Source organism: Nerophis ophidion, linkage group LG27, assembly GCF_033978795.1.
Source record: "Nerophis ophidion isolate RoL-2023_Sa linkage group LG27, RoL_Noph_v1.0, whole genome shotgun sequence".
Lineage (NCBI taxonomy): Eukaryota > Metazoa > Chordata > Actinopteri > Syngnathiformes > Syngnathidae > Nerophis > Nerophis ophidion.
Window position 1 is genome coordinate 2147816 of NC_084637.1, and position 144179 is coordinate 2291994.

Here is a 144179-nt window from a genome sequence, read left to right on the forward strand (position 1 = left end):
TCTTGACATCATGATATGCACTCGGCATTACATTTCTTGAACCCAGCAAACTTATACTAAAAACTGATTTATTGTTCTAAATGGAAAGGCAACAAGGCAAGCGCTTGTTACTCTCGGGGTCTCCTAGCCGCTCAGGCAAATCATATGCTCTAAAAATGCATTTTTCCATCCATAACATGACATCATCGCCCCAAGTGTGTGCTCTTTCAGTCAATTAGTGTGCAAGGAATATATATTTTTATATATATTCCTTTTGAGGAATTTATCTGAATGTGCATGACCTATTTCTGTTCAAAATTGTTTAAAATGTCACATGTTAAATGTTTAATTATTAACTGTCAGTTTACTGTACTGTGCCAACTGTACTACTACATGAGTACCTGTTTTCTATTGTTTCATTGAAAATAAAACAGCAAAGTTCATTTGGCTGTCATCTGTTTTAATTATGAGACACACCTTTGTCCAAAAAAAATGTTTTTCATGCTTGAAATAAGAAATGATTACTTCAAAAAAGTAGTTTTACACTCGTGAGTGTTGATGACACAGCTTTGCAACACTTGATATTTCAAGCATGTTTTACTCAATATAGGTCATCACATCTTAGCAACAAGCTGTTATATATCTACGGTGGCAGAGGGGTTAGTGCGTCTGCCTCACAATACAAAGGTCCTGAGTAGTCAGGGTTGAATCCCGGGCTCGGGATCGTTCTGTGTGGAGTTTGCATATTTTTACCAGTGTGTTACATGGCCTTTCCTTTGAACAACACTCAGTGCAGGTTTGGGAACTGAGGAGACACATTTTTGAAGTGGAATTCTTTCCGTGAATGCGTGGGTTCCCTCCAGGTACTCCGGCTTCCTCCCACTTCCAAAGACATGCACCTGGGGATAGGTTGAATGACAACACTAAATTGACCTTAGTGTGTGAATGTGAGTGTGGATGTTGTCTGTCTATCTGTGTTGGCCCTGTGATGAGGTGGCGACTTGTCCAGGGTATACTCCGCCTTCCACCCAATTGTAGCTGAGCTAGGCACCATCGCCCCCCGCGACCCCAAAGGGAATAAGCGGTAGAAATGGAGATCATTTAGGACCAAAACCCTTAAAACAAATAAAAGACTAACATAAAATCTGCTTAGTGAGAAGAATGATCTTATTAGACAGAAAATAAGCAAATATCACCAATGACATATTTCATCTTACTTGGATTTCAGTTTTTGCAGTGCAAATTTTGAAAAATGCCACAGCAAATATTGCTGCTGCTATTTCATTCCCAAGTGCATAACGACACGGTGTCATCACCTTGAAGGTGACACAGGCGACCGGCAGCTCCGCCCTCGACATGTTGCCGATCATCACCGGCAACCGTGACGGCTTCAACGTCCGCATCCCTTTGCCGGGAAGCATGTTTGATGCGTTGCCGCGGGAGATCCAGAGCGGAATGCTGCTCAGAGTCCAGCCGGTGCATTTTAACGTGGGCATCAACGAGCAGCAGACGCTGGCTGAGAAGTGAGTGTGGGCGAGGCCCGTTTGGCAACCAACCGTTTGTACTTGCCAGTTGGCTTTGGACTGGAGAAGTTTTGTATGTTTCAGGTTTGGAGACACATCACTTCAGGAGACAATCAACATGGAGAGTTTGACGAGGCTCAACTCTTACTATGAACAATTTAAAGAAGTTCTGCCTGAGGACTGTAAGTGTTGAGAAATAAAGAAGCTTAGATCTCTCCGTACAGTGACACCAGTAAGTGGACTCAGTCTTTACGCTTGCAACCATCAGGCCTCCCGAGGTCCCGTTCTCAGACTTGTCTTCCGGAGTTGCTCAGGTTTCTGGGCAAGAACGTGGAGTCGAGGAAAAATAAGAACGTGGACATCTTATGGCAATCAGCTGAGGTGAACTCCCTTTTCATGTAGATCATTCCATCTCGTTGTCAGACTCAAATATTTTCTATTCCCATCTCAGATCTGTCGCCGGATCAACGGCGTTCGTTTCACCAGCTGCAAAAGCGCCAAGGACCGGACGGCCATGTCGATCACCCTGGAGCAGTGTCTGATCCTGCAGCACGAGCACGGCATGGCGCCGCAGGTCTTCACTCAGGCCCTGGATTGTATGCGCAGGTAGGACTCTTTGGCTTTTTGGACTTGGAAACATTCTACCCAGCACTGTGCTTTCCTCATCCCTGCTTGTCATGCTCACCGCAGACTGAGGAATTGAGTTTCACTAGGGATTTTAAATAGATAGATAGATAGATAGATAGATAGTACTTTATTTATTCCGTCAGGAGAGTTCCTTCAGGAAAATTACAATTTTCAGCACAATCCCATTCAAGATCAGACAAACATTACAGGGAGACAGAACAGGATCGCTGACGGGTCTGCCGGCTTCCAGCGCCCCTTACAAAAAAGATGACATACAGGTAAACAAGGGGGGGGGGGGAGAAAAAAATAGAAGATTAAAATAAAATTAAAAAATCGGTCTTAGCCTAGGCCCTGGAGTGGGGGTGCAGACTGAGGCCAAGGGGAAAAAAAAATAAAAAACAACAACTCATAGCCATAGTACACATCCCTCTTCCATGTGTGTAAGAGGGAAACATCAAACATCAAAGAACACAGAGGACATAAAGACATTAAAGCAGCAGATACAACCAGACACTCAATTTGCGAACTTACTCAATTCTTCAACAGTTTCATTCAATGGAGCAATAAATACATGACAGAGTTGGTAGAAGGTGGGGAGTTCCCAATTCAAAACAATGTAATGGGTTTCACATTTGACAAAAGTTCCTATTTTAATGAATGGTTGCACACTTTGAACACAACTTAAAGTGATATAGCCTGCTGTATGTCAAACAAACATAACAATGGATGAACTTTCTATTTTGTAACAAGCCAAAACAACAAACTGAACTGTCCTGTATGCGCTGCCGACACGCACACAAGCCACTATGATGCCCTCACAAACATTCAAAATAACAAAACTCCTTAACTTTAACAGTCGTGTTGCTAAAATAATAAACATTTAAGAAATTAAAATCTACCCACCAGGAGCAGACAAAAAACAAGCAGACACGGAGCGCAAAAGGCACTCCTGTGCTTTAACACGACAGGTACAGTTCTGTACAGTACTGCACCTGTCGTGTCTTTTCCTCCCCGTGAAGTACTGTGTCTTTCGGACAATAAGGTGGCCTTAAAATCCTTTCATCTTCTCAAAACTCGACAGTAATAATTCTGGTTGTGCTTACCGACCTCAAAGCAGTTTTATTTGGAACATGGTGAAATGATAAGCGTGACCAGTAGATGGCAGTCACACAAAAGAGATAGGTGTAAACGGCAATATGATGGCAGTCGCACATAAGAGATATGCAGTATGACAAAAATGTTATATGTGCCATTGAAAATATAGAACATTACACACAGTGCTCAAAAATCTATCAAATTGTTTTAGTAGGACTTTGGTAAGTTATGAAGTAGGGCTGGGCGATATATCGATATATTCGATATATCGCGGGTTTGTCTCTGTGCGATATAGAAAATGACTATATCCTAATATTCGAGTATACGTTCTCAAGCAGTTGCTTTTAGCTGCGGGCATTACACTTCAGGCTCTTCTCACTCTTTCCTGTCTTTCCTTCTCACAGACAAGCAGGCGCACATCCTTACATACGTCACATACTGTCACCTCACACGTCACATACTGTCACCTCACACGTCACATACTGTCACCTCACACGTCACATACTGTCACCTCACACGTCACATACTGTCACCTCACACGTCACATACTGTCACCTCACACGTCACATACTGTCACCTCACACGTCACATACTGTCACCTCACACGTCACATACTGTCACCTCACACGTCACATACTGTCACCTCACACGTCACATACTGTCACCTCATACGTCACATACTGTCACCTCATACGTCACATACTGTCACCTCACACGTCACATACTGTCACCTCACACGTCACATACTGTCACCTCACACGTCACATACTGTCACCTCACACGTCACATACTGTCACCTCACACGTCACATACTGTCACCTCACACGTCACATACTGTCACCTCACACGTCACATACTGTCACCTCACACGTCACATACTGTCACCTCATACGTCACATACTGTCACCTCATACGTCACATACTGTCACCTCACACGTCACATACTGTCACCTCACACGTCACATACTGTCACCTCATACGTCACATACTGTCACCTCACACGTCACATACTGTCACCTCACACGTCACATACTGTCACCTCATACGTCACATACTGTCACCTCACACGTCACATACTGTCACCTCACACGTCACATACTGTCACCTCACACGTCACATACTGTCACCTCATACGTCACATACTGTCACCTCACACGTCAAATACTGTCACCTCATACGTCACATACTGTCACCTCATACATCACATACTGTCACCTCACACGTCACATACTGTCACCTCACACGTCAAATACTGTCACCTCATACGTCACATACTGTCACCTCACACGTCACATACTGTCACCTCACACGTCACATACTGTCACCTCACACGTCACATACTGTCACCTCACACGTCACATACTGTCACCTCACACGTCACATACTGTCACCTCACACGTCACATACTGTCACCTCACACGTCACATACTGTCACCTCATATGTCACATACTGTCACCTCATATGTCACATACTGTCACCTCATATGTCACATACTGTCACCTCACACGTCACATACTGTCACCTCACACGTCACATACTGTCACCTCACACGTCAAATACTGTCACCTCATACGTCACATACTGTCACCTCATACATCACATACTGTCACCTCACACGTCACATACTGTCACCTCACACGTCACATACTGTCACCTCACACGTCACATACTGTCACCTCACACGTCACATACTGTCACCTCACACGTCAAATACTGTCACCTCATACGTCACATACTGTCACCTCATACGTCACATACTGTCACCTCACACGTCACATACTGTCACCTCACACGTCACATACTGTCACCTCACACGTCACATACTGTCACCTCACACGTCACATACTGTCACCTCACACGTCACATACTGTCACCTCACACGTCACATACTGTCACCTCACACGTCACATACTGTCACCTCACACCTCACATACTGTCACCTCATACGTCACATACTGTCACCTCACACGTCACATACTGTCACCTCACACCTCACATACTGTCACCTCACACGTCACATACTGTCACCTCACACGTCACATACTGTCACCTCACACGTCACATACTGTCACCTCACACGTCACATACTGTCACCTCACACGTCACATACTGTCACCTCACACGTCACACACTGTCACCTCACACGTCACACACTTTCACCTCACACGTCACATACTGTCACCTCATACGTCACATACTGTCACCTCACACGTCACATACTGTCACCTCACACGTCACATACTGTCACCTCACACGTCACCTACTGTCACCTCACACGTCACATACTGTCACCTCACACGTCACATACTGTCACCTCACACGTCACATACCGTCACCTCACACGTCACATACCGTCACCTCATACATCACATACTGTCACCTCACACGTCACATACTGTCACCTCACACGTCACATACTGTCACCTCACACGTCACATACTGTCACCTCACACGTCACATACTGTCACCTCACACGTCACATACTGTCACCTCACACGTCACATACTGTCACCTCACACGTCACATACTGTCACCTCACACGTCACATACTGTCACCTCACACGTCACATACTGTCACCTCACACGTCACATACTGTCACCTCACACGTCACATACTGTCACCTCACACGTCACATACTGTCACCTCACACGTCACATACTGTCACCTCACACCGTCACATACTGTCACCTCACACGTCACATACTGTCACCTCACACGTCACATACTGTCACCTCATACGTCACATACTGTCACCTCACACGTCACATACTGTCACCTCACACGTCACATACTGTCACCTCACACGTCACATACGTACACGCCCTCGCAGAGCAGAGAGGTAGCATAGTGGGCTACGTTAGCAGTTAACTTATCCGTACGAGAGAGAGAAGGTGCATATCTGGTAACAAATGAAGGAAGACTTAATTCCCAATAAAAACAGCAGGATTTCCATCGTCTGGCGGTGGTTTGGCTTCAAGTGGGACTATGTCCAACAGACAACCGTAATTTGTCAAGTGTGGTGCAAAAGCGTTGCTGTAAAAAGTAGCATTGCTGCTAATATGTAGCATCATTTGAAAAATCACTCGCTAGAGAATAAAGGGAATTTCATAACCTTAGTAACATACCACATAGTGAAGGACCAATACTATTTGAGTTCCTGTTATGCAGCTCATTTTTATTTGACACTTGAAATGTCTCTGACAAGCTTGCCTCTGCTTTATAACTTTAATAAATACACTTTTGGTCAATTGACTTATATGTGATTTTCCTCTCTGCATGAAAGTTTAAAAGTAGCATATACTAATGCTGTATGAAGAATGTTTGAATGTAGACACATAGAATCATCATACTGCTGTGATTATATGCATCAAGTGTTCATTCAAGGCCAAGGCAAAACATCGTAATATACTTTATATCGTACATCACGATATGGCTTAAAAATATTGCGATATTAAAAAAAGGCAATATCTCCCAGCCCTACTATGAAGCCACACCACTTGATTGATTCTACTGTGCTTCAACATAGGAATATTATTATGGTGTGTGTATAAGGTAAGGCATATTATCTGGCGTTTTCTTTCGTAATATTATGCAAAAGCAACTTTTCTCACCTTCTGGTACCTGCTGATGTGTATTTGGGATCTGCATAAGTCCTGAAAATGTTCGCGTGTCTGCCTTTGTAGTCCGTGTCAACACCGTAGTGGAAAAGTTTTTTCTTTTTCTCCATTTTCTTGTTATGTGACATTCATCCTCCACTGTTGCCATTTCTGATATAAAGTAGTGTAAAGTTCTTACTTATATCTGTCAGTAAACTCGCCATGAAAGCACTAAAACATACCGGTGTAGTGAGTTTACATTATTCACCCAAGGAACGTTAGTTATTAGAGTGTTCCAGTCGGACATTTTTTCTCGGGACACATTTCTAGTGTTGTTGTTGCACTAGTGAGCCACGGATGAGGAGATGCTGCTCCGTTATTGGTTGAAGTAAAGTCTGAATGTTATCAAAACAGTTAGCGCCTTCCACTCCCGTACTTGCATGCTACACTGCTACAACAAAGATGACGCTGTCCAAGTGGAGGCACGTAAATAAGAGCGCCTGCAAAACGGCGCATCCTGAAGATACTGTCAGAATGTGAGTTGAAGATGATGTGTAAAACATCATCTATGCAACATTTTGAGTAAAGAACCACCATTACATGTTATGTAGACCACAAGGAAGTATTTTACATTTAGAAAATAATCCTAATGTGACCCCTTTTGAATGAAAAAAGACGTGACTAGACCCGCTCATCGGCAATGCGCCCTGTGGTTCGGAAAATACGGTATGTCTGCTCTGGCATTTTTTTTCCCAAAAATCTGTTCTCTTCACACTTCAAACTTTCTGTAGTACAAAGCTTTTTGGGACTTGGCAAAATGGACAAAAAACGTGTCAAAAGGGGAAACATCTCACACTGCTGCGGCGTTCTGTGGGGAGGTTCTGCCTGTGAGCGCCTGCAGGTGAGACCAGCCTCACTGGGGCGCACAGGTGAGCACAATCAAGCTCTTTGGCACAGGTGAACACAATCAAGCTCATTGGCAGCTCACGCCAGCACCCCAGAACAGTTTGTTGCTCAGAACTTCTTTCAGTGGTCTTGCAGAGCAGCTAGTGGCCGCATGACTAAATGAGTGGACTAAAAATGCAAGGGGAATGGGAAAAGATCAAAGGGGCCACTTGTAAGCTCACGTCTTTCTGCTGGGCCGAAACTAAATGTGTTTCCTGTTGAGAGGCTGAAAGTTAAAAGGTTGCGTTGCCCTTTTACAGTTGTTAAAGTGTCCTTATTTTGTTGAAGATATTTTAAGTCAAGGATTTTTCTTGGAATAAAAATGCATTCATTCATACAGTTTATTTATGAACCAAAGTGAATTGACTAATGTAAATGGGTTATAATTGTGGAGCGCTTTTTTACTTTCAAGCGACTCATAGCGCTTTAACACTATTTCCATATCCACACACACATTCACACACTGATGGCGGTAGCTGCCATGCAAGGAAGGCCCTAACCACCACCCATCAGGAGCAAGGGTGAAGTATCTTGCTCAAGGAAACAACGGCGCCACGCTGCAAATTCTGCTTTATTGGAATAGAATGCGACGTTTAATTGGTACTTAAAACTTTGAGCAGCAGGGTCATATCAACCAATCAATCAATCAATGTTTACTTACAGTATATAGCCCTAAATCACGAGTGTCTCAATGGGCTGCACAAGCCACGACATCCTCTGCTCAGATCCCACATCAGGGCTGGAAAAAACTCAACCCATTGCTCCATCGGGCTGTTGAATAAGTTGAATTATGTAAATAGTTTAATCAATGGTGTGATTTAAATGATCATAATGTAGACTAAAATATGTCAATTGATATTGGTTAAGATATAAGGTAAAAAGGAGGTTCATTTAAAGATAAATGGTGTTAAAAATAGAACTGGGCTTCTGTTTATTAATGCTTATGTGTTACAGGATTTACCTTTGCCCACCTGCCTTGTTTGACTCAATGACCAATGGTTCATATCGGCCATCTTTAATATGTTATTTTTTTGCCTAGTGTATGGGCTTTGTTGAGTTTGTGTAAATACTGATTTAATAATAATAATAATAATGGATTAGATTTATTTCGCGCTTTTTTATTGTTAGATACTCAAAGCGCTCACAGAGAAGTGGGAAGCCATCATTCATTCACACAACGGTGGTGGTAAGCTACATCTGTAGCCACAGCTGCCCTGGGGTGGACTGACGGAAGCGTGGCTGCCAGTTTGAGCCTACGGCCCCTCCAACCACCACCAATCATTCATTCATCATTCATTCACCAGTGTGAGCGGCACCGGGGGCAAAGGGTGAAGTGTCCTGCCCAAGGACACAACGGCAGCGATTTGGATGTTAATAGGTGGGAAGCGAACCTGCAACCCTTAGGTTTCTGGCAAGGCCGCTCTACCCACTACGCCATGCCGCCCCCAATTTGAATTTAATACTTTGTTTTTGGTATTTTTAAAAGTTTTGCACCTTCCGTATTCTGGTCAATAAATCTGCAAACCGAATGAAATCTTGAGTCAGGTCAAATCTTCCCTCGTCAACTGTGGGAAACCCATGTAGTAGAAGTTACACTTGCCACATACAAAGGCAGCCATACTGAATGAAACACTAAAATGTGACTATTATGTGCAGAAACCCATGTAGTAGAAGTTACACTTGCCACATACAAAGGCAGCCATACTGAATGAAACACTAAAATGTGACTATTATGTGCAGAAACCCATGTAGTAGAAGTTACACTTGCCACATACAAAGGCAGGCATACTGAAGGAAACACTAAAATGGGACTATTATGTGCAGAAACCCATGTAGTAGAAGTCACACTTGCCACATACGTAAGGCAGCCATACTGAATGAAACACTAAAATGGGACTATTATGTGCAGAAAGTGAGTGGACGCTACAATGAAGAGCCTGTGTTTTGTCTGGCAGGCATGACTCAATCAAGCGTTTGCACACAGAGACTTGGCTCGAACAAAAAGGGGGGTTTAGGTGTGGTTGATATCAGCACTTCAGTCGTCAACAATTGCATCAACAGAGAAATGGACATTGAAACAGTGTAGGTCTGACTTGGTAGGAGATGTACAGCCAGCAGAGAACATGGTGAGCTCAGAAAACATTTGATTATTAACAATCCGGGTAGGTGGGATGTGGTGGGGCAGGGTGTTAGTCTAGGGTTGTAGTTGACTAGCGGTGTTCTTTTAGTGCGCTTTTGAAGGAGGATAGAGATGCACTTACTTTTCCACCTGTTGGGAGTGCATTCCACATTGATGTGGCATAGAAGGAGAATGAGTTAAGCCCTTTGTTGGATCGGAATCTGGGTTTGACGTGCTTAGTGGCTCTCCTACTGGTGTTGTGGTTATGGCGGTCATTTACGTTAAGGAAGTAGTTTCACATGTACTTCGGTATCAGAGAGGTGTAGCGGATTTTATAGACTAGGCTCAGTGCAAGTTGTTTGACTCTGTCCTCCACCCTGAGCCAGCCCACTTTGGAGAAGTGGGTAGGAGTGAGGTGTGATCTGGGGTGGAGGTCTAGAAGTAACCTGACTAGCTTGTTCAGGGATGTATGGAGTCTAGATTTGAGGGTTTTGGAGATGCTGGGGTACCAGGAGGTGCAAGCATAATGTAAATAGGGTTGAATGAGAGTTCCCGCTAGAATCTTCATGGTGATTTTGTTGACCAGAGAGGAGATTCTGGAGAGAAATCTTGTTCGTTGGTTGACCTTTTTGATTACCTTGGTTGCCATTTTATCACAGGAAAGAGTAGCCTCTCGAATGGAACCTAGGCAGGTGACCTCATCTTTCCTGGTGATAACAATGTCACCCACTTTAATAGTGAAGTCGCTGACTTCCTTAAGGTTGATGTGGGACCCAAATAGGATGGATTCCGTTTTCCCTAAGTGTATGGATAGCTTGTTGTCAGCGAGCCAGGTGCAAATACTACAGAGTTCAGCACTGAGGATTTTTTTCACCTGTGACTTGTCCTTGCCAGATACCAGCAGGGCCGAGTCATCCGCAAACAGGAACAATTCACAGTGGCATGTTGATGACATGTGGTTTACGTATATTAGGAACAGTAAAGACCCTAATACACTGCCCTGGGGGACTCCACAGCTTACTGAGAGGGGGTGGGGGGGGGGGGGGGGAGAGGGGGGCACTGTGCTGTTCACCCCTACCACCTGTTTCCTCCCCTCCAAGTAAGATGGCATCCAGTTGAGTAGGGGGGGGGGGGGGTTGTATATTGTAGCGTCCCGGAAGAGTTTGGGCTGCAAGGGGTTCTGGGTATTTCTTCTGTTGTGTCTATGTTGTGTTACGGTGCGGATGTTCTCCCGAAATGTGTTTGTCATTCTTGTTTGGTGTGGGTTGACAGTGTGGCCATGCCCGGGAATATTTTTGGGTTATTTAACCCCCAATTCCAAGTCTTGATGCTGAGTGCCAAGCAGGGAGGTAATGGCTCCCATTTGTATAGTCTTTGGTATGACTCGGCGGGGGTTTGAACTCACAAACTACCCATCTCAGGGCGGACACTCCAACCACTAGGACAGCTGAACGAATCATTACACCCCTAAAGACCCCTAAGACACATTTTTCCATACCAATGCAGGCCAGGTGTGGTCTACCCGGCCGTTGGAAGGATGCCAAAGTGGTGGTCCAACAACAAATCCTAATTTAAAACAAACTGGTTTCTGGCAGACATAACCTGAACATGCTTTATACTTTGTCTCCACACTGCTCTCCTCCACCACCACCACCACCATCACCATCATCCATTCACTCAGCTTTGTCTCCACACAGCTCTCCTCCACCACCACCACCACCATCATCCATTCACTCAGCTTTGTCTCCACACAGCTCTCCTCCACCACCACCACCACCATCATCCATTCACTCAGCTTTGTCTCCACACTGCTCTCCTCCACCACCACCACCATCATCCATTCACTCAGCTTTGTCTCCACACAGGTCTCCACCACCACCACCACCATCATCCATTCACTCAGCTTTGTCTCCACACAGCTCTGCTCCACCACCACCACCATCATCCATTCACTCAGCTTTGTCTCCACACAGCTCTCCTCCACCACCACCATCATCATCATCCATTCACTCAGCTTTGTCTCCACACAGCTCTCCTCCACCACCACCACCATCATCCATTCACTCAGCTTTGTCTCCACACAGCTCTCCTCCACCACCACCACCATCATCATCCATTCACTCAGCTTTGTCTCCACATAGCTCTCCTCCACCACCACCACCATCATCCATTCACTCAGCTTTGTCTCCACACAGCTCTTCTCCACCACCACCACCATCATCCATTCACTCAGCTTTGTCTCCACACAGCTCTCCTCCACCACCACCACCATCATCCATACACTCAGCTTTGTCTCCACACAGCTCTCCTCCACCACCACCACCATCATCCATTCACTCAGCTTGTGGCATTCACAGCTCAGTTGGAGAACTCTCAACACATAACCGGCAGGTGGCTACAGTATAAATGCAGCATGTATTGTGGTGCTATGTAGATGTGGATCAGGTGTGCTAAGTCCCCACTTCAGGCCCAGGTACCAAAAGGCCCTCCACTGGTATTTCCTCAGCCAGCAAGCATGTTAGCATCATCACATGGGCCTGAGGCTTCACCCTTTGGAAACGGTTATCCTCTTTCTTTCATATTCAGTTGCTGTTTTTATTTTGTTAACAAAGCTTTTTTGCTCCTTTGTCTCTCTCGCTGGATCGGTTCGCAGCCGAGTGTGAAGTGACCGGAATGAGAATCAGCACCTCCAAGTCCGAGTCCATGGTTCTCGCCCGGAAATGGGTGGATTGCCATCTCCGGGTTGGGGAGGAGCCCCTGCCCCAAGTGGAGGAGTTCAAGTACCTAGGAGTCTTGTTCACGAGTGAGGGAAGAGTGGATCGTGAGATCGACAGGCGGATCGGTGCGGCGTCTTCAGTAATGCGGACGCTGTATTGATCCGTTGTGGTGAAGAAGGAGCTGAGCCAGAAGGCAAAGCTCTCAATTTACCGGTCGATCTACGTCCCCATCCTCACCTATGGTCATGAGCTTTGGGTCATGACCGAAAGGATAAGATCACGGGTACAAGTGGCCGAAATGAGTTTGGGTCTCTCCCTTAGAGATAGGGTGAGAAGCTCTGCCATCTGGGAGGAACTCAAAGTAAAGCCGCTGCTCCTCCACATGGAGAGGAGCCAGATGAGGTGGTTTGGGCATCTGGTCAGGATGCCACCCGAACGCCTCCCTAGGGAGGTGTTTAGGGCACGTACAAGTAGTAGGAGGCCACGGGGAAGACCCAGGACACGTTGGGAAGACTATGTCTCCCGGTTGGCCTGGGAACGCCTCGGGATCCCCCGGGAAGAGCTAGACAAAGTGGCTGGGGAGAGGGAAGTCTGGGTTTCCCTGCTTAGGCTGTTGCCCCAGCGACCCGACCTCGGAGAAGCGGAAGATGATGGATGGATGGATGGATGTCTCTCCTTACGACCGCAGAGAACATTAGAGTTATACTTGCTTATGTTTGCTAAAAGATGTCTCTCTTAATTGTTCCTTCTTTTCTCTCTTTATGTCTCTTCCTCTCCTTGTCCTGCTTTTTGTTTCCCACACATTTGACCGTCATTACCCTCGTTTTGCTGGATATTTTGTTGACGTTGTTGTTGTCACCTGTGTGTATGTTTGTGCTATCGCTTTATTTTGCCCATCCTCTCCTTTCACGGCTTTTTCCTCCTCCTGGATCTTCCTTATTCCTCGCACCCATTTCCATGATTCATGGTTGCTCCCCTGCCCACCCCTACACTTCAGCATTGGGACAAGGGAGGGGGTGATCCAGAAGAACCTGAGTGGTTTACTGCCGGTGCGGGACTTCCGCGTGGACCCCAGCCTCCTGTACTCCCTGCCCCTGCTGGCCCTCAGCCCCAACCTCCTGGTGGTGTGGATCTTCCTCAGCGTGACTTTTATCCTGACCAGACTCCGCTGCAGCTGAGCGCCGACCAGTTTAGCAAGACCCAGATGTATTTGTCTCACTTTCCAGGAGGAGAGAGGACCTACACTCGCTCTGCTGCATGGTCAACTGATGCCTTGTGCTCAGGAACGTTTTCGGTTTCTTGCCAAATCTACAGACCCTCTTATTAGTGTCAATAAGTATTCGTAGTATAATGTTGGTTATTAAAGAGTCCCCTGGAGACATTATTTCCAGGGACCGGCTTTCCACGTGTGCCAGATAAATACAGCAAAAATAAGTGCATGAAAAATCCAAGTCACCAGAGAGCTGAATTAGTGGGAGCATTGGGCTTGTTTCTTTGCAATGAGATCCTCAGCAGGTTACCATCAACCTGCGGGGCACTGCAGATGGAAATCAGCCTTAGGCTACAATCTGTCACATTTATATTTGATATATTCATTAATGTGCAATGTATCACCTCACAAAAGTTATAGCAAATGGCAACTTCCTATAAGGAGTTTTATTGTACATTTATAAACAACGGGCGGCACAGCTCGGTTGGTAGAGTGGCCGTGCCAGCAACTTGAGGGTTCCAGGTTCCATGCACGCTTCCGCCATCCTAGTCCCTGCCGTTGTGTCCTTGGGCAGGACACTTTACCCACCTGCTCCCAGTGCCACCCACACTGCTTTAAATGGAACTTAGATACTGGGTTTCACTATGTAAAAGCGCTTTGAAGTGAATTGTGTAATTCACCTCACTTCACTTATTAGTGACAGGGCAAGTTAAGTTGGAGAAAATGCAGTCGTTAATAAATGATCTAATGTTTATCTGCAGCCCGGTAGCAAATGTGTCACGGACTGGTACCGTTTCCCGGACCGCTGATTGAGGACCACTGCTCTAGACCACAACTTTTGAGCATTATTTGTTCTACATAATCTGGAGGGGCTAAATTGAGACTTTGGTGAGTTTTAAGTCACTCCTTGTATCATATTTATTCCACTCTTGAATCTCGGGAATAGTCAGTTACTTCTCAAGATTTCCCAGAGAGCTTGGAAATGTCATCCATGGCAACTCGATGGGTGCCCACTGCTCGGTTTGTTGTCTTTGAAACGCCGGCCAGAATGTTTTTGTTTTTTTTTTTGGTACAAGGATTGTGTCTGAATGTTAATACCGGAGTAAGTAAGCAAGGCAGTACTGGGAAGATTGTTTGGTTTTCTGGGGAGCGAAAGACTACCGTATTTTTCGAACTATAAGTCGCAGTTTTTTTCATAGTTTAGGGTGCGACTTATGTGTGAAATTATTAACACATTACCATAAAATATCAAATATTATTATATAGCTCATTCACGTAAGAGACTAGAAGTATAAGATTTCATGGGATTTATGGATTAGGAGTGAGAGATAGTTTGGTAAAGGTATAGCATGTTCTATATGTTATAGTTATTTAAATGACTCTTACCATAATATGTTAGCTTGACATAGCAGTTGCTTATTTATGCCTCATATAACCTACACTTATTCAGCCTGTTCACTATTCTTTATTTATTTTAAATTTCCTTTCAAATGTCTATTTTTGGTGTTGGGTTTTATCAAAAAAATGTCCCCAAAAAATGCGACTTATATATATGTTTTTTCCTTCTTTATCATGCATTTTCGGCAGGTGCGACTTATACTCCGGAAAATACGGTAAATGAGCACTGATGTTACATATAATGGACACCACACGACTAATATAGCACTATATTACAGAACAGAAGCATCACATTGTGCAACCAAGTCGGCTTTTAAGGCTCCTGCTTTTTGTCATGTCGCTCTGTGGCTCAGCTATCCACTTTCATGTAGTTTCAACTACAATACCTTCTAGTTGTTCTCTGTGTGTACTTTAAGATCCTAAAGCTTGCACAACAATATTTTTGGTAATGTCCAAAAGAAATTCAGTGTTTCTGATCTTGTTTCCTTCTGCTGCTTCTGTGCTCTCAACTACCTCTGCAAGACTCAAGTCCCTTGACTGTGTTCACTTGAAAGCCGTTCAAATAAGAAAGGTGTAACACCGACAAGCAGCGGAGGGATGTAGAAAGAATAGCAAGTCCTATATTTACAGCACTTAACCCTGAATTCTCCATCTGTTTTGTGCAATGACACTAATAGTCCAACTGATACAAATAACAAAAAAAAGCCAATCTAATTTCATTGTAGTTTATATTTACTGACAAGGAATTAAATCTGGGGAAATGACGTCTGCTGTTGTACATAAGTAATGTTTACATGATTTTATTTAAACAGGAAGACAGAATATCTTATTATTATGATGCTTGTGCAATAAAGCTGTGCTATAGAATGTGCTTTGTGTGTTTTTGGTTGCCAGAGCCAAATGTTGGTCTTTTTGTTGTGTAAGTAGTGTGAGATAGCAGCAAATTTAAATGCTGAATTACATCATCTAAAATCTCCGATATAAAACAAGCAGTCCTGCGGAATGATTACTTCTGCAAAGTTGAACTGCCAGTTAGCATCTAAATGTTGGACAGCCAGTTAATATCTAAATGTTGGACAGCCAGTTAACATCTAAATGTTGGACAGCCAGTTAACATCTAAATGTTGGACAGCCAGTTAACATCTAAATGTTGGACAGCCAGTTAGCATCTAAATGTTGGACAGCCAGTTAACATCTAAATGTTGGACAGCCAGTTAACATCTAAATGTTGGACAGCCAGTTAACATCTAAATGTTGGACAGCCAGTTAACATCTAAATGTTGGACAGCCAGTTAACATCTAAATGTTGGACAGCCAGTTAACATCTGAATGTTGGACAGCCAGTTAACATCTAAATGTTGGACAGCCAGTTAACATCGAAATGTCTTCCAATAAGCAAACAATGTTTGTCATTTCTTGTATTTTACAAAAGGTAGGCTGTAAACTACTAGGAGTTAGCAGCTACACAACAGGTAAGCACACAACCTGCTCAGTGGCTTAGTGGTTATAGAGTGTCCGTCCTGAGATCGGTAGGTTGTGAGTTCAAACCCCGGCTGAGTCATACCAAAGACCCATTACCTTGGCACTTGGCATCGAGGGTTAATTGATCCACAAGGGAAATTGTTCCACGCATTAGCTCGGTTACAAAGAATAGAAAGGGTAAGGATGGAAAGGACAATGCACACAAGGACACAGAAAACAGGGTGAAAACAAAGGCTATAAAGCCACATTTGTCAATATAAACAAGTATCTAAGAACAATAGTTGCATATCACTGACACATACAAAGTCTCCAAGACAGAATAAAACATTTTCAGTAACAAGCGTCTGCATCATTCAACTTACTGCACTTCATTTGAGAAATTACTGTGGCCACCAGTTGTTGCCAAAAGACTAATACCACTCCACTTCATTTTGAAGACATACATATTAAGTCCATTCCAGGCACTTAAGAATAAATAGGTTATTGTTTTTCATACCTGGAATTGTTCACTGTTTCACTCCTTTAGACTTAGTTCCTGAAAACAGTACAAATAAATAAAAGTATGTATGAATCGTGCTGATAATGATATCACATCAATGTTGGTATTAGCCAATACTTAGGGTTCATAGTTCATACAAAATATTTAACTTCAATTGTATCATTTAAGACAAAGGTGCCCAAAGTGCTGCCTGAAGGTGTCATGTGTCCATATTGTATACAACATTTACTTTTTATTAATTTATATAGTACTTGTTTGCTTTGTCACCTGTAACACAAACATGTTTGTTGATATATTGACCTTTAACTGAACACAATGTCCCGACAGAAAATAGACAAGTCAGCACTTCTGAGCCCGCTCGGCTGTTTTGCTCCAACAACTTTTTATGCCCGAATCCTGTTGGCATCTTTAGACTTTTTTTTTTTCCCTGTTGTTGTTGTTAAATACCGAAAAGACTTGTGAAAATAAGTGGAGATGTCCGATAGTGGCTTTTTTGTGGATATCCGATATTCCGATATTGTCCAACTCTTAATTACCGATACCGATATATACAGTGATGGAATGAACACATTATCATGCCTCATTTTGTTGTGATGCCCGCTGGATGCATTAAACAATGTAACAAGGTTTTACAAAATAAATCAAGTCAAGTCATGGGAAAAAATGCCAACAAGGCACCGCCATATTTTTTATTGAAGTCACAAAGTGCATTATTTGTTTTAACTTGCCTCAAAACGGGCTTCACGGTGGCAGAGGGGTTAGTGCGTCTGCCTCACAATACGAAGTTCCTGCAGTCCTGGGTTCAAATCCAGGCTCGGGATCTTTCTGTGTGGAGTTTGCAAGTTCTCCCCGTGAATGCGTGGGTTCCCTCCGGGTACTCCGGCTTCCTCCCACTTCCAAAGACATGCACCTGGGGATAGGTTGATTGACAACACTAAATTGGCCCTAGTGTGTGAATGTGAGTGTGAATGTTGTCTGTCTATCTGTGTTGGCCCTGCGATGAGGTGGCGACTTGTCCAGGGTGTACCCTGCCTTCCGCCCGATTGTAGCTGAGATAGGCGCCAGCGCCCCCCGCGACCCCGAAAGGGAATAAGCGGTAGGAAATGGATGGATGGATGGATGCCTCAAAACAGCAGCTTGGAATTTGGGACATGTTCTCCCTGAGAGGACATGAGGAGGTTGAGGTGGGCAGGGTTGGGGGGCGGTGGTGTCAATCAATCAATCAATCAATCCATGTTTATTTATATAGCCCTAAATCACAAGTGTCTCAAAGGGCTGCACAAACCACAACGACATCCTCGGTACAGAGCCCACATAAGGGCAAGGAAAAACTCACACCCAGTGGGACGTCGATGACAGGGGACCAAAAGCAATGGATGTCAAGCGGGTCTAGCATGATATTGTGAAAGTCCAATCCATAGTGGATCTAGATAGATAGATAGATAGATAAATGATAAATGGGTTGTACTTGTATAGCGCTTTTCTACCTTCAAGGTACTCAAAGCGCTTTGACACTACTTCCACATTCACACACACATTCACACACTGATGGAGGGAGCTGCCATGCAAGGCGCCAACCAGCACCCATCAGGAGCAAGGGTGAAGTGTCTTGCTCAAGGACACAACGGACGTGACGAGGTTGGTACTAGGTGGGATTTGAACCAGTGACCCTCGGGTTGGGCACGACCACTCTACCACTGCGCCACGATAGATAGATAGTACTTTATTGATTCCTTCAGGAGAGTTCCTTCAGGAAAATTAAAATTCCAGCAGCAGTGTACAGAGTTGAGATCAATTTTTTTTTTAAATAAATAAATAAATAATGGGGGTTTAAATGGAAACAAAAAAGAGAAATATTACAATAAGAATAAAAACTAAAAAGCAACAATGGGAATAACAATATAACAGTAAAATAAGAATATAAGAAGACAAAGTAGGCAGTAGTGACCATGTTATGAAAAGGTATTGCACTGTTATTGTTTTGCATCCCCTGTCATCCTAGTACCCCCCGCCCCCCGTCCCAGAGAGGAGTTGTACAGTCTAATGGCGTGTGGGACAAAGGAGTTCTTGAGTCTATTAGTCCTGCACTTGGGATGAAGCAGTCTAGAACTGAACAGGCTCCTCTGGCTACTGATAACACTATGCAGAGGGTGACTGGCATCATCCAGGATGCTCACTAGTTTGTCAACAGTCCTCTTCTCTGCCACCCTCACCAGTGAGTCCACTTTCATTCCCATTGTAGAACCGGCCCGCCTGATCAGTTTCTCAAGTCTGGAGCTGTCCTTCTTAGATGTACTGCCCCCCCAGCACACTACCATGTAGAACAGAACACTGGCAACCACAGACTGACATAACGGTGAGAGTCCAGTCCAAAGTGGATCCAATATAGTAGCGAGAGTCCCGTCCATAGTGGAGCTAGCAGGAAACCATCCCAAGCGGAGGCGGATCAGTAGCGCAGAGATGTCCCCAACTGATACACAGGTCCATCCTGGGTCCCGAATCTGGATAGTCAGTACTTCTGGTTTATATTGTAGTTTCTCGGAATAATTAGTGCTGCAAGGAGTTCTGGGTATTTGTTGTGTTGTGTTTATGTTGTGTTACGGTGCATGTGTTCTCCCCAAATGTGTTCGTCATTCTTGTTTGTTGTGGCTTCACAGTGTGGCACATATTTGTAACAGTGTTAAAGTTGTTTATACGGCCACCCTCAGTGGGACCTGTATGGCTGTTGACCAAGTATGCATTGCATTCACTTGTGTGTGTGAAAAGCCGTAGATATTATGTGAACCTCAGTGGCCTTGTGGTTAGAGTGTCCGCCCTGAGATCAGTAGGTCGTGAGTTCAAATCCCGGCCGAGTCATACCAAAGACTGAGTCATACCAAAGACTATAAAAATGGGAGCCATTACCTCCCTGCTTGGCACTCAGCATTAAGGGTTGGGATTGGGGGTTAAATCACCATAAAATGATTCCCGGGCGTGGCACCGCTGCTGCTCACTGCTCCCCTGACCTCCCAGGGGGTGATCAAGGGTGATGGGTCAAATGCAGAGAATAATTTTGCCACATCTCGTTTGTGTGTGACAATCATTGCTACATTAACTTGAACTTTATTGGGCCTTTAAGGTTTATTGGCGCTGTGGACTTCTCCCTACGTCCGTGTACCACGCAGTACAGCGGCCTTTTAAAAAGTCATACATTTTACTTCTTCAAACCGATACTGATCATTTCCGATATCACATTTTAAAGCATTTATCAGCCGATAATACCGGCAGTCCGATATCACGGACATCTCTAAAAATAAGTGATCCTTTCCTTTTGCTGCAATAATTCCCGCTGTCCTTGGTGCAGTGACGTACTTGTGACTTGTGATGGCCGTGTTGTGTCCCCAGCGAGGGCTGCAGACGTGAGAACACGGTGAAGAACGTCGGCAGCAGAAAGTACGCCTTCAACTGTCTGCAACTCAAAGCCTTCCCGAGATTCTACCGGCCGCCCGACGGCACCTACGGCAAGGTGGAAACCTGAGAGGACTTAAGGGTAAACCCGTGCTCACAAACTGATTGTCATGTTTCCAACAATGCACAAGTCTTTGGTCACCAAATCCTTCATGTACCTCTTAGTCCTTGTTCTTCTTACAGTATGCAAGCCAATGCATATTGTTGCAGGAATGTTTAGCACTTGTTTTTATCGGGAAATAACTGCCTGACACTGTCAACAATTTGCTGTCAGATGTTTTCATTCGCATCTCAATAATGTCCAGTTAATTAAAGAATGGTGAAAATATTTATTTTTATGCGACGTCTTTTCACTCGGCCCATGTTGGCTCAGTTTTATTGTATTTATTCAAAATAAACAACCGCAAACATACATTTGGAATCAGCTTAAATCAGAGGTGTCCAAGGTGCGATTGAAAATGTGTCTTAAAGGGGAACATTATCACAATTTCAAAAGGGTTAAAAACAATAAAAATCAGTTCCCAGTGGCTTGTTGTATTTTTTGAATTTTTTTTCAAAATGTTACCGGTCTCGGAATATCCCTAAATAAAGCTTTAAAGTGCCTTATTTTCGCTCTCTGTGAAGACACTGGCCATTTCCCTGTGACGTCACACAGTGCTGCCAATGTAAACAAACAATGGGAATACCACAGCAAGATATAGCAACATTAGCTCGGATCCAAACTCGGATTTCAGCGACTTAAGCGATTCAACAGATTACGCATGTATTGAAACAGATGGTTGGAGTATGAAAGTATTGAAGAAGAAACTGAAGCTATTGAGCGAATAGCTATTGACGCTATTCATAGCCATAGCATGGCCGAATAGCTGCGTTAGCATCGCCGGTAAAATGTGCGGACCAAACGATCAGGACTTTCGCATCTTTTGACACTGGAGCAACTTAAATCCGTCGATTGGTAAGTGTTTGTTTCGCATTAAATGTGGGTGGAAGGAAACGTAATATAGTTGCAAATGCATCTACAGGTTATCCATACATCTTTGTTCCATGTCTGCTTTAGCACCGCCGGTAAATAGCATGTTAGCATCGATTAGCTGGCAAAATCAACAAAACTCACCTTTGTGATTTCGTTGACTATCGTTGCAAATGCATCTGCAGGTTATCCATACATCTCTGTGCCATGTCTGTCTTAGCACCGCCGGTCAAATGTGGAGACACTCTGGCACATTCAATGGGGGTCTGGCGGCAGATTTCTTGCCAGTGGTGCAACTTGAATCCCTCCCTGTTAGTGTTGTTACACCCTCCGACAACACACCGTCGAGGCATGATATCTACAAGGTTCCAAAAAATAGTCAAAAAAACGGAAAATAACAGAGCTGAGACCCGGTGTTTGTAATGTGTTGAAAATGAAAATGGTGGGTGTGTTACCTCGGCGACGTCACATTCTGACGTCATCGCCTCCAGCGCGATAAACAGAAAGGCGTTTAATTCGCCAAAATTCACCCATTTAGAGTTCGGAAATCGGTTAAAAAAAATAGATGGTCTTTTTTCTGCACCATCAAGGTATATATTGACGCTTACATAGGTCTGCTGATAATGTTCCCCTTTAAAGAGGGAGGGGGGGATATTCTGATGTGTTTCTCTATTTAAAAGACTTCCTTGTGGTCTGCATACCATCTAATGGTAGTTCTTTGCTCAAAATGTTGCATAGATGATGTTTTACAACTGTTTCCAAGCTGCTTTCGGACTTCAGGACGTGCCATTTTGTGGGCGGTCTCACTTACGTGCCTCCACTTTGACTTTGTCTTCTCCTTGTCATGCATGTTATAGTTTTTGCCCTTTCATAGCGAGTCTACTGACGGATAGAAGTTCGAACTCCATGTTACTTTTTATTCGAAAATGGCAACTGCGGAGGATGCACGTGCATGTACGAGCCAGTCTGCCCCACAACAGGAGTATCAAGAAAAAGGTGCTTATTGGCTACAACATCAAACTACACTGGTGGACCAGCACAAAGTACTTTGGGTACCGTATTTCTCGGAATACAAAGCGCACTTAAAATCCTTTCGTTTCCTCAAAACTCGACAGTACACCTTATAACTCGGTGCGCCAGATGTAGGGAATCATTTGGGTTGTTATCACTGACCTGGAAGCTGTTTTATTTGGTACATGCTGTAATGATAAGTGTCCACAATCCCATTCAAGATCAGACAAACATTACAGGGAGACAGAACAGGATCACCCCTTACAAAAAAGGTGAGATATAGTTAAACAATGTCTGTTTTGTGTCTAATTGGTGTGATCATCAATAGATTTCATCAGACTGATACGCAATTAACCAGGACTCGAGCAGAAAGAGAAGGTCTACATTATACATTAATTATACATTGTCAGTGTTGTTCTTGTGCAACATGACAATAATCCACAATGCAGATTGAAAACACAATCATATTCACTTTTCCTTTTTTTGTTTTGTCTTTTAACTGAAGTCGCAATACTTAAAAGCAGACTTGAGTGGTGGAAGATGTTATAAAATGTTTCTGTCGTCCTCATTTATTTGTGTGATTAGTTGCAATCAATAACTTATTTGTGTTATGGCAATGAAATGTTCCCTTGCCCTCCTTTGAGCAACACGGTGGTGTTTCCGCCATCACCCACGAGCCCATGTTAGGCAGAAAACGCTACAGACAGGAAATGACGTCCCAGACTAGATCGCCAAAATAAGAGCACAGGAAAGTTAACATATTAACACTGCGTCAGAATAATATCAAACCAAAACACTTTCTGGCAGAGTTGTTTGAACCAGTTTTTGTTCCAACCCACAATTGGTTTTCTGGAGCATCACTTTTCTGGGAATGGTCTTTTCAGAGCAGCCTGCTTGTAAGTCCATGGATCACCGTCAACAATGAGGCACTTTTCACAAAAGCACTTAGGCTTTTTCTGAGGAAAAGTGGTCTTGATTATTTGGAAACATGATGTGTTCTTCTGACACAATGAACAATCAACCACATGTTTTGAAGCTGCCTCAAAGCTTTTCTTTGTTTTGCTGAGTGAAAGTGAAATACTGATGCATAAAACAAACATTCTCCTTAAACTACAGTCTACTTATGGTCCCATCTAGCAAATAGTTGCCAGGATATAAAATGTATGAAAGCACCATAAAATAACTGTTAAATAGTTTTTTTAACATTGATCTATATTTATGTTTAATTACCGTAATTTAAAATGTTTAATTTAAATTACATTTAACACTGGAAGAATACCATTTGTTTCCCCTTTTTCTAAAAGTAGACTTTACCCACAAATGTGTTACTACTGATCCCTACTCTACTTTAACTTTATTTTCGTCATTAGGTTACAATTCCCACTCCCTCTCAGTCCCGTTACCCTGACTCAGGGGTCGGCTACCTAAAATGTTGAAAAAAACATATTGGACCAAAAAAACAACAACAGCTGCAAACAATTAAAAGCCTTATATAAGTCTTATAATGAAGACAACACAACGACGTAAGTGTCTGTATTAGCTTTATTAGCCTACTATGAAAATTACTATGAAAGTCTTATGTATAATGAAGGCAACACATATTACTTTATTAGCTATATTAGCCTACTATCGAAATGACCTTAAAAGCTTTATATAAATGTTATAATAAAGGCAACACATGATGTAAGTGTCTATATTAGCCTACTATCAAAATGACTTTAAAAGTCTTATATAAGTGTTATAATGAAGGCAACACATGATGTAAGTGTCTATATTAGCTTTATTAGCCTACTATGGAAAATACTTTAAAAGTCTTATGTATAATGAAGGCAACACATATTACTTTATTAGCTACATTAGCCTACTATCGAATTGACCTTAAAAGCCTTACATAAGTGTTATAATGAAGGCAACACATGATGTAAGTGTCTATATTAACTATATTAGCCTACTATCAAAATGACTTTAACAGTCTTATATAAGTGTTATAATGAAGGCAACACATGATGTAAGTGTCTATATTAACTATATTAGCCTACTATCAAAATGACTTTAAAAGTCTTATATAAGTGTTATAATGAAGGCAACACATGATGTAAGTGTCTATATTAGCTTTATTAGCCTACTATGGAAAATACTTTAAAAGTCTTATGTATAATGAAGGCAACACATATTACTTTATTAGCTACATTAGCCTACTATCGAATTGACCTTAAAAGCCTTACATAAGTGTTATAATGAAGGCAACACATGATGTAAGTGTCTATATTAACTATATTAGCCTACTATCAAAATGACTTTAACAGTCTTATATAAGTGTTATAATGAAGGCAACACATGATGTAAGTGTCTATATTAACTATATTAGCCTACTATCAAAATTACTTTAAAAGTCTTATATAAGTGTTATAATGAAGGCAACACATGATGTAAGTGTCTATATTATTTATAATAGCCTACTATCAAAATGACCTTAAAAGCCTTATATAAATGTTATAATAAAGGCAACACATGATGTAAGTGTCTATATTAGTTATAGTAGTCTACTATCAAAGTGACTTTAACAGTCTTATATAAGTGTTATAATGAAGGCAACACATGATGTAAGTGTCTATATTAACTATATTAGCCTACTATCAAAATTACTTTAAAAGTCGTATATAAGTGTTGTAATGAAGGCCACACATGACTTAAGTGTCTATATTTGCTAAACTAGCCTACTATAGAAAATACTTTAAAAGTCTTGTATAAGTGTTATAATGAAGGCAACACATGATGTAAGTGTCTATATTATTTATAATAGCCTACTATCAAAATGACCTTAAAAGCCTTATATAAATGTTATAATAAAGGCAACACATGATGTAAGTGTCTATATTAGCCTACTATCAAAATAACTTTTAAAAGTCATATATAAGTGTTATAATGAAGACAACACATGATGTAAGTGTCTATATTATTTATATTAGCCTACTATAAAAATTACCTTAAACATCTCATATAAGTGTTATAATGAAGGCAACACATGATGTAAGTGTCTATATTAGCTATATTAGCCTACTATCGAAATTACCTTAAAAGCCTTATATAAATGTTATAATAAAGGCTACACATGATGTAAGTGTCTATATTAACTATATTAGCCTACTATCAAAATGACTTTAAAAGTCTTATATAAGTGTTATAATGAAGACAACACATGATGTAAGTGTCTATATTAGCCTACTATCAAAATGACTTTAAAAGTCTTATAGAAGTGATATAATAGAGACACAAGATGTGTTTGCTTCATGCCTTGTCCACGTAAAATGTGTTGTCCATAATCGATGCTAAGTGTTAGCTCCAAGTTCAATCAGCACGTTGTGCCTTCGCCTCGTGTTCCGTTTTTTGGTACTACTTTGAGTTTGAGCATGAAATCATGTTTTTACCTGCACGCCTCGTCCGGGGAGAAGGACCCCGCAGTGAGCTGCACAAACCACGTGCTGACAATATGGTTTCCTGAAACGGGCCAACACACCTTCTGAGTCAGGGGTCGGGAACCTTTTTGGCTGAGAGAGCCAAAAAGCCAAATATTTTAAAATATATTTCTGTAAGAGCCATATAATATTTTTTTTAACACTTAACACAACTAAACACGTGCATTTTTAAGTAAGACCAACTTTTCTAGAGTATAACAGGTCTATTATTCTTTGTAATTACATTGTTATTCTGAAGCTAACTGTGGAGGGGTCGTGGCCAGCGGGCCTGCAGCGACAGGTGCGTAGACGGCCCACCTGGGCCTTTTTATCTAATCACCTGTCGCTCTGTTATAAGCAGCAGCCAGGAGGAGAGACAGGGTTGGGGCTGGAAATACTATTTCTGGAAATGTATTGAAAAATAAAACAATATTGTAACCCTGAAACAGGCTCTCATGTCGGTGCTTGGGGGTCTGAAGAACCCCCAGGAGGGCAAGCCCCACACTAACCAATAATAAATAAATAACTTCTTACCATTAACGCAACTTCTTGAACAGGTGCGGTAGAAAACGGATGGATGGATTAAAAATGCATGAGAATGTTTTTGTGATTTAATCATTCATTATTTATCGTGTTAAGCAACGTCAGCTCAGATTTATCTGAGCCAGATGCAGTCATCAAAAGAGCCACATCTGGCTCTAGAGCCATAGCTTCCCTACCCCTGATCTGAGTGGTTGAAAGTGTGTCCTACATTCAGAGTTGGGGGGGGGGCGTATATTTTCAGAGAATGACCAGAAGTTCACGGCACTGATTCGGTGGAAGCTTCAAAGCTCCAAAGTTAATCAAACAACAATTTTCTCAAGTTTGTTTTCATCCATCCATTTACTACCGCTTATTCATGGGTCGCGGGGGGCGCTGGTGCCTCTCAGCTACAATCGGGCGGAAGGCGGTGTACACCCTGGACAAGTCGCCACCTCAATCATGCTCAAATAAAGAATCCCTCAATGAGATTAGTACTCTCTGTTACCTCAGTGCTAGATGCTGGAAATACATTTTCATTGATAGATGATTTCCTTACGGTGTTTTCCACTAAATCATTCACAAAAATATTTCTTTGAGTTTTGTAAATCAATTGGTTATCGTACGGCAAACATTGTTGTGCAACAAAGTAGTCTGCTTGCGGGCGTCTCTTTTCCCAAAATACCCAAAGAAAGAATCCTCAGTGTTGCTGACGCAATCTCTCTCAGTCCTCCGTGAGGTCTGAGAAGCACTTTGCAGACGAAGGTGATGCGCATTGAATTCAAGGAATAACTTTGAGCAAAGTACGAAGGTGGCGTCCGTCCGGCTTGCCCCTCCCCCATCACTGCCAAGTGATGAGAAATGTTCATTTTTCCATTTCATTTGTCTTTTTTATGCACAAAAGCCCAAAAGCAGTGAAGTTGTCACGTTGTGTAAAAGTAAATAAAAAGAGAATACAACAAATCCTTTTCAACTTATATTCAATTAAACAGACTGCAAAGACGAGATATTTCATCTTCACTCTGAATTGATGAACGTGGACCTCGACTTAAACAAGTTGAAAAACTTATTGGTCAATTGTAGGGAATATGTACTGTACTGTGCAATGTACTAATAAAAGTATCAATCAATCAATCAACCAATTCACACTGAGAAACTTCATTTTAATTCAATCATTAACTGAGAATGTAATGGCAGCAACACATTGCAAAAAAGTCATTTTTACCAGTGTGTTACATGGCCTTTCCTTTGAACAACACTCAGTGCAGGTTTGGGAACTGAGGAGACACATTTTTGAAGTGGAATTATTTCCCATTCTTGCTTGATGTACAGCTTAAGTTGTTCAACAGTCTCCTGCCTCATATTTTCAATGGGAGACAGGTCTGGACTACAGGCAGGCCAGTCTAGTACCCGCACTCTTTTACTATGAAGCCACGCTGTTGTAACACCTGGCTTGGCATTGTCTTGCAGAAATAAGCAGGGGCGTCCATTGATGGCAACATATGTTGCTCCAAAACCAGTATGTACCTTTCAGCATTAATGGTGCCTTCACAGATGTGCAAGTTAGCCAAGCCTTGGCCACTAATACACCCCCATACCATCACACATGCTGACTACAACACTTTCACCCTACAACAATCACTAATACACCCCCATACCATCACACATGCTGACTACCACACTTTCACCCTACAACAATCACTAATACACCCCCATACCATCACACATGCTGACTAGAACACTTTCACCCTACAACAATCACTAATACACCCCCATACCATCACACATGCTGACTACAACACTTTCACCCTACAACAATCACTAATACACCCCCATACCATCACACATGCTGACTACCACACTTTCACCCTACAACAATCACTAATACACCCCCATACCATCACACATGCTGACTACAACACTTTCACCCTACAACAATCACTAATACACCCCCATACCATCACACATGCTGACTACAACACTTTCACCCTACAACAATCACTAATACACCCCCATACCATCACACATGCTGACTACCACACTTTCACCCTACAACAATCACTAATACACCCCCATACCATCACACATGCTGACTACCACACTTTCACCCTACAACAATCACTAATACACCCCCATACCATCACACATGCTGACTACCACACTTTCACCCTACAACAATCACTAATACACCCCCATACCATCACACATGCTGACTACCACACTTTCACCCTACAACAATCACTAATACACCCCCATACCATCACACATGCTGACTACCACACTTTCACCCTACAACAATCACTAATACACCCCCATACCATCACACATGCTGACTACCACACTTTCACCCTACAACAATCACTAATACACCCCCATACCATCACACATGCTGACTACCACACTTTCACCCTACAACAATCACTAATACACCCCCATACCATCACACATGCTGACTACCACACTTTCACCCTACAACAATCACTAATACACCCCCATACCATCACACATGCTGACTACCACACTTTCACCCTACAACAATCACTAATACACCCCCATACCATCACACATGCTGACTACCACACTTTCACCCTACAACAATCACTAATACACCCCCATACCATCACACATGCTGACTACCACACTTTCACCCTACAACAATCACTAATACACCCCCATACCATCACACATGCTGACTACCACACTTTCACCCTACAACAATCACTAATACACCCCCATACCATCACACATGCTGACTACAACACTTTCACCCTACAACAATCACTAATACACCCCCATACCATCACACATGCTGACTACCACACTTTCACCCTACAACAATCACTAATACACCCCCATACCATCACACATGCTGACTACCACACTTTCACCCTACAACAATCACTAATACACCCCCATACCATCACACATGCTGACTACCACACTTTCACCCTACAACAATCACTAATACACCCCCATACCATCACACATGCTGACTACCACACTTTCACCCTACAACAATCACTAATACACCCCCATACCATCACACATGCTGACTACCACACTTTCACCCTACAACAATCACTAATACACCCCCATACCATCACACATGCTGACTACCACACTTTCACCCTACAACAATCACTAATACACCCCCATACCATCACACATGCTGACTACCACACTTTCACCCTACAACAATCACTAATACACCCCCATACCATCACACATGCTGACTACAACACTTTCACCCTACAACAATCACTAATACACCCACATACCATCACACATGCTGCCTAGAACACTTTCACCCTACAACAATCACTAATACACCCCCATACCATCACACATGCTGACTACAACACTTTCACCCTACAACAATCACTAATACACCCCCATACCATCACACATGCTGACTACAACACTTTCACCCTACAACAATCACTAATACACCCCCATACCATCACACATGCTGACTACCACACTTTCACCCTACAACAATCACTAATACACCCCCATACCATCACACATGCTGACTACAACACTTTCACCCTACAACAATCACTAATACACCCCCATACCATCACACATGCTGACTACAACACTTTCACCCTACAACAATCACTAATACACCCCCATACCATCACACATGCTGACTACCACACTTTCACCCTACAACAATCACTAATACACCCCCATACCATCACACATGCTGACTACAACACTTTCACCCTACAACAATCACTAATACACCCACATACCATCACACATGCTGCCTAGAACACTTTCACCCTACAACAATCACTAATACACCCCCATACCATCACACATGCTGACTACAACACTTTCACCCTACAACAATCACTAATACACCCCCATACCATCACACATGCTGACTACAACACTTTCACCCTACAACAATCACTAATACACCCCCATACCATCACACATGCTGACTACCACACTTTCACCCTACAACAATCACTAATACACCCCCATACCATCACACATGCTGACTACAACACTTTCACCCTACAACAATCACTAATACACCCCCATACCATCACACATGCTGACTACAACACTTTCACCCTACAACAATCACTAATACACCCCCATACCATCACACATGCTGCCTAGAACACTTTCACCCTACAACAATCACTAATACACCCCCATACCATCACACATGCTGACTACAACACTTTCACCCTACAACAATCACTAATACACCCCCATACCATCACACATGCTGACTACAACACTTTCACCCTACAACAATCACTAATACACCCCCATACCATCACACATGCTGACTACAACACTTTCACCCTACAACAATCACTAATACACCCCCATACCATCACACATGCTGACTACCACACTTTCACCCTACAACAATCACTAATACACCCCCATACCATCACACATGCTGACTACAACACTTTCACCCTACAACAATCACTAATACACCCCCATACCATCACACATGCTGACTACCACACTTTCACCCTACAACAATCACTAATACACCCCCATACCATCACACATGCTGGCTTTTACACTTTGCGCTTAGAACAATCCAGATGGTTCTTTTCCTCTTTTGTCCGGAGGACACGACATCCACAGTTTCCAAAAACAATTTGAAATTTGAACTCGTCAGACCACAGAACACTTTTCCACTTTGCATCAGTCCATCTTAGATGAGCTCCAGCCCAGCGATGCCGGAGGCGTTTCTGGATGTTGTTGATAAATGGCTTTGGCTTTGCATAGTAGAGTTTTAACTTGCACTTACAGATGTAGCCATTAACTTTAGTTACTGACAGTGATATTCTGAAGTGTTCCTGAGCCATTGTGGTGATATCCTTTACACTTTGATGCAGTATCGCCTGAGGGATCGAAGGTCACTAGCATTCAATGTTGGTTTTGAGTCTTGCCGCTTACGTGCAGTGATTTCTCCAGATTCTCTGAACCTTTTGATGATATTACGGAGCGTAGATGATGAAATCCCTAAATTCCTTGCAATAGCTGCTTGAAAAATGTTGTTCTTAAACAATTTTCTCATGCATTTGTTGACAAAGTGGTGACCCTCGCCCCGTCCTTGTTTGTGAATGAGTGAACATTTCATGGCAGCTGCTTTTATAGCCAATCTGTTAGACTTGTGTGGCATATTGTTGCCGGATTCAGTCCTCCGTGGATGCGTCAGCAAGAAGCAAAAAGGTAAGAACTAAGGGATTTATTCAACAAAAGGAGCTATGAACAAAAACACTGGTAAAAATAGAAAAGGCAAATAAAAGCGCTAGCATGGAAAGCTAGGTCGAACTAACCGAAACGCAAACATTTGGCACAAAGGCACACAAAAGGAAACACAAAACAACGAGCGTGAAAGCTAAGAATTAAATAAAGCTTAGCGTGAGAGCTCGCGAAATCGAGAGTGAGAGACAAAGTCATAAGCAGTTGTATGAGAACAAACTGAGTGAACAGGAACTAAGCCTGTCAGACCGCAGAGTGATAGAAAAATGGAACAAAAATAACAATATGGTGATGATCCGACCAGCGGATCACAACACAATCACTTTAAAAGGTTTCAAAAACTGTCAACAATACTTCATTGACGTTCCATGACCTGTAAAACGACCAAACTAACCACATTTTTTTGTAGCCCAATGCGGCCCCTAAGTCAAAAATTTGGACACCCCTGAATTGTCGGCCATTTTACAATCACAAGGAGCTGATTTACGCAAAAAAAAAAAATTTAAAATTGGACTAAATATGCCGTAGAGCAGGGGTCACCAACCTTTCTGAAACCAAGAGCTACTTCTTGGGTAAATATATAAATGATAAATGGGTTGTACTTGTATAGCGCTTTTCTACCTTCAAGGTACTCAAAGCGCTTTGACACTACTTCCACATTTACCCATTCACACACTGATGGAGGGAGCTGCCATGCAAGGCACTAACCAGCACCCATCAGGAGCAAGGATGAAGTGTCTTGCTCAGGACACAACGGGCGTGACGAGGTTGGTACTAGGTGGGGATTGAACCAGGGACGCTCGGGTTGCGCACGGCCACTTGCCCACTGCGCCACGCCGTTAATGCGATTAATGCAAAGGGCTACCAGTTTGATACACACTTGGGGCGGCATAGCTCGGTTGGTAGAGCGGCCGTGCCAGCAACTTTAGGGTTGCAGGTTTGATTCCCGCTTCCGCCATCCTAGTCACTGGCGTTGTGTCCTTGGGCAAGACACTTTACCCACCTGCTCCCAGTGCCACCCACACTGCTTTAAATGGAACTTAGATATTGGGTTTCACTATGTAAAGGCGCTTTGAGTCACTAGAGAAAAGCGCTATATAAATATCATTCACTTAAATAAATTGCCAGAAATAGTTAATTTGCTCAATTTATCTTTAACTCTATGTTATTAATAATTAATAATATTTATCTTTGTGGAAACACTGATCATCTTAATGATTTCTCACAATAAATATATATATAGAAACAGATCAATATTTTTATGATATATTTCGACTCTTTGAAATTCAAAATTTAACCGAAAAAAAAGAAAAGTGGCTATTTTGAATCTTTTTGAAAAAAATTGAAAAATAATTTATGAAACATCATTAGTAATTTTTCCTGATTAAGATTAATTTTAGAATTTGGATGAAATGTTTTAAATAGGTTAAAATTAGATCTGCACTTTGTCAAAATATATAACAAATTGGACCAAGCTGTATTTCTAACAAAGACAAAAACATTTTTTTAATTTTAATCACAAGTTTGAAGAAATATTTCACAAATATCCTTCGTCGAAAAAACAGAAGCTAAAATGAAGAATTAAATTAAAATGTATTTATTATTCTTTACAATTAAAAAAAATACATTTACTTGAACATTGATTTAAATTGTCAGGAAAGAAGAGGAAGGAATTTAAAAGGTAAAAAGTATATGTGTTTAAAAATCCTAAAATCATTTTTAAGATTGTATTTTTTTCTCTAAAATTGTCTTTCTGAAAGTTATAAGAAGCAAAGTAAAAAAAAAAAAAAAATGAATTTATTTAAACAAGTGAAGACCAAGTCTTTCAAATATTTTCTTGGATTTTCACATTCTATTTGAGTTTTGTCTCTCTTAGAATTAAAAATGTCCAGCAAAGCGAGACCAGCTTGCTGGTAAATAAATAAAATGTAAAAAATAGAGGCAGCTCACTGGTAAGTGCTGCTATTTGAGCTATTTTTAGAACAGGCAAGCGGGCAACTCATCTGGTCCTTACGGGCGACCTGCTACCCGCGGGCACCACGTTGGTGACCCCCGCTGTAGACTATTATTTCAACAGTGGGACGATATTAAAAATATTTGAATGGCCCCTGTCTCCTTTCATTTATTTTCAGCGTACAGCCCTCAGTGATAAAGGTTTGGACTCACTTGGTGTAAAGTAAGAGTGGAGTGCTTGACTTCTCCAGCACTACACAATTCAACTGCTTCTTGGTATCAAGATAGTGTTTTTGTTTCAATATTTGTACATTCAATCAGTGAGTGTGCAAAATGTGCACAGGTGGAAATATTTATTATTCATTTTAGATTTTCATTGTTTTTGTTACGTTTTACTTTTGTTAGCGATTGTGAAATGTGAGAATGTCCACATTGTGAAGTCTCTCGCAGCCTGAAAGTACTGCAGTACTGTGAAGTGAATTATATTTATATAGCGCTTTTTCTCTAGTGACTCAAAGCACTTTACAGAGTGAAACCCAATATCTGGGGCGGCATAGCTCGGTTGGTAGAGCGGCCGTGCCAGCAACTTGAGGGTTGCAGGTTCGATTCCCGCTTCCGTCATCCTAGTCACTGCCGTTGTGTCCTTGGGCAAGACACTTTACCCACCTGCTCCCAGTGCCACCCACACTGCTTTAAATGTCACTTAGATATTGGGTTTCACTATGTAAAAGCGCTATATAAATATTTTTCACTTCACTTAAATAAATTGCCAGAAATAGTTAATTTGCTCAATTTATCTTTAACTCTATGTTATTATTAATAATTAATGATATTTATCTTTGTGGAAACACTGATCATCTTAATGATTTCTCACAATAAATATATATATAGAAACAGATCAATATTTTTATGATATATTTCGACTCTTTGAAATTCAAAATTTAACCGAAAAAAAAGAAGAGAAAAGTGGCTAATTTGAATCTTTTGGGTTTCACTATGTGAAGCGCTTTGAGTCACTAGAGAAAAGCGCTATATAAATATAATTCACTTCACTTCACACTTCATCTAAGTTACATGCAAAGCAGTGTGGGTGGCACTGGGAGCAGGTGGGTCAAGTGTCTTGCCCAAGGACACAACGGCAGTGACTAGGTTGGCAGAAGCGAGAATTGAACCTGCAACCCTCAAGTTGCTGGCACGGCCACTGTACCAACCGAGCTAAACCGCCAAAAGGAGAAGCAGGTGCTGCGTATGCTCGTGAGAGGAAGTCTTACCAAATGAAGTTGCTCCCATTTGCCGGCAAGCATCTTGCTGAAGTCACATGCAAACCTCAACAAATTGAGCGGCGTATAAAGAGCAATGTGTGGGGTCAGCAGGCAGACAGCAGCCATCATGAACACCTCCTTGTCCGCCTACCAGCTCTTTTGCATCCCTCCCGTCTTTGCCGTGGTGCTCTTGCTCTTTCCCAAGTTTTTCTCCAAGCGCCCCTGCAGTTCCCCGCTGGACGGCCGCGGCCACGCCGTCTTGATAACGGGCTGCGACAGCGGCTTCGGATACCAGCTGGCTCGCTGCCTGGACCAAAGAGGTTTCGTGGTCTTTGCCGGCTGTTTGTTTCCGCAGGGAATGGGCGCCCAGAATCTGGCCAGAGAGAGCTCCGGTCATCTACAACTCCTCAAACTGGACGTCACCAGTGATGCGGATGTGCGGCAGGCAAAGACCATGGTCCAGGACAACCTGCCAGAAAAAGGTGAGAAGTTGCTGTTTTGAGAATAACATGAAAGCCTTTGCTGATGTTTCTGCTTGCCTGCAGGTCTGTGGGCCGTGGTCAACAATGCTGGTATTTCAGATTGGGCCGAGATAGAATGGAGCACCATTGAAGACTTCCGCCACATGGTGGACATCAACCTGTTTGGCTGCATCAGGACCACCGTGGCCTTCCTGCCTTTGCTGCGTGCTGCTAAAGGTAACAACTGTCCTTCCGTGTGTTCCCTCACGCTCCTCTCGCCGCCTTCTTGCTCACCGACTCTTCACCCTCTGACCTCCGCAGGCCGGATGGTTTTTGTGTCCAGCATCTTTGCCTTCTTCAACTGCCTGAACATGGCCTGCTACAGCGTGTCCAAGAGAGGACTGGAGGCCTTTGCCGACTGCCTGCGGGTGGAAATGGCCAGCTTCGGTGTGAAGGTACGATGGCACAAACAAACCAAAAACTGTCCCCTCCATGTTTGGGAGGACTACTAAGAAGCTGACACATTGAAGAGTTGTCTTTGTTGCTCTGTGACTTGCATAGATGAATGTTTATTTTCTTATTTCACTTGGCAAAGCACTAAATCTATATATGTACATGTATGTATATATATACATATATTAGGCGTGTGGGGAAAAAATCGATTAGAATACGAATCTCATTTTTTTTTAAATCGATTTATTTTTTATTTATTTATTTTTAATCAATCCAACAAACCACTACACAGCAACACCATAACAGTGCAATCCATTTCCAAAACCGAACCTGACCCAGCAACACTCAGAACTGCAATAAACAGAGCAATTGAGAGGAGACACAAACACCACACAGAACAAAGCAAAAGTAGTGAAACAAAAATGAATATTATCAACAACAGTATCAATATTAGTTATAATTTCAGCATAGCAGTGATTAAAAATCCCTCATTGACATTATCATTAGACATTTATAAAAATAATCAAAAAGAACAATAGTGTCACAGTGGCTTACACTCATAAGCTGGACAACACACTGTGTCCAATGTTTTCACAAAGATAAAATAAGTCTGATTTTTGCTTTAATAGTTAGAACAAATTTACATTCTTGCAATCAGTTGATAAAACGTTGTCCTTTACAATTATAAAAGCTTTTTTTTATAAATCTACTACTCTGCTAGCATGTCAGCAAACTGGAGTAGATCCTGCTGAAATCTATGTATTGAATGAATACACAATCCTTTTCAATCCGGAGAAGTATCGTTTTGAATCGAGAATCGAATTGAATCGAAAAAATCGATATATTATCAAATTGTGACCCCAAGAATTGATATTGAATCGAATCGTGGGACACCCAAGATTCACAGCCCTAATATATATATATATATATATATATATATATATATATATATATATATATATATACATACATATATATATATACACACATATACATATATATATATATATATATATATATGTATATATATATATATATGTGTATGTGTATATATATATATATATATATATGTATATATATATATATATATGTATATGTGTGTATATATGTATATGTATGTATATAATAATGTGTATATATATATATGTATATATATATATACATACATACATACATTTATATAATATATGTATATATAAATATATGTATATGTGTGTGTGTGGATGTATTTGTATATATATATATATATATATATATATATATATATATATATATATATATATTACTGTGTTGATATGTATACTGTAAAAACACACATATTTTTGAAAATAAACATAGAAGAGGACTGCAAAATCTTGCTATTAGTACATCAGTATCAATTCAAAACTGGTGCTACTTTTGGTATCGGTACTATCAATATTGGGATCGATGCAACTAACCCCTGCACACAAATCCTAATATTATTGGTGATATTAGTGTGAAGATTTAAACTTTTGCTCTCTGTCTTTTTCCCCATTTTTCAGTGATTGTTGTTTGGTACGCTGCTGATTTGGGGTAAATAAATGGATTGTTCTCCACTTTCAGGTGAGCATCATTCAGCCAGGTAACTTCGGCCAAGCCACCAACATCGTGAAGATGAAGACACAGTCGGATATTTGGGCTAAGTTTGATGAGGAGCGCAAGCAAACCTTCAACCAAGACTACATAAAGATGGCCATCGAGTACTTTGTCTCAACATGCAGGACAGGATTCACCAATGCGGACAAGGTCATCGCCGCCATGTTGCACGCAGTTACGGCGCCCTCCCCGAAGAACAGATATATGATCGTTTCAGCCACGGATCGGCTTTTCTTCCAGCTCTACCCTTACCTGCCCACGGCGCTCACAGATGCCATCTTTTCTCTCAGCTCCATGTACGCCAAAAGAAAAGAAATGCTTTATTCGAAGTAGATTATACAAGTACTTTATTTTTGTCAACATTTAACTGTTGTTCCTCCTATTATTTGTGTGTGTGACGCCAACACTTGCAACACATCCACAATGTGCATGTACACAAGATTTCATGCCGGCTTATGTATATTATGTACCGTGAACACAAACAACTGGGAACCATTTCTGAATTAAATGTTTCTGCTCTTTTCCAAATATGTTTTACAATTGTTCTTTACTTCCCTGATGCACACGTGTCCAATGGGATGGAAGTGGTGGGAATATTTAGGTTGTGTTAGATTGTGATGCCATCTGTCTGCTCCACATCAGTGCTTCTCTAACTTGTCTCCCCAAGTACCACCATAATGTCCATCCATCCATTTTCTACCGCTTGTCCCTTTTAGGGTCGCGGGGGGGGGTGCTGGAGCCTATCTCAGCTGCACAATGACCAAAATTAAAATGGCGTAGCGTAGCAGGCCTAAGTAATCATTAAAAACAAGGCATATGTTCATTCAACAAGTACACTCATACTTGCCAACACTCCTGATTTTCCCAGGAGACTCCTGAAATTCATTGCCCCTCCCAAAAATCTCCCGGGGAAAACATTCTTTCTAATTTCTCTCGATTTCCACCTAGACGACAATATTGGAGGCGTGCCTTTAACGTCCTCTCTCACCTGAAAAGGAGACTGTTATATATGTCTCCATCATCCATAGCTTTATCTGTAAGCCATAAAGTAGGCAGGCCCGGAGCTATTTCTCAGCGTGTGTTTATTCCACACACTGACACACAACATCCGCATTCCCATCATGCATTGCTTCAAAACTACAGCAAGTAGTAATGTCCAAGAACATAACGGAGACGAAGCAGAAGAACGAAGAAGAGACATGGCGACGGCGAGTAAGAAGAAGAAGTACGCTTGCAAGTTCCAAAATGATTGGAAAAAATAATTTCAGTTCATCCAGGACAGCTGGAAGGGGAAGTTGGATGTTGCCTGCAAATGTTGTAGATCAGACTTCTCCATTGAACTCGGTGGAAGAACGGATATGCTCATTCATCAAGAGATTATTTACACACACACACACACACACATATATAAGAAATACATGAAAATATATAAACTCCCTCGTTAACCCCCAAAACAACCCCCCCAGACCCAATCTCCCAAACTCGAGGTCTCAAAGTTGGCAAGTATGAGTAAACTTAATATTTTGGCCAAATTCCACACAGTTTGACCAGTAACACTGTGTTTGAATATAGGAAAACACAACTTAAAGAATGAAATCACTGGCATACCACCTCTTACGACGAGTGGTACACGTTCAACTGTTTGTGTCACTGCTCTACTTCATCGTATGTTTGCCTCGGATTTCGATGTTTTCATGCTGCCATGACAACGACTTATTAAACCCACTTGAAAAGTGTTTCTGTCAAGTTAAAAGTTAAAGTAAAGTACCAATGATTGTCACAGACAATTAAACGTGTGGTAAGATTATCCTCTGCATTTGACCCATCACCCTCACCCCCTGGGAGGGGAGAGGGGAGCAGTGAGCAGCAGCGGTGGCCACGCTCGGGAATCATTTATGGTGATTTAACCTCCAATTCCAACTCTTGATGCTGAGTGCCAAGCAGGGAGGTACTGGCTCCCATTTTTTATAGTCTTTGGTATAACTTGGCCGGGCTTTGAACTCACAACACTAACCACTAGGCCACTGAGAACTGAGCCTGTCATTCCACCCCTCAAGCGACCAAAAAGGGAAACATCCATTCCGATTGCGCTAAATATATTAAATTTTAAAAAGTTTCCAACACCTTCCCTTTGTCTGTCCATCATGTGCTGTTATCTTGCCCAAATTATTTTCCGTAGTAGCAGCATATGTTATCATTGTTAATATTGTTATCATTATTATTTTGTAGTAGTGGTGGTAATAATATTTATTAATGTCCATCCATTCATCCATTTACTACCGTTTATTCACTTTGGGGTCGCTGGTGCCTATCTCAGCTACAATCGAGTACACCCTGGACAAGTCGCCACCTCATCGCAGTGATTTATTAATGTCGTTATTGAGATATTAGCAGCAGCTGTAGTAATATTAGTTTTAATTGTTATTTCTGCTGTGACTACTAGTGATAGCTATTGTTTTTACTGTCCTAATCTATTGTTGTTGTGATTATTATTAGTAGTTTTTCGTTAGGTTTTACTAGTTATTTTTGCTGTGAGTTTTAGTGATAGATATTGTTTTTACTGTACTATCCTATTGTTGTTGTGATTATTTTTAGTAGTTTTTTGTTAGTTTTTATTGCTGTAAGTAGTAGTGATAGCTATTGTTTTTACTGTACTATCATGTTGTGTTGCCCACATATGCGGTCCTCTCCAAGGTTTCTCATAGTCATCGTTGTCAACTGGGGTGAGTTTTTCCTTGCCCTTATGTGGGCTCTACCGAGGATGTCATTGTGGTTTGTGCAGCTCTTTGAGACACTTGTGATTTAAGGCTATATAGATCAACATTGATTGATGTTTTTACTGTACTATCCTATTGTTGTGATTATTATTAGTAGTTTGTAGTTTTTGGTAGTTATTTTTGTTGTGAGTAGTAGTGATAGCTATTGTTTTTTACTGTACTATCCTATTGTTGTGATTAATATTAGTAGTTTGTAGTTAGTTTCTAGTAGTTATAGAAGTAGCATTGCTATTGCAACAGGGGTTACTGACGTAATAATTATAAAGTCCGTTACAGTTTGCGCTGCTGCACTCGGATTGCAAAAGTTACAAAAAAGTCGTCTGGTGGTTTACATGGTCAATCCTGAACATGCAAAGTTGTTCTGTTGTATTCATTTGAGAGAGACAAGCGGTAAAAAAAAAAAAGGATGTATTTTTAATTGCTTTAAACCCCCGCGCTTCTTATTTTGATCATTTTCAGCTTCCGTTGAAGAGCTGGAGCAGTAACACATAATGAAGACATCTCACTCGGATGTAATGTTGAGTATCTGTTTATATTTGTTCTTATTTTGAAGTATAAATTAATTATTTATTATATTAATATGTTAACTTTTGCGACACATTGAAAGGCATAGTTTTAAATGTAAACAATTATTCTAACCGGCTACTTCCCAGCGTGTCGCTACCTATAGTGGCCATCTCAGCTGTGAACGATCTTTGCTTGTAGCCTCGTCAACAGCTACTGCTAGCATTGATTAGCTAAACATAACAATACGGCGTCATTGTCGACGTTAGGAATGTGAAGACAATTAATGAGCTGGTAAGAATAATGTGTCAAATATCGCTCTGGGAGCAATATAAATGTGTGCCTGCGTCTTTTAAGTTGAATGAGTTCGCTAATGGTAGTCCTGTGTTATTATTGAGGACTGTGCTGATACGGCGACACCTTGTCTGCACTCACTGCTCACATTGCTGTCTTCTTCCCAACAGAAAGACATTGAAAAGCTGACAAGTTCAAGTGGACTATGAGGGATGTTTTGTGACACTCATGGAGGAATAAAAGATAACGGATGGAAACCCAGAGGAGGTGGTAAGAGGATCGATCCGTTGTGATTACCATGTGATATCACTACCCATGTGATATCACTGCAGATATCACCGCGTTAAGTTAAGTTAAAGTACCAATGATTGTCACGCACACACCAGGTGTGGTGAAATTTGTCCTCTGCATTTGACCCATCCTCTTTTTCACCCCCTGGGAGGTGAGGGGAGCAGTGGGCAGCAGTGGAGGCCACGCCCAGGAATCATTTTTCCAACCCTTGATGCTGAGTGCCAAGCAGGGAGATAATGCCTCCCATTTGTGTAGTCTTTGGTGTGACGTGATATCACTACAGCAGTGTTTTTCAACCACTGTGCCGTGAGATACGATCCGGTGTGCCGTTGGAGATGATCTAATTTCACCTATTTGGGGTAAAAAATGTTTTTTGCAAACCTATAATTGTAGTCTGCAAATGATGTGGTGTTGTTGTTGAGTGTCGGTGTTGTCTAGAGTAACCGTGTAATACTCTTTAATATCAGTAGGTGGCAGCCGGTAGCTAATTGCTTTGTAGATGTTGGAAACAGCAGGAGGCAGGGTGCAGGTAAAAAAGGTAATTAATGCTTAAAAAAATAAAAGGTGAGTGCCCCTAAGAAAAGGCATTGAAGCTTTGGGAAGGCTATGCGGAACAAAACTAAAACTGAACTACAAAGTAAACAAAACCAGAATGCTGGAGGACAGCAAAGACTTACTGCGGAGCAAAGACGGCGTCCACAATGTACATCCGTACTTGACAATCAACAATGTCCCCACAAAGAAGGATAAACCATCAATTTTCTACTGGTTATTCCCTTCGGGGGCAAATGGGCGCTGGAGCCTATCTTGGCTACATTCGGGCAGAAGGCGGTGTAAACCCTGGACAAGTCACCACCTCATCACAGGGTAAAAACAACTGCAATATTCTTGATGGCAAAAACAAAGTAGATGCGGGAAATATCGCTCAAAGGAAGACAAAATGCCCCAAAAATAGGAGCGCAAGACAAGAAGTAAAACACTACACTCAGGAAAACAGCAAAAAAGTCCAAATAAGTCAGGGTGTGATGTGACAGGTGGTGACAGTACACCTACTTTGAGACAAGAGCTATAGTCATGCATGCTTGCTTATGCTTTAAAGTCATATCCAACAATTGCGAAGATGACTTTTTACTGTCAACTGAGTTTCGTTTTTTTAATGATTTCTGCTGGCTGTGTGCCGCCGCATTTTTCCATCGCAAAAAATGTGCCATGGCTCAAAAAAGGTTGAAAAACACTGCACTACAGATATAGCCACGCAATATCACTACAGTTATCATCACGTGCTATCACTACAGACCTTTAAGGCAGTGTTTTTCAACCACTGTGCCGCGGCACTCTCGTTTGCCGTGAGATACACTCTGTTGTGCCATAGGAGATTATGTCATTTCACCTAATTGGTTTAAGAGGGGTTAGTGCATCTGCCTCACAATACGAAGGTCCTGCAGTCCTGGGTTCAAATCCAGGCTCGGGATCTTTCTGTGTGGAGTTTGCATGTTCTCCCCGTGAATGCGTGGGTTCCCTCCGGGTACTCCAGCTTCCTCCCACTTCCAAAGACATGCACCTGGGGATAGGTTGATTGGCAACACTAAATTGTCCCTAGTGTGTGAATGTGAGTGTGAATGTTGTCTGTCTATCTGTGTTGGCCCTGTGATGAGGTAGCGACTTGTCCAGGGTGTACCCTGCCTTCCGCCCGATTGTAGCTGAGATAGGCGCCAGCGCCCACCGCGACCCCAAAAAGGGAATAAGCGGTAGAAAATGGATAGAAATGGATGGGTTTAAAAACATTGTTTGCACACCAATAATTATAATGGCAACCATTACTTCCCTGCTTGGCACTCAGCATCAACGGTTTGGATTGGGGGTTAAATCACCAAAAATTATTCCCGGGCGCGGCCACCGCTGCTGCTCACTGCTCCCCCCACCTCAAGGGTGATGGGTCAAATGCAGAGAATAATTTTGCCACACCTTGTGTGTCTGTGACAATCATTGGTACTTTAATTTTAATATATACACATATATATATACATATATATATATATTTTTATATATATATATATATATATATATATATATATATATATATATATATATATATATATATATATATATATATATATATATATATATATATATATACACACGTGTGTGTGTGTGTATATATATATATATATTAGAGGTGTTTGAAAAAATTGATTCGAATACGAATCGAACCATTGTGCGATTCAGAATCGATTCTCTTTTAAAAAATCGATTAAAAACATATATATTTTTATTTTTTTATTTTTTTTTATCAATCCAACATAACAATACACAGCAACACCATAACAATGGAATCCAATTCCAAAACCAAACCTGAGCCAGCAACACTCAGAACTGCAATAAACAGAGCAATTAAGGAGACACAAACACCACACAGAACAAACCAAAAGTAGTGAAACAAAAATGAATATTATCAACAACAGTATCAATATTAGTTATCATTTCAGCATAGCAGTGATTAAAAATCCCTCATTGACATTATCATTAGACATTTATAAAAATTATAAAAAAGAACAATAGTGTCACAGTGGCTTACACTTGCATGGCATCTCATAAGCTGGACAACACACTGTGTCCAATGTTTTCACAACGATAAAATAAGTCGTATTTTTGGTTCGTTTAATAGTTAAAACAAATTCACATTTTTGCGATCAGTTGATAAAACGTTGTCCTTTACAATTATAAAAGCTTTTTTTAAAAATCTACTACTCTGCTAGCATGTCAGCAGACTGGGGTAGATCCTGCTGAAATCTATGTATTGAATGAATACAGAATCCCTTTGAATCGGAAAAATATCGTTTTTGAATCGAAAATCGAATCGAGAAAAAATCGATATATTATAGAATCGTGAACCCAAGAATCGATATTGAATCGAATCGTGGGACACCCAAAGATTCACAGCCCTAATATATATATATATATACATATGTATATGTATATATATATGGACAGTGTAGTGATATGTATGTTATATGTATATACTTAGGCCTACTATGCTACAGTATTTTAATGTTGGTCATTATGTTGGTACTTGTAGAGCCAAGTTTTTTCTGAGGTCATACTTGGTGAAAAAAGTTTGAGAACCACTGACCTATATTTTTAAGAGGGCATTTCTAAAACCCAAAACGCTTCACAATGAGACCCATTATTCCTTCACTCTACATTCACACTTTGATGGTGGTAAGCAACATTTGTAGCCACATGTTTAATTAAGTTGGAATGTTTTGCAACCACTGCCATATCTGGTGAGACTACATCTGACTGAGCATTTATAATCAAACTTAGCATTTGATGTACTACTAATATATGTCTAATACAAAAAAACTCAACATTGACATTTAATGTCTTCCAAAGCATTGGATCGAATCAATGACAAGCACATCTTTTTCTAAATCATGATCTTCCAGCTCTGGAGATGACGGTGAAGGAGAGAGAGGCCTGCTACACACCTGGAAAGGCTACTCTTACAGTGTGGCCCCTGAGAGACTACTTCTTCCCCAGTCTGTTCTCCAGGTTGCTCTGGGTAGAAATCATGGAGTCTTGCTGGTGGAAGGTAAGCATTGTGGCGTTCGCAATGTTAAAAAAACAAAAAATAAACACCTGACAGATTCGTCATTTTGTTATGCACATTCAGGTGGTCAGGTGTTCACTTTCGGGCATCTGCCATGGAAGCAAAGTCAAACGGCGGAGTTTACGGCTCCCACTTTAGAGAGCGCACTGAGTGGACAGCGAGTTGTTGCTCTGGCCGCTGGGAGTTTCCACAGTGGGGCGGTGACAGAGGATGGTGGCGTCCATATGTGGGGGGACAACAGCGCGGGACAGTGTGGTTTGTTGGGCCTCAGCTCCGTTCCCAACCCGACTCCAGTCGCTCTACTGGACTCAGACTGCAGCCCCCTGCAGCACACTGTACCGGTCCTGGAGCTTGCCTGTGGGGAGCAGCACACTCTGGCACTCTCGGTCCAGCGGGAGGTTTGGGCTTGGGGAAGTGGTTGCCAGTTGGGCCTCAACACCACAGTTGTTCCAGTCTGCAAACCACAGAAGGTTGAACAACTGGCTGGCAGGTTTGTACTTCAAGTGAGCTGTGGCGCCTTGCATAGTCTGGCTTTGGTTCGCTGCCTCACCCCCCAGGATGTCAAGCGGCCCCCTGCAGACAAATGTGGGCAATGTAAGCAGCTGCTATACACCATGACTGACAAAGAGGATCACGTCATCATTTCTGACAGTCACTACTGCCCACCTGGATTACAGCAGCCTGAAGACGTTGGAAGGCTTGAGGTGTCCTTATCTACTACTCTCCTCAAGACTTCTCCATCAGAACCCACCCTTTCTTCCCAAACACCCGCCTCACCTCCAGCACCTGTCAACAACAATGACCCCTCCCAAAATTTGGACAAACAAGAGTCATGCTTGGCTGAGGAGGGGCTAGCTACGTTGAACTTTGACCTCCCTGGGGCACAGTGCAGTCAGGCAGCAAGTGCCAAATGTTCACCTTATCCAGATGAGCAGGCCGTCAAAGATTACCTGCAGAAGCTCTTAGATAACACTCAGGGTGAAAAAACACCAAAGGTGACAAAGGGAGGACTGCATAACCTGCTGGTGAGTGTTGCAGTTACAAAAACAGAAATTAGATTGGATTAAATGTAGTTTGATTCAATACCTGGGAAAAGCAGTTTAATGCTGATAGAGCAGCTGTTTATAAACTAAAACACAGTGCACCCAGCGATTATAAGGCGCACTGTCGATGAACAAGTACAGTATATTCAGCTCTATTTTGTGTGAAGTGAAGTGAATTATATTTATATAGCGCTTTTCTCTAGTGACTCAAAGCGCTTTACATAGTGAAACCCAATATCTAAGTTACATTCAAACCAGTGTGGGTGGCACTGGGAGCACGTGGGTAAAGTGTCTTGCCCAAGGACACAACGGCAGTGACTAGGATGGATTCACACAAAGGGTCATATTATGCTTTTTTTTCTAAATCTAAAACACTTCCTTGTGGTCTACATAACATGCAATAGTAATTATTTGGTCAAAATGTTGCCTTGATTATGTTTAAGGAACATTTTCAAACTAGTTTCTATAATTAGCTTCAGTATGCTGCTTTTGTTGTAGTTTTTAGCGCTTACATAGCTAGTCCTTTGACAGACAAGTAAGAACTATACACTACTTTGTATTAGAAATGGCAACAGCGGGAGCAGAGGGTGAATGCCCCACAACACGAGGATAGAGAAAAAGTAGGAGCTTATTGACGATGGCGTGGGCTACATTGGCGGGTGTGTGCACATTTTCGGGACTTATGCGGCTCCCAAATACAAAACAGCAGGTACCAATAGGTAAGAAAAGTTTTGTTTGAATAATAAACAAAAATGCCAGATATTATTTGTCCTAGTTGGTACCACTTCCATAATAATACCTGTATGTTGAAGTACAGTAGTCTGACTACTGTAGCCGTAATGTTTGGACAATCCATCAAGTGATGGAGCTTCGTAGCTTACCAAAGTCGTACTAAAACATTTTGACCGATCTTTGAGCGCTTTGTGTAATGTTGTATATTCTCAATGTAACATCAAAGTTTTGGTCTTGCTTGCTCACCGGTACTTGCTAGCATAAATAATTGAACAGGCCTCAACCTGCAGTCCACACGTATCACCTATGTGTGTACTGGTCACGTATTATTACACCATTTGCCACAACTAGTATAAGCAGTGAGCACCACCAGAAAAAATACTTTTATAAGATGTACTGTCAATTTTTGAGAAAATTAAAGGATTTTAAGTGCACTTTATAGGCTGAAAAATACGATTATATGGAAGTGGAATTTTCAAACTGTCCTGAAGCTCCAGTGTTTCCCATACAGTAATGTAGTTGTTACAGCCCACCAGGAATAAATTGGGACCGCCATTAATTGATTTGGCTCTTGCTCGTAAACACATTTATGAGATCATGTGAATGTAGCTAGTGGTCTTTACTCTGTCCAGTAGATTACTCTGTAACTATCATCTCATAATCTGTGGTTTGACAGAGGATGTGTTGCCATTTTTAGTGATTTATTCGGGGAATATTTCTAATACTCTAGATCAGGGGTGCCCAAAGTTTTTACCTCTAGGTGCCAAAATACCGGTAAACATATGTCATTAAGCGGTGAGCCAAACAGAGATTTTAAGTGTAGTGCGAGTGTAGAGCATCCCATTCGATAGACGAAAACTAGTTAGCCTTGCGGGCATGTCATCAATAATTGTGTGAGCTTGGAATAAAATTAGTATCAATTTGTATTAAATTTGGGAACCACCCTGTGACGGCCCAATCCAGATTTGGCCCCACTTTGGGCACCCCCTGCTTTAGATTCTGTTTCCAAAAAGAGCGGAAAAACTAAAGGCTTTTCTGGTATTGTTGCAAATTTTTAAAGATTCTTAATACTATATGTACAGCTGTACCCCCCGCCCTGCACACACACACATACGGTTTCATCTTGCTTGTGACAAGAATCGGCAGAAGTAATATCTTGTATATTTTTAAACATATTTGTAGGGGGGCAGCACAATATGAACGTCCTGGGTTTGATCCTGGGCTTGGGATCTTTCTGTGTGGAGTTTGCATGTTCTCCACGTGATGGCGTGGCACAGTTGGGAGAGTGGCCGTGCGCAACCCTAGGGTCCCTGGTTCAATCCCCACCTAGTACCAACCTCGTCACGTCCGTTGTGTCCTGAGCAAGACACTTCACCCTTGCTCCTGATGGGTGCTGGTTAGCGCTTTGCATGCCAGCTCCCTCCATCAGTGTGTGAATCTGTGTGTGAATGGGTGAATGTGGAAGTAGTGTCAAAGCGCTTAGAGTACCTTAAAGGTAAAAAAATGCTATAAAAGTACAACCCATTTACCATTTACTGCGTGGGTTCCCTCCGGGTACTCCGGCCTCATGATTGGCAACATTAAATGGTCCCTAGTGTGTGAATGTGAGTGTGAATGTTGTCTATCTGGGTTGGCCCTGCGATGAGGTGGCGACTTGTCCAGGGTGTACCCCGCATATTGCCCAAATGAAGCCGGGATAGGCTCCAGCACCCCCTGCGACCCTGAAAAAGGGACAAGTGGTCAAAAATGGATGGATGGATGGCTGGATTTTTTTTAGGGTTTATTAGCTAAAAAATAACCTACTCAGTGGCCTAGTGGTTAGAGTGTCTGCCCTGAGATCGGTAGTTTGTGAGTTCAAACCCCGGCCGAGTCATACCAAAGACTATAAAAAACTGGGAGCCATTGCCTCCCTGCTTGGCACTCAGCATCAGGGGTTGGAATTGGGGGTTAAATCACCATAAGTGATTCCTGGGCGCGGCACCGCTGCTGCCCACTGCTCTCCTCACCTCCCAAGGGGTGATCAAGGGGATGGGTCAAATGCAGAGGACAAATTTCACCACACCTAGTGTGTGTGTGACAATCATTGCTACTTTAACTTTAACTTTAAATGACATGCACATGCACATTAGACACAGCCCCCCCATCGTGCAACTGGACAACATGAATACATTGCAGTGCTGTGGGAAACACTGGAGTCCTCTTTATTTTTGTACCCAAATGTGTTGTTTTTCTTTCAGCCATCAGCATCCGGACTTATCGGCACCTCTTCTACAAACGCCCTCAACAATCTGGTGGCCTCTTGCGCCTCGGCAGTGGGTGAGAGGGTCGCCTCCACCTACGAAGCCTTGTCCCTCAAGAAAATGATGAGCCTCTACCTTCCTGGAACGTTAAGATCGGGTGGGCCAGTCAGTTTTACAGGAGATGTTCCCAGAGCTGGTGAGAACACCCCCGAACATGTTCACCAAGAGGACTCCATGCAGGCCAAGAAGAGTTCCAGCACAGGAGATATTCGTGAAGAGGATGCAGAGCACATGCAGCGCCGCCTCTCGCTCCCGGGACTCCTCTCACAGGGTAGATACGCTGTTCACCTCTTATCCTCCTCCTATGCACTGCTATGTAAGTACACCTCATGTCTGTGCTTACTGGCGTCAAGTGCATGTTTTTACTGTTGTTCGTTGTGTTCCAATCAAATGGCAATCAAGAACAAGGAAATTACTGTTATTGTAAAAACTGTGATACTTTTATATTTCATTTCACCCCATTGGGGTTCAGTTTCCAGGCATGGTGGTATGCTTTAATTGGAGCTTCACACACTACTGTCTATTGTTGGTCAACAGAAAAAGTCCCATTCATGACCAACTTTTTATGTCATTTTTGGGAAAAATTACACCACCGGTGTCTTATGATGCCACGCAAGTTATAAAGCTGACACAGTCAGGCCTTTCCGAATGTGGGAAATTGTACTGTGGATACCTAACCTGACCTTGGTCCTCAGTTAAAAACTGCACGTGGAATTCTGATTAAAAGTATTTGTAATTCAAAAACCCCAAATTTGCATGCAAATAAAAATGTTCTTTTACTTCACTTCATAACCACATCCCACATCACGCCATCTCAACACCCTGACATCACCATAGAAGGTCATTACAAAGTGAGTGATATGTGGAGTCATGGGGTTCTGCCTGGGTGTGCTGCACAGAACGTAAAAAAAAAAAAAAAAAAATTTTAGCGCCTGTGTTTTTAGAGTTTTGTGTCTAATTGATGGAACATTTTGATGTAAAGTGCAGAAGAACCTTTTTAACATTAACTCCATGGTAAAAAAGAAAAATATTGTAACTATTATTATTAGGAAGTCACTTGATGTATTATTTATTAAATTACAGTAAAACAAACTAATCAGTGCCCTGTGCGTGAAGTTACTCTAACACTTTCCATACAAAAGTTGGTGGTTTAAGACAAGTACATTTTGGTTTTGATGACCAACTTAACCTTTATGACCAAGAACTGCCTTTTTTGTTTATTCTGTTTTGTATGTTTTACATTTAACTTAACCTCGTATAATTATTATGTCATTCATAAGTGGATGTTTATTGTAATTAAAATAGGTAAATTTATGTTCTCATGGTGATAACGTACAATGATCAATTATCCAAGCATTGGTACGGGAAAGGTGCACACATTCTCCCGTCTGGTTTTGTGTTTATTGATCACATACTTGGTGTGGAAAACACTTTTTGCAACGTTCCTGTTTTGACTGTGTGCAAGCTTGATGAACATTCTCGCATAATGGCATTAATTTATAGTTAGATGATTGATTCCCAGAGTAACGGGAAAAGTACATCATTGCAAAAGGCATAAAATGATTAAAGAAGCACACATACAAGTTTAGTATAGATTGATATAAAGATACAGATTGATTTACTGTATTTCTGCTTTGAGGCCATGAAAAACAATAACCAAACATAACAAAACCTGCTTTGTGTGGCTGTCAAATTTTGAAAAATTTAAACATCGTGATGATTCTCAAAGCAAAAGACACCACTGATACATATTTTAAGACTATTATACCAATATAGTATGTTTACATGGTTCTGAACTCTGATTGGATGCAAATACTACGTATATTGATATTTATTCCTAATGGAGTGGTTACTGCAAGTAGTGTTTGACACTATCACTCTTTGGTTTAAGGCTATCAGCCTGTCCTGAAAAGCTCCTCTAATAGATGTGGTGTAAAATAAACACAAAATCTACGGGAGTTGTGTTGATAAAACGCCCTCTACAATCTTCTCAGCCAATTCAAGTGCAGGTGGACAAAAGTCCTAAAGAACTTGACAGCGGCAGTTGGCACCACATTACAATGTGCATTAGCACCACCTATCGCAGGGGTGCCCATTACGTCGATCGCGAGCTACTGGTCGATCGCGGAGGGTGTGTCAGTCGATCGCCAAACAGGCTTTTTAAAAAAATAGACCTAAAAATTAGCGCTCATCAATCTTCGCCAAGACGTCACTTGATTGACATCCACGGCACCCGAGGGTCTTGTGAGATGACGCTGGCTGCTGCGAGATCATTATTAAGAAAAAATAGCCGACAGGATGGCGAGAAACACTTTTTATTTCAACAGACTGTTGCGCCATACCTTCCGTCAAAACTCTTAAAGACCGACTACACAGTTCCTATCTTCACAATAAAAGCGCTGCTTCATGCTGCCTGCGCTAACCAAATAAGAGTCTCGATAAGCTGGCATGCACAAGCGAGCAAGCTACGAAGTTTGCCGCCAATGTTTTTCTTCTAAAGTGTATGGAAGCTAGATAAATAAGATTCCAAAAACCAACCACTTTCATGTGGTATTGTACAGAAAGGACGACTTTTTTTTCCTCCATTCAAAAATGTGTATGTTATCATCACTACTGTCTAATTCCAATCAATGCAAGTCATCAGAATCAGGTAATACACCAACTTATATTCTTGTCTTCATGAAATAAAGACATTTATATGGGGCGGTATAGCTCGGTTGGTAGAGCAGCCGTGCCAGCAACTTGAGGGTTGCAGGTTCGATCCCCGCTTCCGCCATCCTAGTCACTGTCTTTGTGTCCTTGGGCAAGACACTTTACCCACCTGCTCCCAGTGCCACCCACTATGGTTTAAATGTAACTTAGATATTGGGTTTCACTATGTAAAGCGCTTTGAGTCACTAGAGAAAAAGCGCTATATAAATATGATTCACTTCACTTCACTATATGTGTTACACATGCTTGTATTATCATTAAACACATTTAACTTGTTAACAAAAACGTCTCTTTCATAAATAAATAAATATAAATGATATATATAAATGAGGTAGATCCCCTCGATTTGGTCAATTGAAAAGTAGCTCACCTGCAGAAAAAATGTGGGCACCCCTGACCTATCGGACTGGCAAGGAATAGGATTTGTTTAAGATTTGTTCTTTGCATGGTATACTCATTTTATTTGTCTCCCTTATGTGCATTTGCAGTGTCTCCACGGCTGCTTCGTAAAGTCGGCCGTTCTAAGACGGGCGCTGTGCCTCTGACACCATTGGGAGTGTCAGACCCTGAGGCCCAGGAGGTGCTGCCCACCCTGCAGACGGAAGTGTGGAGCTGGGGCCATGGCGGTCAAGGTCAGCTTGGGCATGGAGACAACCTGGACAGGTATAGAGCTCTTTTTTCCTTGTATTCAAGTCAACAACAACTGCAGGATGACACCAAAAGTGATGTTTACAGATTACAGCCACTTTGCATCAAAAGTCTCAACAATAAGGAGGTGGTGCGAGTGGCAGCCGGCGCTCATCATTCCCTCGCTCTGACTGCGCAGTCACAGGTCGGTCAAGAGCTGAAGTCGCAAAACTGTGCATGGATGTGTCTTACTTGTCTGCCTTCCAGCTGTTCTCGTGGGGAAGTAACAGCCATGGTCAACTGGGCCATATGGAATCCCCCAGCACTATCCCTCGGCTAGCCAAAGTAAGAGAACTACTGTATTCCTGATACTGAATGATTTGATTTAAAAATCATTGTATAATCATTACACACTGTAAATCAGGGGTGCCCACACTTTTTCTGCAGGCGAGCTACTTTTCAATTGACCAACTTGAGGGGAGCTACCTCATTTATATATCATTTATATTTATTTATTTATGAAAGAGACATTTTTGTAAACAAGTTAAATGTGTTTAATGATAATACAAGCATGTGTAACACATATAGATGTCTTTCTTTCACAAAGACAAGAATATAAGTTGGTGTATTACCTGATTCTGATGACTTGCATTGATTAGAATCATACAGTAATGATGATAACGCCGGTTTTTGGCATCTAATTCATCCAGCTTCCATACACTTTACAAGAAAAACATTGGCGGCAAATTCCGTAGCTTGCTTGATTGACATTCACGGCACCCGAGGGTCTTGTGAGATGACGCTGGCTGCTGCCAGTTCATTATTATGAAAAAATGACAGAGAGGAAGGCGAGAAACACTTTTTATTTCAACAGACTTTCGCGCCGTCCCTTCCGTCAAAACTCTAAAGGCCGACTGCACATTTCCTATCTTCACAATAAAAGCCCTGCTTCATGCTGCCTGCGCTAACAAAATAAGAGTCTCGGAAAGCTGGCGTGCACAAGTGATGTACACGCTAGCTTTCTGAGGGATCGCTTGTGCACGCCAGTTTTCCGAGACTCTTATTTTGTTAGCGCAGGCGGCATGAAGCAGGGCTTTTATTGTGAAGATAGGAAATGTGCAGTCGGCCTTTAGAGTTTTGACGGAAGGTACGGCGCGAGAGTCTGTTGAAATAAAAAGTGTTTCTCGCCTTCCTCTCGGTCATATTTTCATAATAATGATCTTGCAGCAGCCAGCGTCATCTCACAAGACCCTCCGGTACCGTGAATGTCATTTAAGTGACGTCTTGGTGAAAATTGATGATCACTAATTTTTAGGTCTATTTTTTTTAAAAGCCTGGCTGGAGATCGACTGACACACCCCCCGCGGTCGACTGGTAGCTCGCGATCGACGTAATGGGCACCCCTGCTGTAAATGAATATGGACTTAAAACTGCAATTTTGTAAGTGTTACTGCATGCTTATCTGTGTCCCACTGCAGCTGTCAGAGGGAATCCGGGTTTGGGATGTGAGTGCCGGAGTGCGACACAGCCTGATGCTCGCTGATGGAGACTGCATCCAGCCCATCATTTATTACAGTGGAGAGCAGGTGAAGGAGGACACAGTAGAGTGTGGCACACAGGAAGACAGGGAGGAGCCATCTGAAGGATACACTCAGCAGCCGGTGCTGCTTCCCTTTTGCATGAATGTAAGCATGAATATAAGAGGAAAGTTTTGGATTTGGTCACATAAGCGTCGTCGTGGCTTGTGCAGCCCTTTGAGACACTGGTGATTTAGGGCTATATAAGTAAACTTTGGTGGATTGATTGATTGATAAACAGTAACCCTTTGTATCATTTTTGTTTATCAGTTGGGATTTGTAAGCACCGTCTTTTCTGGGGGCCGGCGGTGTGTTGCTCTGTCAGACAAAAACGTGATGGGCTTTATCGCCAGCCTCCATGAGCTGGCATCAGCAGAGAGGAGGTTCTACTGCAAACTGTGCAACATCAAAACACAGATCTTACGCCCGCTGCTGGAATTGGGTAAAATTAACACGGATAGGATTTTTTTTTTCCCTATCATGATTGTAATAGTTGAATCAATGTGTTTCCTAGAATTGCTGAGCGCTACTCTTGGTACGGTCAATTTTGGGCTCCTACAGACGCTTGCCAGTCGATTCTGGCACTTGTGTCACCTGACCGGGCAGCATGCGGTCAGGGTGACCGCCGGCCTGCGACACAGCCGCAATGTTAAAAACCTACCTATCCTTGAGCACCCCAGCATCTTTCTGGACTCTTACAATGAGTATGTGTTCTCAATCAAACAAGTGGATTAAAAGTCATGTCATTATAATGGACTCCTTGTTTCCATCTCTTCAGGTACTGTAGCACTTTGGCGGACTTCCATGTGATGGGAGGCCTCCTAGCCATGACTAAACCAGTACTGTGAGTACATTGTGACTTGAATGAAGTACAAGCAAAGTGGAAAAGCAAGTTGATTGTATGTGCTTAACTGTGTTCCATTGTATCCATTAAACCATGTCCTGTTGTAGTTACAATCCGCATAGCATGTAAAAACAAAGTCTAAGCACCACAAAATGCCACAAATTCAGTCAACCGCTCTGAACGTCTTCAGTAATTTACGTAGATTGACATCACTGGAGTAACGCTCCTGCACTATGACCATAGTATCAGATCAGATGGAACTATGCAAAAATTAGAGCAAGATTTGCAGTCTATGATTCTCAATTCTTATATAAGACATGACTACAAATGTTTTTCTTTTTTTATGCATTCTAAGTCGTAAATAAATAAATACATAAAAAGTCTGATAACATTGTAGTCAATGGGGGCTCTCTATTTTGCCAACAAAACCCAATATATAACCATCCAAAACCCACCAACAATACTTTATATACATATTGTGACCTGAATATTAACCAAATATTAGCAATGTTGTTATCAGAAGCGCTAACACAGACAAACTATTTTTTAGCGGCGGATTGATAGCACACAGCTAAGTATCTCTCTGCTGCTTTACTGTGAGCTTTACTGCTGCCCTCGCATCATCGCGTCTCGGCTCGTCAAAGTTATTCTATATTGTAAATCATTAACTCATCTGGATAATTGGAGGATTTTGCCCTGAATCTAGAATTTGATTATCTGTGACATTCAATGTATTACCTGGAGATGAAAACAAACACACTTTTCCTCGTGTGCATCATTATTAATTCTTCATATAAATGTAAAAATCCGGACAGCCTATCAGTCATCATCACAATGAGAGCAGTCATCGTACAGTAAGTTATTGCTTTATTATGTTTGTAGTTTGTATTTTACCTTTAGCACTTAGTAATACTGCTACATGTTGCATAGTGTTTCACCAAAGCTGGATCTGTTTAGCAGAGTTTCTAAAACTTGTAGCTCATTATCCTTATACTTAAAATCAACAATAAAAGGTTCCGCATCATAATTTGTCCCAAAGTAATGTTTGTTGGCTCTCACAAAGTCTGCATGGTTTGCATTGTTGATGGTGATAAAGGGATGTGTGGTTCCTTCCTCTACGCCAGCTCTTTAGCTCTCAAAATGGCCCGCGAATCTCCGTGAGACTACGGTAATACTATTTTGATCATACCTATTCAATGGCAAACTTTGGAAGTCTTTAGGTGACATGTATCAGATATATATGATAATAGCTTCAATATAGAGGCAACTTGTTTTTCCACTTTAGTGGTACTTTAAAGTGCAAGTCGATATCTGCTAGTTCACTCAAGTGTGATTGACAATGAAATAATATGCTGCATTTCAAAAACGTAGAAAGTCAGAATGCAATTTTAAAGGGGAACTGCACTTTTTTTTGTAGTTTTTGCCTATCCTTCCCAATCATTATGAAAGACATGACGACGAATGCATTTTAAATAAAAATCTGTTTACATCAGAGCCATAGGGGACGGCGTGGCGAAGTTGGTAGAGTGGCTGTGCCAGCAATCTGAGGGTTACTGGTTCAATCCCCACCTTCTACCATCCTAGTCACGTCCGTTGTGTCCTTGGGCAAGACACTTCGCCCTCGCTCCTGATGGGTCCTGGTGAGCGCCTTGCATGGCAGCTCCCACCGTCAGTGTGTGAATGTGTGTGTGAATGGGTGAATGTGGAAATACTGTCAAAGCGCTTTAGGCTCCTTGGAAAAGGGTAGAAAAACGCTATACAAGTACAACCCTTTTACCATTTACCATTTACCATTGGGAGGTCCTCTATCCCACCCATAAAACTAAATAAATAACCATCCCAAAAGCGCCAACAATACTTCATTTACATTTTGTGACTTGAATATTGACCAAATACGAGTGATACTGCAATTATAAGCGCTAACGCAGACAAACTATTTTTAGCAGCACCGTGATCACTGACGTGTGTGCCTATGTAGCCTATATCGACTGCTCAGCTGTTTCCTCGCTTTATTCTCAATCATAAACCATGCCTCTAACCTGGATAGTAGAAGGATTAAGACGTCTTCTGACAATTTAAAGCCAAAGGGCGACACGACACGAAAGACCTTGGTCTGCGCTTGGTTACACCCCCCTTTTCTTCGCCAGTATTAAAAATCATTCTTTATCTAAATGAAACTATAACAACATTCTATCAGTCAACATCAAAATGAGAGCAGAAAAAAGGGAACGTTGTGATGAGTTTTTGAAATTAATGCGCCACAAATGCTTAAAATGATCAGAATACTTAAATATTAAACGTTATTATAAATGTGGCTGTTACTAAATTATATATGTACTTACGGCATGTATATAAAACCTAATGCAGGTGTTTGGAGGTTTTTCTAAGGCCTAAATAGGCAGAATAGGGCAACTTTCATTGGCTCCATTGTAAGCAGACTTTTGATCGCATTTATTTATTATTTACAATACATAAAAAAAATTAAAACATATCGGTATATGTTCTTGTCTTACATAAGGATTGACACTGATAAGCATAATTCCAAAAAAGTGCAGATCCCCTTTAAGTCGTTTTTACAAAAAAGGACAATATTGTTTAACCAAACAATCAAATTTTATTAAGAAAGCACTTTTCATATATATCGTGAAAAACATGGAATTTTTAAACGCAAATATCTGGCCCTCGAAAAATTATGAAAAAATTGTGGAAAATTATATTTTTTCAGAAGTTTTAGTCGCTCGTGTGTAGGCACAAGGCGTTCAAGCGCCTACAAACCTGCTAGCGAAGTGACAATGCTGAAAAAAAGGCTGCAAAGCGCAGCTTCAATAATACATGGCTTTTAAAGGATAAATACGAATTGTGGCTGGCAAAAGACGTGCCAAATGCAAACCGCGCTGTAAAACATTTGATCTCCAATATGTGCTAAAAATGTTAATTTTTCCTGAAGGAACTCTCCTGACGGAATAAATGAAGTACTATCGTATCTAATCTATTTTAGCTAATCTATGGGCAAGGGGGCGCTTGTTAGCCATTTGAAGGGGAAAAAGAATAAGATTGTAGCCATACAGTTGCTTGCAGCACAATACTACATTTATGACAGCTGATGCTTTGTGGACAGCCAGCAACACAACAAAGTAGACAACTTTGGTTTCTGCAAAAAATGAAGCTCTCCAAGCTGAGATACTGTGGGCACTAAAATGCATGAATTCATATTCATCATTCTTGTCACATGCCACCTTTTTGCTGCCAGATAGCAGCTGTGGTTAAGACTAGAAGATTTAAGGGGCTGATTAAAACACATTCAATTGATGTGCTTTGGTGTTCGTTAGTGTTTTTTTAATTATGTTTGTTTTTCAAATCTAACATATATTATTATTATTATTATTATATTTTTTTATAGAAAAACAATTATTTAAGTATGAGTTTTTTTTTGCGTCTTGACTCTTGAGCGGAGTAAGTGCAGCCACTCTCCACTGAGCGCACCTTTGGTGGTAAAAAAAGAAAAAGTGTTTATATTGCTGCTGTGTTGGATCCGCTTTGGACTGGACTCTCGCGACTGTGTTGGATCCATTATGGATTGAACTTTCACAGTATTATGTTAGACCCGCTCGACATCCATTGCTTTCCTCCTCTCCAAGGTTCTCATAGTCATCATTGTCACCGACGTCCCACTGGGTGTGAGTTTTCCTTGCCCTTATGTGGGCCTACCGAGGATGTCGTAGTGGTTTGTGCAGCCCTTTGAGACACTAGTGATTTAGGGCTATATAAGTAAACATTGATTGATTGATTATAGTAGATGCACTCTAGGAATGCTTCTCAAATGCCCATAAAAAGTTGTACATGTCTCCTGCTTGCTTGTAAACATAGCAAAACGCTGCAGGTAGGAGCAGGATAAAATGAACGTGCGGTAAATGAGAGTGTCACAGGGGGGATGTACTGTATAGTGCAAGCACAATCCTCATTTAAACAAGGCGGTCTGCACATATAGCAATTGCACACGCATTGCTAATAAATCCCACGCAACACGTCCCCTAAATAGTACACGCTATTTTGAAAATTGCACACTTTGTTTAGCGCAAGGGATTTGGATCTTAGTAAATCAGGCTCTAAATATGTTGGAACTTAGATATAAGAGAAGTTGTATCTTGAGGGTGACTGTTTTTTGGTTTGTTTTAGGGAGCAACCATACATTTCAGACGTAAACCTAATTTTACCAAGTAATTTATTTTGGTAGTCCCATTGAGATAAAATAATGGCCACCGTTCAGTAGCAGTGGTACTTCAGTCTTTTTTAGTAATCTATTCCAAAAGGGCAGACAAAGGTTTTACCACAAAGAAGTGTATACGCTATACATTGTACAGTATGTGATGTTCCATTGATGCATTTGTTTAAAAGGAGCAATATACATAAATATTACAAGTTATTATGCTACATTAAATATATGCTTACAGCGTTTATATAAAACGTTGATGGAAGTTTTTGGATGTTTTTTAAGCGTTTTATTGGCAGGATAAAGCGACTCGCAGGCTTCATTGTAAGCGGATTTGTGTTTTGCTCACATTTATATACTATGTAGAATGCCTAAAAGAATAATAAAATATGTATGCTTGTTTTAAATAAGGACTGTGAATGATCTGCTTAAAGGGGAACTGCACTCATATTGGAATCTTGCCTGTCTGAAACAAATAAAGCTTTCCCAATACAATTTTTGACGCTAGGATACATGTGTTAAGTTGTCTGTTGACTTTGTTTGCCTTGAAAACATTGAGGTCAGGCCGTGTCAGCGTCATTCTTCCTTTATGCCAGTCAGGAGTACAGCCTTAGATTGGAAAGAAAGAGTGCCATTGTCCAATGTTATAACGAGGTATTACTTTTCATCTCCAGAGATTTTTTTGGAAAGAGTCATGAGCTGCTCCAAAGGTTGGCTGAGTGCACTGAGGAAAACCTCGCCATTCCCGACATCTTGGTGGCGCTCTTTAGCCTCCCTATGAACCATCTTCAAGAGTACGGGCGACTGCTTCTCAAACTGGCCACTTGCTTTGAAGTGGTAGGTGAACTGTTAGCAACCTGACACACCCATGAATTCAATTGTTTTAATGTAAAAAACTATTCAATATGTTTCAGTGCTCTGATGATTATCAGCGGCTGCAGGACAGCTGCTCAAAGTTTGAAGCTTTGGCCCTTCTGCTGAAGAAGAAATTAAAGGAAGCTGAGTTCACTTTTCTCTTCTGGAAGAGCTTTCCTGGCAAGATGACGGTAACAAGTTTATTTTTCTTCTTGCTTTATCATTCTTTCTCTTTTCAAACATCTACCCATTCATCTATTTTCTATAAAATGTGGGGGGTGCTCAGAGAGTATGGGGTATCAGAATTTCTGATTCTTGCGGTCCGCTCCCTGTATGATCATGGTCAGAACTTGGTCAGCAGTAAGTCGAACCCATTTCCAGTGAGGGTTGCACTCTGCCAGGGCTGCTCTTTGCCACTGATTCTGTTCATAACTCCTATGGACAGAATTTCAAAGCGCAGTCAGGGTGTTCAGGGGATCCGGTTCGGTGGCTGCAGGATTAGGTCTCTGCTTTGAGCAGACGATGTGGTCCTGATGGCTTCATCTGGCCAGGATCTTCAGCTCTCACTGGATCTGTTCGGAACCACAACACAAAATAAACTAGATGCTTAATGCACAATATCTACTCTCAAATGTTTGACCAAGCCTTGCTGTTGCCCCCCGTGGTGTGGCGAAGTAAATCATACATGACCAAACAGTCATGATCCCTGACCCAGATCATGTTTTGTTTAGTTATGTTATGTTAGTTGTGGACTCCCTTAGTTCCTGTTTTGTGTACCTCTGGGTTTGTTTTGGTTTCCAGGGGGATTAATTGGGTTCACCTGCCTCTGGTTAGTGGTCAGCACGCTCACCTGCTGTCGACCACTAATCAGAGAGCTATTTATTCATGTTGCTCGCCACACTCGGTCTGGCTTCATTGTTTGCTATGTGCAACATGTTACGTTAGCATTTCTTGTCTCCTAGTTTATGCTTCCTGAGTTAAGTGGTTACCTAAGCTTCCCGTGCGATCGGCACGTTTTTCCTTTTGCTGTTTGCATCCCGGGAGAACGACCGCACAGTAAGATGCGACCCGTGCGTAACACAATCCTAGTTTGAATGGTTTCATCACCGTATTTGGGTGATGTTTGGCGGGTCAAATGAGGCTGCCAGTTGAATATACCTGACCTGCGACAACAAGGGGAACAAACCAAGATCCCAACCAGAGAAGACAGTGCAAGCCAATCCTCCCACACGCACACATTTTGATGATGTTTATCTGTTGTTGATAGGACTCACTGCGAAAGCCTCACCGCCGTCTCATTTGTGAGAGCAGCAACAAAGCTCTGACCCTGCAGAACTCAGGGAGGTTCTCAGTCAACTGGTTCATCCTTTTTAATGACGCGCTTGTCCATGCACAGGTCAGCTCTACACATACGTACAGTATCTACACACACACACACAAACACACCGACACACATGCAACGCAAACGACATTCACAAATAGGAACAGACATTATAACCTTGTGTTCTTGTGTACATTTGTGTGTGCTTGCTTTCGTGCTGTCAGGGTGTGGCGCCTTATAAAAACCTTGTAAGTATGAAGCTCCCTGTTACCCCTTTCCATAATTGTGCGTATGTCTGCGTGTGCTTGTGTGTGTTTGTTTGTATGTGGAAAGAAAAAAAAACAGACTGTCTGAGATTTCATCTGGATTTTTGAAAAGGACAAACAACTTATTGCTCATTCTCTGAGCGTCTTTCTAAGGAATCGTTCTCCACTCTACTTCATATTTTGACCGCAACCTTCTAATTTTGTGTTGCATGCTTCTTCCCAGGAAAGATTTGGCAATCCTCAAATTCACAATTTGATGACATCAACTAGTCACAGCTGATATTAAGAGTCATTTGACATAAAACATAGAGACAGTCTCCAGCTGGTGGAGCCAATGTCAAGCGTTTTATTTGTTCACTGTTGATGGATTATTGCGCCACTTGTAGTATATTTAAACAGTGTGAATTTTCAAAAGATAAAGAGGGTGGGGCGTGGTTTCATTTGCAATCAAGGAACGCCTCCAGAATCGAATTTCTTGCAGACAGACTCAAAACAGGGGTTATAAATGTAACTGAAATACACATTAATTTTCCCTTTCGCTCACTGCTCGTTGGTGCGGTCTCTCCCAAGCATCTCCATTTTTGGCGTCATTGATTCGACACAAAAGCCTTTGCAACACCAGAACATTCATCATGTAACATTGTAGCAACGAGGATGTCTGCATGGCATGACTCCTGATGCTTTTTATTAGTCTGACGTTCCTATCCAACTCTCCAGTTCTCAACGCATCATGTGTTCTCCTTGGCCACTTTGTGGGTGGAGCCGATTTCGGAGGACAACGCTGGCCTGTGAGAGACTTTTGACATGTTTTAATATCAAATGTGCTTTGATTGCATGATGCTTTGGTTCATTGATGTTTGTTTGCATAGTTATGGCCTTAAAGTGATCACACCAGAAGAGATGTTCACCCTGCTGGCCAGTTCCCCTATGGAGAAGGTAGATTCAATAAATGAACACTGATGTGGCGAATATCACAACACAAAGAGTTGCCAGAAGTCATTATTAATGCGGGCTTTCACAGGCGAAGTGGATCCGCTGCATCAACCAGGCGGTAGATCAGGCCCTGAACTTTGGTGAGGGACAAAAGTTTGAGCCTCCCATTTCTAGGAGCGCTACCTACACGTTTTATAAGGACGGCCGACTAAAAGACGCAACCTACGAGGGTCGCTGGCTGGCCGGCAAGCCCCATGGCAGGTGGGACATACTGACCTATGACATGTTGGCAGGGACTTATTGACTTATGCTGGCGGAGCTTTTTCACTATATGATTGCTTTTTCTGCTCCTTTCAGGGGTGTGTTAAAGTGGCCGGATGGGAGGAGTTACACAGGGTCATTCAAGAATGGACTGGAAGATGGGTTGGTGTCAGCATAAACGTGAGCGATAGTAAGGACATGTGATCTTTTGTCCTCAACATAATGTGTTTATTTAGTTTTGGCGAATTTGTGGCTCCGAATAAGACCGTGAACAAGAACGATCACTATCAAGGTCACTGGAAAGATGGCAAAATGCACGGCGTGGGCACACACAGGTAAGCATTTTACATATTGCTTATATTTTAAAGTATAGTAACTGGTCACAGAAAGCTACCCCTCCTTTTTATTGATTGTTATTTTATCGTCATTCGAAACTGAGTATTAATACTCTGTGCACACAGAGGAGACTCTCAAGTCAGCACCAAGACAATTTAGAGAATTTATTTTCACTTTCTGAAAATAATGTGTTCTCCTAAAATCATGTGATCAGCAATTATTAAAACAGTACATTTCTACATATTATAAAGAATGAGCACTGTTCCTGTCATAGAGCATCTCTGATTAGTGTTTTTTTCAGACATCCTTAAAACAGCAGGGTGTTCTTATCATATAGAGCAGGGTTAACTAACTGGCGGTTTGCTGTCTGAGTCCCCACTCTGACGCCTTCCCAGGCAAACCTGGACCTATAATAAGTCGGACCGTCATGTCACATTGTTATGTTTCTGGACCTATTTGAATTTTAGTTTAAAACCCCGGATATAGATGATCGTCAACTAATGCAAACGTACTGCTCCTGTTAGAATGTATTACTTTGGTACCACCGGGTATCTGTTGCCATATTTCATTACGGTTGCTGCTTGTGATGTCACGTCCGGTTGTAGACCAGAGTTGACCAAGTCGATTGCCTCTAGGTAATGTTGCAATTTAGATTGTCAACAAAGTAAGTATGCCTGATAGAAAATGCTCAAATGTAAATCTAAGTGCCACTTTTAGAAAATGCGCTAACTTGATGCTAATTTACATTAGTTTTGTCATTTACACACTACTAATTAGCTTTTGCAATTTCACGTGGCGATTTCAACATCTACAAACGTTGTAAGGAAACGACATATAACAATACTCAGTCCAAACACTTTGTGGGGCACAACAAAAACCTGTATTGGCACAACCAGCTTAATGGTAAAAGCTTATTACCTCCCTGCTTGGCAGTCAGCATTAAGGGTTGGAATTGGTGGTTAAATCACCATAAATGATTCCCGGGCGCGGCGGCACCGCTGCTGCCCACTGCTCCGCTCACCTCCCAGGGGGTGATCAAGGGTGATGGGTCAAATGCAGAGAATAATTTCGCCACATTTAGTGTGGCAAAGTTCAGTCTCTGTCCTAAGTTTGATGAAAACGTAGCCCCAGGACAATTGAGTTGACTAGCCCTTATATAGAGTAAATACATCCACTGTTGCTTCCTCCACAGATACGCCAATGGCGAGATCTACGACGGTTCCTTCCAGGACGGTTTGCGGCACGGCCATGGAATGCTTCGCAGCGGCAAGCTCAACACCTCCTCCCCCAGTGTCTTCATAGGCCAGTGGGTGCACGACAAGAAGACTGGCTATGGCGTGTTTGACAACATCACTAAGTATGCTGAAGCCTTTATTTGAGTGTCTCTTGAGTTTCCTGTGTTCTGAAAGAGCTTTGAATATGTTTTCTTCATCAGAGGGGAGAAGTACATTGGCATGTGGCAGGACAACCAGCGACAAGGCACCGGGATCGTGGTCACACAGTTTGGGCTTTACTACGAAGGATCCTTCAAAGACAATAAGATGATGGTGAGCAGCAGTTTAAAAAAAAGGACCAGGAGAATAAGACAACGTCAAACATTGACAAGTGAGGAATGTACAAAGGGACTTAAAGGTTTTATCTTTCAGGGTACTGGGATCTTGCTGTCAGAGGATGACACAACATATGAGGGAGACTTCTCTGATGACTGGACCCTCAACGGCAAGGTGACTAATAAATAAAAGAGAATTATTAAAATATTGAAGGTATCGAAAGCTTATAAAAATGAAATCTGTACACCCAGGGAGTGCTGTCGATGCCGAATGGCGACTACCTGGAGGGCTCCTTCAATGGTGAATGGGGACTCGGCCCAAAAGTGATCGGCTCCTACTTCAAGCCACATCTAACTGATAACGAAAAGGAGAAAACTCGCTCTGTGTAAGATAACCTTGCACACATGCATACAACAAAACGGTTACAAAAAAGTGGGACCCCAAAAATGTACTGTGGCACCCATGTGACAGCATGTGACAGTGTCTCAATCCTCAACGATACATGCATTTGCAAACAGTTATCAATAGATTAAAGTGAATGTAGTAAGCGTAAAGAAGCTCAATGTAACAGTAAAAGTAGTGTTTCTTCTTTACAAAATTACTTCCGTAAAAGTAAAACCTTTTTTGCAATAAAACTGTATTTGAAAAGTGCAATTGTATTTTTATGTAGCTTGGTACTACCCTCCTTTGCTTTATGTAGCATGAGAAGTTTGACTTAACTTTCTGTGCGTGGGTTGAATGTGATAGAAAGCTGGGTCGACTGTGTGTGTGCGCTGAGGAGAAGTGGCAGGCAGTGTTTGACGAGTGTTGGATTCAGCTGGGATGCGAGGCCGCAGGCCAGGGAGAGAACTGGAAGGCATGGGAGAACATTGCAGTTGCCCTTACCACTAGCCGGCGACACATCCAGGACAGGTACACACATGAAACACACTTTTTGTTTTTAAAGCGCAGACGTGTTTATTCTTGTCTTTCTGTTACTTTCATCAGTCCAGAACGTCTGTCTCTGAGTCACAGCAGGACATTGGAGAGTCTAGAAGTCATCCCTCAACATGAAGGACCCATCACCATGGAGCGATATCACGCTATCCGCCTTTACCTCGTCAAGGTGACACCATGTACAGTGGAGGATTCTAAATCATATCTTGAGGTTTTAAAATACAAAATGTGACCAACATTTTTAGAAAAAATGTGCCTCAAATATCATACAAAAGTTGAAACAATCTCTTTGCATAACATCACGCAAAAAGTCAAATCAACAACATTCCACAAGTTACGTAATGTAAGGAAACACGTTCAAAAATCATCATGTGTTTTTTTGCAAAATTAAGGTTGCATTATTGTTTTAATGTTTCACTACTAATGTATACCATGCTTTTTTGAAAGTTCTCAGAAAGGCGACATCTGTGATGATTTCGAATTATGTTTTTGTCATCAAAATTAACGGCTCTCCTATTGTTTATACGTATGTTGCATTATCAATAACAGTTACTTTTCAATGGTGCCCAAAGTTGACCTGCCCACTCTTTTCGATAGGCTCTCTAACGGTTGGAATTGTATTTTTTACATTAGGGCTATTTGTGTTCACACTAAAATTAGGGGTGTCCCAATCCGATATTGATACAGGTTATCGGTCCGATTCCAGAAAAAAAAAAGTTTTATATTATATGTACTTGCATGTAAAATGTCCGATTTAAGCTCCAATACAGGCGGTCCTACAGCACATTTACTTGTGCAAAGCCGGACAGCTTGTTAACATCTAAATGTCCTCCAATTAGCACATAAGGTTGGTCTGGTCTTGTATTTTTGTCAAGTCTTGAAGAAAATGTAAACTTGGTAGGCTAAATGCTACGAGGAACTAGCAGCTACACAACAGATAAGCACACAAAAAGACACACACACTAGACATATGTAATAGGTGTCCTAAATAAAACTAAAACAGCACATTACAGTACAGGAGCGGTATAGCTCGGTTGGTAGAGCGGCCTTGCCAGCAACTTGAGGGTTGCAGGTTCAATCCCCGCTTCCGCCATCCTAGTCACTGCCGTTGTGTCCTTGGGCAAGACACTTTACCCACCTGCTCCCAGTGCCACCCACACTGGTTTAAATGTAACTTAGATATTGGGTTTCACTATGTAAAGCGCTTTGAGTCACTAGTGAAAAAGCGCTATATAAATATCATTCACTTCACTTCACATTTGTTAACATAAGTATCAAATAATAGTAGTTGCATATGACTTACAGAGACAGTCTCCAAAGCAAAAGTGTATTAGAAAGTGTCCAGTAGCAAAACGTGTCAACTTACTGCATCATGAGCTTAATTAACATCATGAATTATTGTTGCTATTAGATGTCACCAGAAAAACAATTACCACTCCTGCCTTAAATCTCTGTTTGGCCCATGGCACATTTTTCATTTTGGTTTTTGAAGGCAAAAGGTTTTGGTCTTATTCTTAAAAACGGAATGTCCAAACTTTTTCAACTTTTTTAGAATATCAAATACTCATAAAAAAGGATCTGGGAGCCATAAATCTCCCCCCGGATGACACTGTGGATGTTTCTGTGTCAAAATGTTGGTATGTTTTTGTATTAGTTTTGTTTTTTAACAATATAGTTCGTGTAGGTAATATTATTTTCTTTTAAATTCAGGTTGACCAGTGGTCAAGAACAGATTGCCTTCAAGGTTCAACTGTACTAAACTCTACTGTTAATAAATGATCCGCACATAATTAGTGTTTTGTCTTGTCAGGCATGTGACACCTCGTTGCACCCACTCGGCCGGCTGGTGGAAGCCCTGGTGGCAGTCTACAGGATGACGTACGTTGGCGTCGGAGCCAATCGCCGGCTCCTCCCACAAGCTGTCAGCGAGATCAAATCCTATCTGAACCGCATCTTCCAGATTGTTAGGTAGCATCCCAAACACTGCAGGAATTTGTTTTACAATGTTATGTTTAGTTTTATAGTCCTTCTTGGCTTTTGTGTGAACTCTGTGCAGGTTTCTGTTCCCAGACCTGCCAGAAGAGGGCGGTGTAATTAAAGAGCCAACCACTGACTTTCAGGGCGGGAAGGACTCAGGCTTGAAACTTGAAAGTTTGCCCGAACATGAAGATTTAAAGCAGAACATTATTACGGAGCAGTCATCTTTCCTTCTCAGCCACATGGTGAGCAGTTCAGCTCTGCTGCTTCCTGTCCTGTTGCCCCGCCTCTATCCGCCACTCTTCACCCTCTACGCTCTGGACAAGGAGCGAGAGGACGATGTCTACTGGGAGTGCGTCCTCCGTCTGAACAAGCAGACTGACCTGGCACTGCTTGCTTTTCTGGGTGTCCAGCAGTACGTCACGCAGTCATTTAATCACTGCCAAAGTTTTTTGTTGTTGTTTTTATTGGATCTTTACATTTTCCTCAGGAAGTTCTGGCCCGTTTCTATCTACATACCACCAGCACCAGCACCAGAGAAGAGGCAAGAGGTAGATTGGCTATTTTTTTTAAACTTAAATCTGCAGAAGTTACCTTGCATCTAACAGTTTACTGCAATTACAGAAATACGATTACAATAAGACAAAATATTAAAAATGGTAAAAAGAAAATGGAAAAGTACTTTGTATATATTATTGATATTACTGTGTTGATATTGTGAAATCAGACCGGATATTTAAGTGTGCAGAATTTCATTATTGCGATTGATAAGATGCAGTGTAATGATAGATGTAGTTATAACCGGTAATATCTATACGTACATGTCCACGCATATACTGGACTGTGATTTACATTAAGGCTGTATTCGTCTAAGGATTTTCATAGTCAAATCTGATTTGTTCGATTTTGCCCAAAGTGGACCATCAGTCCAATTGTTTGTCCATTTGAACTCTAACACATTGAGCTGTAACAATCTGCTGTACGGTATGTGTGTTTGGGTCCCTTCAGGAACACTAATACCAAAAGTCACAATGTCCAATAGAGTTCTAAAAACCTTATGACAGACCATCTCAAAAATAACAGAATGGAATTTTAGAGTTTTTTACTGAATGGGACACCCAGAATGTACATTCAAATAAAGGAAGTGGGATTTGCAATATTAACTATGAACGATACAACACTGAATATTAACAACATATGAACGTCGCTGTCCTGCAGTCCTGGGTTCAATCCCAGGCTCGGATCTTTCTGTGTGGAGTTTGCATGTTCTCCCCGTGAATGCGTGGGTTCCGGCTTCCTCCCACTTCCAAAGACATGCACCTGGGGATAGGATGATTGGCAACACTAAATGGTCCCTAGTGTGTGAATGTGAGTGTGAATGTTGTCTGTCTATCTGTGTTGGCCCTGCGATGAGGTGGCGACTTGTCCAGGGTGTACCCCGCCTTCCGCCCGATTGTAGCTGAGATAGGCGCCAGCGCCCCCCGCGATCCCAAAAAGGGAATAAGCGATAGAAAATGGATGGATGGATGGATGGATGAACGTCGCTAGTCTTTTACTTCTCAGACCAGCTCCTCGATAGTTGTTTTTTTACAATCAAAACAAAAATGTAAAAAACAGCAAAATATGAATGCAAAGGGTAAAAAACACCTACAATATGACATATCATGTTAAAATCTGCTTCCGCATCTGTTCCTGACACATGTGTCTGCTCTGAAAACAAACCCTGACTACTCTGCTTTATTCCTGGTCTGAGCTGCTGTGACCTAGATGACCCTAATAATTCCTATAACACCCAAAAGCGCAGATTTTGAGCATTGAAATTCTTTCTATAGTTCAAGACTTGGGGTAAACAGCACTGCACATCACACTGGTGGCAACAGTTTTGATGTTAAAGGTCTAAAAAATAACGTGGAACGTCCGGCAGGCTGGACTGAAAATTATAATGAACCGCATGTGTATTTTTCCCAGGTCTGCCTTATAATGTGTTTGTGAGCAATGACGAATAAAATCTATTTGTGGCGGCCCAAATTTATTTCAGACTCAGAAGTACTTTATTGTGTTATTGATCAATTGTTAGGTGTGGTTGTGGTGCAAGTGTGAACAGCATGATGAAGAACACTAACTAGATACTATTTGTAAATAGCCCAGGAAATTAATTGGTCTATTCACCTCTCTGAGTTCTCCAGTAAAAAGGTTAAAATGCGTTTTAGGTTTGTCCTGAAATTTCACTCCATAGCTGATAATCCTTAACTTTTTGTGAATAATGTATTTGATGGTTGATAGGGTTTTGAATCAATCACAATGGGGCTGTTCAGAATGTTTTAGAAGACGTTTTTACCTGGTAACACCCTGAGATAAAGGCTAGGGCTTCCAAAATACTGGACACCCCATAACCCAAAACCCGTCCAGTGCAGTGACAAATGGCGCAGTTTCCAGCACAGAGGAGCAATAACGGGGACGTGCCCCCCAACAAGTTTGTGAGGATAAATACTTTGGATCCAGCACCAATGCCCTGAGAATACTATAAACTGTACGAATCAGAATATTCACAGGCGTGTATTTGATAATGTTTCTTGTCCAGGTTCTGTCCAGCACTAAGGACGCCTGCTTTGCCTCAGCAGTAGAAACTCTGCAGCAGATTAGGTTGGTACTGCACACTGCTACTCCCGTTCTGATACCTTGTCACCACTGTGAGGTCTGCTTCCTTGCTTGTCTGCAGCACCACCTTCACCCCGTCCGACAAACTACAGGTGATCCAGCAAACCTTCGAGGAGATCACAAAGGAAGTGCAATCACTGCTGAAGCAGGATTTCCTGTGGTCCATGGACGACCTATTTCCTGTTTTCCTCTATGTGGTGCTGCGTGCTCGGTAAGCTCCACACGAGAGTCTTGTCAAATGTTCATGTAAATAAATCTGTTAATGATTATTTTAAGTAAAATATTGGGATCATCTGTTTCTATTGTCTGACATACTAGAATCAGGAACCTTGGGTCCGAGGTCAACCTGATTGAAGACCTGATGGATCCATGTGTCCAGAATGGAGAGCATGGAATCATGTTCACCACTCTGAAGGCAAACACAATTGGAGTTCCCGTTCCATTTATTCTTATTCCGAAATGTTGAAACTTGCTCAGCTTAATGTCGTGTTTCCTGTCTTCCTGCAGGCCTGTTACTACCAGATCCAGCGTGAGAAGATCACTTAATGCAGTTTTGTGTTGGTGCTTCTCCCACAACACCCTATCACCGGGGCTGTTCCAGACTGACACACATATGCCGGAGCCTATGGGAACCAAGGGATCAGCTGATGTCATCGAGCATTACATCTCCCGCTGATACGTAGGCACGGCCACCGAGTAGCTGCCGTGAGTGCTGTTATGTCCACGGATGCAACAACTGTCCAGATGAATCCATGACGCACTGTTTACCTGAAAGTGCCAACTGACTTTATTTCACTCTTCTGTCAATCCCTCTTTTAGTTTTCATTCTGTAAAACAGGACAAGTCACATTCAAGCACACAGTAGTGATAGATCATTCATTTGTTAATCAGATAATTAAACAATTTGTTAATTTAGTAGTTAGACAGGAAAGATGAGGATGGACGACATCCCCCGTTGTTGCCTTTCCTTACCTAATTCCTGTTGTTGCAAGTCAGTGCACCCTGACGTACCAAAAAGTGGCGCCAAACTTACAATTGGAGCGTAAAGGAAGTTACTCACCTGCAAACGTTGTTCAAGCCATGTTCATGACCCCTTGCTCTGATTAATGTTCTTTCTGCGAGGGGTTTGCATCTCCTCTTGTTGTGTTGTAAAAGGGCTTCAGAGGGATCACCGACCGCTGATTTAATAGTTAAAGTGAATTCTTTTTGGCACTTTATTTCACTTTTTGTTTTAATCTTACCTGTATGGACTGGTGCATGTGTGATGATATAACGGTAATGTGAAATTTTACCAATGCTGTGGTTAAAATGACTTTGAGGTTTTTTGCTGCTAAGCTACTAAAGCTTTATACTGACGGACTTGTTTATGAAGCAAACTCTTTCACAAGGAAACTGACAATAATCCTGTCATTATTTTGTTGTTGCATCCATGTCCAACACTTGTTACCTTTCAAGTCATGACAGGACAAAATATTAAACAGAGTTGATGTTTGTTCATTGTTTTCCATCCGTCCATCCGTTTTCTACTTGTTGGCCGGAGCCTATCCCAGCTGCATTCGTGCATAACACGGGGTATACCCTGGACAAGTTGCCACCTCATCCGAGGGCCAGTGTTAAATGTTTTATTATTCAAAGCGTTTCAGACAGGCCTGTGATGTGCTGCTGCTGCAAACCTGTAGTTTGAATAAGATGAATGATATAAAGTTTTAAGAATTGGCACCTGAATAATGCTCCCTGTGGAGCATTCTCCTCTTTTAACAGCTCTGCCTGAAAGAGTTAAGAAGATTTGTCAGCTCCACGGCAACCAGCCACCCGGCAAGGTGGGAGGGGAGGGGAGACTGGCTTCCGGTGGCCCAGTGGCAGCAGGCTCTCTTGCGCGGGATTAAGTGGGATCTGGAGAGATTACAGCTCCCTCACTTCTCATAGTTTGATGACAGTGCCGCTTCGTCCTCTACCGAGTCTCTATTTCACCAGCAAAATATTCTGCGACTGGACTGATGCAAGAGGCTACAACATCTGGAAGATAGAAGCTTGTGGCGTCTTTAAAGATTTGTACGTGGAGGTAACACACTTTGCTTTGTTATCACCTCCACTTTGCTGTGTTACATTGACTGATGCTGCACTTTGCTGTAAGATCCTGCACTTTATGTACATTTTGAAATATTTGACAGACGGACACATTTATCAACTTATTTTTTTTTCAAGTAAAAACCCATGCAGAGTAGAATCAAATACCTGAGATTTTAATGATAGCGTCTGTTAGCAACAGCTCCAAGCATAGATTGTATTTACATCAGTGTTATTACAGGCCGCCTTGAAGCAGGCCATTAACCTCTGACCTTTTCACACTGAGAACCAGCTCAAGACTGGATTACCATCAGAAAAAGGGGTCAGCTCTCACAGAAAACCCTCAAAAGTAAAGGGATCGTCACCTAATGCGTGTTTAAAATCTAAAGCACTGTATTTGACCAGTGAGTACTGATAATGTATAACATTCTTCTTGTTTTCAATGGTTAAAGGTTGAGGGTTAAGTGACCATGAGGCAGGCGGTGGAGGCTCAGGTGTTAAGCCCTCACTGTGAACTCGGAGAACACGGTCAGTAGGAAAAATGGAGCGCAACGTTTTAGTGCATTAATGCATCACTCTGATCTTCAAACTGTGCACCCGTGTGTTGGATATGTGCATGCGTCACAGGCCTTCGTCAGATCCTGACAGATGTGGTGGAGGAGGTGAGGCGCACGCTGAATCAGGACATCGATGGAGCAGAGATTCTCCACAGTCTTCTCAATGCCTCCTGGCTGCAGTCGCTGCTGAAGGTGAATGCTCGCACGCACGCACACACACTGCAACCTGCTGCTCCCTACGCAGAGTAATGATGTCACTTAACAATGTGCGGTGATATTTACACCGGGAGATTTTCTTTACTTGAATTTATATTCCTTTTGAATATAACATTAATGGTCCCATTTGCTTCAATAAAATAGATAAAATATTTGGATCCTCCATGAAATTGTACAACATCCAAAAGCAGTGAAGTTGTCACGTTGTGTAAATGGTAAATAAAAAGAGAATACATCCATCCATCCATTTTCTACCGCTTATTCCCTTTTGGGGTCGCGGGGGTCACTGGCGCCTATCTCAGCTACAATCGGGCGGAAGGCGGGGTACACTCTGGACAAGTCGCCATCTCATCGCAGTGCCAACACAGATAGACAGACAACATTCACACTCACATTCACACACTAGGGACCATTTAGTGTTGCCAATCAACCTATCCCCAGGTGCATCTCTTTGGAGGTGGGAGGGGCCTATCCCCAGGTGCATGTCTTTGGAGGGAATACAATCATTACAATGATTATGAATACATCCATCCATCCATTTTCTACCGCTTATTCCCTTCCGGGGTCGCGGGGGGCGCTGGCGCCTATCTCAGCTACAATCGGGCGGAAGGCGGGGTACACCCTGGACAAGTCGCCACCTCATCGCAGGGCCAACACAGATAGACAGACAACATTCACGCTCACATTCACACACTAGGGCCAATTTGGTGTTGCCAATCAACCTATCCCCAGGTGCATGTCTTTGGAGGTGGGAGGAAGCCGGAGTACCCGGAGGGAACCCACGCATTCACGGGGAGAACATGCAAACTCCACACAGAAAGATCCCGAGCCTGGATTTGAACCCAGGACTGCAGGACCTTCGTATTGTGAGGCAGACGCACTAACCCCTCTGCCACCGTGAAGCCCCGATTATGAATACAATGATTTGCAAATCTTTTTCAACTTATATTCAATCGAATAGACTGCAAAGGCAAGATATTTAACGTTCGAACTGGTAAATGTTATTTTTTTGCAAATATTAGCTCATTTGAAATTTGATGCCTGCAACTTGTTTAAAAAAAAGCTGGCACAAGTGGCAAAGAAGACTGAGAAAGTTGAGGAATGCTCATCAAAGACTTATTTGGAACATCCCACAGGTGAACAGTCTAATTGGGAACGGGTGGGTGCCATGATTGGGTATGAAAGCCGCGTCACAAACAAAGATGGGGCGAAGGTTTCCACTTTGTCAACAAATGTGTGAGAAAATTGTCCAACAGTTCAAAAACAACGTTTCTCAAGCAGCTATTGCAAGGAATTTAAGGATTTCACCATCTGCGGTCCGTAATATCAAAAGATTCAGAGAATCTGGAGAAATCAAAGCAAGGGCGGAATCCAACATTGAATGCCCGTGACCTTCGATCCGATCCCTCAGGCGGTAAAAGCGGCATCAGTGTGTAAAGGATATCACCACATGGGCTCAGGAACACTTCAGGAAAACACTGTCAGTAACTACAGTTTGTCGCTACATCTTTAAGTGCAAGTTAAAACTCTACTGTGCAAGGCGAAAGCCATTAATCAAGAACACCCAGAAATGCTCCTGGCTTCGCTGGGCTCGAGCTCCTCTAAGATGGACTGATGCAAAGTGGAAAAGTGTTCACATTTTAAATTGTTTTTGGAAACTGTGGACGTCGTGTCCGCCCGGACCAAAGAGGAAAAGAACCATCCGGACTGTTCTAGGCGCAAAGTGTAAAAGGCATCATGTGTGATGGTATGGGGGTGTATTAGTGCCCAAGGCATGGCTAATGCTGAAAGGTACATACAGCTTTTGGAGCAACATATGTTTCCATCCATGGACGCCCCTGCTTATATCAGCAAGACAATGCCAAGCCACGTGTTACAACAGCGTGGCTTCATAGTAAAAGAGTGCGGGTACTAGACTGGCCTGCCTGTAGTCCAGACCTGTCTCCCATGAAAATGTGTGGCACATTATGAAGCCTAAACAGCACAACGGAGACCCGGGACTGTTGAACAACTTAAGCTGTACATCAAGCAAGAATGGCAAATAATTGCACTACAAAAATGTGTCTTCTCAGTTCCCAAATAGTGTTGTTAAAAAGAAAGGCCATGTAACACACTGGTAAAAATGCCCATGTGACAACTTTTGTGCAATGTGTTGCTGCCATTCAATTCTAAGTTGATGATTATTTGCCAAAAATAAAAGAAGTTTCTCAGTGTGAACATGAAATATCTTGTCTTTGCAGTCTATTCAATTGAATATAAGTTGAAAAGGTTTGCAAATCATTGTATTCTCTTTTTATTTATGATTTACACAACGTGACAACTTCACTGCTTTTGGGTTTGATCACATTTGTTTTGACTTTTAAAGTCCAGTTTTGAGAGGTTTGTGATCTTAGATATATAATGCTCCATATTCACACAGTCATTCATTCATTCTTATTATTCAATTTCAATTCATTTCGTTCAAAGCAGTAAAAGAAAGTTTACGCTGGCTTCCTGTATTAAATAAGTTTGTTTTAAATAAGGTTATTTAAAAAAAACCCCACTGGCTTAGACATTGAAGAAACATGTGATCACCCTCACCTTTCCCAGTGTGGTGAGTTAGCGTCCTGTGTCCAACTTCAATTCTGCTCTATTTTAGAGTTAGATTTTCAAGAAAAATGATGCCACACTCACAAAAAAAACATTAAGCAGACTGTAGATTTTACAATGTAAAAACTAGGAATTTTGTGAAAGTAAATGTTGAAAAGCGATTTTAATTATAGAGAAGAAACATTTAGTCTAATGGAGAAATATTAGTATTTATTTCATGGTTTTATTATTCATATAGCGCTATAGCTCGGTTGGTAGAGTGGCCGTGCCAGCAACTTGAGGGTTGCAGGTTTGATCCCCGCTTCCGCCATCCTAGTCACTGCCGTTGTGTCCTTGGGCAAGACACTTTACCCACCTGCTCCCAGTGCCACCCACACTGCTTTACATGTAAAAATTAGATATTGGGTTTTCACTATGTAAAGCGCTTTGAGTCACTAGAGAAAAAGCGCTATATAAAAATATAATTCACATTTGTTTTGACCTCACATCCCTGCTCTTAAAACAGGTTTACGAGTGTCTTCAAAGGTACCTGAGAGACTCCCCAGAACCAGCACTGGACTATGCCTCTGGACTCTCTTTTCAGGTTTCTTTCCAGTTTGCTCTGGAACATCTGTTGTTCTGGTTTAATGCTGACCATGTCCTTCCTGTGCAGCTGCTGATCGACATCAAGGCGCTGCCTGGCTGTTCTGAGGAAGCCAAGGAGCTTGACAGACTCTTGCGACAGCCTCACTTGCAGGTAGGCCAACATTTTGGGGTTAAGTATAAAAAGGACCCTTTGTAAGCATTTCTGTGTTTATGGTTTATTTGTCTGACTGGTCAAGCATTATACGTGTTGTCCAGGCTTTGCTTTCTGCGCATGACACGGTCGCCCAGAAAGACTATGACCCGGTGTTGCCACCCATGCCAGCTGATGTTCCAGATGACGAGGAAGCCACCAGGATCGTCTGCCTGGTCAAGAACAAGCAACCGCTGGTAAGCTGAGAGAAAACACTTATTACTACACCTACAGATACGTTTTTATTTTTTATTTTAAACCAGTATTGTGTTTTCTGGTTGAATCGCTTTGTCAAAAAATCCTGATAGTTGCATGCAATTTATCAGTGTCTATCTCTTTATAATACCTACCATCCATGGCAATTTGTCAATCAGCTTGGCTCCATGCTGAAGAAAAAACACAATATTACGCTGTGTGTTTGGAGTGAACTAACCCTTTTCATGCCAATTGATTGATTGATTGATACTTTTATTAGTAGATTGCACAGTACAGTACATATTCCGTACAATTGACCACTAAATGGTAACACCCCAAAACGTTTTTCAACTTATTTAAGTCGGGTCCACGTTAATCAATTCATGGTAAAAGAGAGTTTTACCCAATAGGCTGAGTCTCTTGGGATAGGTACCAAAACTACAAATAATAGTGAGCAGAAGAAATTGGTGCCTCATTTTGGTACTAGACTTAGACTTAGACTTCCTTTTATTGTCATTCAAATTTGAACTTACAGTATCGATAAGAACAAAATGTTGTTGCATTAGCTTGTTGTATCGCAGGATAAAGGAGCAATAAGGTGCAGATATAAATAAATAGATTACTGTACAGATAAATATGTAGCACTTTTTCATATGCATCCATGTTTATGAATGTGTTATATTGTCTTTATATTCCAGTTAGTTAATCCATTTTTGGGGGAAATTGAGGGGATTATTTTAATGTGTTCAAGAGTCTGATGGCCTGAGGCAAGAAGCTGTACGGAGACTGCAGAACCTCTTTCTAGAGTCCAGCAGTGAAAACAGTCCTAAGTGGGGGTGGGAGGAGTCTCTACAGATTTTCTGAGCCCTGGTCAGGCAGCGTCTTTTTGCCATCTCCTGGATAGGAGGAAGCAAAGTCCTGATGATCTTTTCCGCCGTTTTCACCACTCTCTGTAGAGACTTCCAGTCTGAGGCACTGCAGGTCCAGTTCAGACAGAGATGCGGTTGGTCAGTAGACTCTATAGTGCATCTGTAGAATATGCTGAGAATGGAGGGAGGGAGCTGTGCTCTTTTCATCCCACACAAAAAGTGCATGCGATGCTGAACTCTTTTTACAAGAGCTCTGATGTGTAGGGACCAGTTTATATTGTTAGTTATCCGCACCCCCAGGAACTTGGTGCTGCTTACCATCGCCACTGCTGTCCTATTGACGAAGAGTGGTGTGTGGCTGGTACTAAATACTTGGTACTAAAAAAAACAAAGTGGAGTAAAAGAGCAAACGGGTGAAACGTGATAAGACAAAGTTGAAATGTTGACTCCAATAACACAAATGTGCCATGCTGGCTGATTTTTTTTTTTAACTCTCAGAGCTCAAAAAATAATAATAAACCAAAATCAATGTTGTTATGATTTTCTGACCTATTGAAAGTTCCAATTAGTTCACATCAAGTATTCTACTTTGAAATATGTTTTGGGGAAAATATTGCATATTTTGTGTGTTTGCAATAAAAAACAAAGTTGTCTATGACAATTAGGGCATAAATCACACAAAAGAAAACATAAATAAAAACTTTTAGTCGACGCATAGATTTGAAGTTGATTTAGAGATTTGAGCTTTAAAAGTAAGAAAAAAAAATGTTGAAAGAAAATAATATTATTTGACGTATTGAGGGCAGCCCTTAAGGTTAAAAATTTATGTTTTTAAGAAATAAAAACATCAAAATGGCCCCCGCATGCTTTGATTTTTAAATTTTCAGCCCTCGTTGGAAAAAGTTTAGACACCCCTGCCTTAAATAAAGTCATGGTGTAGAAATGTTAATGCAGTTTATATAGTTTATAGTTGATTGTCTTGACAGTTGAGGGAACTTAGATACTCTTTAGCTTGTTTGCACATCAAGTCAGAGATAAAATACTCGGCACTGCCTCGACTAGTTTCTACCCGGTATTTGTCCTGTGTACTCAAGACTAAGTACAGTGCACTTAAAATGCTGAGTTTGCTTGGACACTAATAAGGCAGGAGAGCCTCATAGCGGCAGGCCGCAAAGCCTCATATTAGCTTTCTGCCCATGTGCCTCCCAACGCATCATTCTAAAGCAGGTATGGATCAACAACACATTAGCACAGCACTAGGCTGGCTGTGCTAAAATCTGTGTACCTACCAGTTCCTGGGAATAAGAGTTCCTTGAGTGCTACATGTTCTTCAGTTATTAAAAGCAAATCTGAAATATACTAAATTCTAATTGCACCCACACGGCAGGTTGGTGTTTGGAGGTTAAAATGAGCGGCCCATGACGATTTCTGCATGTTTGAAAAGCTTCTTTCCTCCATTATGTTCCTCTGTTGTCTAACAGCTTTGCGACCATCTGAGAGCTTGTTCACAACCGCCTGCTGTGTCAAACAGTCCCAGAGCGGAGATCAGCAGCCGCTGGGACACCCTGAGGCGTCTGACGCGCCAGAGGCTTCACTTAGAGGGAGCACTTGGGTCGAGCCCGCATGAGAAGTGTTCATCAGTGTGTGGGGTGCGCAGAGGCAGCTACCCGCCACCAGAGATGCTCTGTCCCCAAGCTGTTTGGCCACGCCGCCCGCCTTGCCGCACAGCCATGTGTAGCAATAGCAAAGCAATGAGCCAATGTAGACTTTGTTACACAAATCTCCTCTGGCAGCAAAATGTCAACCACTCTGCTCCTTCAGTCTACAACTCAGTTATGATTGGTAAGAAAAGATCTGACCAGCGTTTATCATCAAGCCCATCTTTCATCTTCCATCTCTTGCATTCACTTGCCATCAATTTTTCAACGGTGAATAATACAGAGGTCTTTTCTTTTTGGAGACAACTTCATTGAAGAAATGGATGGCAGAGATGAAGATGAAGCGACTTCATTGCCCGTTCAGGCCCCCGACTTGTCCGAGCGGTGGGCTGTGTCCCCACCCGGCCTATCCCTGCGCTGCTACCCCAACGTGGACCACTACCTACAGCCAGGTCTGCCCCCAAAGCTTAGAGGCCAAATCCCGCAAATCCACACTGCGCCCCCGAGTCCTGTTTGCCCCCAGCGCCTCATAAAGATCCCCCGGTTACCCCCTGTGGAGCTGGCCAAGCAGGAGAGTTTGGATGAGCTGCGTAGCACTGTGCAGCTAGCGGCCAGCTCCATGGAAAGCAGCACCAAAGACATCAAGCTCCTTGGAGAGAAGATGGCGGCTGCAACAGACCGCATGTCTGAAAGTGTCCAGGACAATTCCCAGGCTTTAGTCCTCTTCAACCAGGTGGTCGATCGGCTGCAGATGCTCCTCGCGGCCAGTAGGACGGAGAGTAATGCGCGCCAAGAAAAGGGTTCTAAGCAGCACGGGACGTCAAGGCCTTCGGTTGTGTCGTCCTCCTCCAGCTCCCTCAGCAGCTGCCCGGGCGAGCCCTCCACCTCCAGGGCCACCAACTGTCTGTCTGGAGCCTGCCGTGGGTCGCCCTGCTCCAAACCCAGGAAACCTCCTGCGTCACATCCTTTGAATAACGGCATATTGGGGGAACCCCAAGAAACTTCCAACGCTGTGAGAGGAAGTCGCTTTGACCAGCGGAAAAAAGGGAGGAAGACATGAGAGCAAAAAGCCCACCTCTTTGTGTTAGTTGAATATTTGTTTCTATTTCATTCTCCGTGTCCATCTCCACCATTAATGACCGTTTCCTGCATTTCCACGTCCGCTCTGCTTGATGTTCATTTGTAATTATTTCCTTCCATTACCTTGCTGTCAATCTGCAGTCCTGCATCAGACCTGCCATTGTGCCTCCATCACACCTCTAATCACCCCTTTCTGTCTTAGGGGGCAACGATAAAGAGAAATGACATCACCGGGGAGATTTTTGTGGCTCGGGTGATTCACGGAGGTCTGGCCGATCGCAGTGGTGAGTTTTTCATGTTTTTTATGCAGGTGAAAGGTTTTACTAATCATGGATTTTTGCCTGCAGGTCTACTCCACTCGGGGGACCGGATCATAGAAGTGAATGGGTTTCCAGTGGATGGCTTGGAGCCAGAACAAGTCATTCAACTTGTGGTATGTTGGTGCTTTTAAGGAATGTAAACAATTGATTTAGAGGGTACAATGCCAGTTCACAACAGAAGTACTTTTCGTGCAGTTTCGTGTATTGAGCATTGATTGGTTGGATTGTGATGGAGAAATAATTGAGCGATGGGAAAACAATGTGTGTACAACAGCAGCACTAAGTCTTCCGGGACACTACTATGTACACCCCCCACACACACACACACTTCAACCCCGCCCACCTCAACCTCCCCATGCTCTCTCAGGGAGAGCATGTCCCAAATTCCAAGTTGCTGTTTTGAGGCATGTTAAAAAAAAAGTGCACTTTGTGACTTCAATAATAAATATGGCAGTGCCATGTTGGCATTTTTTTCCATAACTTGAATTGATATATTTTGGAAAACCTTGTTACATTGTTTAATGCATCCAACTGGGGCATCACAACAAAATGAGGCATAATAATGTGTTCATTCCACGACTGTATATATCGGTATCGGTAATTGAGAGTTGGACAATATCGGATATCAGCAAAAAAGCCATTATCAGACATCCCTACCTACAACAACGGATAACTTCATAAAATCACTTCTTTTACCATAACTTGTTGAACGAGCTGCCACAAATTGAGGCATCTTAGGCTGCACTAATTTATTTTATACAACCCGCCTATAGTCTAGTTTTCTTCAGACCGGTTAACTAATAGTTCCGTCATGTCATACAGTACATGATGGCAGTTCAAACTCGAGACTACAAATCAGGTCTTATTTTCTGTATTTGTTTTTTTATGTGAAATTTTAAGTACCAACATCACTTTTAGGATGAGCTTCTTAATTGTTGTGACTCCAACCAGCAGGCAGGAGCGCACGGCACCATCATGTTCAAAGTGGTTCCCATCACCGACAGGCCGATTCACAACTACACCATGGTAAGTCGTGCTCTTTTCCTACTCTCGTTATCCACCTGACTCATCTGGTCACGCATCAGCTGCACGTGCGAGCTATGGTGGACTACAGCCCGCAGCAGGACCCCACCATCCCCTGTGCAGACGCTGGCATGCACTTCAAGAAAGGTGACATCCTGGAGATCGTAGACCAGACCGACGCCCTCTGGTGGCAGGCCACAAAACTGCCCAACAGCACCGCCTGCGCGGGCCTTATTCCCTCCAGCAACTTGCTGAAACGGTCAGTTCAGCTCTGTGCCGCCAACACCAGCAAATGAAGTCATTGGGATTTTCACGTGGATGTTGCAGGAAGCAAAGAGACTTCCTGTGGTCTGAGCCTTACCAAGCGCACGCCTGCATTCACACACGTGAGCTGAATCAATAGCACTTTCATTTCATGTGCCCACATATTAAAGTCACGTCTCTCTTTGTCACTTGCTGACAAACAGTGAGCACTGTGGAGGAAGGTACGCCTCATTTCACCTTTCACCTCAGGCCTTTTTTCACACGGACTGAATTTGTTCATTTCCATCTCCTTCCCACAGAGGAGGACCTAAACGCCATTGATGAGAAATGTGTCGAAGCAGGTAACTCTTCTCCCAGAGCATAATTATCATGTAAAAAACACATTTCTGACAAACTCCACACTTCTTTTCTCTTTCTGCCAGATGAGGAAGCTTTTGAATCTGGTAGGTAAGTCTTTGTTAGATGAATATGCTTTGCCTTGTACGCCCTAGCTTCCTTGTAATACAGATATGTTTATGTTATCAATTTTTTGTATGATTTGCTTCTTTTTATCTGCTTTTTGATGCGGCACGTCAGAGGAACTCAGAGACGGTGAGAGTTTAAACATTGGATCATTTATTCATCCCCATTGCCTTAATCGCTTTTCTCTTTTAAAGTTAGACATGATAAGATGATTTACCTTTCAAGTAAGGATGTCCGATAATGGCTTTTTAGCCAATATTCCAAAATTGTCCAACTCTTAATTACCCATTCCGATATCAACCGATACCGTTATATTCAGTGGTGGAATGAACACATTATTGTGCCTAATTTTGTTGTGATGCCTCCCTGGGTGCATTAAACAATGTAACAAGGTTTTCCAAAATAAATCAACTCAAGTTATGGAAATGCCAACATGGCACTGCCATATTTATTATTGAAGTCACAAAGTGCATTTTTTTTTTTTTAACATGCATCAAAACTGCAGCTTGGAATTTGGGACATGGTCTCCCTGAGATCATCCTGATACCCACTACAACTATGGGAAATACTATACTTTGACTTTCACAAAGTCTAAGTCTAAGAAAGTGCAGGTTTGGGGGGCCGGTGCGGTGGTGTATATTGTAGCGTCCCGGAAGACTTAGTGCTGCAAGGGGTTCTGGGTATTTGGACTGTTGTGTTACAGTGCGGATCTTCTCCCGAAATGTGTTTGTCATTCTTGTTTGGTGTGGGTTCACAGTGTGGCGCATATTTGTGACAATGTTAAAGTTGTTTATACGGCCACCCTCAGTGTGACCTGTATGGCTGTTGACCAAGTATGCCTTGCATTCACTTGTTTGTGTGAAAAGCCGTAGATATTATGTAACTGGCAGTGACTTTAAGGTTTGTTGGCGCTCTGTTCTTCATCCTACGTCCGTGTACACAGCGGCGTGCGTGCGTTTGTGTGTGTGTGTGTGTGTGTGTGTGTGTGTGTGTGTGTGTGTGTGTGTGTGTGTGTGTGTGTGTGTGTGTGTGTGTGAAAAAACGTAGAGATTATGTGACTGGGTCGGCACGCAAAGGAAATGCCTTTTTGGTGGGTTGGCGCGCTGTACCCCTCCATGTCCGTGGAAACAGCGGCAATTTAAAAAGCCATAAATTTGACTGTTTAAAACCGATGCCAATAATTTTGAAACCGATACCGATAATTTTCGAATTCACATTTTAATGCATTTATCGGCAGTCCGATATTATCAGACATCCCTACTTTTGAGTAGAGGCTTCTTAATGTGACCTGCACCATTTTGAGTGCAAATGTGCGTTCACATTGATAAAGTAAGGCAACATGCAGTATCGCACTTTCGCCACCTACATGAGTTGCCATCTTGGCTATGTAGTGGAATGCGAGCGACTAAGTCAAGTGGTGAAAATTCATGATTAAAACCGTGCAAAAATCTTTGCGCGTAAAAATGACACCATGCGTGTTGCCTGTCTGCTTGCACACAGATTCATTTTGTGTGCGTGTGGATTAGTTTTACACTCATTCTGCATGCTGCATCTTTTTACTCGCTTGCAGACTGTTTGCGCTCGCAATGTGTCTTACTCTTTCTCCACGCGTGCAATGTTCCACTCTTTTGGCACTTAGGAGCAGGCAATGAATACAGAAACTCCTCTCCTTTCCATTTGGTTACTTTAAACGCCTGCTGTCCTCTGGTCAGAGTCCAGGGAGCCAGCTGTGTGTCTCTTCTGAAAAAGACACAATAAGGCAAGCTTAGTGTCACGTGTTGGTGGTGACGGGCCCCAAGATGCAGAGATGGCAGGTTTGGTGCAGGAAAACATGATTTAATGTCCAAAATTTAAGAAAAACACAAACCAGGAACCAGAAAGCAGGAAACAAGGAACAAGAAGACAGCAAGCTGCAAACAGTCCACAGCATACAGCTTACATTACTCCGGTACTGACTGGAGGGCAAAACAGGTCAAAATAGCAGCTGGCTGATTGACACCAGGTGTGGCCAGGTACCAATTAGCACTCAGGTAGACAAGCAGGAAACTGAACAAAGATAAGAGCGATGACAGGAAATAAAACAAACAGAGAGGGAAAACTAAAACATGACCAAACAAGCCTGACACTTAGTGTCTCCTCAGGGCATTTTAATCCATTGCAACTGGAATGGAAGGCTGTTCAGTTTGTTTTAGAAGATGTTTCGCTTCTCATCCAAGTAATCCTGATCAGTTCATGCTCATAGACCTAGATTGGTCAGATCTATCTTAGACTTAGATTGGTGGCGGGCCGTGCGTTTCCCACCTAGGCCTTCAGTGATGTCCGACTTCAATGATGACCTCTCAAAAAACTGTCATTGATGTCACCACATGACCTTTGCTGGAGAAATACTATACAGAAACACATTTACTGGGCATTGAACAAAAGGGGTTAATTTCTGGCGCATTTACAAATCAATAAACCCGCATCAGCAATTAAAACATACCTTATGTGGTAATGTCAAAATTAAAATAGCAAAAAACATATTAAACGTGAAAAAATAAAGAAATAAAATCTATGAACTCCCAATTTGTAGCACCCACTGGACGCCGTATACGCCAGTGTACACCTGGTTGTGTGGCGGGCATTTCCCCATTTCATCGCCGGGACAGCTGAGCTTGCTTCCGGTGTTGGCCGACATGGTCTCACAAGATGTAGTTTCTCTTTAAACAGCCTTCTTGAAAATGTCCTCGCAAACATATGTGTTGTCTCGTTTAATCATTAAAGACGCGGACGAGGCGTTACTTCTTAAAGTTTACTCCACAGCGTGCTCAAGTTACATTCAACAACCTGAACGGGGCTACTGAACATGATCCTCACTACTGTGGCATGCTGGGTAATCAATCAATCAATCAATGTTTATTTATATAGCCCTAAATCACAAATGTCTCAAAGGACTGTACAAACCATTACGACTACGACATCCTCGGAAGAACCCACAAAAGGGCAAGGAAAAACTCACATGGAGTTCTTATGTCACCTGACTCATAACATCACAATATATATCTGCCTTAGGCCAGCTGGAAGACCTTACTGAAAACAACTCGTGATCTGATTGGCTAATTCAATTATCTATCAACTGAATGTCCCCGTTCACACTATTGATTCTGAAGGCCTCGGGCAGATTTGGTACCGCTAAATCCTGATTGGATAAAAACTCTATAAACTAAAAACATAACAGCGCTAGAAGGAGCATAATATGACAAGAAGAGAATATGAATAATTTTTGGTATTTAAGGAATGTCAAATAAAAAATACTTTAATCTTTAATTATGATGATGATTTGTGGTTATGTTAGGCCTGCACAGAAGGTCTTGCTGGCCCCGACGGCACACCACTGGTCAAATAAACCTGGTCTAGATGCCGGTGCCAAAACCTATTTATCCTCCAACACAAGGATGGTTCCGCCATGTTGTAGTGAAAAAAAGAAGAGCAACTTTTCTTCTGATGTCATCTTGACATGTGAAATATTCCCCCATTTTAACAACAACCTTTCACGACGTGATGTCATTAAAGATAGCAATATGTCATTTCCAGTAAGTGTGCGGACGCAGTAATGGATTGCATCACCACTGTACTATCAAAGTGTGCGCACTCACGGACTAAGTACACTGTATACACTTACTTCTATTATTGAAGTATACTGAAGGGAATGATTTGTGTTTTTTGTCTCCCATTTGTTTTCCCATCAATCCAGAGGGTGATGACTTAAGCAGCAACTTTGTGGGCGTGTACTTAGGTGTGTCTTCAAACTCTCACTTGGACTTAAAAATTATTATTTACAAGGTGTAGATAGCTTAACATGTTTTTTTTTTTCTCAGCTGGGTTCAGGCACAGCTTGCGTCTCTGTCGCAGGCGGCGCAGCACCGCCCTGACGTCCTGCCCCACCCACTGTCCTAATAGCTGCAACAGCGCCCTCATCTGCACCTATGAGGAGGTGGTGCGCTACCAGCGCAGCAGAGAGGATGTGCACCGTCTCATCGCCCTCCTAGGTACATATTATTCCTTCTTTCCTATATACCTGTGGAGAAAACACTTTTGTCACACCTTCTGTCTGCTGCAGGTCCGTCAGGTGTGGGAGTCAATGAACTGCGCAGGTCCCTGATTGAAATGAATCCCAACACATTCCAAGGCGCAACACCTCGTATGAGACGTAGAATTGCTCTCAATTAGCTTGACTCCAAGAAGAACTCAAATGGCAAACATGTCTCTTCTTCTCTCTCAGACACAACAAGAGCACCCAAAGGATACGAGGAGTTCGGCAGAGAATATCACTTCACCAGCCGAGAGGTCTTTGACAACATGGTGTACAAAAACAGGTGTGACCTTCTCATCTCGCCCCGTTAATAACTAGAAATATAGAGGTAAGCACACACTGCAAAAAGTCAGTGTTCAAAAACAAGGGGGAAAAAAATACAAAAATGAGGGGTATTTTATTTGAAGTAAGCAAAATCATCTGCCAATAGAACAAGAAAATTGGGCTTGTCAAAACTTTCCAAAACAAGGAAAATTAGCTAACTTCAATGAACCCAAAAATAGCTTAAAAAAGGTATATTCTCACTAATAACAAGTGCACTTTTCTTGGTAGTAATAAAAAATTAGACCTTTTTGCTCAATATGTTGCAAAATATTCTTAAATGAAGTAAATGCTAGTGCCATTATCTTGACATAATGATATGTGCTCGGCATCATGATTTTTTTTTTTCATGCTTGAAGTAAGAAATGATTACTTCCAAAAGGTAGTTTTATACTTGTGAGTGTTGATGACACAGCTTTGCAACACTTGATATTCTAGTTTCAAGCATGTTTTACTCAATCAATCAATCAATCAATGTTTATTTATATAGCCCCAAATCACAAATGTCTCAAAGGACTGCACAAATCATTACGACTACAACATCCTCGGAAGAACCCACAAAAGGGCAAGGAAAACTCACACCCAGTGGGCAGGGAGAATTCACATCCAGTGGGACGCCAGTGATAATGCTGACTATGAGAAACCTTGGAGAGGACCTCAGATGTGGGCAACCCCCCCTCTCTAGGGGACCGAAAGCAATGGATGTGGAGCGGGTCTAACATGATACTGTGAAAGTTCAATCCATAGTGGCTCCAACACAGCCGCGAGAGTTCAGTTCAAGCGGATCCAAGACCGCAGCGAGAGTCCCGTCCACAGGAAACCACAGGAAACAATATAGGTCATCACATCTCAGCAACAAGCTGTAATATCTTACTGACATCATTTAGGACCAAAACCCTTAAAAAAGTAAATGACTGAAACATAAAATCTTCTTAGTGAGAAAAATTATCTTATCAGACTGAAAATAAGCAAATATCACTCTTATTTGAGATATTTAATCTTACTTAGATTTCAGTTTTTGCAGTGTGTGATCATAGCGTCCTGCCAAGAGATATATATCTCAAAGAAGAGGGAGAAAGAGGGCAAAAGGCCCAAAGAAGACAATAGAGAGGTATTTCAAACAAAATAGAACAGACATTGTGGTCAATCAATCAATCAATGTTTATTTATATAGCCCTAAATCACAAATGTCTCAAAGGACTGTACAAACCATTACGACTACGACATCCTCGGAAGAACCCATAAATGATGTGGTGAAATGTATGCACTGTCAAATGTAGCTGGCGTTTCACTTTAGCACTAAATGTTGATGCAACACGTTACCAGAACACATCCTGCATATTTAAGAGCAGAAAACAAGCATACAAGTGGTAAAAGTATATTTTGGCAGCTAATGCCATCATATGTTCGAATTGAATAATGAATGTTTTATTCACATGGGGTTTTGTGCGGACGTGTTAGCATATACAGTTTATATGTTAATGCTAATGAGTTGGTGTCTAAAAATGTAGCATCTCTAATACATTTTCAAATGTTTATGTGTTACATTTGAAATACTTTGTCACGCAAATAATCAAACTTTATCAGAGAGTTGTTTTGTTTTTAGTTTGGTTCTTTATTTGTTACATTTTACCTGGTTTAAGCTACAAAAGTTTTCTTCTTTTTTTTTGTACTTATTAAAAAAAAAAGAATAACACATAGTGATGCTCCCATGGTAAAAGTGCAATTCCAGTGTTATCTGCATTCTTAAGAAGAAAGTTTAAAGGTCATGAGCCAAAATCCTTATTTTAACAATGTTCCCTAAAAGACGCATTGAAGCAAGAAAGTGTGTTTTATTTGATTATTTGAATCATCGATAAATTACTCAATTACTCAAATAATTGATAGCTGCAGCCCTAATTGCAAAGATGCAACTCCCAGCTGTTCTAGAGACTGAGAGAAGCTCAGAAATGGCAGCATGTCCTTTTCCCTTGAGATGAGCATCTACGGTAGGAAGGGGATTCATACGGCTCCCTTCGTCGCGTTCTACCTGACACATGAAACGTGACAAATGGGGGTGGGGGGGTGTACTGTCCACTTTAGCCGCCAGACGGCAGTCGAGTGTTGGACATCTCAAAATGTGTTGTGTGGCAGTTCCAACTTTTACTTCAGAATCACTTGCTATGTAGAGTGGGGCTTACCACCAATTTAAGCAGACTGCAGACTCTTCCTCTCACGGGAGATCCACCCAGTAATGGGGCATTATGAATCCATTTCCTACTGCAATATCTTCAATCTGAGGTCTAGACTGATTTCCTTACTTTTTGGTTGGGTGCTATCACTTCTAAACAAGATTAAGGAGCAACTTTAGAGCAAGTCCCTTTCAATCAAGTGCTCAATTGATACTAAAGTGCTGCTTGGGTTACTTTAATAAGATGCAGTGTCACTTGACTGCTCGGATGTGCTTCAAATTGACTGCTCAGGTGTGTTTTGAAATTTCACACTTACTCATTTTGACAGCAAGTGTTGTTGTTTTCACCCACAATGACGTGCAGGTTCCTGGAGTACGGCGGCTATAAAGGGAATCTGTACGGCACGAGCAGGGAAGCAGTGAAGGACGTTTTAAACAGCGGGAAGATCTGTGTGATTGACATAGAACCAAATGTAAGTACAAAACCCAGAAGCAGTGAAGTTGTCACGTTGTGTAAATGGTAAAAAAAAGAAGAGAATACAATGATTTGCAAATCCTTTTCAACTTATATTCGATTGAATAGACTCCAAAGACAAGATATTTCATGTTCACACTGAGAAACTTCTTTTTTTTTTTTTTTTTTTCAATAATCATGAACTTTGAATTTATTGGCAGCAACACATTGCAAAAAAGTTGTCACAGAGCCATTTTTACCAGTGTGTTACATGGCCTTTCCTTTTAACAACACTCATTTGGGAACTGAGGAGACACATTTTGGAAGTGGAATTCTTTCCCATTCTTGCTTGATGTACAGCTTAAGTTGTTCAACAGTCTCCTGCCTCATATTTTAGCCTTCAATATTGCACCACACATTTTCAATGTCTGACTACAGGCAGGCCAGTCTATTACCTGCATTATTTTACTATGACGCCACACTGTTGTAACACCTGGCTTGGTATTGTCTTGCTGAAATAAGCAGGGGCGTTCATGGATGGCAACAAATGTTTCTCCAAAAGCTATATGTACCTTTCAGCATTAATGGTGCCTTCACAGATGTGTAAGTTACCCATGCCTTGGGCACTAATACACGCCCATACCATCACACTTGCTGCCTTTTACACTTTGCGCCTAGAACAATCCAGATGGTTCTTTTTCTCTTTGGTCCGGAGGACACGACGTCCACAGTTTCCAAAAACAGTTTGAAATGCGGACTCGTCAGATCACAGAACACTTTTCCACTTTGCATCAGTCCATCTTAGATGACCTTGAGCCCAGCAAATCAGGTGGCGTTTCTGGGTGTTGTTGATAAATGGCTTTTGCTTTGCATAGTTGAGTTTTAACTTGCACTTACAGATGTAGCGACAAACTGTAGTTACTGATTGTGGTTTTCTGAAGTGTTCCTGAGCCCATGTGGTGATATCCTTTACACACTGAAGTCGCTTTTTGATGTAGTATCTCGGGGCAGAAGGTCATGGGCATTGCCGCTTACCTGCAGAGATTTCTCCAGATTCTCTGAACCTTTTGATGATATTACAGAGTGTAGATGGTGAAATCCCTAAATTTCTTGCAATAGCTGCTTGAGAAATGTTGTTCTTAAACAATTTGCGCAGGCATTTGTTGACAAAGTGGTGACCCTCGCCCCGTCCTGGTTTGTGAATGAGTGTGAGCATTTCATGGAAGCTGCTTTTATAGCCAATCATGGCACCCACCTGTTCCCAATTAGCCTGTTCACCTGCAGGTAAGTGTTTGATAAGCATTCCTCAACGTTCTCACTCTTTTTTGCCACCTGTGACAGCTTTTTTGAAACATTTTGCAGTCATCAAATTCCAAATGAGCTAATATTTGTAAAAAATAACAACGTTTTCCAGTTTGAACATTAAGTATCTTATCTTTGCAGTCTATTTAATTAAATATAAGTTATTATTCTGTTTTTATTGTATTATTTTTATTTACCATTTACACAACGTGATGCGTTTGGGCTTTGTAGATAACCATACTTTACAAAATGATGGTTACTTGTAGAAAATTGTCATTGAGAAAGAACCTCCCGCTTGTCCTCAGGCCATTCAGGCGGTGAGAACACATGACCTGCGGGCGTACATCATCTACGTGAAGCCGCCGCCGCCGGAGCAACTGAGGGAGACCAGACAGAACTCCTACATCACCACTGACTACCACATCAACCGCCCGTTCAAAGTGAGCACCCTCGCTCGGCTATGATTCAACGATTCAATCTCTCCACCTCTTTTCCAACGTACTCCGCTAGAATTGTGAGCCTGTTTAACCCCGTTTACTCCGATAGGATGAAGACTTCCAGGAGATGGAGGAGGCCGCCCACAAGATGGAGTCGCACTTCGCTCAGTTCTTTGATCATGTGATCGTCAACGAGGACTTGCAGGAGTCCTGTCTCCAGTTGCTGACAGCCGTACAAGAGGCGCAGGAAGAGCCACAGTGGGTTCCTGCAAGCTGGATACGACCCTCCACAGACTCCTAAAAGACGTACACTCACAACCTGCGACACTTCTATGCACGCCAATTTTAACACAAGATCTTGTCGTTATGTTCTTTACTTTTATATACCTGCACAAAAACAGTATTGCCTCGCTCTCAAATCGACTTCTGTCAGTACACTTCAGTTAGCGCACTGAGGGCTCCAGTTTTGACCGTGTGCATAGTGCACTTACCCTAAAGTCAAAATTAAAGTAGCAATGATTGTCACACACACACACACACACACACACACACACACACACACACACACACACACACTAGGTGCGGTGAATTTATTCCCTGCATTTGACCCATCACCCTTTATCATTTGAGAGGAGCAGTGGGCAGCAGCGGTGGCCACGGCCGGGAATAATTTTTGGGGACTTAACCCCCAATTCTAAGGATACTAGCAATGTTTACTCGCTTCCTCTTCTACTTCTTTTTAATTAGCACCCGAGCAGCAAAACCTGTGAAGTCCCTATCAAATTTGCTTTCTTTTATCAATCTCCTCCCACTTCAATCAGACTATTGCAGCTTTTAATATGCACGAAAACTCACTTTTTTTGCAAACGCGTCCGGTCTGGCAACATTTTGGAGATTTTAGGGTTCCCGAACACAAATTGGCCTTCAAGTGCAGGGGTGTACAACTGTGATAGGGCCACATCACAGTTATGGTTGCCCTCAGAGGGCCACTTTTAACCATGAGTAATATATGAAAATATATTTATATGTATACATATATATATATATATATACATAGTGAAGTGAATTATATTTATATAGCGCTTTTCTCTAGTGACTCAAAGCTCTTATACATAGTGAAACCCAATATATAAGTTACATTTAAACCAAGGACACAACGGCAGTAACTAGGATGGCGGGAGCAAGGATCGAACCTGCAACCCTCAAGTTGCTAGCACGGCCACTCTACCAACCCAGCCATACCGCCCCATCTATGTATATATGATACATTTACAATATATTTTTTTACATAAGCTGAAAAAAATATTTAAATTAGACTTTAAAAACTGGCAGCTCAGTCAGCAGAATTGTACAGTAAAAGCTGTGTTGTTTTTGACTACATATAAAAAAATGGAATAAATGGAATGGAATGGGAGGAACTCAAAGTAAAGCCGATGCTCCTTCACATCGAGAGGAGCCAGATGAGGTGGTTCGGGCATCTGGTCAGGATGCCACCCGAAAGCCTCCCTAGGGAGGTGTTTAGGGCACGTCCAACCCGTAGGAGGCCACGGGGAAGACCCAGGACACGTTGGGAAGACTATGTCTCCCGGCTGGCCTGGGAACGCCTCGGGATCCCCCGGGAAGAGCTAGACGAAGTGGCTGGGGAGAGGGAAGTCTGGGTTTCCCTGCTTAGGCTGTTGCCCCCGCGACCCGACCTCGGATAAGCGGAAGATGATGGATGGATGGATGGATGGATGAATGGAATGGATAAACAACATCACTGTTTTAGCGGTAAAATTTAAGCAACAGAGATGCCTGTTTTTTTACCGTGAAATCTTTTTGTTTTAATGTTTTTTATTGTTTGTTTTTTAATGTTTTAGTGTCTTACTGTGTATGAAAAAAAATAATACCAATCTTGATTTTACAGTTAAAAAAAACTCAGTCGGCGGAATTTAACCGTTAAATGTATTTTCAATTTGAATTATATTTTGTTTTGAAATCATGAGTCAGGCAGATATTTTAGTACAGTGTTTATTTTAACAAAAAATATTTTTAGAATACTGATATTTTAAAATTCATAAATATTTAGATTTTGAATTTTAAAAGATATGCAATTGCAGGCAGTACATGATTTTTAATTTGAAAAGGGAAAGAACAAATATATTTAGTTAGAAAAGATGAAGCATTTTATTAACGCATATTATTTCCAGGCTTTCGTGGGCCACGTAAAATATCGTGGCGGTCCAGGTTTGGCCCCCGGGTTTTGAGTTTGACACCTGTGCTCTAGCGCCTGTCGAAAACTAGAAAAAAATTATCCCTTTCCATCAGTTTCACGTATCATCACGAACATCGCTGGCGACGTCTATCAGGACAAGACCTGTGTAAAAGTCTCAAGAACCCATGCCTGAAAACAAACAGGAAGTCGGCCCTCATGAAAACAAACAGGGGTCGTACTTTAACTAACTCCTCCTAGGGACTTGGACCGAATAAGCTTGGGTTAAAATGACACATACTCGACAGATGGGTGATAGTAAGTTGGGAATGAACTCTGCCAGTACCATAAGATGTGGGGCTGGCATAGAGCCAAACTATCATCTGCTGGTTCGCAAAAGAGCACAAAATGTTAATAACTCGTCTTGGTCTTAATTGGTAGAAATGATAATGACGGTGTCGGATGTGTCGACAGCTTCTGACCATCATCACCAATCAAACAATCATTCCTTCCCTTTAGGTGACCAGAGACAGATGCTAAACTGATAAATTGCGAATAAATGTTGCCTACGCCATAGGATGTGGGCGTGGCATGGCAGCAAACTTTGATTTGATGGCTCGCCACAATATATCAACATCTATAGCTCGGCTCCAAAAAATCTGATCTTGATCAGAATTGGTTGAAATGTTGATGATGTACCTATTCGAGGTTGGGCGAAGAAGTGCTCTTCGCCATCAACCATCAAACTGTCTGTCAGGTTCAAACATTGAAGACATCTACTAAACAAGACAAGAAGCAAGGAATTAAAACAGAGACAGAATGAAATTTAGCTCAATTGAGGAGAAATGTCTGGGCTGTACTCTTGTAGAGTCTCCACCAGGGTCTGATGAAAGATTGTACGCCTCCTCTTTTATTTGAACTTTCGCTGTTTCTAAAGGACGGGGGTCGTAAACAGTTGCTGCCTTTGGTCACAAAACAGTTTAAAGAAAAGGTGCCTGGAGGGGAATCAGGTCCTGCTTCCTCTCCGCTTTGTAGATCTCGGGTCAAGACAAAATCTTCCTGTGGATTAAAACAGAAGAAAGAAACCGACGCCTTCATGTCGCTTCCCATTCTACAGAGTGGAGTTTTACAAGCCTTTTGATAAGTAAGATCAAAGACAGCTTTTGTCTGCTCGTCAGGAACTCATTGAAACACAAAGTTTTGTGACAACTTAGATACAATTATTCTGACACTGTCATTTCTTCACTTTAAATGATCAGATCTTCTAAACAGAAGGATTTAAGGTTAGGGCTGACATAAACATAACTTCCTTCCACATGCATCAATCTTCCTGCAAATGTTTGATGGTCAGTAGTCATCGGATAGGACGTGACTACACAGCATTGTGCGGCCGCCGTCCCAAAGCCCCGATCATCGCTGCTTGTAACTTTATTTGGGAACTGAAACTACTCCAGTCAGTCTCAGCTTTCACTCTCAGCCAACATTGCGATGGTTGAGGGTGGTCGGCGTCTAATGCTGTGCACTTCTGTACTTACACTTAGCATTTTGAGTGCACAAGTGTACCCACACTGGAAAATGCAGTGAATCCTAACCACTCTCAATCATCAATCTTGGCTTCTAGCGAAAGGCGAGGGAATAACTTGAGTAGTTGCCATTCACAATTAAAAATAAGGGGAAGCAAGGAAATATTGTGATTTACATGAATGGATTGTCACCTTTAGGAAGTAAGTGTAAAGTGTACCGCATCCTTTTGATGAACAATCAAGGACTGGGTCAGCTGGAAGATTGAAGAAGATTTATTGAAAACAATGCTACAGCGTTGGTGTCATCCTTGCAGGAACCAGGTGCAAGAATGAGTCCTGATGGGGAAGTCCTCTCCATCCAGGGGCAGACTAGCCCGCTATGTTCAAGTTTCTTGGTGATGTTTACTTTGGAACTTTGCAAAAATGATTTGTCTTTGACGCCTTAAACCCTGTATTTTGTTCCTTCTATCGGACACAGGTGAGCTTTGGTATCGCAGTAAACATGTAAGACTTTTTCAACAAGAGCATCCTTGATGTGGCAAGGAAGCATAAAACACAGGTTGAGACATCAAAGTGGCCTGTCTTAAGGAAAAATATTTTGTGTGTGATGTACTTTTTGATCTAAGGGATTTGTCAAGTGCATGTATGTAATAAAAATGTAGAGCAAATGGTTATATATTGTAGAATGATGTAACATATATGATGTAAGTACTGAACTGTAAGTGTGCGAGTGCAACATTTGCAGTGCACTGCATTTTGCTGCACTCTTCCCCGTCAGTGTAGCTCAAAATGCAAATCATTGAAGTGCGCGAACTGAGATATGCTTTTGTGTCCAATGTTTACAAACATCCATCCATCTTCTTCTGCTTATCTGAGCTCGGGTAACGGGGGCAGCAGCCTAAGCAGGGAAGCCCATACAACTTGGTCCAGCTCCTCACAGGGGATCCCAAGGCGTTTCCAGGCCAGCTGGGAGAAAGTCTTCCCAACATGTCCTGGGTCTTCCCTATGGCCCTCTTACCCTAGGGAGGCGTTCGAGTGGCATCCTGACCAGATGCCCGAACCACCTCATCTGGCTCCTCTCGATGTGGAGGAGCAGTGGCTTTACTTTGAGCTCATCCCAGATGACAGAGCTAAGGGAGAGCCCTTAACTCATTTGGGCCACTTGTACCCGTGATCTTGTCCTTTCGGTCATGACCCAAAGCTCATGACCATAGGCGAGGATGGGAACGTGGATCGATTGGTAAATTGAGAGCTTTTCCTTCTGGCTCAGCTCCTTCTTCACCACAACGGATCGATACCCCCGAATAAGTTTTTCAACTTGTTAAAGTCGAGGTCCATGTTAATGGACATGACGAGGTTAGAATTGAACCAGGGACGGCGTGGCGCAGTGGAAGAGTGGCCGTGCGCAACCCGAGGGTCCCTGGTTCAATTCCAACCTCGTCATGTCCGTTGTGTCCTGAGCAAGACACTTCACCCTTGCTCCTGATGGGTGCTGGTTAGCGCCTTGCATGGCAGCTCCCTCCATCAGTGTGTGAATGTGTGTGTGAATGTGGAAGTAGTGTCAAAGCGCTTTGAGTACCTTGAAGGTAGAAAATCGCTATACAAGTACAACCCATTTAATCAATTCATGGTACATATATATACTATCAGCAAAATACATTCATCGCACAAGTTAATCATCAAAAATCATATATTGAATTATTTACATTATTTACAATAACAAGCTTGCAACATATGCCCAATAAACCTTATTTCTGCTGACCCCAAGTAAGTTGTTTTGTGTGAGCTTTTATTTTGAAAAGAAGATAGACATCGACTCCGCCCCCTCCCCCGGAAATACATCCGGGTCGTTTTAGAATCTTTTATTTCATGTAGTTTACAGGGAATATAAGCAAATAACGGTTTTAAATGTGGTGTGTTTATTCCACTACACACTTTTAAATAATAATATAACAACCCAAACGGAATATGGACAATGGCGCCTCAAAGGTAATGTTTCTATTACGAAGTAACTCTTAAGTTAGCATGATAGCTAGTGAGATTGCTGCTAAAACGTGTTTCACATAACTTTTGATTATCTGTAGCTTATAATATGTTGTCTTCGTAGAAATTGCAACCCAGGGAGCTGCCGCCTCTACCGCAGGTTAGTATGTGAAGTAATATTATTCATTACAAAACACTAAAACTGTTAAAAAGGCATAAGTACCTTGTTTGTTATAGTATGCGCACTTCCGTATTTGAGTGACGTCAGACAGATATCACTGTTACGTCACTCCCCTCTGACCAAGCTAGTAGGGGCAAAGTTCCAGCAGTGTGGTGCTAGTTGCAGAGGGCAGGTACACCCAGACAAGCATGCATGTACATTGTGCAGCATCCATCCATTTTCTACCGCTTATTCCCTTTGGGGTCGCGGGGGGCGCTGGCGCCTATCTCAGCTCCAATGGGGCAGAAGGCGGTGTACACCCTGGACAAGTCGCCACCTCATCGCAGGGCCAACACAGATAGACAGACAACATTCTCACACTAGGGACCATTTAGTGTTGCCAATCAACCTATTCCCAGGTGCATGTCTTTTGGAGGTGGGAGGGGCCTATCCCCAGGTGCATGTCTTTGGAGGTGGGAGGAAGCCGGAGTACCTGGAGCATTGTGCAGCGTATGCATACTTCCCAACCCTCCCGGATTTTCCGGGAGACTCCCGAAATTCAGCGCCTCTCTTGAAAACCTCCAGGGACAAATCTTCCGAAATTCAGGGCTGGAAGCCACGCCCCCTCCAGCTCCATGCGGACCTGAGTGACGTGTCGACAGCCTGTTTTAACGTCCGCTTTCCCACAATATAAACAACTTGTCTGCCCAATGACGTTATAACTGTAGAATGATTGAGGGCGAGTTCTTGGTTTCTAATGTTGGTTTATTGTTAGGCAGTTTAATTAACCTCCTCTCAGCACGGTAACAACACACAACAACAGCAGTCACGTCTTCGTCTACCGTAAAGCAGTTCATCTGCCGCAAACAGCAATGTTGTGTCACCGACGAGACTGAGCCGCTTAAGAGTCTATAGAAGGCTCTAAATACTTGCTAAATATAGCGACAAACTCGCTAAGTTGGCAACACTGATCCCTCCTGCTCTGTCTTCTTAAGAGCTGGATTCATAGGGTGATCACGTAGTTAGTAAATCTATTTGTGGCCAACCACATTTTTTTATCAAGGCTTGCCAGAAATAAATCGACTCCTAGAAAACACTGAAGATGTTAGTCTCTCCCAAGCTGTCAACTGCAAACGCCGCAGTGCACAGTCAGTGCCCACATGGTGCACTCAACACACCCCTAAGTCCCAGGTGTCAAACTGAAGGCCCGGGGGCCAGTTCTGGCTCATGAAAAAATGGGCTTCAATCAAACGGCGTGGCGCAGTGGGAGAGTGGCCGTGTGCAACCTGAGCGTCCCTGGTTCAATCCCCACCTAGTACCAACCTCGTCACGTCCGTTGTGTCCTGAGCAAGACACTTCACCCTTGCTCCTGATGGGTGCTGGTTAGCGCCTTGCATGGCAGCTCCCTCCATCAGTGTGTGAATGTGTGTGTGAATGTGGAAGTAGTGTCAAAGCGCTTTGAGTACCTTGAAGGTAAAAAAGCGCTATACAAGTGCAACCCATCTATCATTTAAATATTTTAAATTATTATTATGTTTTTTACTTAATGCATTCGTTCTCTCAATTTTGACAGAAAAAAAATCCATATTTTAAACTTGAAAAAAAGCTGATCACCCAATTACATTGTTATATACTGTATTGCAAAACTATTTTTGTGGGATAAAAACTAATTATTTTCTTTACTACTGTTTACTATTTACATTGTAGTGGCCAATATGTTTTCAACATATTATTTGCATAACCCCGCCTTCCGCCCGAATGCAGCTGAGATAGGCTCCAGCAACCCCCTGCAACCCTAAAAAGGAACAAGCAATAGAAAATGGATGGATGGATGCATGTTATGATGCATACATTTTCTTTAATAAGACTAAAAAAATGTTATACAGTACAGTACAGGCCAAAAGTTTGGACACACCTTCTCCTCATTCAATGTGTTTTCTTTATTTCCATGACTATTTACATTGTAGATAGTCACATCAAAACTATGAATGAACACATTTGGAGTTATGCACTTCACAAAAAAAGGTGAAATAACTGAAAAACATGTTTTATATTCTAGTTTCTTCAAAATAGCCACCCTTTGCTCGGATTACTGCTTTGCACACTATTGGCATTCTCTCCATGAGCTTCAAGACCACCTGAGAAGTGAAAACCATTTCAGGTGACTACCTCTTGAAGCTCATGGAGAGAATCCTAAGAGTGTAGGAAAAAGTAATCAGAATAAAGGGTGACTATTTTGAAGAAACTAGAATATAAAACATGTTATTTCACTTTTTTTGTTAAGTACATAACTCCACTTGTGTTCATTCATAGTTTTGATGTGACTATCTACAATGTAAATAGTCATGAAAATAAAGAAAACACATTGAATGAGGACAGATTGTGTCCAAAATGTTGGCCTGTACTGTACTGTATAACTTTTTTTAGTCTTATTAAAAAAATGTATACATCATAACAATAAATAATATTTTGAAAACATATTGGCCATGGGTATGTTGGCAATCTGAAAATAAGCCTGTACACTGGCACCCTCCGGAACTAAGTATGCAGAGTTCCTAGTGTATAATGAATTGTACTTGTCAGGTTCAAACACCGAACCATCTATTAAACAAGACAAGAAGCAAGGAATCAGGCAGAGACAATTTGGCACATGAGGAGAAACGTTTGGGGCTGCACACTCAGTTAAAGTCTCCCACCACGCTCTGAGGTACAGCCCCACGCGCTCCTCTATTTATTCAGGAGTGTCCTAGTTAACATCATTGAGGCTGCCTCTAAAGAGAGTGGTCACACATATCATGCGAGCAGCTCAGCACGCACAATACGTGATTATTCAGAATGAAATGTACCGGGGGCCTAGTCAATCAATCAATCAATGTTTATTTATATAGCCCCAAATCACAAATGTCTCAAAGGACTGCACAAATCATTACGACTACGACATCCTCGGAAGAACCCACAAAAGGGCAAGGAAAACTCACACCCAGTGGGCAGGGAGAATTCACATCCAGTGGGACGCCAGTGACAATGCTGACTATGAGAAACCTTGGAGAGGACCTCAGATGTGGGCAACCCCCCCCCTTCTAGGGGAACGAAAGCAATGGATGTCGAGCGGGTCTAACATGATGCTGTGAAAGTTCAATCCATAGTGGCTCCAACACAGCCGCGAGAGTTCAGTTCAAGCGGATCCAAGACAGCAGCGAGAGTCCCGTCCACAGGAAACCATCCCAAGCGGAGTCGGATCAGCAGCGTAGAGATGTCCCCAACCGATACACAGGCGAGCGGTCCATCCTGGGTCTCGACTCTGGACAGCCAGTACTTCATCCATGGTCATCGGACCGGACCCCCTCCACAAGGGAGGGGGGGACAGAGAAGAAAAAGAAAAGAAGCGGCAGATCAACTGGTTTAAAAAGGAGGTCTATTTAAAGGCTAGAATATACAGATGAGTTTTAAGGTGAGACTTAAATGCTTCTACTGAGGTGGCATCTCGAACTGTTACCGGGAGGGCATTCCAGAGTACTGGAGCCCGAACGGAAAACGCTCTATAGCCCGCAGACTTTTTTTGGGCTCTAGGAATCACTAATAAGCCGGAGTCTTTTGAAGGCAGATTTCTTGCCGGGACATATGGTACAATACAATCGGCAAGATAGGCTGGAGCTAGACCGTGTAGTATTTTATACGTAATTAGTAAAACCTTAAAGTCAGATCTTAAGTGCACAGGAAGCCAGTGCAGGTGAGCCAGTATAGGTATATATGTATGTATATATGTATATAAAGGTATATACAGTATAGGTATATATGTATGTATATATGTATATAAAGGTATATACAGTATAGGTATATATGTATGTATATATGTATATAAAGGTATATACAGTATAGGTATATATGTATGTATATATGTATATAAAGGTATATACAGTACAGGCGTAATGTGATCAAACTTTCTTGTTCTTGTCAAAAGTCTAGCAGCCGCATTTTGTACCAACTGTAATCTTTTAATGATTTAGTGATTTCGCCTTGTCTCTACTTTGTCTGCGTGTTGTCGTCTTATCTTCGTTGAGGTCCTTGAAGTCCATCCTTGGCTGTTTAGCAGGCAGGGTCTGGAGACAGAAACTGCTGCTGCGAGACAACTTGCAGTGGAAGATAACAAGTACTTTTGCCCGGATAAAAAAGTACAACTCGAGCACAATAGATAGTAACTATAGCAACGGTCTTCAAGCATAAGAGTTGTGTGATAACTTTATACATAATTATTCTAACAGTACTGAGGAAAGTCTTCAATTTGAGAAACGGCAAATGTGTTTTTGCAGCACCTTAAGAAAGACCAAGCCCACCCCAGCCAAGTGCTCTCGTACTAGTGGTCGTGTCACAGTACACTTCCAGTAGTAGAGTTTGACCTCTGCCCTGAGTAATCCATACTCCTGGCAGACGCTGAGCACAGACTTAGCAGAGGATTTACCAAGCAGGGTATGTTCAGCTTCACTCCAGCCTTGCTTGATTCTTGAATGGAATGGCCAGAAAGACAGCGGTGAAGTTCCTTGCTCGTCTTCTCATGTGCTGCACAATACTGATGCTTGTTGTTTGAAGTCCACCTAATGTGTCCTTCCCTATCCCTTTTCAGCGAGGACAAAGGGCTCTGCCCACTGTGCCAAGGTAGGCAAATAGATTTTTTTTTTTTTAAAGTGTCTTCCATTAAGCATGCTGCTCTTCTTCCCTTCCATGTGGACACTGAAGTGAGGACATGGCTGGTGAGTGAGCAACTCTGTGGGGAAAAATGGACACTCTCAGTTTGTTAGCGTGACCCAAGTTTGCATATGTAACAGATGTGCCCAAACAGAAGAAGAAGAGAGTGAAAAAGGAAGTCAACGAAGCAGACGACACAGATGGTGAGCGAGGTCCTCCAATCTCACGTGAAATGTGTCGGCGCTCTTCTCATGTCTTCACACATGCTCTTCAGAGCCGATGGAAGGCCTTGGCAGCAGAAGGACTTCTGCAGTTGAAGAAAATGTTTCCCTGGAAACAACGACCGATGCTCCTCCTCAAAGGAAGAAGAAGAAGAAGAAGGTCTTGTCTCTAGGTAGAGTTAAATCAAAACCAACACAATATTTACAAGCTTAATTGGTGCTTTGATAGAGATTTTTTATCACTTGTATCTCAAACCAACGTCACCCATTGAAATCAATTAAAATCCATTTAATCTGAGCATCATGTTAGCATTTAACATAGCTTTTAAAAAGAAAAACTAACGTATAGAACAGGGGTAGGGAACCTATGGCTCTAGAGCCAGATGTGGCTCTTTTGATGACTGCATCTGGCTCTGATAAATCTGAGCTGACGTTGCTTAACATGATAAGTAATGAATAATTCCACTTGTCATCACAGTGTTAAAAATAATGCTCAAAATATAAAACATTCTCATGCATTTTTAATCCATCCATCTGTTTTCTACCGCACCTGTTCAAGAAGTTGCGTTAATGGGACGGCGTGGCGCAGTGGGAAAGTGGCCGTGCGCAACCCGAGCGTCCCTGGTTCAATCCCCACCTAGTACCAACCTCGTCACGTCCGTTGTGTCCTGAGCAAGACACTTCACCCTTGCTCCTGATGGGTGCTGGTTGGCGCCTTGCATGGCAGCTCCCTCCATCAGTGTATGAATGTGTGTGTGAATGTGTAAATGTGGAAGTAGTGTCAAAGCGCTTTGAGTACCTTGAAGGTAGAAAAGCGCTATACAAGTACAACCCGTTTATTTATCATTTAATGGTAAGAAGTTATTTATTTATTATTGGTTAGTGTGGGGCTTGCCCTCCTGGGGGTTCTTCAGACCCCCAAGCACTGACATGAGAGCCTGTTTCAGGGTTACAATATTGTTTTATTTTTCAACAAGTCTCTCAGTTGCTTCCCAGCAATAGTTTTTCCAGCCCCAACCCTGTCTCTCCTCCTGGCTGCTGCTTATAACAGAGCGACAGGTGATTAGATAACAAGGCCCAGGTGGGCCATCTACACACCTGTCGCTGCAGGCCCGCAGGCCACGCCCCCTCCACAGTTAGCTTCAGAATAACAATGTTATTACAAAGAATAAGAGACCTATTATACTCTAGAAATGTTGGTCTTACTTAAAAATGCACGTGTTTAGTTGTGTTCAGTGTTAAAAAAAATATTATATGGCTCTTACGGAAATATATTTTAAAAATATTTGGCTTTTTGGCTCTCTCAGCCCAAAAGGTTCCCAACCCCTGGTATAGAACACAAATATAATATGGAAAACAATTTTTAAAAATGTACAACCGACAACTAAAGAAGGGGGGCCAATTATGTCGATCGCAGAGGGTGTGTCAGTCGACCGCCAGCCAGGCATTGAAAAAATTTGCGAAAATAAATCTTTACTATGAGGTAGGGCTGGGCAATATGGCTTTTTATTAATGTCTCAATGTTTTTAGGCCATGTCACAATACACCATATATATGTGGATATTTTGCTTTATATATATATATATATATATATATATATATATATATATATATATATATATATATATATATATATATATATAGATAGATATATATATATCTTGATTGGATTATCCAGAGAATAGTGCTCGATACCGTGGTAGAGCGCAATATGTAGGTGTGGAAAAAATCACAAGACTACTTCATCTCTACAGAACTGTTTCATGAGGGGTTCCCTCAATCATCAGGAGATTTTAATGGAAGCATTCACATACAATGGTTCATATAGAGCACAGAGTGGGTGGGTACAGGCAGGCGTAGGGTGTGGTGATTGGCTCATGTGTTACCTAGGAGGTGTTTCCGTCTGTGGCGGCATGTTGAAATGATTTCACTGCGCTTGTTGAGGGATGATAGATCTGGATGATATATAATAAACAGTTTCTCTTTCAAGCATAGGTTGGATCTTTTATTACCACTGTTGTAAGGTGTGCTGGATGCAAGAATTTGCCATGTTATTGAATATTCAACATTATTGTCTTCGAGGTTCCAAATGTGTTTGCTGAGTTCTGTAGAATTCCGCAAAGTCTGGTTTCTAAAGGAGGCGTTGTGATTATTCCATCTTGTTTTGAACGCTCCTTCGGTTAATCCTATGTACGTGTTGGATGTGTTAATGTCCTTGCGTGTTACCTTTGCTTGGTAAACGACTGTATGTGAATGCTTCCATTAAAATCTCCTGATGATTGAGGGAACCGCTCATGAAACAGTTCTGTAGAGATGAAGTAGTCTTGTGATTTTTTCCACACCTACATATATATATGGGGTAGATCACCTCAACTTGGTCATTTAAAAAGTAGCTTGTCTGCTGAAAAAGTGTGGGCACCTGATCTAGTGTTTTTATGAAGTCATGTAAAATAATGATAATAATAATAATAATAATAATAAACTACCTTGAGAGAAGACTTGTATGACATCTCCTTACAGCTGCTTCTCTGTCACACACACCATCAAGTCGACACACTCGGTCACGTTTCAGATGTTTTTTTTCCTTGAATTCAATGGTGGTCACCTGCTTCTTCTCTGCAACACTGTCCCTCACACTCCATCTCTTTGTTCCAATGCTTGGAAAACAAAGTCACGTCCATCTCTATCTATAAGCAAATGCTAGCGAGTGCATCTTCTGGGGTTCACTGTGACATTTACTGTGCCAACAAATGGTGGGGATGCTTGCATTTTACATGTTTGCTTGCAACAGTTAGCCAAAGGACTGCTCTTAAGTTGGGGCACTTGTAAGTTGAGGTACCATAGTACTGCAAATTGCACTACAGCAAATATATCCCAGGCTGCAAAGTAGAGATATTTTTGTTTGCACTTTTAGATCTTGAAGAGGACCAAACTGACCTGATGAATGGAGATGCAGCAGATCAGACCAAGAAGAAGAAAAAGTAAGACACAGTCAATCTTTCACATAGCGGATGTGGATTTGGATGACAGCTGTATATGTGCTGTGTCCCACAGAAGTACTTCATGAAGTGTGCACACTGATTCCCACACTACTGCACTCCATCATGGTGTCTGAGTTGCACAACTGCCAATAGATGCAGAATAATGGACGCAAATGAATGAAGCAACATATTTTTAAGTTTAGTATCTGAAATACACAAGTACAAACGTGTTATTATTCTGCCATCTAATGAGTAATAATGAAGATGACGTCATTCTGTAATTTGCATAATTGCCCAAGATAACAAATATGTTAAAATTGGGGTAGATGGCCCAGCCGGAGCCTCTGCCCCATGTGTTTATGTTCAGAGTCTCCAAAAGCCTCCAATTAGACCAGAAAATGTTGCTCGATTGATTGCTTCTTGTTTTTTTTGAAAAAGACAAACTACGGAGAAAATATACAAAACCCAAAATCAGTGATGTTGGCACATTGTGTGTTTCAACTTATATTCAATTGAAACTTCATAATCATTAACTTAGAAATTAATGGCAGCAACACATTGCAAAAAAGTTGTCACAAAGGCATTTTTACCACTGTGTTACATGGCCTTTCCTTTTAACAACACTCCGTAAACGTTCGGTAACCAAGGAGACACATTTTTGACGCTTTTCAGGTGGAATTCTTTCCCATTCTTGCTTGATGTTCAGCTGAAGTTGTTCAACAGTCCGGGGGCTCCGTTGTGGTATTTTAGCCTTCATATTGCACCACACATTCTCAATGGGAGACAGGTCTGGACTACAGGCAGGCCAGACTAGTACCCGCACTCTTTTACTACGAAGCCACGCTGTTGTAACACGTGGCTTGGCATTGTCTTGCTGAAATAAGCAGGGGCGTCCATGAAAAAAGAAGTTGCTTGGATGGCAACATATGTTGCTCCAAAAGCTGTATGTACCTTTCAGCATTAATGGTGCCTTCACAAATGTGTAAGTTAGCCATGCCTTGGGCACTAATACACCCCCATACCATCACACATGCTGCCTTTTGAACTTTGTGTCCACAGTTTTCAAAAACAATTTGAAATGTGGACTCGTCAGACCACAGAACACTTTTCCACTTTGCATCAGTCAATCTGAGATGAGCTTGGGCCCAGCGAAGCCAGCGGCGTTTCTGGGTGTTGTTGATAAATGGCTTTGGTTTTGCAAAGTAGAGTTTTAACTTGCACTTACACATGTAGAGACAAACTGTAGTTACTGACAGTGGTTTCCTGAAGTGTTCCTTAGCCCATGTGGTGATATCATTTACACACTGATGTCGCTTTTTGATGCAATAACGCCTGAAGGATCAAAGGTCATGGGCATTCAATGTTGGTTTTCGGCTTTGCCGCTTGCGTGCAGAGATTTCTCCAGGTTCTCCGAACCTTTCAATGGTATTATGGATGAAAAATTGTTCTTAAACTGTTGGACAATTTGCTCAGGCATTTGTTGACAAAGTGGTGACCCTCGCCCCGTCCTTGTTTGTGAATGAATGAGCATTTCATGGAAGCTGCTTTTATAGCCAAACATGGCACCCACCTGTTCCCAGTTAGCTTTGTTCACCTGTGGAATGTTCGGAAAGTGTACGATGAGCATTCCTCAACTTTCTCACTCTTTTTTGCCACTTGTGCCAGCTTTTTTTAAACATGTTGCAGACATCAAATTCCAAATGAGCTAATATTTGCAAAAAATAACAACCTTTACCAGTTTGAACGTTACATACCTTGTCTTTGCAGTCTATTCAATTGAATTTAAGTTGAAGAGGATTTGCAAATCATTGTATTCTCTTTTTATTTACCATTTACACAACGTGACAACTTTGCTGCTTTTGGCTTTTGTGCAAGTTGGCATCACTGATTCCTGTTCTGCATATCATATCCTCTGGCAGATCAGGTGCGTATGTGAGGTGTGTTAAGAAGTGGATTTGCAACAACAAGCTACATTCACAGACAGTCCCATCATGATGTGTTTATGAGCGAGGGCAAACTAACTGGCAGCAAATGAATGTAGGAGAAAGACTGGTGCAACATTAGGGTTCAGAAGGCACACTTCATCAGTGTGTACACACTTATGCATTCAGAAGTGTACTTATGCAAGCTGCAGGGTTTGAGACACAGGCCAGTGAAGTGCACTCGCCATTGTAGCTCTTCTAAGTGCAACAATTGAGTACAGACCGTGCTCTGCATTCTCAGTCTGCACGCGCTCATGCCCTCAAAATACTGACGTGCGCAATGTGACACACATCAATTGTTTCACCCCTCTGTAGGAAGACGAAAGTTGTGGAATCGTCACTTCCTGACGGACTGGATGTCGAGGAAGATGATGTTGTCACAGACACGGCCTCACCTATACCACAACAATCCCTATTCTCTGCCCCACAAGGACAGAGCCTGCCTGTCGGGAAGGTCTTTGTCGAGCGCAACAGTGAGTTACGGAATGGATACACACACACACACACACACACACACACACACACACAGACAGAGATAGCGTCATTTAGGCCACTTCTTGTTTGCATGTCTACGTGCAGAGCGCTTCCAGGCAGCAGAGCGCTCAGACTGGAGGAAGACCAGCGACCAGATGGAGAACATCAACGACTTCCAGCTGATGCAGCACCGCTGGACCACCAGAGATGTTTCTATCAGGGTGCACGAGGGGTTCAGGTGACAGCAAAGTGCATGGGAGGGTTTTCATTTTAAAAGTCTGACTCCAACATTCTTTTGTCTCTGATTCAGGTTTTTCGCTCTGTACTGTCACGGCTTCCTTGCAGGGTTTGCGGTGTGGAACATCGTGGTGGTGTACGTGTTGGCCGGCCAGCACCTCACCGCTCTCTACAACCTGCTGGAGCAGTACCACTACCTGGCTTACCCAGCCCAGTCTCTGCTCTACATGCTGCTGGCCATCAGCACGGTGGCTGCTTTTGACAGGTATCATCATCACCTCTCTGGCTGGTATTAATGACTTCACCTCTTCTTTGCCGCCCTCTGCTGGTCACTCAGAATAAACAAGAAAATGTGTGCATTCATCTAATGATAATTATGAGGGGCAAAAAGTCCATCTATTCCATCCATTTTCTACCGCTTGTCCCTTTCGGGATTGCGGGGGGTGCTGGAGCCTATCTCAGCTGCATTCGGGCGGAAGGCAGGGTACTCCCTGGACAAGTCGCCACCTCATCACAGGGCCAACACAGATAGACAGACAACATTCACACTCACATTCACACACTAGGGACCATTTAGTGTTGCCAATCAACCTATCCCCAGGTGCATGTCTTTGGAGGTGGGAGGGGCCTATCCCCAGGTGCATGTCTTTGGAGGTGGGAGGGGCCTATCCCCAGGTGCATGTATTTGGAAAGAATCATGCAAATAATATATCCATCCATCCATTTTCTACCGCTTATTCCCTTTTGGGGTCGCGGGGGCGCTGGCGCCTATCTCAGCTACAATCGGGCGGAAGGCGGGGTACACCCTGGACAAGTCGCCACCTCGTCACAGGGCCAACACAGATAGACAGACAACATTCACACTCACATTCACACACTATGGATCATTTGGTGTTGCCAATCAACCTATTCACAGGTGCATGTCTTTGGAGGTGGGAGGGGCCTATCCCCAGGTGCATGTCTTTGGAGGTGGGAGGGGCCTGTCCCCAGGTGCATGTCTTTGGAAAGAATCATGCAAATATTTTATCGCAAATGAATTATGAAAAGTCACAATTAATAGCGGTGCTGGATGGACAGCTCTATTTAATATGTAATAGAAGCCCTTAAAGGGGAACTGCACTTTGTTTTATTTTGTCTATCATTCACAATTTTTTATGTGAGACAAGAACACATGTTTTCCTTTTTCTTATACATGCTAACTTATAAATAAATGCTAGCAGAAGTCAGCTAACCATTTGTCAGGCTTGGAATAAGGAGTGGACTCTGATGCAGAGATGAGGTTCTTAGTAAATCTTTTATTTTGAAAAAAACTCTTAAACCTCCAGAGCAAGTGTAACACGCATTCTATGAATAAACAAAAACTGTCAGCGAAAAAAGTTCCAAAAAGGGATCAATTGAAAATCACTCCAAAAAAGGAGGAAAATACCAACAAAAGGACGAACTATAATTAGTGTCGTATCTGCTATGAAAAATTAACATAAAACGCTCCAACAGGAGGAAGAACAAAAATGGCTATGTAAAAATTTCTACTCTAATAAAGGTAAACAAAAAAATCCCTCAAAAACAAAAGGTTATTAGAAAAAAACAAAACTCACCACTTCGGTTGAACATGGGCTAGATTACAAATATCGCTCTGAGGAGGAGAAAAAGTTAAATTCAAAATTACAGCGTGAGATTCTTTGTTCCAAGGGAGTAGACGTGGGGAGAGGCAAGGCACGGACATGAACTTGGACGCTAGACTGACACGGAGGCTCGAGACGATTAAACAACAAGAACAAGGGGAGGCATGAGCTTAAATGGAACATGAGGGTAATGGTAAACAGGTGGAAACAATCAAGGGTCAGGGATGACGTCAGACTGGTGACACAAGAGGAAGGGCCCGTGATCTGAAACAAGAGGAGTTGCTTTTCAAAATAAAACATGCAAAGCACAAGACAGAAAAAAACAAGACAAGACACAATTCATTTAATAGGAGACACTCTATTCTGCTTATAAAGCGCTCTGAAAAACACCCAGAAACCTCCGTCAAGGTTTTGGGATAAGGTAAACATCTGTTCAGTATTTGAACATAAAAGTGTTTGATTGACAGGCATTAAAGCCAGAAAGTGCAAGAGGTCCTTCAGAGCCACAGACGCTGGCTGAGTAACAACAATATGAAGGTTACACAAGAGTTAAAGAAATAACGTGACAAACTTGTGTTGTTAGAGTCAACCTGGCCAAAGTCTCCATGGCGGTGCAGGAGCTGATCACACTGGACCCGGTGGCTATCGCCTCGTTCTGTGAGTTGTGTATGATCATATGTTGTAGATGTGTCGTGACGTCCTTGCTTGCTGTCTCTGCTTGCTGTCTCTGCAGTGTATTTCGCTGCGTTGGTTCTCTCCCTCAGCCAGCAGACGACCAGCGACCGCATCAACCTCTACCACGCCTCCAACTCCACACTCTGGTAACACCGCCCAGCTTTTCTCTCTCTTACTTTGCTACTGTCATTGACACAAGCGTCACACCTTTAAGGCCAGAAGGCTCGCAGCATCAAATACTCCACACTTGGGTGACGGTCAACCTGGTGGTGGCGCTGCTGGTGGGCGTGGCCTGGATCTTCATCACCGTGCGACCTGAAACGGACTATACCGAAAGTGAGTTTGAGAAGAGCCAGTGGTATAATTCTTACTGTGTGGTTTCTCCTCCTTACTTCTTCAGGTTATCTGGTTGCCATGCAAATTGAACCCCCAAAGATGGACGACAAGTCAGAAATGAGCACCTAAAGAAGGTTCTGTTGTCTTTTGGTACATTCAGGATATTTTTTGCACTCTTGATGGAATGTAATTGTGTTTGTCTTTTTAATATTAGTGTCTATTCAAACTTTTGCATTAAAGCTCTACACATGTACATACTGATACAGTATATTAGTTAATACACAACTGTGTCATAACTATACTGTCGACTGGCAAATGGGCCACAAATGTTGACAGTAGAATGCAGTCTTGAATAAAATTGCTAAAAAAGCAAATTATGAACTATAAACTCACCAATCCGATTGTGGGTGTTACCAATGATGTTGTCACGTTGTGTAAATGGTAAATAAAAAGAGAATACAACAAATCATTTTCAACTTAAATTCAATTGAATAGACTGCAAAGACAAGATATGTCATGTTAGAACTGAGAAACTTATTTTTTTTTGCAAATAATCATCAACTTAGAATGTAATAGCAGCAACACATTGCAAAAAAGGCATTTTTACCAGTGTGTTACATGACCTTTCCTTTTAACAACACTCCGTAAAGGTTTGGGAACTGAGGAGACACATTTTTGATGAGGAATTCTTTCCCATTCTTGCTTGATGTACAGCTTAAGTTGTTCAACAGTCTCTCTTCGACTATTTTAGCATTCACACATTTTCAATAGGAGACAGGTCTGGACTACTAGCAGGCCAGTCTAGTACCTGCACTCTTTTGCCATGAAGCCACGTTGTTGTAACACGTGGCTTGGCATTGTCTTGCTGAAATAAGCAGGGGCGTCCATGGATGAAAACATATGTTGCTCCAAAAGCTGTATGTACCTTTCAGCATTAATGGTGCCTTCACAGATGTGTAAGTTAGCCATGCCTTGGCCACTAATACACCCCCATACCATCACACATGCTGACTTTTACACTTTGTGCCTATTTTCCTCTTTGTTCCGGAGGACACGACGTCCACGGTTTCCAAAAACTATTTGAAATGTGGACTCGTCAGACCACAGAACACTTTTCCACTTTGCATCAGTCCATCTTAGATTAGCTCGGGCCCAGCAAAAATGGCGGTGTTTCTGGGTGTTGTTGATAAATGGCTTTGGCTTTGCATAGTAGAGTTTTAACTTGCACTTACAGATGTAGCGGCCAGCTGTAGTTACTGACAGTGGTTTTCTGAAGTGTTCCTGAGTGGTGATATCCTTTACACACTGATGTTGTCTTTTGATGCAGTGCCGCCTGAGGGATTCAAGGTGTGTATTATCATGGCTTACTCGGAGTGATTCCTCCAGATTCTCTGAAACTTTTGATAATATTACGGAGCGTAGATGGTGAAGTCACTGAATTCCTTGCAATAGCTGCTTGAGAAATGTTGTTCTTAAACTGTCGGACAATTGCCAGGGATTTGTTGACAAAGTGGTGACACTCGCCCCGTCCTTGTTTGTGAATGAGTGAGCATTTCATGGAAGCTGGTTTTATCCCCAATCATGGAACCCACCTGTTCCCAATTAGCCTGTTCACCTGTGGGATGTTCCAAATAAATCTTTGATGAGCATTCCTCAACTTTCTCAGTCTTTTTTGCCACATGTTCCAGCTTTTTGAAACATGTTGCAGGCATCAAACTCCAAATGAGCTAATATTTGCAAAAAATTACAGATTACCAGTTTGAACATGAAATATCTTGTCTTTGCAGTCTATTCAATTGGATATAAGTTGACAAGGATTTGCAAATCATTGTATTCTCTTTTTATTCACACAACGTGACAACTTCACTGCTTACGGGGTTTTGTACATGTATTGTGAAACATTGTCTACAAAACACAATGAAATACGAATAGAAATGTACAAAACTAAAAGAAAAATCAGTTTTGGATAATTTTTGATTGATTGGTTGAAACTTTTATTATTAGATTGCACAGTACAGTACATATTCCGTACAATTGACCACTAAATGATAACACCCTAATAGGTGTTTTAACTTCTTTAAGTCGGGGTCCACGTTAATCAATTCATGGTAAATCGGCATTCAGAAACACAAAGTACCCAATTTTCCTCACCTTTCCAGTGTGTGTAGTCTCTAATTCTGTAGCGACCATGCTACAGACTTTTGCTCAATGTGTAAACAATCGTGTGCTTTAACAGAAAAAAAAAAGAAAACACTTCTAAGAGCCGGGTGGTATTGAGAACAATCCATTGTGAGCACTTTGCCGCGACTTCACTTAGCATTCAAAATGTTTGTGTCTGAAAGTGTGCTAACTGTGTTTGGAGTGCAGATGTGCCAGCGTTGCCAGACAATAGTTACCCTAGTTGTACTATTTCTACAATGAGAGTGCTATCAGCAGGCATGTGCACAGACATGATCGGAGGTAGGTCCTCAAGCCAAAAAAATGCACTCACATTCATTGCAAAAATGAATCATAAAATTCCATCCATTTTCTACCGCTTGTCCCCTCTCTGGGTTGTCTCTTTTACTTCTCCAGACATAGGGACACACAAACATGCTTTTGACACCTAACGAAAAGTAAAACATGTTCATGTCAAAATTGAAAAGACTCTTTTGTTTGCACAAAATACATCAGCCTAACCAAAATGAGAGAAATGTCCTTAGTTTGTTGCAAAAAGTGTCAGGCTTGGTCAAAAGATAGGACTCAAATGCACAGTAGGGTTTAATTCGGCAGGCTTCTATTTTGAAAGCTTCCTTTCACCTCTAGAGTCAGGGCAATTCAAATAGTCTAGAACTAAACTGGTCGGCGAAAAAGGTTCTAAAAAAAAAAAGGAACAACCAAAAATCAGTCCGAAAGGAAGAAAACACAAAAACAATAAGGAACTATACTTGGTGCCGTTTATTCTATCAAACTTATTCGAAATAAAAAAGACTCCAACAGGAGGGAGAAACAATGGCTGTGGAACTTCTACACTGTCTCTAATATAATAAAAGTTAACAAAGAATGTCACTCAAAAAATTGAGGAAAAGAAAGAACTGTAAGAAAAACTGAAAACTCACCACTTTGGCTGCAAAACTAAATAACACAAAATCTCTCTGCTGAGGAGGAGAAAGAGAAAACTCTAAATATCAAGGAATTCAGGATCAAGTTATTCAAACACGTGACGAGATGAGGCAAGGAGAGGCACGAATGCCACTCGACTCTGATCGGTACCACTGGCTTATACGGCGTCGGATGGGCGCTACAAACTGTGAGTTCAAATGTTTTATTTCCTCATTTTTTTATGTTTAATGTTTTTTGTTTTGTTTTTTTACAATATTTTTTTAGACAATATTTCAAATATGTTTTAATTGCTGATGCGTGTTTATTGATTTTTAAATGCGCCAGAAAATATTCCCTTTCGTACACTGTTGATGTGATTCAATACAAAGTTGTGTGTAAATGTGTTCTTGTATAGTATTTCTCCAGCAATGGTCATGTGGTGACTTCAATGATAGAGAAGTCATCATTGAAGTCAGACTGAAGGCCTAGGTGGGAAACGCACGGCCCGCCACTGTCTGATACTGAGCAGAGTGGCGGGTGCTTGAGACCACTATGGCTCTATTTGTGCACTTGCCTGACTGTTAGTATGATTATTTGACCCATTTAATAAATGTCTTTTAACAACGACAAACCGCAAGTAAAGCATGCAGTGCATTATTCATTTGGCCTAACGACCTTCTCTACATTTATCTCACATGTCTCTTACAGCCAGGCGGGAACTACAATGGACGGGACCGACTTTTGCGGGTGTTTCCTGCCTTTACCCATTCAACATATCTTTACCTGCACATTACCTACCTTCCCTGCATCCTGGGGTCACACTAGTGCTTCTTTCTTTCACCCACACACGCTGGTGCTTCCTGCCATCTCCCAGACAACATATATTGACCTGCACATTACCTACCTTCTCTGTATTGTGTGGTTACGCTAGTGCTTCCTGCTTTTAAGCGGCCATCTTGAGACGGCAGCAGCGCAGCAGCATCAGCGCAGCAGTTCTTTGAAGGCTCGTAAAATCCAAACCAGAGCAGTTAGAAAAACTCTTTCGTCAACTTTTAATCAGAAAAGTTCAATCTCTCTCCTGTGGTAGTTTGAAGCCGACACAACAAATGCACTCAGAGGAGATAATGTTTGAAAAAAGGTGACAGGTTTTACAAAACTTTTGTTTTGAAGGGGTAATTGCCAACTTCCAGTTGATTTTTGCTGAAGGATGTCAATTAATGAAATGTAGGTCTAAGTGAGACCTACATAGAGGTTTTTGTTTTAGGTCTCTACGACATTCCTACCGGAAGTTACAAGTAGTTTTGTCTGTTTTATTCCTACGGGGCACTAGAGCGCAATTTTGAGTTTTTTTTATTTTTTTTAATTTTTTATTAAATCGCAATTTTCACCAGTCCTGATGTGTGTGTCCAGTTTGGTGGGTTTTGAAGCATTTTAAGGGGGTCGAATTACAGCTCAAAGAGGCAAAAAAGACATTTTTAGGAAACTTTTGTCTTGAAGGGGTTTTTGCCAACTTCCTGTTGATTTTTGCCGAAGGATGTCAATTAATGAAATGTAGGTCTAAGTGAGACCTACATAGAGGTTTTAATTTCATGTCTCTATGAGATTCCTACCGGAAGTTACAAGCAGTGTTGTCTGTTTTCTTCCCAAGAGCAGTTTTGTCTGTGTTTAATTCCAAGGGGGCGCTAGAGCGCAATTTTGAGTTTTTTATTTTTTTAATTTTTTTATTATATCGCAATTTTCACCACTCCTGATGTGTGTGTCCAGTTTGGTGGGGTTTGAAACAATTTAAGGGGGTCAAATTACAGCTCAAAGAGGCAAAAATGACATTTTTTAGGAAACTTTTGTTTCGAAGGGGTTTTTGCCAACTTCCTGTTGATTTTTGCTGAAGGATGTCAATGCATGAAATCTAAGTCTAAGTCAGACCTACATAGAGGTTTTTGTTTCATGTCTCTACGACATTCCTAACGGATGTTACTAGCAGTTTTGTCTGTTCTTGCAGGGGGGGTTCCCACATCTGTGGTCCCCTCCAAGATTTTTCATTATAATCCATTGGGTTGAGTTTTTCCTTGCCCTGATGTGGGATCTGAGCCGAGGATGTCGTTGTGGCTTGTGAAGCCCTTTGAGACACTGGTGATTCAGGGCTACATAAATAAACTTTGATTGATTGATGTTTTTAAACTTCTGGAACGATAATGTGTTATTTCCCATCTGGCAACGCTAATAAAGGCGCACGCAGCCGCACGGTGCAAGTACCCGGATGTTTCAGTCAACTCCGCTCACAACTCGATGCTCTCTGAGATCGACTAGTCAGCCCTTGCTGTCATGACATTACTATCATGCAGCCTTTGTAATCGAACGCAGAGCCTCACATTCGTGTTGACGTGGAGCGCAAATGTTGCTGCACCGCGACTCGTAGAACTTTCTAGAAGCATCGAGGCGCCACCAGTGAAAAGTCATGCTGGATTTTGCTATTTTCGCCGTGACGCTTATTGTCTTCTTGTTTGGCGCCGTGCTTTATCTGTACCCGGTAAGTTAGCTCGTAATTAGCTGCAAGTTTGCTAATCAGCTGTATTGTCGGCGAAAAAGTTCCTTTTGAGGACGGTTTTACATTTACTAAGAAAAATTCACTGACAAAAAAAAATAATAATATTGTTGGTAACCCGTGTTAGTTTGCTTGTGAATGGAAAGTCATGACAAAAGATACATTTTACTAGGTAGTGTAAAGTGATATATTGTTTGCTGTGCCGTGGGAAATGATGCAATTTCACCTAATTGGTCGGAAAAATATTTTTTTTACAAAAAAATAATTATAACCCGCAAACAATATGCTGTTGTAGCGTGTCTGTGCTGTAATACTCTTCACTACCAGTAGGTAGCAGCAAGTAGCTCATTGCTTTGTAAGCCTACTTTGAGACTAGAGTTAATGATGGTTACAGTTTGAAGTCATATCTAACAATTGCGTCAGGTATTTGGTGAGAACGACTCTATATTGTCAATATAGGCTATTTAGTTTCATTTTTAACATTTTCTGCTGGTGTTGTCTGACATGTGTTGGTTACACGGGTCACAGGACCATAGACATTATAAGGAGACGCAGCATTGGCTGCTCTGACGCGAGAAATTGGGCCGCCATCTTGAAGTGGTGACGAGGAGCTGGCGAGGAGCCTAAACTGACAGTTGACAGGTAGAAAACAAAGATGCTAAACTGACAGTTGACAGGTAGAAAACGAAGATGCTAAACTGACAGTTGACAGGTAGAAAACAAAGATGCTAAACTGACAGTTGACAGGTAGAAAACGAAGATGTTAAACTGACAGTTGACAGGTAGAAAACGAAGATGCTAAACTGACAGTTGACAGGTAGAAAACAAAGATGCTAAAGTGACAGTTTACAGGTAGAAAACAAAGATGCTAAACTGACAGTTGACAGGTAGAAAACAAAGATGCTAAAGTGACAGTTGACAGGTAGAAAACAAAGATGCTAAAGTGACAGTTGACAGGTAGAAAACAAAGATGCTAAACTGACATTTGACAGGTATAAAACAAAGATGCTAAACTGACAGTTGACAGGTAGAAAACAAAGATGCTAAACTGAAAGTTGACAGGTAGAAAACAAAGATGCTAAACTGACATTTGACAGGTATAAAACAAAGATGCTAAACTGACAGTTGACAGGTAGAAAACAAAGATGCTAAACTGACAGTTGACAGGTAGAAAACAAAGATGCTAAACTGAAAGTTGACAGGTAGAAAACAAAGATGCTAAACTGACAGTTGACGGGTAGAAAACAAAGATGCTAAACTGACAGTTGACAGGTATAAAACAAAGATGCTAAACTGACATTTGACAGGTAGAAAACAAAGATGCTAAACTGACAGTTAACAGGTAGAAAACAAAGATGCTAAACTAACAGTTGAGAGGTAGAAAACAAAGATGCTAAAATGACAGTTGACAGGTAGAAAACAAAGATGCTAAACTGACGGTTGACAGGTAGAAAACAAAGATGCTAAAATGACAGTTGACAGGTAGAAAACAAAGATGCTAAAGTGACAGTTGACAGGTAGAAAACAAAGATGCTAAACTGACAGTTGACAGGTAGAAAACAAAGATGCTAAAGTGACAGTTGACAGGTAGAAAACAAAGATGCTAAACTGACAGTTGACAGGTAGAAAACAAAGATGCTAAAGTGACAGTTGACAGGTACAAAACAAAGATGCTAAAATGACAGTTGACAGGTAGAAAACAAAGATGCTAAACTGACAGTTGACAGGTAGAAAACAAAGATGCTAAAGTGACATTTGACAGGTAGAAAACAAATATGCTAAAGTGACAGTGGACAAGTAGAAAACAAAGATGCTAAACTGACAGGTGACAGGTAGAAAACAAAGATGCTAAAGTGACAGTGGACAAGTAGAAAACAAAGATGCTAAACTGACAGTTGACAGGTAGAAAACAAAGATGCTAAAGTGACAGTTGACAGGTAGAAAACAAAGATGCTAAAGTGACAGTTGACAGGTAGAAAACAAAGATGCTAAACTGACATTTGACAGGTATAAAACAAAGATGCTAAACTGACAGTTGACAGGTAGAAAACAAAGATGCTAAACTGAAAGTTGACAGGTAGAAAACAAAGATGCTAAACTGACATTTGACAGGTATAAAACAAAGATGCTAAACTGACAGTTGACAGGTAGAAAACAAAGATGCTAAACTGACAGTTGACAGGTAGAAAACAAAGATGCTAAACTGAAAGTTGACAGGTAGAAAACAAAGATGCTAAACTGACAGTTGACGGGTAGAAAACAAAGATGCTAAACTGACAGTTGACAGGTATAAAACAAAGATGCTAAACTGACATTTGACAGGTAGAAAACAAAGATGCTAAACTGACAGTTAACAGGTAGAAAACAAAGATGCTAAACTAACAGTTGAGAGGTAGAAAACAAAGATGCTAAAATGACAGTTGACAGGTAGAAAACAAAGATGCTAAACTGACGGTTGACAGGTAGAAAACAAAGATGCTAAAATGACAGTTGACAGGTAGAAAACAAAGATGCTAAAGTGACAGTTGACAGGTAGAAAACAAAGATGCTAAACTGACAGTTGACAGGTAGAAAACAAAGATGCTAAAGTGACAGTTGACAGGTAGAAAACAAAGATGCTAAACTGACAGTTGACAGGTAGAAAACAAAGATGCTAAAGTGACAGTTGACAGGTACAAAACAAAGATGCTAAAATGACAGTTGACAGGTAGAAAACAAAGATGCTAAACTGACAGTTGACAGGTAGAAAACAAAGATGCTAAAGTGACATTTGACAGGTAGAAAACAAATATGCTAAAGTGACAGTGGACAAGTAGAAAACAAAGATGCTAAACTGACAGGTGACAGGTAGAAAACAAAGATGCTAAAGTGACAGTGGACAAGTAGAAAACAAAGATGCTAAACTGACAGTTGACAGGTAGAAAACAAAGATGCTAAAGTGACAGTTGACAGGTAGAAAACAAAGATGGTGTTCAGTGTTTTCCTGCTCAAATGAGCAGACTGTTGAAAATAGGAATCGAGGGATTACTTTTCACAAGTAAGATTTAACATTAACGTACTATTGGTTGTAACTTGTGAAAATAGTGTGTGCATATTGTTATCTGCAAACCTATGAAATGTTCTATTTTGTCTTCATTATTTTGTCAGAATGCACCAGAATGCTTCATTTGTTTGTGAAAATCACCAAGAAATCTTCTGGGGGGGGATCACCCCCCTACAGGGGTTTGCTTTATTCTCGCTTTAAGAGTGGGAATAAAAGGCAGAAAAAGACAATAAGCTTTCTTTTGGTGTATTACTAAGCTTAGATTGCTAATAAGTGACAAGTTTGGCACACAACAATGGCGACGGGGATGCCATAGTGTCTCCCAGGATCTTTTCAATGAAGAAAATGTGCTCTGCCTCACAAAGGGTTGAAAAAGACTGCAGTCGCTATTTTATTAATTAGTTGCACGTTTATATTGAGTCTGGCAATGTGTGACGCAGTACTTTGGTGATGTTTTCTCCACTTTAAACTCTAGATAACTTTATGAAAAACAACATAAAACATGTCTGAGATGGGTAGGTTGCTAGTACAAACCCCGGCCGAGTCATACCAAAAACTGTAAAAATGGAACCCATGACCTCCCTGTTTGGCCCTCAGCATCAAGGCTTGGAAGTGGGGGTTAAATCACCAAAAATGATTACCGGACACGGCCACTGCTGCTGCTCACTGCTCCCCTCACCCCCCAGGGGGTGATCAAGGGTGATGGGTCAAATGCAGAGAATAATCATTGGTACTTTAAACTAAACTTTTTCTTGTTTGCAGTCATCCAGAAGAGCGTCTGGCATCCCAGGTCTGAACCCCGCTGATGAGAAGTAAGGAAGTTCAACGGCATTTCATGTCACTTCACTCCTCATGTTCCAAGTCACAGGTGTTCAACAGGGGATCTTGACATTTCTGATCAATTAGACTCTGTTTTTTTTAATATTTCCCCTGAAATTGTTCCACAAATGTAAATGTCTTGAAATAGACTGACATCGATCCAACACACCGCAGTCACATGACCATTCTACTAACTGCACCTTACAGGGTTAAAATCAGAACATGAATAATTATTTCCAGTGTTGGTGATAGGAATTTTGGAAATGCATCCAGTCATTAAAATGGGGTCCCACTTTATTGTAAGCGTTTTGTAAACAAATGATACATGTATGCATTATCCCGTTATATCTCACATTCCTAAATGTGAGATATAACATTTAAATGTTAATTCATTAAAAAAATACACAAAAGAAACTTTTTTTTATGTCAATTATAAACATTCATTCACTTTCTTCTTTCCTTCATGGATCTAAACTTTACCGCTGCCGCCCCAAAATCAAAGTTCTCTGGCTGACGAGGACCACTGACACCTCTCATCTCTGCATATTTGACCAGAATACCCTTATGGGCATTACATATATCAAAATCAAGTACCTACTGTACTGTTTACTTGTTGAAATACCCTTTTTAGAGCAAATATCTACCTAAACCACTACTTTGCTGCTGCCAAAAATTGATTTGAAGGGTATTTCAACAAGTAGATTTTGATATATGTAATGCTCATAAGAGTATTTCAGTAAAATATGCATGTGTAAATATCAAAATATTATGTTAAATTGCTTTTTGTCAGGCAATATTACATTTAATGAACATTTTACAGAAATGAATACATCCAAATACTTCATAAATATGTATTAAGTGCAGGAAGAAATAACAGTTACGATTGTATGTATTTTACAAACAAGAAAGAGCTTTCATCACATCAACATGGGACTAACAACACTCCTGTAAATATCACTAATGGAACAGAAAAGGAAAACTGTAATCTTCCGGACACAATAAAGTCTTCAATCATGTCAAACATGTAGCATTACAACAGCCAATAAAATAAAGTGTTACACCTCGTTACACCGAGTAATCCCCTGTGGACACAACAAGCCAAGCAATGCAGTTTTAGCCAGCGGTGTGCGCTCCCCCCAAGGAAATACATTTCTGGCAGGCAATAGCATTTTGACATAACACAGGCAAATATAAACTAAACAAAAAAAAAAGGCAGAAAGTGATAAATGTTAAAAAAAAAAACAAGCAAATCAGAGTTTTGACCCTGAGAAGGCAGGGTCGGTAAAAATAAAAATCTGTGTCCCAGGGACCCGTGGACTTCTGGAAATGTGCAACCTTTCTGATTTCAATGTGTAAAGACACAAAAAGTGCCGTAACGCCAACGTTGATGTCTTTATATTCATGTTGGCATTTAAGATAGCGAGCGACAAGCTCACAATTGCCTGCTGGTGATCAGTCCTCTACATGCCAGCTAGCGATCAGCGACACTAGCTAACTGCTAGCGATTAGCCCTCTGGTTCCCAGCTAGCGAATAGCGCTGTAGTCGCAAGTTAGCGAACAGCGCTGTAGCTGCAAGCTAGCGATCAGCGCTATCCTTGCCAGCTCGCAGTTAGTGGTGCTCGTGATTAGAGGCACGAGCTCAGGGGTTGGCAACCCAAAACATTGAAAGAGCCGTATCGGACCAAAAATACAAAAAACAAATCTGTCTGGAGCTGCAAAAAATAAAAAGCCGTGCACAAGTCTTATATGAAGGCGACACATGATGTAAGTGTCAATATTAGCTATAATAGCCTACTATCGAAATGACTTTAAAAGTCTTATATAAGTGTTATAATGAAGGCAACACATGATGTGTCAATATTAGCTATATTAGCCTACTATCAAAATGACTTTAAAAGTCTTATATAAGTGTAATAATGAAGGCAACACATGATGTAAGTGTCTATATTAGCCTACTATCAAAATGACTTTAAAAGTCTTATATAAGTGTTATAATGAAGGAAACACATGATGTAAGTGTCAATATTGGCTATAATAGCCTACTATCGAAATGACTTTAAAAGTCGTGTATAAGTGTTATAATGAAGGCAACACATGATGCAGTGTCTATATTAGCCTACTATCAAAATGACTTTAAAAGTCTTATATAAGTGTTATAATGAAGGCAACACATGATGTAAATGTCAATATTAGCTATATTAGCCTACTATTGAAATGACTTTAAAAGTCGTGTATACGTGTTATAATGAAGGCAACACATGATGTAAGTGTCTATATTTGCTAAACTAGCCTACTATAGAAAAGACTAAAAGTCTTGTATAAGTGTTATAATGAAGACAACACATGATGTGTCTATATTAACTATATTAGCCTACTATCAAAATGACTTTAAAAGTCATATATAAGTGTTATAATGAAGGAAACACATGATGTAAGTGTCTATATTAGCTATATTAGCCTACTATCAAAATGACTTTAAAAGTCTTATATCAGTGTTATAATGAAGACAACACATGATATAAGTGTCTATATTAGCTATAATAGCCTACTATCAAAATGACTTTAAAAGTCTTATATCAGTGTTATAATGAAGACAACACATGATATAAGTGTCTCTATTAACTATGATAGCCTACTATCGAAATGACTATGTGTCGCAGGCTGAAGTAAATCTTCGTTGACAGAAATGTTGAATTGTAATGTTTATTCTACATATTTTTACTACATTAGAAACTATTAGTAAATCAGAGGCCACTCAGAAGGTGAGATAACTCCTGACTGGCTATTAATGGCCAGTTTTTGTTAATGTTTTTTTTGTTTAATGTTTCCAATTTAAAGGAAATGTCAGGCTGCCTTCTTTTAATAGATTTATTACAATCTTTGGCAAGCTAGGTAATGTTTGCTGTGGTCTGGAACAACATGGCACACGAACAACTATCTGACATGCAGCCAATATTACATACAGATAATGTGTCATGAGACATGCAGCACTAAATTACATACAAAGGGGATAAAGTAAAGGATGTTAAATGCGCTGAAATATGTCTACGAAATGAGGCAGAATGATGCAATATGTACATACAGCTAGCCTAAATAGCATGTTAGCATTGATTATTTGCAGTCATCCACTGACCAAATATAGCTGATAAGCACTCCAACAAGTTAATAACATCACCAAAGCACACCTTTGTGTATTCTTGCACAGTATAAAATGTTTGGTGGAAAAAAATGAGATTTTACATCTAAACTAACTGTTGCGTCACAGTCCACACTATGGTGAGTTCGAAGTTGAAGTGGCAGTTCACTATTAGCTGCGCTATACTGTATTCTTTGAATATCTTAGTATTTTGTACAATAACAAGGGACCTTCAGGACCAGTTACCAGTGGAAACAATATCTCTTAATCGTTTTGAAGGTCTTTGCCCGGGAAAATGTTGAAGACATCTATTCTAAATGGTGTGCCTCAGATTGTTGTTCATTGTGTGGTCAGGGATGGGAACCTGCAGGACATTGTCAACCGAGGAAGTCTGCATGAGTTCTTGGCCGCGTTACATCAGGAGTTTGGCCCTGTTGCTTCCTTCTGGTTTGGGAGGCGTCCGGTGGTAAGCCTGGGCTCCGTCAACCAGCTAAGACAACACATCAACCCCAACCACACAAGTAGGTGCACAAGTGCACGGATATGATAAATGTTGCTGAAGTCACCGTCTCTCTACCTGTTAGGTTCTGATGGTCTGACGAGACTAAAGGAAGTGTTCTAACACAGCAAACGGACTAGAGTTTGTTTTAATCCGACCAGAACAAGTGTGAACCCTTAATTGAGTGACCACCGGTGTATGTTTAGACCTCTGTTGCCAGTTTTTCACTTTGCCCTCCACAGCCGACCCGTTTGAAACCATGCTGAAGTCGCTGCTAAACTACCAGTCAGGACTGGGAGGCGGCGCCGGCGAGGCCGTGGTCAGAAAGAAACTGTATGACAGCGCCATCAACAACACTCTGAAGAACAACTTCTCCTCGCTGCTCCAGGTTTGACCTAAATTGTCTAAGGTGACACTCTTTTATTTCCAGGAAGGAAATATTTGCCTTCGTCTTGTGTTTGCCAGCTGGTTGAGGAGTTTGTGGGGAAGTGGGCGTCGTTCCCCGAGGCTCAGCACACGCCGCTTTGCGCACACCTGCTGGGTCTCTCCATGAAGACCGTCACCCAGCTGACCCTGGGCGAGCGCTTCAGGGATGACGCTGGCGTCATACTCTTTCGCAAGAACCACGACGCGGTGAGAGAAGCACAAGAACCACGCTGCCCTTTTTGGCACATTTGTCCTTGGAATAACCTTGGACTTGACCGGAGAATCAAACACGTGATTGTGTGTTTTTCCCTCAAGATGATTGCTTTTGTTTGCTGGCCTCCATCTAGATCTGGTCAGAAATAGGGAAAGGGTACTTGGATGGTTCCCTGGAGAAGAACTCCAGCAGGAAGGCACGTTATATGACAGGTGACTCTTCAACTTCTTCAATTGTGCTTCTGTTGTTGCTGCTCATGTGGACCGGTCTTCAGTTAATTGGCCTCATTCCTATTTACTGAGAGTCGGCTTGTACGGTATACCTACGGTACTCATCAATCAAAAATGGTAATATACTCCGTTTGAAAAGTACCGGTTCGCCATATATTTTTTTTTTTACAGGCATGACGGCGCATCGTCGTCAGGTCATGACATTGCTGGTTTTGCGAGCAGAGCAGCATGTTCGGCAGCGCACACACACAGAGTACTTCCTAGCAGACACAGTGTGTAGACAGAAAAGGGAGAATGGACGCATTTTGGTGTAAAGATAAAGGTGAAGATATAACACTGAGACACCCTCAGGAAGATCTGCTTTAAGACATGGCTAACATCCATCCGCCGTCGGCAGTGTTTTAGCTACTCTAAATCACTAATCCTGGTCTCCATGGCGACAAAGTAAGTGTCTTACAAGTATTATTATCACTGCAGGACGGGGAATAGCAAACCTAGTTCACTACACACTGTAGCTCACCGGCATTAAAATGTAAACAAACGCCATTGGTGGATCTACACCTAACATCCACTGTAATGATACCAAGTACAGCTAGGAGCGTATCTCGTCAAACTACTACGATTACGTCGATATTTTTTGGCATCACAACATCTTCGTTTTTTTTTTAATGTATAAATGTATATTTTGTTTATAAACTCAGGAAATATGTCCCTGGACACATTAGAACTTTGAATATGACCTATGTATGATCCTGTAACTACTTGGTATCGGATTGATACCCAAATGTGTGGTATCATCCAAAACTAATGTAAAGAGGAGTATGTTCGGCAGTGCACACACACAGAGTACTTACAAGCAGAAACAGTGTGTAGACAGAAAAGGGAGAATGGAAGCATTTTGGATCAAAAGCTGGCGATAAAGGTGAAGTTATAACACTGAAACACCCTCAGGAAGAGATGCTTTAAGACATGGCTAGCTAGCTAGCGGCTAACATCCATCCGCAGTCGGCAGTGTTTTAGTTACTTCCAAATCACAAATTATTGTCTCCATGGCACAAATAAAGTGGGTTTCTTACAAGTACTATTATCACTGGAGGACAAGTAATAGCCAAACATGCTTCACTACACACCATAGCTCACCAGCGTCACAATGTAAACAAACACCATGGGTGGATCGACACCTGACATCCACTGTAATGACACCAAGAACAGGAGCATATCGAGTTGATACTACTATGATTACATCTACATTTTTTATCGTCACAAAATCTTTTTTTTTTTTTTTTAATTCATATTATATTCATAAACTCAAGATATATGTCCCTGGACACATGAGGACTTAAAATATGAGCAATGTATGATCCTGTAACTACTTGGTATCTGATCGATATCTAAATGTGTGGTATCATCCAAAACTAATGTCAAGTATCAAAGAAGAGAAGAATAAGTGATCTTTACATTTTAGCAGAAATGTAGATAGAGCAAGTTAAAACAGAAAATAAGCAGATATTAACAGTAAAATATTAATCATGTTTTACAGTTTGTCCTTTATAATGTGTGCAACATAATAGGTGTATAAATGACACAATATGTTACTGCATATGTCAGCAGACTAATTAGGAGTCTTTGTTTGTTTACTTACTACTAAAAGACAAGTTGTCTTGTATGTTCACTACTTGTGGCAGCTAGTTTGAAACATGTTGCAGGCATCAAATTCCAAATGAGCTAATTTTTGCAAAAAATAACAAAGTTTTCCAGTTCCAACATGAAATATTTCATCTTTGCAGTCTATTCAATTGAATATAGGTTGAAAGGGATTTGCAGATCATGGGATTCTCTTTTTATTTACCATTTACACAACGTGACAACTTCACTGCTTTTGTATACACAAATTCATAAATGTTTGTTTTCCTTTGAATGTGTTCTGCTCATGGCCAATTGTGACAACCCAACGTCATCGACAGATTACAGTTCTGTGGGAAGAAAGACTGCAAAGTATGAACAATTAGTGGTCGCTGTCTGTAAGTGTAGAGTGACGCAATCCTGAAATTGTGCTCTTTGGGGTTTTACAGCAAGTGTCATGAAAACCATGGTTTTGGTATTTTGGAAGATGTCTGCAAACTGAATGTGTCTTCAGCTCTGTCAGAGATGGAGTCTGTGTTGCAAACTGAATGTGTTTTCAGCTCTGTCAGAGATGAAGTCTGTGTTGGAAACGGTGACTGTATCTTCAGCTCTGTCAGAGATGGAGTCTGTGTTGTATACTGAATGTGTCTTCAGCTCTGTCAGAGATGGAGTCTGTGTTGCAAACTGTGACTGTGTCTTCAGCTCTGTCAGAGATGAAGTCTGTGTTGGAAACGGTGACTGTGTCTTCAGCTCTGTCAGAGATGGAGTCTGTGTTGCAAACTGAATGTGTCTTCAGCTCTGTCAGAGATGAAGTCTGTGTTGGAAACGGTGACTGTGTCTTCAGCTCTGTCAGAGATGGAGTCTGTGTTGCAAACTGAATGTGTCTTCAGCTCTGTCAGAGATGGAGTCTGTGTTGCAAACTGTGACTGTGTCTTCAGCTCTGTCAGAGATGGAGTCTGTGTTGCAAACTGTGACTGTGTCTTCAGCTCTGTCAGAGATGGAGTCTGTGTTGCAAACTGTGACTGTGTCTTCAGCTCTGTCAGAGATGGAGTCTGTGTTGCAAACTGAATGTGTCTTCAGCTCTGTCAGAGATGAAGTCTGTGTTGGAAACGGTGACTGTGTCTTCAGCTCTGTCAGAGATGGAGTCTGTGTTGCAAACTGAATGTGTCTTCAGCTCTGTCAGAGATGAAGTCTGTGTTGGAAACGGTGACTGTGTCTTCAGCTCTGTCAGAGATGGAGTCTGTGTTGCAAACTGTGACTGTGTCTTCAGCTCTGTCAGAGATGGAGTCTGTGTTGCAAACTGTGACTGTGTCTTCAGCTCTGTCAGAGATGGAGTCTGTGTTGCAAACTGAATGTGTTTTCAGCTCTGTCAGAGATGAAGTCTGTGTTGGAAACGGTGACTGTATCTTCAGCTCTGTCAGAGATGGAGTCTGTGTTGTATACTGAATGTGTCTTCAGCTCTGTCAGAGATGGAGTCTGTGTTGCAAACTGAATGTGTCTTCAGCTCTGTCAGAGATGAAGTCTGTGTTGGAAACGGTGACTGTGTCTTCAGCTCTGTCAGAGATGGAGTCTGTGTTGCAAACTGAATGTGTCTTCAGCTCTGTCAGAGATGAAGTCTGTGTTGCAAACTGAATGTGTCTTCAGCTCTGTCAGAGATGGAGTCTGTGTTGCAAACTGTGACTGTGTCTTCAGCTCTGTCAGAGATGGAGTCTGTGTTGCAAACTGTGACTGTGTCTTCAGCTCTGTCAGAGATGGAGTCTGTGTTGCAAACTGTGACTGTGTCTTCAGCTCTGTCAGAGATGGAGTCTGTGTTGCAAACTGAATGTGTCTTCAGCTCTGTCAGAGATGAAGTCTGTGTTGGAAACGGTGACTGTGTCTTCAGCTCTGTCAGAGATGGAGTCTGTGTTGCAAACTGAATGTGTCTTCAGCTCTGTCAGAGATGAAGTCTGTGTTGGAAACGGTGACTGTGTCTTCAGCTCTGTCAGAGATGGAGTCTGTGTTGCAAACTGTGACTGTGTCTTCAGCTCTGTCAGAGATGGAGTCTGTGTTGCAAACTGTGACTGTGTCTTCAGCTCTGTCAGAGATGGAGTCTGTGTTGCAAACTGAATGTGTTTTCAGCTCTGTCAGAGATGAAGTCTGTGTTGGAAACGGTGACTGTATCTTCAGCTCTGTCAGAGATGGAGTCTGTGTTGTATACTGAATGTGTCTTCAGCTCTGTCAGAGATGGAGTCTGTGTTGCAAACTGAATGTGTCTTCAGCTCTGTCAGAGATGAAGTCTGTGTTGGAAACGGTGACTGTGTCTTCAGCTCTGTCAGAGATGGAGTCTGTGTTGCAAACTGAATGTGTCTTCAGCTCTGTCAGAGATGAAGTCTGTGTTGGAAACGGTGACTGTGTCTTCAGCTCTGTCAGAGATGGAGTCTGTGTTGCAAACTGAATGTGTCTTCAGCTCTGTCAGAGATGGAGTCTGTGTTGCAAACTGTGACTGTGTCTTCAGCTCTGTCAGAGATGGAGTCTGTGTTGCAAACTGTGACTGTGTCTTCAGCTCTGTCAGAGATGGAGTCTGTGTTGCAAACTGTGACTGTGTCTTCAGCTCTGTCAGAGATGGAGTCTGTGTTGCAAACTGAATGTGTCTTCAGCTCTGTCAGAGATGAAGTCTGTGTTGGAAACGGTGACTGTGTCTTCAGCTCTGTCAGAGATGGAGTCTGTGTTGCAAACTGAATGTGTCTTCAGCTCTGTCAGAGATGAAGTCTGTGTTGGAAACGGTGACTGTGTCTTCAGCTCTGTCAGAGATGGAGTCTGTGTTGCAAACTGTGACTGTGTCTTCAGCTCTGTCAGAGATGGAGTCTGTGTTGCAAACTGTGACTGTGTCTTCAGCTCTGTCAGAGATGGAGTCTGTGTTGCAAACTGTGACTGTCTTCAGCTCTGTCAGATATGAGTCTGTGTTGCAAACTGTGACTGTGTCTTCAGCTCTGTCAGAGATGGAGTCTGTGTTGTAAACTGTGACTGTGTCTTCAGCTCTGTCAGAGATGGAGTCTGTGTTGTAAACTGTGACTGTGTCTTCAGCTCTGTCAGAGATGGAGTCTGTGTTGTAAACTGTGACTGTGTCTTCAGCTCTGTCAGAGATGGAGTCTGTGTTGCTGTCTGTGGCCAAGGAGAGAAAAGCCAAGCAAAGCCAGCTGGTGTTTGTGGATACCCTACTTCAGTCCAGTCTCACAGAGCGACAGGTGAGTGCTTATCCCAGGACTTTGCCACAAGGCACACGGGATTAGCTGGTGTTGACGTGGTGTTTGTTTCAGATCATGGAAGACTGTATGGTGTTCACTTTGGCCGGATGCGTCATCACTGCCAACTGTGCGTCTCCTCTCTTTGAAAAATACTCATTTTCCATCCTTCCAAACCAATGCAAACATTTGTATTTACCAGTGTGTGTCTGGGCTCTTCACTTCCTGTCCACCTCAGAAGAAATCCAGGATAAGTTATATCAGGAGCTGGAAGATAATTTGGGCTCAGAGCCCATTTCTTTGGACAAAATCCCTCAGCTCAAGTAAGATTTTGTTTACATTATATTAAATGAAATGGAATATTTTTTTCACTTGATATTTGTCCTCTTGATTAGAGTTGGATACCAAAACTTGGTTCAATGTTGGCACAAATAGTACACTGCAAAAAGTGAAATCTAAGTAAGATGAAATATCTCATATAAGGGTGATATTTGATTATTTTCTGTCTGATAAGATCATTCTTCTCACTAAGCAGATTTTTTGTTAGTCTTTAACTTGTTTGAAGTGTTTTGGTCCTAAATGATGTCAGTAAGATATTACAGCTTGTTGCTGAGATGTGATGACCTATATTGAGTAAAACATGCTTGAAACTAGAATATCAAGTGTTGCAAAGCTGTGTCATCAACACTCACAAGTATGAAACTATTTTTTTAAAGTAATCATTTTTTATTTCAAGCTTATATCATTATGTCAAGATAATGGCTTACTTAGTAGTTACTAAGTTACTTAATAGTTACTTCATTTAACAATATTTTTCAACATATTGAGCAAAAAGGTCTCATTTTTTATTTCTACCAAGAAAAGTGCACATGTTATTAGTGAGAATATACTTACTTTAAATACCCCTCACTTTTGTATTTTTTTTCTTGTTTTTGAACACTGACTTTTTGCAGTGTAATGACCAGAAGTGGAAAAAAATGTTGCTATCAGTGCTAGACTCGTCACCTGCACAGGTGTATGAAGGTGATATTGTGTAAGTAATGTAGCATCCCGACAGAGATTTTACGCTTTTTGTAAACTTTATTGTCATCCTTAACACCCCAACAACAGTCCTCATGCACATTTCACAACACTTATAGAGAACATGCAAACCCTTCATTTATAATATTGTAATTCGAAGATTTTGTGCTTTTTCAAACAGCTAAAATGATGCACAAAACAAACATGCTCACCAAGAATGTACAACAATTCTTCTCAACAAGTGAGGAGAAATAAAACATTTGTGAGAAATGTAGCTTAAAACACTTATATGCATGTACGAGATTTAAAACTGTGAAATTAAATGATGGAATGGAATATTAGGCAAAGAAGTCTATGTACTAATATGATCCGGTTTAGGAAACTGTTCAAACTGTAAAGTGTTCACAAAAGTGTAAAGAAAAGAATCCTGTAAACATCTGGAACCTTTTTGATAAATGAAACCCTTATTAATCTCATTATGTGAATTATAAACACAAATTATATTATATAAAAATGATAAATAATTATTTGTTTATGATAACTTTTTTGAATATGTATTTGTTTGTTTTTATGTTCAGGAAGTGAGCAAACAGATGTGTTAGAACTCTCTATGAAAGGGGATAGGGGTTTAGGATTAAATTAGCTCCACTTCTTTTTGGACATGTTGTCATGAGAACCATATAACTTTATGCACCTTTCAAAATAAACGTAACACCATTGTTGTGATGCACTGGCGAGTCTGTGAGGTGCGTTTATGAATACTAAATATCATTAAAAGGATTTGTTTATTTTATTTTTTTGATGCAATAATTAGGGTAATTTGCTTGTGTTGGTATTTCATGTTAAATGTGTTTCTTGGTTATCATTGTATTGGTTGTAGGTATCGGTCCAAATGTAAACGACTCCCGTTGGACATTGTGTTTAAACAGATACTGCCAGCAGGTCCTGAATGAGACCGTTAGAACCGCCAAGTTGACCCCCATTGCTGCCCGACTTCAGGAAGTGGATGGAAAAGTGGACCAACATGTCATCCCCAAAGAGGTGCAGTACTTGAGTGCACTCAAAAATGACTTCATTTCTTTCCACAAATGAAAGATGAAATCAGTGGTGTGCAAACTGGGATTTGTTTCATGCATACAGGAGTTTTGTTTTCAGTGCAGTGGAACTAGTTTACATTAATGCTCCTCGGACTGGCTGGCACACATCGACACAAGCGGTTGTCAACATAACCATTGATTGAAACTTTTATTAGTAGATTGAAAAGTAAAGTACATATTACATACAATTGACCACTAAATGGTCACACCTCAATAAGTTTTTCAGTTTGTTTAAGTCGGGGTCCACGTTAATGAATTCATGGTAAAATATTACTATTCAGTTGTGGTCAGAGACACACATTCAAAGTAATGCTTGTGATTAGGGTTGAAAAGGGGTGGAAAGTTTCTGGAAATTTACCACGGGAAGTTAAGCTCGGGAAGTTTAGAAACATATTGACCATTTTAGGATTATTCAAAGTTGGACAGCGTCCATGGGAATATATGGGAATATATGGGAATGAATGGGGAATTCCAATCATGATATATTATTGGGCTCTTGTCTACATGCTGCTGCATCTTTCTGGCATACCTGACCTAGCTCTTTGCTCACTATTTGCAGATGTACACCACTTTTCTGCCTTCATTGGTTGGGTGTGAAATTTCTCCACACGTCAGATGGTGTACGTGGCATTATTCTCTTTGTACTTATTTATTCTTGTAAAACACTAATGCAATGCCACACACAGATTTATATAAAATAGTCTTTAAAAATATGCTACTGATGGACAAATGAATAGAAATAGACTAGATGAATAAATGAAGAGTCAATTAGCATGCTAATCCAAACTACAAGCTACATTCTTGTATGACAACAGCATGGCTAGCAGAACAAAAGGCAGAGGGAACTACACCTTTTCATTTACTATTTGTTAGTTGAACTTTACACAGCACAAAAAAACGTAAATTCGGATCGCTAATGTTGTTAGCATAAATCAATGAGATTTAACAGAGAAAATTATCATCACGGCTAACAAATAAATATTTTGGGTTCATTATGAGACTGCGGTGGTACATAAACCTAGCTAGCTAGAGATATTGGCCCCCAAGTCATGTAACAAGTACAGGAACAGCTCTCTAGCTTGAGTGGAAGTCTGCTGGAGTAGTCTACCGTCATACAGTAACAAGCAATTACACCTCTATTACACTTAAATACCATAGATCAAATATATTTACCCCAGTGATATCATCAAAACTGATCTGACTGGATGAAGTCCTTGGGCTCAAATACTAGTGTGGCCTCAATAGTCCTGCTGTAGTGTGTTGCATGCTGGCAATTATCCCAGCATGTGATGGAGGAATGCACAGTGTAGGGTTGAGATTCAACTAAATTTGCATGAATCAGGTTGTTTTAGATAATAAAAATGCTGCAAGATCTAGCATGTTGCTTTCAATGTTTATTCCCATTCATTTCCCATTAATTCCCGTTAATTCCCATGGAAAGATTCCAACTTTGAATATTTCCGGAATTTTGCAACCCTAGTTGTGATTACAGTATATGCTGTATCTGGGTCATTTTCTGACGACATAAACAGGACCAACTTAAGCAGGTTCAACTGTTAGTTTATATATATATATATATATATATATATATATACACACACACACATACAGGACTGTCTCAAAAAAATTGAATATTGTGATAGTTTTTTTATTTTCTGTAATGCAACTAAAAACATGAAAGTGTCATACATTCTGGATTCATTACACATCAACTGAAATATTGCAAGCCTTTTATTATTTTAATATTGCTGATTATGGCATAGAGTTTAAGAAAACTTAAAAATCCTATCTCAAAAAATTTGAATATTTCTTCAGACCAAGTAAAAAAAGAAGATTTATAACAGTAAAACAAAATCAAACATTTAAAAATGGCAATTAATGCACTCAGTACCTGGTTGGGAATCCTTTTGCACGAATTACTGTATCAATGCGGCGTGGCATGGAGGAAATCGGTCTGTGGCATTGCTGAGGTGTTATGGATGCTTAAATAGCGGCCTTTAGCTCATTTGCATTATTGGGTCTGGCGTCTTTCAGCTTCTTCTTCACAATTTCCCACAAACTCTCTATGGGGTTCAGGTCAGGGGAGTTGGCAGGACAATCGAGGACAGTATTGCCATGGCAGTAATGCAATGCCAGTACGGTGTACTGACCATGGCATGACTGTCCTCGATTGTCCTGCACCAGTGTACCGTACACAGTACACTGGTGCATCTCCATAGAGCTTTTCAACAGATACAGCTACAATTGCCGTATTCCCATGGTCAAGCCACTCCTGAACTCAAGACAAAGCAAGAAGCGTCTGACTGACGGACAGTTGCAGAGTGGTCCAGAGTCCTCTTTTCAGACGAAAGCAAATTTTGTATTTTATTTGGAAGTCAAGGCGCTATAGTCTGGAGGAAGGCTGGAGAGGAGCAAAATCCAAGTTGCTTGAAATCCAGTGTGTTCCCACAGTCAGCAATGGTTTGGGGAGCCATGTCAGCTGCTGGTTTTGGTCCACTGTGTTTCATCAAGTCCAGAGTCAATGCAGCTGTGTACCAAGAGCACTCCATGCTTCCATCTGTTGTAAAGCTCTATGGAGATGATTTAATTTTCCAGCATGATCTGGCACCTGTCCACAGTGCCAAAACCAGCAGTAACTGGTGTACTGACCATGGCATTACTGTCCTCCATTGTCCTGCCAACTCCCCTGACCTGAACCCCATAGAGAATTTGTGGGGTATTGTGAAGAAGAAGCTGAAAGACACCGGACCCAATAATGCAAATGAGCTAAAGGCCGCTATTGAAGCATCCTGGGCATCCATAACACCTCAGCAATGCCACAGTCCAATTGCCTCCATGCCACACTGCATTGATGCAGTAATCCATGCGAAGGGATTCCTAACCAAGTACTGAGTGCATTAATTGACATTTTCAAATGTTTGATTTTGTTTTGCTGTTATAAATCTTTTTTTTTACTTGGTGTGAGGAAATATTATAATTTTTTGAGATAGGATTTTTGAGTTTTCTTAAGCTGTATGCCATAATCAGCAATATTAAAGTAATAAAAGGCTTGCAATATTTCAGTTGTGTAATGAATCCAGAATGTATGACATTTCCATGTTTTTAGTTTCATGACAGAAAATAAAGGACTTTATCACAATATTCTAATTTTGTGAGACAGTCCTGTATGTATATATACAGTATAATGTGTATAAAAGGATTCAGTAACTTCCTGTCATATTTCAGACCCTAGTGATCTACGCTTTGGGAGTTGTACTGCAAGATTCCAACAGCTGGAGCGGCGCCAACAGGTCTAATTTAACATCTGCATTGTCAACCGATAATGATATTAATAAGGTATATTTTTTGATTAAACTTTCAGATTTGACCCGCATCGATTTGAGGACGAATCCTCCAGGAAGACTTTCAGTCTGCTTGGTTTTTCCGGCAATCAGACGTGTCCAGAGCTCAGGTGACTGCCGCAATGAAGGCACAACGGTACGTCCATTTATTGAGCTAAGAATCCTTTTTGTGGACAGATTTGCCTACACCGTAGCTACAGTCCTGCTCGCCACGTTAGTGCGGCGACTTAAGCTTCACCGGTTGGAGGGTCACGTCCTGGAGGTCAGGTCAGAGCTGGTATCGACACCAAAGGATGAAACCTGGATCACCGTCAGCAAAAGAACTTTGAAATAGTCTCTTTTTGGAAATGACCTGTAAATGTTCATCATTTAAGAAGACTGGTCAAAATACATTTTTACACAATAGCGTTTAGATGTGTGGTCCATGTTTGAACAATTCCACAAATTTCAGAATCCAATAAATGTACATTGTGTTTTCATTGAGGGCCACACTGCAGTTCTACTTGTCTTCAGAGGGCTGCTTGTAACAGCAAATCTATGCATTTGCCTGGGCTTTTCATTGTTATATACATTTTTTATGTACACTTTAAAAACAATCTAGATTTATCGGTTAAAAAAACTGGCAACTCAGTCACCAACATTTTACTGTAAAATTATACAGTGTTTCTAAAGAGTACTACTGTTTTTTTAATGTTGCCAATTGGGCTGCTGTTTTTTTTTGTGCCATATAAAAACAAACCGTAGATTTTATGGGGAAAAAAAAAGGCAACTCAGTCAACAGAACTGTACTGTAAAATGCAGTGTTTGTTTAGGAAAAAGCAAAAAATGTCAATACTGATGTGACGGACTCATGCCGTTGCGTGGGTTCCCAGGACCATCAAGGAAGGACATTGCTTGAGCAGGTTTGACTTTTGTTTATTTTTCAATAAAACCTTGTCCGCGGTCGGGTCGCTCTTCCGCTGTGCCTCCTTCTGCTGCTCGCCCCGCCGTCTGCTTTTCAGCAGCATTTCGTTTCAATCTGCCTCTTGCTCTCCGTCTCTCGTGCGCTGCAGGTGCTGCGTGCTCTCCCAACTCCTTCTGCCCTGTTCTCTCCTCTTTCACATTGTGAGGAGATATGTCAATCGTGTCCAGGTGCGCGATCCACACACCTAATCTTGCTTGCGGCATCGCTCCCGGCACGCTCCGCCTCGCCGCTCGCCCCGCATTCTCCAATTCCTCGCCGCCATCTTGTGCCGGGCTCCAGCGTGCCCTACCCCACTGCTCGTTCGCCGGCTCCGACTCCACAACTGAGTTTTATTGATAAAAATTGGCAGCTTAGTTGCAAGAAAGTTTTACATTCAAACGTATGTAGTTTGACAACATTATGCAGAGAAAAAAAAAAAAAAACTACCACTGTTTTTATGGTAAAATGTTATCAACCAAGCTGCCAGTTTTTTTTATCGTAAAAAATGTACTCTTTTTCGATTTACAGTAACACACCGTAAACAAAAATACATTTTATAGTAAAAAAAAAAAAAAATAGCAGCTCAGTTGACAAAATTGCATTATAGAAAAAGCAAGTAATACCTTTTTTCTATCTACTGTAAAAACTTTTGTACTTAAGTGAATCAATGAACTCATGTTATGTTCTACAGATGGTGAATGTTTATATTCATCTTGGAGAATGTCTCTTTCAATCCAGCTGCGTCGCCCTTCTGCCCAGGAGGGGGTGACAAGACCCTCAGTACATTTGATTGTAAAATCGTGACATTTTACAGTGAACAGTTGGATGGATAATGTGCTTAAAAATCATATTTCAAGCAGATATTTAAGACTATTTTTATTTGGACAAAGCAATGTTTACAAAGCATTTGTTGCAATATTGGTTTAATTTGGTGTCGGTATTGGATACTATACAAGTTTAAAATGTATGAAATGTTTTGCAGTACATATTGTTTTGCTGTCAAAATGGAAAAAAAACAAATACATTGAGTAGGAAAAGATAAAGTACAGTATTTTGACACACGTTATTTCCAGGCGTTTAGTGGATATGTGAAATTGTCACTTGAGAATTTGTCTTTTTTTCCCTCCTTTTTTCCAAGATTGACAAAAATAACCTGAAAACCTGAGGGGCAAATCCAACCACATTTAATGCAAATCCAACTGAGTTTCTGACCTGCACTTTCCATAGCTCAGTGCCACCAGTCATTTAGCGCTCGGACTCCATCCTTTTTTAAACGTCAATATTTAACCTTGTATTGAACTAGCTCGGTTAAAGTATTATTCACAACTCCTCAACGCCACCCGGGCCGTTTAAAGAATGTCATTCTGCCACTGAAATTCGTCAGTTGAACTGACAATGTGACGTGTTGCGAACTTTTTTATTTTTTTTAAACCTTTATTTATGATATTAACATTAACATACGTGTAAAGAAATACTAATAATCAAAACAAGTACATAAACAGTTAAAACAACCCCATGGGGTTGTAAACTCAAAGTAACTAAAATAGAATGAAAAATATAAATACGGTATGTAACCTATTTTTATGGACTTGCCTCTTTGTGATGTTAAGTTCCAGTTATAAGATGTTATACAGGATATGTCTTCCGCTCTTAGAGCCTTCAGAATAAGAGCTCAAGACTATTTTTATGGACTTGTTCCTATTATAAACTGTTATACAGTTTATAATAGGAACTTAACATCACAACGAGGCAAGTCTAAAAATAGGTTACATATATGTAACAAAGTGTTAAAGCAATCGGGTCACACAAGTTCCGTAAATAATTTAAATTTAGATCACAGCATCATAGTTTTCCCAGCTTTTTGCTTGTCAGAGGTTGAAAGCGTTTTAAAGTAAATTTCCAATTCTTTTTTAAAAGTTCAAAAAAACAGGTCAAGTTTTGAGAAACTTACATTTATGAATATGCAATTTAGCCGTGAATTGATTAACGCGGACAAGTCGAAAAAACTTATAGGGGTGTTACCATTTAGTGGTCAATTGTACGGAATATGTACTGTACTGTGCAATTTACTAATACGAGTTTCAATCAATCAATAGTTTGCTTAATAGTAATATAATATTCTTATATGCTATAAATGACCAGACGTTCCAGATCAAAACTGGGAATATAATCCTAGAGAAGGGCGAACAAACGGTCAGCTATTTTTAATAAAATACTAATAAAAAGTTTCAATCAATCAAAAAAGCCAATAGTATCATGAGGTTGCGAGGATAAAATTCCCTTTTCAATGTTTTGTCCTCATACTGTGTAAAACCAAACAGCACATGTTCAAAACAAAGCACACATTTGTCATGAACTTTCTTTCATGTTTTTCAAGGCTTCATTACGTAATGACACTACGTCATCCCCCGCCCCCCACGCGCACGCGCACGCGCACACACGCCCTCGGCGGCGAGGCGCAGTACCGCACGCAACCGCGCGAGGCGCCCGTGAGCCCGCGCTAAGAAGATGTGAAAATGGCGGAGCTACAAATGCTTCTGGAGGAGGAAATCCCAGCAGGACGGAGCGCTCTGCTGGATAGTTTCACCAATTTGGAGAGAGTCGCCGAGTACTGCGAGAACAACTATGTCCAGGTGAGGCTCGGGCTGCGGGAAACATTCACCTTTCTCAGGCGGGGAGTTGTCGGCTAGCTGCTGATGCTAGTCGCCTCCGTGCTAGCACACTACATCAAATGTAGGCTTTTAAAGACTATTATCCGCCTTTATGGCTAAACTACATCAGATGTAGGCTTTTAAACATAATCCGCCTTTATGGATAAACTAAATCAAATGTATGCTTTTAAAGATAATAATCCGCCTTTATGGCTAAACTACAATATTGTTCACGTCCCGAGCTGCGCGCGCATGCTTGCGTGTAACCGCTGTCATTCTCCACCCAGTATCGACAGCATCAACATCTCCCAGTATCAACGTCGTTTTTGTGCGTGGCTTTCATTCACGTCCACGATCACGCGTGTCAGGCAGGTCTGCACCGCTGAATTGGCGTAACAATCAATCCACCTTCACCAGGACGAGACAAGAAGCCAAACGAAACTGATCAACAGGAGCGAATAATACAAACCTCGTCTGCATATGAGTTGGGAAATTGTGTTAGATGTAAATATAAACAGAATACAATGATTTGAAAATCCTTTTCAAGCCATATTCAGTTGAATATGCTACAAAGACAACATATTTGATGTTCAAACTGATAAACATTTTTTTGTGTGCAAATAATCATTACTTTTAGAATTTGATGCCAGCAACATGTGACAGAGAAGTTGGGAAAGGTGGCAATAAATACTGATAAAGTTGAGGAATGCTCATCAAACACTTCTATGGAACATCCCACAGGTGTGCAGGCTAATTGGGAACAGGTGGGTGCCATGATTGGCTATAAAAGCAGCTTCCATGAAATGCTAAGTAATTCACAAACAAGGATGGGGTGAGGGTCACCAATTTGTAAGCAAATTGTCAAACAGTTCTAGAACATTTCTCAACGAGCTCTTGCAATGAATTTAGATATTTTACCATCTACGATCCGTTATAGTTATTTTTATATATTTTTTTCCAAATAGTTCAAGAAAGACCACTACAAATTAGCAATATTTTGCACTGTTATACAATTTAATAAATCAAGAAACTGATGACATAGTTCTGTATTTTACTTCTTTATCTCTTTTTTTCAACCAAAAATGCTTTGCTCTGATTAGGGGGTACCTGAAGTAAAAAAAATGTTCACAGGGAGTACATAACTGAAAAAAGGTTGAGAACCACGGTTGTAGACCAAAACTCTCCTAATATTCTCTACTGCTCACAAGTGTTACATATCGGAATTATTGTGCCAAAAAATGGGGAAAAACAACAAAAGTACACTTCATTCATTAACTGTGTTACAAAAAAGATCCCCGTGAATGCGTGGGTTCCCTCCGGGTACTCCGGCTTCCTCCCACTTCCAAAGACATGCACCTGGGGATAGGTTGATTGGCAACACTAAATTGGCCCTAGTGTGTGAATGTGAGTGTGAATGTTGTCTGTCCATCTGTGTTGGCCCTGCGATGAGGTGGCGACTTGTCCAGGGTGTACCCCGCCTTCCGCCCGATTGTAGCTGAGATAGGCGCCAGCGCCCCCCGCGACCCCGAAAGGGAATAAGCGGTAGAAAATGGATGGATGGACAAAAAAGATCAGTTAGAATAATACATAATGTTGGGTGTAGATCAGTGTTTTTCAACCTTTTCTGAGCCAAGGCACATTTTTTTCATTGGGAAAAATCACCACCAGCAGAAAACATAAAAAAATGAAACTCAGTAGCCGATATTGATATGAATTCAAACCATAAACAAGCATGCATCACTATAGCTCTATAGTGATGCATCATAATGTGTGCATGCGTGATGTATCATGTTGTATGCATGCATCATGTTGTATGCATGCATGTGTGATGTATCATGTTGTATGCATGCATGTGTGATGTATCATGTTGTATGCATGCATCATGTTGTATGCATGCATGTGTGATGTATCATTTTGTATGCACGCACGTGTGATGTATCATTTTGTATGCATGCACGTGTGATGTATCATGTTGTATGCATGCACGTGTGATGTATCATGTATGCATGCATGTATAATGCATCATGTTGAATGAATGCATGTGTGATGAATCATGTATGCATGCATGTTTGATGTATCATGTTGTATGCATTCATGTTTGATGTCTCATTTTGTATGCATGCATGTGTGATGCATCATGTTGTATGCATGCATGTGTGATGCATCATGTTTTACGCATGCCTGTGTGATGTATCATGTTGTATGCATGCATGTGTGATGTATCATGTATGCATGCATGTGTGATGTATCATGTTGTATGCATGCATGTGTGATGCATCATGTTGTATGCATGCATGTGTGATGCATCATGTTGTATGCATGCATGTGTGATGCATGATGTTGTATGCACGCCTGTGTGATGCATCATGTTGTATGCACGCCTGTGTGATGCATCATGTTGTATGCACGCACGTGTGATGCATCATGTTGTATGCACGCACGTGTGATGCATCATGTTGTATGCACGCACGTGTGATGCATCATGTTGTATGCACGCACGTGTGATGCATCATGTTGTATGCACGCACGTGTGATGCATCATGTTGTATGCACGCACGTGTGATGCATCATGTTGTATGCACGCACGTGTGATGCATCATGTTGTATGCACGCACCTGTGATGCATCATGTTGTATGCACGCACCTGTGATGCATCATGTTGTATGCACGCACCTGTGATGCATCATGTTGTATGCACGCACCTGTGATGCATCATGTTGTATGCACGCACGTGTGATGCATCATGTTGTATGCACGCACGTGTGATGCATCATGTTGTATGCACGCACGTGTGATGCATCATGCTGTATGCGTGCACGCACGTGTGATGCATCATGCTGTATGCATGCACTCACGTGTGATGCATCATGTTGTATGCGTGCATGTGTGATGCATCATGTTGTATGCGTGCATGCATGTGTGATGCATCATGTTGTATGCGTGCATGTGTGATGCATAATGTTATATGCGATGCATATTGTATGCATGCATATGTGATGTATCATTTTGTATGCGTGCATGTGATGCATCATGTTGTATGCATCCATGCATGTGTGATGCATACGGTTGTATGCATGCATATGTGATGTATCTTGTATGCATGCATAAGTGATGCATCATGTTGTATGCGTGCATGTATGTGTGATGCATATTGTATGCGATGCATAATGTTGTATGCATGCATATGTGATGTATCATGTTGTATGCGTGCATGTGCTGCATCATGTTGTATGCATGCATGCATGTGTGATGCATAATGTATGCATGCATATGTGATGTATCTTGTATGCATGCATATGTGATGCATCATGTTGTATGCGTGCATGTATGTGTGATGCATCATGTTGTATGTGATGTATCATGTTGTATGCATGCATGCATATGTGATGTATCATGTTGTATGTATGCATGCATATGTGATGCATCATGTTGTATGCCTGCATATATGATGCATCATGTTGTATGCGTGCATGCATATGTGATGTATCATGTTGTATGTATGCATGCATATGTGATGTATCATGTTGTATGTATGCATGCATATGTGATGCATCATGTTGTATGTATGCATGCATATGTGATGTATCATGTTGTATGTATGCATGCATATGTGATGTATCATGTTGTATGTATGCATGCATATGTGATGTATCATGTTGTATGTATGCATGCATATGTGATGTATCATGTTGTATGTATGCATGCATATGTGATGCATCATGTTGTATGCATGCATATGTGATGCATCATGTTGTATGCGTGCATATGTGATGCATCATGTTGTATGCGTGCATATGTGATGCATCATGTTGTATGCGTGCATGCATATGTGATGTATCATGTTGTATGCGTGCATGCATATGTGATGTATCATGTTGTATGTATGCATGCATATGTGATGTATCATGTTGTATGTATGCATATGTGATGCATCATGTTGTATGCGTGCATGCATATGTGATGTATCATGTTGTATGTATGCATGCATATGTGATGTATCATGTTGTATGCATGCATATGTGATGCATCATGTTGTATGTATGCATGCATATGTGATGTATCATGTTGTATGTATGCATGCATATGTGATGCATCATGTTGTATGCATGCATATGTGATGCATCATGTTGTATGCGTGCATGCATATGTGATGCATCATGTTGTATGCGTGCATGCATATGTGATGCATCATGTTGTATGCGTGCATGCATATGTGATGTATCATGTTGTATGTATGCATATGTGATGCATCATGTTGTATGCGTGCATGCATATGTGATGTATCATGTTGTATGTATGCATGCATATGTGATGTATCATGTTGTATGTATGCATGCATATGTGATGTATCATGTTGTATGTATGCATATGTGATGCATCATGTTGTATGCGTGCATGCATATGTGATGTATCATGTTGTATGCATGCACGCATATGTGATATATCATGTTGTATGTATGCATGCATATGTGATGTATCATGTTGTATGCATGCATATGTGATGCATCATGTTGTATGCATGCATGTTTCGAATACACTCAACCTCAAACGACAAACTAAAATGTTGCAGTGCAAAGAACATCCCCTAACTGTGAATGTAGAATTTTTGTTTATTTAAAATGTCATTTTAGTCTGTTCGGCAGGTGAAATTTGTGTTTTTAAAAGGGATTTAATCAGAATTGACTTTAGGACCACATGATGAATCTGCAATCCAGGTAAAGCTGGTCAGACAGGTTTCCCAGTGATTGCTCAGATTTTTTTTTTTCCATGACCAACTTCAAACCTGCTAACATTTGCATTCAAATAGAAGAGAAACCGTCCGGATAAAAAGGGAAATTCAGTTTTTTCCAACAGACCAACTCCTCCTGTGGTGTAAAACCGTGTTAGGCTATGTCTTCACTAAGCTGCATAACCCCTTAAACAAAGAATTATTTAGCCCGTTTCAGCCACACTAAACTAGCATTTAAGGTTCCCCTCCTCGGACAATTTTTACACGAATAGTGCGCCGTGTATTTCTTGAATCTCCGGCTCTTAGCTTTGTATGGACTCATTGATTGTTTACAAACTGAGTTTGGAGAGGAAGTGACGCCAGAAAGACCGTGTCCCACAAAGGAAGTGACGTCAGACAGAACGCGCCACATCCAGTTTCATAATAAAGCAGTTTTGTAACTCGGAGGTAACCACTGGAATTATGGAGACATGCCCATGTTTCTCCTTCTTCTACATGTAGAGACGATTGACACATCAAAACCTTAAGAGAAAGCCATTGCAGCCAATTGGGAGACAACACTTCTCAGAGGGCAAGAGAACTTTCTAATGTCCTAATCAGCTGTAATGCTACTTATCAAAAAACGTTGTCCTTTTGTCAAAGGAGAGTCAACGAAAATGCGGGCTGCCATGTTTGTGATTTAAAAAAAAGTAGCATGTGCTTTGTATTACCTGGCCTTCAAAGGGAAACAATGGAAAATGGAGAATGCGTTTGGACTGGCAAAGCAGACTGTATCGGTTATTGTCCACCGTTTGTGTCGCGGACTCAATGTCTAGGTCAAGAGTATATAAAGTCACCAAAAAGGAATGTATAATGAAGGTGAAGGCAAAATAGTGAGTGTCCTGACCAGATATCTACATCCCTAGATTGATTGATGTCAAATGTTCTTTGTCACATTGTTTACTTTCACATGTCCATTAAAGATGTGATCATTTTATGAAGGTTCAGGTGTGATTCACTACCATAGGGCCCCACAGCACACTGGATTCCAGTCAGATAAGTTATGCACACAAAGCAGCACTGGAGGTGGCCATGACGTGCGCATTTTCCGCACATGCGTACTAGGCCGCATTGCGCCCGCTGACGGAGGGGGTCTTAAATGACCATTGTGTGTGTGTGTGTGTGGACACGGATAAGGTTAGGTGGGATTTACCCTGGAAAACCTTAGCTTAGTGTAAACGGTGCCTTTGTTAACTAGTGTGGTTTAATTTTAAAGACTTGACTACAGGATGCGTTACTACTGTATTGTCCAAGTGTGGCTGAGTGGACCGGAAGCTGACATGTTATTATATTTTTATCATCCATCCATTAATTTTCTACTGCTTGTCCTTCATGACAGTTACAATACAGGAAACAATTACATTCAGATTAGGGCTTTATGATTTTGAGAAAAAAAACCTGGTCAACGCTAAAGCACAAGAA

The 144179-nt window shown here is 41.5% G+C and overlaps 7 protein-coding genes across 34 annotated transcripts in view; all 7 read left to right on the forward strand.

Moving 5' to 3' along the window:
* The window catches only part of LOC133544305 (inositol polyphosphate-4-phosphatase type I A-like), a 59343-nt gene extending 38372 nt beyond the window's left edge, over positions 1–20971 (forward strand). For 3 of the 9 annotated variants that reach the window (XM_061889500.1, XM_061889504.1, XM_061889505.1), the window contains 5 exons: positions 1303–1502; positions 1587–1684; positions 1771–1883; positions 1954–2108; positions 20577–20971. In XM_061889500.1, the coding sequence (XP_061745484.1) occupies positions 1303–1502; positions 1587–1684; positions 1771–1883; positions 1954–2108; positions 20577–20709 (699 nt within the window). In that variant the 3' untranslated portion in view covers positions 20710–20971. Of the gene's footprint in view, positions 1–1302; positions 1503–1586; positions 1685–1770; positions 1884–1953; positions 2109–13600; positions 16071–20576 lie in introns of those variants that run through there. The other 6 variants (XM_061889497.1, XM_061889499.1, XM_061889498.1 and 3 more) reach the window with 4 other exon arrangements.
* Positions 20972–31038: 10067 nt separating this feature from the next.
* zgc:113142 (uncharacterized protein LOC503524 homolog) lies at positions 31039–38118 on the forward strand. Its single transcript, XM_061889506.1, has 4 exons — positions 31039–35541; positions 35605–35757; positions 35842–35975; positions 37558–38118. The coding sequence occupies exons 1-4, from the start codon at positions 35154–35156 to the stop codon at positions 37921–37923; spliced, it is 1041 nt and encodes a 346-aa protein (XP_061745490.1). The 5' UTR covers positions 31039–35153; the 3' UTR covers positions 37924–38118.
* A 2931-nt stretch (positions 38119–41049) lies between these two features.
* als2b (alsin Rho guanine nucleotide exchange factor ALS2 b) lies at positions 41050–71696 on the forward strand. 5 transcript variants are annotated; one of them, XM_061889690.1, is made up of 34 exons: positions 41050–41165; positions 41336–41435; positions 44903–45048; positions 45130–46091; positions 49079–49457; positions 52342–52516; positions 52589–52685; positions 52748–52825; positions 53959–54165; positions 54328–54499; positions 54572–54761; positions 54836–54901; positions 59786–59948; positions 60026–60157; positions 61234–61362; positions 61512–61535; positions 62271–62341; positions 62423–62489; positions 62575–62747; positions 62844–62909; positions 62984–63082; positions 64276–64440; positions 64519–64630; positions 64730–64807; positions 64885–65018; positions 65381–65545; positions 65621–65738; positions 67380–67537; positions 67626–67961; positions 68037–68097; positions 70128–70189; positions 70266–70415; positions 70523–70619; positions 70712–71696. In XM_061889690.1, the coding sequence occupies exons 2-34, from the start codon at positions 41416–41418 to the stop codon at positions 70748–70750; spliced, it is 5091 nt and encodes a 1696-aa protein (XP_061745674.1). In that variant the 5' UTR covers positions 41050–41165; positions 41336–41415; the 3' UTR covers positions 70751–71696. The 5 variants fall into 5 exon arrangements, with proteins under 5 accessions (XP_061745674.1, XP_061745675.1, XP_061745676.1 ...); XM_061889691.1 differs by lacking the exon at positions 61512–61535; XM_061889692.1 differs by lacking the exon at positions 61512–61535 and having other exon boundaries at positions 49079–49412.
* A 212-nt stretch (positions 71697–71908) lies between these two features.
* mpp4b (MAGUK p55 scaffold protein 4b) lies at positions 71909–92574 on the forward strand. 4 transcript variants are annotated; one of them, XM_061889694.1, is made up of 22 exons: positions 71909–72266; positions 72724–72799; positions 72899–73020; positions 76139–76216; positions 76286–76369; positions 76474–76605; positions 80413–80494; positions 80558–80643; positions 81482–81556; positions 81616–81812; positions 81881–81939; positions 82021–82038; positions 82117–82158; positions 82240–82260; positions 82394–82408; positions 86013–86054; positions 86137–86307; positions 86379–86459; positions 86541–86634; positions 89207–89315; positions 90904–91038; positions 91145–92574. In XM_061889694.1, exons 2-22 carry the CDS (start codon positions 72742–72744, stop codon positions 91334–91336), a joined length of 1893 nt encoding a protein of 630 aa, XP_061745678.1. In that variant the 5' UTR covers positions 71909–72266; positions 72724–72741; the 3' UTR covers positions 91337–92574. The 4 variants fall into 4 exon arrangements, 3 of the variants coding, with proteins under 3 accessions (XP_061745678.1, XP_061745679.1, XP_061745680.1); XM_061889695.1 differs by having other exon boundaries at positions 71909–72256; XM_061889696.1 differs by having other exon boundaries at positions 81485–81556; positions 91145–92573.
* Positions 92575–96556: 3982 nt separating this feature from the next.
* Positions 96557–113179, forward strand: LOC133544408 (transmembrane protein 237B-like). The gene is made up of 14 exons (XM_061889698.1): positions 96557–96738; positions 96857–96892; positions 101514–101545; positions 101627–101640; positions 101716–101778; positions 101850–101969; positions 104711–104777; positions 107075–107232; positions 107339–107471; positions 107544–107735; positions 109676–109749; positions 109826–109913; positions 109982–110103; positions 110168–113179. The coding sequence occupies exons 1-14, from the start codon at positions 96718–96720 to the stop codon at positions 110230–110232; spliced, it is 1185 nt and encodes a 394-aa protein (XP_061745682.1). The 5' UTR covers positions 96557–96717; the 3' UTR covers positions 110233–113179.
* A 2292-nt stretch (positions 113180–115471) lies between these two features.
* Positions 115472–134874, forward strand: LOC133544061 (cytochrome P450 20A1). Its single transcript, XM_061889090.1, has 13 exons — positions 115472–115711; positions 119532–119581; positions 123079–123245; positions 123466–123611; positions 123689–123856; positions 123997–124075; positions 128828–128940; positions 129013–129067; positions 129140–129260; positions 130887–130998; positions 134280–134344; positions 134416–134505; positions 134573–134874. The coding sequence occupies exons 1-13, from the start codon at positions 115640–115642 to the stop codon at positions 134727–134729; spliced, it is 1395 nt and encodes a 464-aa protein (XP_061745074.1). The 5' UTR covers positions 115472–115639; the 3' UTR covers positions 134730–134874.
* Positions 134875–137795: 2921 nt separating this feature from the next.
* The window catches only part of abi2b (abl-interactor 2b), a 26999-nt gene continuing 20615 nt past the window's right edge, over positions 137796–144179 (forward strand). For 7 of the 13 annotated variants that reach the window (XM_061889649.1, XM_061889652.1, XM_061889660.1 and 4 more), the window contains exon 1: positions 137797–137971. In XM_061889649.1, the coding sequence (XP_061745633.1) occupies positions 137855–137971 (117 nt within the window). In that variant the 5' untranslated portion in view covers positions 137797–137854. Of the gene's footprint in view, positions 137972–144179 lie in introns of all 13 variants that reach the window. The other 6 variants (XM_061889654.1, XM_061889653.1, XM_061889655.1 and 3 more) reach the window with 2 other exon arrangements.

Excerpts from the sequence above, each read along its gene's own strand:
- zgc:113142 (XM_061889506.1), top strand. The coding sequence starts at position 35,154 with ATGTGTGGGGTCAGCAGGCAGACAGCAGCCATCATGAACACCTCCTTG. Across the intron at positions 35,758-35,841 it reads TTTGCTGCGTGCTGCTAAAG|GCCGGATGGTTTTTGTGTCC; the intron begins GTAACAACTGTC and ends TGACCTCCGCAG. Across the intron at positions 35,976-37,557 it reads TGGCCAGCTTCGGTGTGAAG|GTGAGCATCATTCAGCCAGG; the intron begins GTACGATGGCAC and ends CTCCACTTTCAG.
- als2b (XM_061889688.1), top strand. The coding sequence starts at position 41,416 with ATGGAAACCCAGAGGAGGTG. Across the intron at positions 60,158-61,233 it reads GCTTTCCTGGCAAGATGACG|GACTCACTGCGAAAGCCTCA; the intron begins GTAACAAGTTTA and ends TGTTGTTGATAG. Across the intron at positions 62,490-62,574 it reads CCAGTTCCCCTATGGAGAAG|GCGAAGTGGATCCGCTGCAT; the intron begins GTAGATTCAATA and ends GGGCTTTCACAG.
- mpp4b (XM_061889694.1), top strand. The coding sequence starts at position 72,742 with ATGAGGCAGGCGGTGGAGGCTCAGGTGTTAAGCCCTCACTGTGAACTC. Across the intron at positions 80,644-81,481 it reads AACAAGTCATTCAACTTGTG|CAGGCAGGAGCGCACGGCAC; the intron begins GTATGTTGGTGC and ends GACTCCAACCAG. Across the intron at positions 82,159-82,239 it reads TGAGAAATGTGTCGAAGCAG|ATGAGGAAGCTTTTGAATCT; the intron begins GTAACTCTTCTC and ends TCTTTCTGCCAG.
- LOC133544408 (XM_061889698.1), top strand. The coding sequence starts at position 96,718 with ATGGACAATGGCGCCTCAAAG. Across the intron at positions 101,970-104,710 it reads GAAGAAGGTCTTGTCTCTAG|ATCTTGAAGAGGACCAAACT; the intron begins GTAGAGTTAAAT and ends TTGCACTTTTAG. Across the intron at positions 107,233-107,338 it reads GGTCTTTGTCGAGCGCAACA|AGCGCTTCCAGGCAGCAGAG; the intron begins GTGAGTTACGGA and ends GTCTACGTGCAG.
- LOC133544061 (XM_061889090.1), top strand. The coding sequence starts at position 115,640 with ATGCTGGATTTTGCTATTTTCGCCGTGACGCTTATTGTCTTCTTGTTT. Across the intron at positions 123,246-123,465 it reads CATCAACCCCAACCACACAA|CCGACCCGTTTGAAACCATG; the intron begins GTAGGTGCACAA and ends TGCCCTCCACAG. Across the intron at positions 134,345-134,415 it reads AGCTGGAGCGGCGCCAACAG|ATTTGACCCGCATCGATTTG; the intron begins GTCTAATTTAAC and ends TTAAACTTTCAG.